Source organism: Salvelinus namaycush, chromosome 17 (genome assembly GCF_016432855.1).
Source record: "Salvelinus namaycush isolate Seneca chromosome 17, SaNama_1.0, whole genome shotgun sequence".
In the NCBI taxonomy this organism is placed as follows: Eukaryota; Metazoa; Chordata; class Actinopteri; order Salmoniformes; family Salmonidae; genus Salvelinus; species Salvelinus namaycush.
In genome coordinates, this window is record NC_052323.1 from 14,668,847 (window position 1) to 14,802,693 (window position 133,847).

The window sequence follows — 133,847 nt, forward strand, 5'->3', positions numbered from 1 at the left end:
CCTCTCTGAAGACACAACCTCTCTGAATATACAACCTCTCTGAAGACACAACCTCTCTGAAGACACAACCTCTCTGAAGACACAACCTCTCTGATGACACAACCTCTCTGAAGACACAACCTCTCTGAAGACACAACCTCTCTGAATATACAACCTCTCTGAAGACACAGCCTCTTGGAATACACAACCTCTCTGAAGACACAACCTCTCTGAATATACAACCTCTCTGAAGACACAACCTCTCTGAAGACACAACCTCTCTGAAGACACAACCTCTCTGAAGACACAACCTCTCTGAAGACACAACCTCTCTGAATATACAACCTCTCTGAATATACAACCTCTCTGAAGACACAACCTCTCTGAAGACACAACCTCTCTGAAGACACAACCTCTCTGAAGACACGACCTCTCTGAATATACAACCTCTCTGAAGACACAGCCTCTTGGAATACACAACCTCTCTGAAGACACAACCTCTCTAAATATACAAGCACTCTGAAGACACAACCTCTCTGAACATACAACCTCTCTGACGACACAACCTCTCTGAATATACAACCTCTCTGAAGACACAACCTCTCTGAATATACAACCTCTCTGAAGACACAACCTCTCTGAAGACACAACCTCTCTGAATATACAACCTCTCTGATGACACAACCTCTCTGAAGACACAACCTCTCTGAAGACACGACCTCTCTGAATATACAACCTCTCTGAAGACACAGCCTCTTGGAATACACAACCTCTCTGAAGACACAACCTCTCTGAAGACACAACCTCTCTAAATATACAACCTCTCTGAAGACACAACCTCTCTAAATATACAACCTCTCTGAAAACACAACCTCTTAGAATACACAACCTCTCTGAAGTTACAACCTCTCTAAATATACAACCTCTCTGAAGACACAACCTCTCTGAAGACACAACCTCTCTGAAGACACAACCTCTCTGATGACACAACCTCTTAGAATACACAACCTCTTAGAATACACAACCTCTCTGAAGACACAACCTCTCTGAAGACACAACCTCTCTGAAGACACAACCTCTCTGATGACACAAACTCTCTGAAGACACAACCTCTCTGAAGACACAACCTCTCTGAATATACAACCTCTCTGAAGACACAACCTCTCTGAAGACACAACCTCTCTGAAGACACAACCTCTCTGAAGACACAACCTCTCTGAATGTACAACCTCTCTGAAGACACAACCTCTCTGAAGACACAACCTCTCTGAATATACAACCTCTCTGAAGACACAACCTCTCTGAAGACACAACCTCTCTGAATATACAACCTCTCTGAATATACAACCTCTCTGAATATACAACCTCTCTGAATACACAACCTCTCTGAATACACAACCTCTCTGATGACACAACCTCTCTGAATATACAACCTCTCTGAAGACACAACCTCTCTGAAGACACAACCTCTCTGAATATACAACCTCTCTGAATACAAAACCTCTCTGAATACATCTCTCTGAAGACACAACCTCTCTGATGACACAACCTCTCTGAAGACACAACCTCTCTGATGATACAAACCTCTCTGAAGACACAACCTCTCTGAATATACAACCTCTCTGAATACACAACCTCTCTGAAGACACAACCTCTCTGAAGACACAACCTCTCTGAATACACAACCTCTCTGAATACACATCTCTCTGAAGACACAACCTCTCTGAATACACAACCTCTCTGAAGACACAACCTCTCTGAAGACACAACCTCTCTGAATATACAACCTCTCTGAAGACATCTCTCTGAAGACCTGACACAACCTCTCTGAAGACACAACCTCTCTGAAGACACAACCTCTCTGAATATACAACCTCTCTGAAGACACAACCTCTCTGAAGACACAACCTCTCTGAAGACACAACCTCTCTGAAGACCAACCTCTCTGAATGTACAACCTCTCTGAAGACACAACCTCTCTGAAGACCAACCTCTCTGAATATACAACCTCTCTGAAGACACAACCTCTCTGAAGACACAACCTCTCTGATATACAACCTCTCTGAATATACAACCTCTCTGAATATACAACCTCTCTGAATACACAACCTCTCTGAATACACAACCTCTCTGATGACACAACCTCTCTGAATATACAACCTCTCTGAAGACACAACCTCTCTGAATATACAACCTCTCTGAATACAAACCTCTCTGAATACACAACCTCTCTGATGACACAACCTCTCTGAAGACACAACCTCTCTGATGACACAACCTCTCTGAAGACACAACCTCTCTGAATATACAACCTCTCTGAATACACAACCTCTCTGAAGACACAACCTCTCTGAAGACACAACCTCTCTGAATACACATCTCTCTGAAGACACAACCTCTCTGAATACACAACCTCTCTGAAGACACAACCTCTCTGAAGACACAACCTCTCTGAATATACAACCTCTCTGAAGACATCTCTCTGAAGACACAACCTCTCTGAAGACACAACCTCTCTGAAGACACAACCTCTCTGATGACACAACCTCTCTGATGACACAACCTCTCTGAATATACAACCTCTCTGAAGACACAACCTCTCTGAAGACACAACCTCTCTGAAGACACAACCTCTCTGATGACACAACCTCTCTGATGACACCACCTCTCTGATGACACCACTTCTTTGAATATACAACCTCTCTGAAGACACAACCTCTCTGAAGACACAACCTCTCTGAATATACAACCTCTCTGAAGACACAACCTCTCTGAAGACACAATCTCTCTGAAGACACAACCTCTCTGAAGACACAACCTCTCTGAAGACACAACCTCTCTGAAGACACAACCTCTCTGAAGACACAACCTCTCTAAATATACAACCTCTCTGAAGACACAACCTCTCTGAATATACAACCTCTCTGATGACACAACCTCTCTGAATATACAACCTCTCTGAAGACACAACCTCTCTGAAGACACAACCTCTCTGAAGACACAACCTCTCTGAAGACACAACCTCTGTGAAGACACAACCTCTCTGATGACACAACCTCTCTGAAGACGCAACCTCTCTGAAGACACAACCTCTCTGAAGACACAACCTCTCTGAATATACAACCTCTCTGAAGACACAACCTCTCTGAAGACACAACCTCTCTGAAGACACAACCTCTCTGATGACACAACCTCTCTGAAGACACAACCTCTCTGAATACACAACCTCTCTGAATATACAACCTCTCTGAAGACACAACCTCTCTGAAGACACAACCTCTCTGAATATACAACCTCTCTGAAGACACAGCCTCTTGGAATACACAACCTCTCTGAAGACACAACCTCTCTGAATATACAATCTCTCTGAAGACACAAGCTCTCTGAAGACACAAGCTCTCTGAATATACAACCTCTCTGAAGACACAACCTCTCTGAAGACACATCCTCTCTGAAGACATAATCTCTCGGATGACACAACCTCTCTGATGACACAACCTCTCTGAATATACAACCTCTCTGAAGACACAACCTCTCTGATGACACAACCTCTCTGAATATACAACCTCTCTGAAGACACAACCTCTCTGATGACACAACCTCTCTGAATATACAACCTCTCTGATGACACAACCTCTCTGAAGACACAACCTCTCTGAAGACACAACCTCTCTGATGACACAACCTCTCTGATGACACAACCTCTCTGAATATACAACCTCTCTGAATACATAACCTCTCTGAAGACACAACCTCTCTGAATATACAACCTCTCTGAAGACACAACCTCTCTGATGACACAACCTCTCTGAATATACAACCTCTCTGATGACACAACCTCTCTGAATATACAACCTCTCTGATGACACAACCTCTCTGAATATACAACCTCTCTGAAGACACAACCTCTCTGAATATACAACCTCTCTGAAGACACAACCTCTCTGATGACACAACCTCTCTGAATATACAACCTCTCTGATGACACAACCTCTCTGAATATACAACCTCTCTGAATATACAACCTCTCTGAAGACACAACCTCTCTGAATATACAACCTCTCTGAAGACACAACCTCTCTGAATATACAACCTCTCTGAAGACACAACCTCTCTGATGACACAACCTCTCTGAATATACAACCTCTCTGAATATACAACCTCTCTGATGACACAACCTCTCTAAATATACAACCTCTCTGAAGACACAACCTCTCTGAAGACACAACCTCTCTAAATATACAACCTCTCTGAAGACACAACCTCTCTGAAGACACAACCTCTCTGAATATACAACCTCTCTGAAGACACAACCTCTCTGATGACACAACCTCTCTGATGACACAACCTCTCTGAATACACAACCTCTCTGAAGACACAACCTCTCTGAAGACACAACCTCTCTGAAGACACAACCTCTCTGAAGACACAACCTCTCTGAAGACACAACCTCTCTGAATATACAACCTCTCTGAAGACACAACCTCTCTGAAGACACAACCTCTCTGAATATACAACCTCTCTGAAGACACAACCTCTCTGAAGACACAACCTCTATGAAGACACACCACCTCTCTGAATATACAACCTCTCTGAAGATACAACCTCTCTGAAGACACAACCTCTCTGAAGATACAACCTCTCTGAAGACACAACCTCTCTGAAGACACAACCTCTCTGAAGACACAACCTCTCTGAAGACACAACCTCTCTGAATATACAACCTCTCTGAAGACACAACCTCTCTGAAGACACAACCTCTCTGAAGACACAACCTCTCTGAAGACACAACCTCTCTGAAGACACAACCTCTCTGAATATACAACCTCTCTGAAGACACAACCTCTCTGAAGACACAACCTCTCTGAAGACACAACCTCTCTGATGACACAACCTCTCTGAAGACACAACCTCTCTGAAGACACAACCTCTCTGAATATACAACCTCTCTGAAGACACAGCCTCTTGGAATACACAACCTCTCTGAAGACACAACCTCTCTGAAGACACAACCTCTCTGAAGACACAACCTCTCTGAAGACACAACCTCTCTGAAGACACAACCTCTCTGAAGATACAACCTCTCTGAAGACACAACCTCTCTGAATATACAACCTCTCTGAAGACACAACCTCTCTGAAGACACAACCTCTCTGAAGACACAACCTCTCTGAAGACACGACCTCTCTGAATATACAACCTCTCTGAAGACACAGCCTCTTGGAATACACAACCTCTCTGAAGACACAACCTCTCTAAATATACAAGCACTCTGAAGACACAACCTCTCTGAACATACAACCTCTCTGAACATACAACCTCTCTGACGACACAACCTCTCTGAATATACAACCTCTCTGAAGACCCAATCTCTCAGAATATACAACCTCTCTGAAGACACAACCTCTCTGAAGACACAACCTCTCTGAATATACAACCTCTCTGATGACACAACCTCTCTGAAGACACAACCTCTCTGAAGACACGACCTCTCTGAATATACAACCTCTCTGAAGACACAGCCTCTTGGAATACACAACCTCTCTGAAGACACAACCTCTCTGAAGACACAACCTCTCTAAATATACAACCTCTCTGAAGACACAACCTCTCTAAATATACAACCTCTCTGAAAACACAACCTCTTAGAATACACAACCTCTCTGAAGTTACAACCTCTCTAAATATACAACCTCTCTGAAGACACAACCTCTCTGAAGACACAACCTCTCTGAAGACACAACCTCTCTGATGACACAACCTCTTAGAATACACAACCTCTTAGAATACACAACCTCTCTGAAGACACAACCTCTCTGAAGACACAACCTCTCTGAAGACACAACCTCTCTGATGACACAACCTCTCTGATGACACAACCTCTCTGAAGACACAACCTCTCTGAAGACACAACCTCTCTGAAGACACAACCTCTCTGAAGACACAACCTCTCTGAAGACACAACCTCTCTGAATGTACAACCTCTCTGAAGACACAACCTCTCTGAAGACACAACCTCTCTGAATATACAACCTCTCTGAAGACACAACCTCTCTGAAGACACAACCTCTCTGAATATACAACCTCTCTGAATATACAACCTCTCTGAATATACAACCTCTCTGAATACACAACCTCTCTGAATACACAACCTCTCTGATGACACAACCTCTCTGAATATACAACCTCTCTGAAGACACAACCTCTCTGAAGACACAACCTCTCTGAATATACAACCTCTCTGAATACACAACCTCTCTGAATACATCTCTCTGAAGACACAACCTCTCTGATGACACAACCTCTCTGAAGACACAACCTCTCTGATGACACAACCTCTCTGAAGACACAACCTCTCTGAATATACAACCTCTCTGAATACACAACCTCTCTGAAGACACAACCTCTCTGAAGACACAACCTCTCTGAAGACACAACCTCTCTGAATACACATCTCTCTGAAGACACAACCTCTCTGAATACACAACCTCTCTGAAGACACAACCTCTCTGAAGACACAACCTCTCTGAATATACAACCTCTCTGAAGACATCTCTCTGAAGACACAACCTCTCTGAAGACACAACCTCTCTGAAGACACAACCTCTCTGAATACACAACCTCTCTGAAGACACAACCTCTCTGAAGACACAACCTCTCTGAAGACACAACCTCTCTGAATACACAACCTCTCTGAAGACACAACCTCTCTGAAGACATCTCTCTGAAGACACAACCTCTCTGAAGACACAACCTCTCTGAATATACAACCTCTCTGAAGACACAACCTCTCTGAAGACATCTCTCTGAAGACCCAACCTCTCTGAAGACACAACCTCTCTGAAGACACAACCTCTCTGAAGACATCTCTCTGAAGACACAACCTCTCTGAAGACACAACCTCTCTGAATATACAACCTCTCTGAAGACACAACCTCTCTGAAGACACAACCTCTCTGAATACACAACCTCTCTGAATACACAACCTCTCTGAAGACACAACCTCTCTGAAGACACAACCTCTCTGAATACACAACCTCTCTGAAGACACAACCTCTCTGAAGACACAACCTCTCTGATGACACAACCTCTCTGAAGACACAACCTCTCTGATGACACAACCTCTCTGAAGACACAACCTCTCTGAAGACACAACCTCTCTGAATATACAACCTCTCTGAAGACACAGCCTCTTGGAATACACAACCTCTCTGAAGACACAACCTCTCTGAAGACACAACCTATCTGAAGACACAACCTCTCTAAATATACAACCTCTCTGAAGACACAACCTCTCTGAACATACAACCTCTCTGACGACACAACCTCTCTGAATATACAACCTCTCTGAAGACACAACCTCTCTGAAGACACATCCTCTCTGAATATACAACCTCTCTGATGACACAACCTCTCTAAATATACAACCTCTCTGATGACACAACCTCTCTAAATATACAACCTCTCTGAAGACACAACCTCTCTGAAGACACAACCTCTCTGAATATACAACCTCTCTGATGACACAACCTCTCTAAATATACAACCTCTCTGAAGACACAACCTCTTAGAATACACAACCTCTCTGAAGACACAACCTCTCTGATGACACAACCTCTTAGAATACACAACCTCTTAGAATACACAACCTCTTAGAATACACAACCTCTCTGAAGACACAACCTCTCTGAAGACACAACCTCTTAGAATACACAACCTCTCTGAAGACACAACCTCTTAGAATACACAACCTCTCTGATGACACAACCTCTCTGATGACACAACCTCTCTGAAGACACAACCTCTCTGAAGACACAACCTCTCTGAAGACACAACCTCTCTGAATATACAACCTCTCTGAATATACAACCTCTCTGAATATACAACCTCTCTGAATATACAACCTCTCTGATGACACAACCTCTCTGAATATACAACCTCTCTGAAGACACAACCTCTCTGAATATACAACCTCTCTGAATACACAACCTCTCTGAATACATCTCTCTGAAGACACAACCTCTCTGAAGACACAACCTCTCTGAATACACAATCTCTCTGAAGACACAACCTCTCTGATGACACAACCTCTCTGAATATACAACTTCTCTGAAGCCACAACCTCTCTGAAGACACAACCTCTCTGATGACACAACCTCTCTGAATATACAACCTCTCTGAATAAACAACCTCTCTGAATATACAACCTCTCTGAAGACACAACCTCTCTGAAGACACCTCTCTGAATACACAACCTCTCTGAAGACACAACCTCTCTGAAGACACAACCTCTCTGATGACACATCCTCTCTGAAGACACAACCTCTCTGAAGACACAACCTCTCTGAATACACAACCTCTCTGAAGACACAACCTCTCTGATGACACAACCTCTCTGAAGACACAACCTCTCTGAAGACACAACCTCTCTGAAGACACAACCTCTCTGAAGACACAACCTCTCTGAATACACAACCTCTCTGAAGACACAACCTCTCTGAAGACACAACCTCTCTGAAGACACAACCTCTCTGAAGACACAACCTCTCTGAAGACACAAGCACTTGCATAATTCTTAGCACTTCCCTCCCAACATGAACCTATCCATGTAATTTAATCCATAATCAAGTGATGAGTGAGCAAACATATATTTTACAGCACATCTTTTGACTGAAGACCATATAGTATGAAAGAGGATATTTTGAGAGTGCCAGACCTGACTTATAATGGGCTTGCTCACTAAAAAATAATAGTTTTTCGGACAATCTTATTCTCGGACTGCTTCTTACCACCTGAAGGAGGAAGATCTCCAGTCCGTTCCACTTCTTTCTCCATCAGATATCTTCCCTTGTGATCACATTGTTCCAGAGCCCGTCTTGAGGAGACATTTTGTTTACTCACCTAGTTTCTATTCAGAGTACAAAGAAATGTGTCCCTGCAGTGACATCCAGCTGCAGTGTGCCGTGATCCTGATAGGGAGGGAAGCGCTGCAGTGATGTTTTAACATTGGTGGTGTGTGTTATCGCTGAGGTTGGATGTGCCGTGTGTCTTATCAGGATACTGTGATGTGTTAGTAACAGGAGTGTGAGACTCTCTTTCTCTTTGTCATCTTCTCTGATGAGACTGTTTTACCCAGTCCCATGATGGGGCTCACCGAGGAGAGGAGGATGAAAGGGGAGAGAGAGAGAGAAGAGAGACGGATAAGGAGATAAAGAGATTGGGAGAGGCAGCGAGATGGAGTGGGGATGCCCAGGCTAGACCAAGGCTATTACCTCATTTTAAAGTTGTGTACATCGGGCAGAATGGAATGGCTGGTCCTTTAAATATAATCAAGTTTTTACAGTGGTGCGTTTCATCAGTTCACCAGTTCTGCACGGAAGACTTGTGTTTTATGTATGAACATCAGCGCAAAACCGCACCACAGGGAATGACTACTTCCATCTTGTTGACAGTCTGTCTTTTTGTTAATACTGCAAACAGGACTTAGCACTCTACCTCATGGCTGGTTTTACACAATAACTAAAGTCACGCTCCACTCATCTTTCCATTTCGTTGTGAAGTTGCAGTTTTTTTCTTTCTTTTTCCTTATTCAACCTTTCTCTCTCCCTGGCCTCCCCTCTCTTTCTCTCTTCCTGGCCTCCCCTCTCTTTCTCTCTTCCTGGCCTCCCCTCTCTTTCTCTCCCCCTGGCCTCCCCTCTCTTTCTCTCTTCCTGGCCTCCCCTCTCTTTCTCTCTTCCTGGCCACCCCTCTCTTTCTCTCTCTGGCCTCCCCTCTCTTTCTCTCCCCCTGGCCTCCCCTCTCTTTCTCTCTCCCTGGCCTCCCCTCTCTTTCTCTCTTCCTGGCCTCCCCTCTCTTTCTCTCCCCCTGGCCTCCCCTCTCTTTCTCTCTCCCTGGCCTCCCCTCTCTTTCTCTCTTCCTGGCCTCCCCTCTCTTTCTCTCTCCTTGGCCTCCCCTCTCTTTCTCTCTCCCTGGCCTCCCCTCTCTTTCTCTCTTCCTGGCCTCCCCTCTCTTTCTCTCCCCCTGGCCTCCCCTCTCTTTCTCTCCCCCTGGCCTCCCCTCTCTTTCTCTCTTCCTGGCCTCCCCTCTCTTTCTCTCTCCCTGGCCTCCCCTCTCTTTCTCTCTTCCTGGCCTCCCCTCTCTTTCTCTCTTCCTGGCCTCCCCTCCCTTTCTCTCTCCCTGGCCTCCCCTCTCTTTCTCTCTCCCTGGCCTCCCCTCTCTTTCTCTCTCCCTGGCCTCCCCTCTCTTTCTCTCTCCCTGGCCTCCCCTCTCTTTCTCTCTATCTGGCTTCCCCTCTCTTTTTCTCTCTCTGGCCTCCCCTCTCTTTCTCTCTTCCTGGCCTCCCCTCTCTTTCTCTCTTCCTGGCCTCCCCTCTCTTTCTCTCTTCCTGACCCCTCTCTTTCTCTCTCCCAGGCCTCCCCTCTCTTTCTCTCTCCCTGGCTTCCCCTCTCTTTCTCTCTCCCTGGCATCCAGTGTCTTTTTCCCCCTCATTCAGGAGTTTGTCTCCAGTGTTTTGAGCCACAGAACACGTTGGCAATATAACATTAGCTGTCATTTTGTTCTCAGCCTGTTCCATTGTATTTGTTTTTACGGTGCTGAGACTTCAGGGTCTACTCTCTGGAGGAGCCAGCCCCTAAAGCACCAAGCAGGAGGACCTCCACAACAACCCCTAAAGCACCAGGCAGGAGGACCTCCACAACAACCCCTAAAGCACCAGGCAGGAGGACCTCCACAACAACCCCTAAAGCACCAGGCAGGAGGTAATCCACAACAACCCCTAAAGCACCAGGCAGGAGGACCTTTATAACAACCCCTAAAGCACCAGGCAGGAGGACCTCTACAACAACCCCTAAAGCACCAGGCAGGAGGACCTCTACAACAACCCCTAAAGCACCAGGCAGGAGGTAATCCACAACAACCCCTAAAGCACCAGGCAGGAGGACCTTTATAATAACCCCTAAAGCACCAGGCAGGAGGACCTCTACAACAACCGCTAAAGCACTAGGCAGGAGGACCTTTACAACAACCCCTAAAGCACCAGGCAGGAGGACCTTTACAACAACCCCTAAAGCACCAGGCAGGAGGTAATCCACAACAACCCCTAAAGCACCAGGCAGGAGGACCTTTACAACAACCCATAAAGCACCAGGCAGGAGGTAATCCACAACAACCCCTAAAGCACCAGGCAGGAGGACCTCTACAACAACCCCTAAAGCACCAGGCAGGAGGACCTCCACAACAACCCCTAAAGCACCAGGCAGGAGGACCTCTACAACAACCCCTAAAGCACCAGGCAGGAGGTAATCCACAACAACCCCTAAAGCACCAGGCAGGAGGACCTTTATAACAACCCCTAAAGCACCAAGCAGGAGGACCTCCACAACAACCCCTAAAGCACCAGGCAAGAGGACCTCTACAACAACCCCTAAAGCACCAGGCAGGAGGACCTTTACAACAACCCCTAAAGCACCAGGCAGGAGGTAATCCACAACAACCCCTAAAGCACCAGGCAGGAGGTAATCCACAACAACCCCTAAAGCAGCAGGCAGGAGGACCTTTACAACAACCCCTAAAGCACCAGGCAGGAGGACCTTTACAACAACCCCTAAAGCACCAGGCAGGAGGTAATCCACAACAACCCCTAAAGCAGCAGGCAGGAGGACCTTTATAACAACCCCTAAAGCACCAGGCAGGAGGACCTTTATAACAACCCCTAAAGCACCAAGCAGGAGGACCTCCACAACAACCCCTAAAGCACCAGGCAGGAGGACCTCTACAACAACCCCTAAAGCACCAGGCAGGAGGACCTCTACAACAACCCATAAAGCACCAGGCAGGAGGACCTCCACAACAACCCCTAAAGCACCAGGCAGGAGGACCTCTACAACAACCCCTAAAGCACCAGGCAGGAGGACCTCTACAATAACCCCTAAAGTACCAGGCAGGAGGACCTCTACAACAACCCCTAAAGCACCAGGCAGGAGGACCTCTACAACAACCCCTAAAGCACCAGACAGGAGGACCTTTATAATAACCCCTAAAGCACCAGGCAGGAGGACCTCTACAACAACCCCTAAAGCACCAGACAGGAGGTAATCCACAACAACCCCTAAAGCAGCAGGCAGGAGGACCTTTATAACAACCCCTAAAGCAGCAGGCAGGAGGACCTTTATAACAACCCCTAAAGCACCAGGCAGGAGGACCTCTACAACAACCCCTAAAGCAGCAGGCAGGAGGAACTTTATAACAACCCCTAAAGCAGCAGGCAGGAGGACCTCTACAACAACCCCTAAAGCAGCAGGCAGGAGGACCTTTATAACAACCCCTAAAGCAGCAGGCAGGAGGACCTCTACAACAACCCCTAAAGCAGCAGGCAGGAGGACCTTTATAACAACCCCTAAAGCAGCAGGCAGGAGGACCTTTATAACAACCCCTAAAGCAGCAGGCAGGAGGACCTCTACAACAACCCCTAAAGCAGCAGGCAGGAGGACCTCTACAACAACCCCTAAAGCAGCAGGCAGGAGGACCTCTACAACAACCCCTAAAGCACCAGGCAGGAGGACCTCTACAACAACCCCTAAAGCAGCAGGCAGGAGGACCTTTATAACAACCCCTAAAGCAGCAGGCAGGAGGTAATCCACAACAACCCCTAAAGCACCAGGCAGGAGGACCTTTATAACAACCCCTAAAGCACCAGGCAGGAGGACCTTTATAATAACCCCTAAAGCACCAGGCAGGAGGACCTCTACAACAACCCCTAAAGCAGCAGGCAGGAGGACCTCTACAACAACCCCTAAAGCAGCAGGCAGGAGGACCTCTACAACAACCCCTAAAGCACCAGGCAGGAGGTAATCCACAACAACCCCTAAAGCACCAGGCAGGAGGACCTCTACAACAACCCCTAAAGCACCAGGCAGGAGGACCTCTACAACAACCCCTAAAGCACCAGGCAGGAGGACCTCTACAACAACCCCTAAAGCACCAGGCAGGAGGACCTTTATAACAACCCCTAAAGCACCAGGCAGGAGGAACTCTGCAACCTGTCCCTATAAATATTCTAGCACCCCGTTAAAACATTTATCCAGCCAATGTTCATCTCAATCACTATGAACACAACAATCAATGTTAGGAATATAATCCCCAGAATGACCATTCACAATACAGTGTGTGTGTGAGTGGACATGCATGTGCGCCGCAATAGCCCTATGGTCTCACAATATAATCTGTGAAACTGTGAGCATTGACTGTGTCTGAGTAATTGCCTTCAGAATCATGGCTAAAAGACAGGCCATGCCAGCCAAGCAGGCAGCTCAGAGAGAGAGAGAGAGAGAGAGAGAGAGAGAGAGAGAGAGAGAGAGAGAGAGAGAGAGAGAGAGAGAGAGAGAGAGAGAGAGAGAGAGAGAGAGAGAGAGAGAGAGAGAGAGAGAGAGAGAGAGAGAGAGAGAGAGAGAGAGAGAGAGAGAGAGAGAGAGAGAGAGAGAGAGAGAGAGAGAGAGAGAGAGAGAGAGAGAGAGAGAGACTGCATACAGCTATCCAGGTAGGAGGTAAACACTGCAGTCGATGGAGTACAATCGTCTTTTTAGGTTTGTATCGATATTTCTTGGAAGCAGTACCGCTATGAATTCTTAGTACCTCAAATTCTGTAAAAAATGCAAAGGTGGAAAAACAACAGAAGGCTGTTCATAATTACATCAATTTTGTGCACTGACTTGACTGGCAGGTGGACATTTTTTCCTGTGAAACACTACTTGAGTCTACCCTGGGAAAGGAAAACAGGAAGCAACATTTGTAATAATCTAGTGTCTTGTATTGGTTATATCACTTCTTTGCTGAACTAAGTGAGGGGAAAACTTGACAGCTCCATGAAATATTAAGCCCCATCAAAAATGGATAAGTAGGATATGAAGTGAGATGACTGCATCTGCTGTATCACTCGGGTTAACCCTTGTTTAGTCTTAACATTCTGTATCCTCCCCTTGTCCTAAGGGTCAAAAATGACCCGCCTTCACTAAACCCCTAAAATAAAGCAGCTTAATTGAATTTTAAAGGAGAAACAACCTGTCATTCATCACCAACGTTGTGAATATCTGGGTTTTTCCTCTTCACAATGCAGAAAGACTGCATTTAATCAGTGGACTAAAATGTGCTGCTGAATTTTAGAAAAGGAATAAAGAAGAAAAGTGGTAGAAAAGGAAACTTACTGGAAACATTCATTACTAGAAGAGTTGACGTTGCTTGTGTTGTGCTCCAATGTGGTTGAAACATTCATTACTAGAAGAGTTGACGTTGCTTGTGTTGTGCTCCAATGTGAAACATTCATTACTAGAAGAGTTGACGTTGCTTGTGTTGTGCTCCAATGTGAAACATTCATTACTAGAAGAGTTGACGTTGCTTGTGTTGTGCTCCAATGTGAAACATTCATTACTAGAAGAGTTGACGTTGCTTGTGTTGTGCTCCAATGTGAAACATTCATTACTAGAAGAGTTGACGTTGCTTGTGTTGTGCTCCAATGTGAAACATTCATTACTAGAAGAGTTGACGTTGCTTGTGTTGTGCTCCAATGTGAAACATTCATTACTAGAAGAGTTGACGTTGCTTGTGTTGTGCTCCAATGTGAAACATTCATTACTAGAAGAGTTGACGTTGCTTGTGTTGTGCTCCAATGTGAAACATTCATTACTAGAAGAGTTGACGTTGCTTGTGTTGTGCTCCAATGTGGTTGAAGGTGGAGACGAAGGAATAGGTGTTTAATTCATGTGTTTAATTACCACTCGTTTTTATTACCACACACCTGTCATAATTGTTTTCTTTATTAAAGTAGAGGTTTATTATTATTGCTAAAGGTACTGCAGAGGTGTAAACATGACTTTTTAGCAAGAGATAGCACTTGTATAGCATAAGAAAGTAGCAGAAATGTGCAGAAAGTAGTTTTGAATACATTTTATTGAAGGGAAGCAATAACAGTCTTGAACTGTTTTGGCAAATAGTGATATATTGTTATATACTGCACAATGAGGAATTTAACTACAAAATACTAGTCTTCTCACATTTTTTAACCATTGCCCCCATCCACAAGGTGTATAAACAACCACAACAAATACGAATAAAATAAGATAATAGATACAAAACAAAAATGTAAAGAACATAAATCAATCAACTCTAATTAGCACATGTAGGACAGTATGCAGGTGTGTGTGCATGGACTTTGCAGATGCTTTTCTCACGTGTGCAGCACATAGTATTTGTCTTACCGTCCTTCTTTGGGGGGCGGAATTGGAATCTCCTCCTCTTGCCTGCCCCAACTGCAGCCTCAGGTGAATCAGGACAAGATTCAGCTCCCTGAACAGCTTTCACAAGCGCTGCAGAGGCTGCTGTGCGCGGGAGGCACCCCCTTCTTTGAATGTGTGGGGTTACAAGTGCCTTTCCCAGCTGCTCCAGGAACACCCTCCTCTTGTTCCGCTTATCAGGCATCCAAGTAGGGTTGATTTTGTTCCATATCACAAAGGCATTGTATGAGGACACATCAATGATGTTATGGAAGATAACCAGGCACCAGCGGGCAGTCATCCTCCTGCAGCTGTAAGTTCTAATCACCTTGCCCAGGTTGTCCACGCCTCCTTTGTCCAGGATGATGGCTGGCTTCCTGTCCTCACGATAACTGATCTCAGCCATTTTGTGCAAACTAGAGTGGTTGTTAGGGGTGAAGGCAAACTTTGATGAGAAGGCCTCTCTTCCCCTTGTTGCGAGGAGTGCAGGGGGGAGCTCAGGCTTGTTCTTTCTATCTTTGCAAACCATGGTGATCTTCCTCTTCAGGAGCTGGTGGCTGAGTTCATAAAAGGGGAAGAAATTGTCACACGGGACATTGTGTCCCCTTCTGTCACATCAAACACAACCCGCATCCCCTGGTTCTTCTACGGGCCTCTGCTGTTCGGCTTCCCTGTGTAGACTTGCATCTTCCAAGCATAGCTGGATTGTGCGTCACAGGCCAACCATATCTTGATGCCATACCTTGCTGACTTGCTGGGCATATACTGCCGGAAAGGACAGTGACCTTTTGACAAAAGAGATTACTATCAGTAATTAGTATCAGTGTCACAGAAAACAATCAAATAAATCAATGATATTACAGCAATACGTAATAAAATTAACAGTGAAATCATTTACATTACAGATATGAAAATAAAAATGTACCTTTGAATGGAACCAGTTGCTCATCCACTTATACTTCAGGCCCAGGGTTGTAGAGGTATGGCAGACGCTCCACCCACTTCTCCCAGACCTCTCTTATGTTCGCCAGTTTGTCTCTCACACGTCTTGCAGGTCTTGACTCACGGTTCTGAAATCGTAGCATTCTAGAGAAAGCGTGAAAGACTTTCAGTGGCATCGTGGCACGGAAAATCGCCCTCCCACTCTCTGTATCCCAGAGACTACATGTAGCTTCGCCTCAGGACCTATACACACCCACTAACATTAGCAGCCCTATGTAGGCACGCAGGTCCATCTCATCTATCATTTTCCAGTTGTCTCCATATTTACGGAAACCCTCCAAATCAGTCATCTCCAGGATGATTTTTTCTATAGCTGATGTGATGAACATGTAGAATGTTGAGGCGATGTCCTGGGCAACTGCATGTCTTGTGGGCCCTGGGGTCATCCTTATGACATGTTGTGCTGCCATCCTGCCCTGGTTGTCATATGGTGACAAGGACCATAATATTTTGTTGTTCTTTGACAAAAATGTCTCTCTTTCAGCTTAGGAAATTTCTTCTTCATCTGAAGATGATGCATCTTGCTCTGGGTTGTATTCTTCCCCATCTTCTTCTTTAGATACCTCCTCCTCTTCTAAATCATTGTTCCCTTGTTCCTCCTGGACATCTGAAAATATCTGATCTACGACGTGTTGGGCACTGAAACGTGCACTCATGGCTACAGCAAAGAGAGAACTGGGGGGACTGCCATCTGCAGCACCTTTATAGCCTCTGACTGCATTCCCCATTAGTAAACAATGCTTTCAGGAAATGCTTATTTTGTCTGAAATGTTGCTTATTTTGTCTGAAATAGTTTTTATTTTGTCTGTGAACTTGAGTCATGTGTGGGGTCGTGGAGGGGTCGTGGAGGGGTCATGGAGGGGTCATGGAGGGGAGATGCTGCACATGCACAAGAAAGCTTTAGTTCAATCAGTAGCGCACATCATCTCAATTTCTCATTGTGTGTGTGTGTGTGTGTGTGTGTGTGTGTGTGTGTGTGTGTGTGTGTGTGTGTGTGTGTGTGTGTGTGTGTGTGTGTGTGTGTGTGTGTGTGTGTGTGTGTGTGTGTGTGTGTGTCTTTGTGGTTTTTGTGGTGTGTAAATTATTTTATAACTGCTGGGTCAAAAATGACCCTAAGACAGTCTTTGTACCCTGGGGGTGTACAGCTTTCATGGAAATATGAACAAAGGCAATGAGCTTTTTCTAATGTTGGGGTCACTCGAGGAAAAGTAATCCAATTTCAAGTTGACAAAATATCATTTAGGGGGTTTTCTCTGCTATTAAACATAGTGGCGGGTCATGTTTGACCCTTAAGACAGCATAAGGGTAAAACTAGTCCATCACACTACTACTGTACATAACAATAGCTTACTGAAAACCCACATATGTTGCAGTATGAAATAATATTTGATGCAATTATTATGTTTACTACATATGTGCATCAGAGGAGGCTGGTGACAGGCTCATTGTAATGGCTGGAATGGAATTGATGGATCAGAGTCAAATGTAGTCGGTGTTTGATACCGTTCCATTGAATCCATTCCAGCCATTACAATGATGCCGTCCTCCTATAGCTTGTCCCAGCAGCCTCCTATGATTTAGGTACTGTATATATATTGCAGTGAAAAAGTCATTATGATCATTGATGATGAGATGTGAGTTGAGAAGCTGAGTTGATGTGAGTTTTGAGTTTTTTCATCCAATTGTACACATCATTCCATTGGGCAGGGAGAAAACGTTGCCATTTAATGCAAGTTTTCTGCAATTCTACACATTTACGCATGGGACAAAGAGAAACTTGTGAAATTGTATAACACATTTCATGGAATTCTACTCTTGCCATGGGCTGGAGATACATTTTTTAAAAGTTTTACAGCTAATTTCGTGCAATTCCCCAAAAAATGCCATGTTAATATGATATCTGAGTGAGTGACTATAAATCAATGGGGCCCCCCTGTAGATGAAGGCCCTTGGGTTTGTGCCCTCCATGCCTGGTTGGCAATTTGGCCAGAATTAATACAAGTTTAGATAGCTGGGCTGAACTAAATTACCAATACATTTTTTTTATGACATGGGCTAAGTGAGTGACTGTCAATGACTGACACAACAAGAAATCTGCTGATGCACAACTACATGTTGAAATAGCACCTTGTGTATTCTACTATTCTAACTCTCAATACTAAGTTGAGTTTTAAATAAAATAAATACAAAAACAAATAAAACATTTGGTTGGCTGCCCCCTAGCGCACACATATGTTGAGAAGAGAGAAGAGAGAAGAAAGAGAGAAGAAGAGAGAAAACAAAAGAGAGGGCGAGATTCAATCAGTTCAGCGTTAACCTCGATTACATCACACATTGCAGTGTTCGAACTTGTAAACACGGCTGCATGGGATTTCTAATAATGCTACTCTGTGCAGCCAATGGCATTGTATGCAATAGAGGGCCACGAAGATGGTCAGCACTGCAGTCGATGGGGTTCAATCATCTTGTTCATCTGAGGTTTCTATCGATATTTCTTGGAAACTATTCTGCTCTAAATTCTCAGTACCTCAAATTTACTGAAAAATGCAAAGGTGGAAAAACAACAGGAAGTTGTTCATATTACAACAATTTCATGCACTGACTTCTTGATTGGCAGATGGATTTCTTTCTCTGTAAAACACACAATTTGAGTGGATTAAACCTTGGAAAACTGGAAGCAACATTTGTAATAATGTCTCGTAATGGTTATATCATCTCTTTGCTGAACTAATTGATGAAAAAACTTGACAGCTCCATGAAATATTAAGCCCCATCGGAAATGGATAAGTAGGAAATGAAGTGAGATGACAGCATCGGCTGCATTAAAGTTAAAGTTAAAGTAATACATCACACTACTACTTTAATTTTTTTTATATTTAATTTAATTTAACTAGGCAAGCCTACCAAAAAGCAAAAGGCCTCCTGGGGGGACGGGGGCTGGGATTAAAATTAAATAACAATATAGGACAAAACACACATCAAAACAAGAGAGACAACACTACATAAAGAGAGACCTAAGACAACAACATAGCATGGCAGCAACACATGACAACACAGCATGGTAGCAACACAACATGACAACAACAAGGTAGCAACACAACATGGCAGCTGCACAACATGGTAGCAGCACAAAACAGGGTACAAAATGATTGAGCACAGACAACAGCACAAAGGGCAAGAATGTAGAGACAACAATACATCACGCAAAGCAGCCACAACTGTCAGTAAGAGTGTCTTCCTTGAATGAAGAGATTGAGATAAAACTGTCCAGTTCGAGTGTTTGTTGCAGCTCGTTCCAGTCGCTAGTTGAAGCGAACTGAAAAGAGGAGCAACCCAGAGATGTGTGTGCTTTGGGATCTTTTACACAATGTGACTGACAGAATGGGTGTTGTATCTGGAGGATGAGGGCTGCAGTAGATATCTCAGATAGGGGGGAGTGAGGCCTAAGAGGGTTTTATAAATAAGCATTAACCAGTGAGTCTTGCAACGGATATTCAGAGATGACCAGTTTACAGAAAAGTATAGAGTGCAGTGGTGTGTCCTATAAGGAGCATTGGTGGCAAATCTGATGGCCGAATGGTAAAGAACATCTAGCCGCTCGAGAGCACCTTTACCTGCCGATCTATAAATTACATTTCCGTAATCTAGCATGGGTAGGATGGTCATCTGAATCAGGGTTAGTTTGGCAGCTGGCGTGAAAGAGGAGCGATTACGATAGAGGAAACCAAGTTTAGATTTAACTTTAGCCTGCAGCTTTGAAATGTGCTGATATGTACTGTCTAGCCATACTCCCAAGTACTTGTATGAGGTGACTACCTCAAGCTCTAAACCCTCAGAGGTAGTAATCCTACTGCCTGAGCTATGTTGTTGGTGTAAATTGAGAAGAGCTTGGGGCCTAGGATCGTGCCTTGGGGTACACTCTTGGTGACAGGCAGTGGCTGAAACAGCAGATGTTCTGACTTTATACACTTCACACTTTGAGAGAGGTAGTTAGCAAACCAGGCCAAAGACCAGTCAGAGACACCAATAGCCGGCCCACAAGAATGGAATGGTCTACCGTATCAAAAGCTTTGGCCACGTCAATAAAAATAGCAGCACAACATTTGCTTAAAATCAAGGGCAATGGTGACATCATTGAGGACCTTTAAAGTTGCAGTGACACATCCATGACCTGAGCGGAAACCAGATTGCATAATAGCGAGAATACTATAGACAATAAGAAAGCAAGTCAGTTGATTATTGACAAGTTTTTCCAACACTTTTGATAAACAGGGCAAAATAGAAATAGGCCTATAACAGTTAGGATCAGCTTGATCTCCCCCTTTAAATAAAGAATGAACCGTGGCTGCCTTCCAAGCAATGGGAACCTCCCCACAGAGGAGAGACGTAAAAAAAATCAGAGATAGGCTTGGCGATTATAGGGGCAGCAACCTTAACATCTGACCCAGATGGTTTATTAGGGTCAAGTTTAAGGAGCTCCTTTAGCCCCTCAGACTCAGTGACCGCCTGCAGGGAGAAACTTTGTAGCGGGGCAGGGGAAAAAGAGGGAGGAGTATCGGGGCTAGTCACATTAGAAGGAGTGGGAGATGAGGACATGTTGGACGGTCAAGGAGGCATAGCTGAGTCAAATAGGAATTCTGACTTAATGAAGTGGTGATTAAAAAGCTAGGCCATGTGTTTCTTGTCAATAACAACCACATCATCAACATTAAGGGACATGGGCAGCTGTGAGGAGGAGGGTTTATTCTCCAGGTCTTTAACCGTTTTCCAGAACTTCCTGGGGTTAGACCCACAGAGAGAGAACTGCTCCTTTAAAGTAACTCACTTTGGCCTTCTACATAGCCTTAGTGCACGTATTTCTCATTTGCCTGAACGAGAGCCAGTCAGCCTGAGTATGCATGTGCCGAGCCTTTCCCCAAATGCAATTCTTGAAGTGGAGAAACTCTGCAAGATCACGGTAGAACCAGGGGCTGAACCTGTTTTTAATTCTCATTTTCTTTATGGGGGTGTGTTTGTTAACAATACCACTGAAAATATAAAAAAAATAAGGTCCAAGTGTCTTCGACAGAGGGGATTAAGCTGATTCAATACCAATTTACAGAGGCCAGGTCATGAAGGAAGGCTTGCTCATTAAAGTTTTTTAGCAAGCGTCTTTGACAAATCAGCACATTTCGTTTCCCTGAGCAGCCATTACAAACACAGGCTATAAAATAGTGATCACTAAGGTCATTACAGAAAACAGCAGACTGATACCTATCAGGACAATTTGTGAGGAAGCTGGAGACCCATATCTCCCTCACTAACTTTAAGCACCAGCTGTCAGAGCAGCTCACAGATCACTGAGCCTGTACATAGCCCATCTGTAAATAGCCCATCCAACTACCTCATCCCCATACTGTTATTTTTTTTTTTTGCTCCTTTGCACCCCAGAATCTCTACTTGCACATTCATCTTCTGCACATCTATCACTCCAGTGTTTAATTGCTAAATTGTAATTATTTCGCCACTATGGCCTATTTATTGCCTTACCTCCCTTATCTTACCTCATTTGCACACACTGTATATAGACTTTTTTTTCTCTATTGTGTTATTGACTGTATGTTTGTTAACTTCTTTGGGCTGCAAGCCCGAAGCCGGGCACAATATGACAACAGCCACTTCAAGTGCAGGGCGCGAAATTCAAAATATATTTTTTAGAAATATTTAACTTTCACACATTAACAAGTCCAATACAGCATATGAAAGATAAACATCTTGTGAATCCAGCCAACATGTCCGATTTTTAAAATGTTTTACAGCGAAAACACCACATATATTTATGTTAGCTCATCACCAAATACAAAAAAGGACAGACATTTTTCACAGCACAGGTAGCATGCACAAAGCCAACCTAACTAACCAAGAACCAACCAAACTAACCAAGAAACAACTTCATCAGATGACAGTCTTATAACATGTTATACAATAAATCTATGTTTTGTTCGAAAAATGTGCATATTTGAGGTATAAATCAGTTTTACATTGCAGCTACCATCACAGCTACCGTCACAAATAGGACCGAAGCAGCCAGAGTAAATACAGACATCAACGTCAAATACCTAAATACTCATCATAAAACATTTCTGAAAAATCGATGGTGTATAGCAAATTAAAGACAAACATCTTGTGAATCCAGCCAATATTTCCGATTTTTTAAGTGTTTTACAGCGAAAACACAATATAGCATTATATTAGCTTACTACAATAGCCTACCACACTACCGCATTCATTCATCAAGGCACGTTAGCGATAGCAATAGGCACGTTAGCGATAGCGAATAAACCAGCAAAAGATATATAATTTTGACTAACCTTGATAAGCTTCATCAGATGACAGTCCTATAACATCAGGTTATACATACACTTATGTTTTGTTCGAAAATGTGCATATTTAGAGCTGAAATCAGTGGTTATACATTGTGCTAACCTAGCATCTTTTTCCCAGAATGTGCGGATATTTTTATGGCACTCAACTATTCTGACCAAATAACTATACATAAACGTTACTAAAAAATACATGTTGTATAGGAAATGATAGATACACTAGTTCTTAATGCAATCGCCGTGTTAGAATTCTAAAAATAACTTCATTACGACATCCAGCTTAGGTATAGCGAGAGAGTACCCAAAATCTGGGCGCAAACGACTATTTCACATGTTCGACAGATATATGAAATAGCATCATAAAATGGGTCCTACTTTTGACGATCTTTCATCAGAATGTTGTACAAGGGGTCCTTTGTCGGGAACAATCGTTGTTTGGATTTAGAATGTCCTCTTCTCCAGTCAATTAGCACGGAAAGCTAGCAAAGTGGCGCGAAGCTCTCCTTCCTGAACAAAGGCACACAACGCAACACGCCTAACGTCCCGAAAAAATTTCAATAATCTAATAAAACTATATTGAAAAAACATACTTTACGATGATATTGTCACATGTATCAAATAAAATCAAAGCCGGAGATATTAGTCGTCTATAACGACAGCTGTACAGAAGGCAAAACCAGGTCCCTTCACGCGCTCTCCAGAAAACAGGAAACTGGTGACACGTCATACAAAGAGCTTTTGTTCGACCCCAGATCAAGTTATACACTCCATTTCTTCTCTCACTGCCTGTCGACATCTAGTGGAAGACGTATGAAGTGCATGTATACTGATATATATCAAGGACATTTATAGGCAGGCCCTAGAACAGAGCATCGATTTCAGATTTTCCACTTCCTGTCAGGAAGTTTGCTGCAAAATGAGTTCTGTTTTACTCACAGATATAATTCAAACGGTTTTAGAAACTAGAGAGTGTTTTCTATCCAATAGTAATAATAATATGCATATTGTACGAGCAAGAATTGAGTACGAGGCCGTTTGAAATGGGCACCTTTTATCCGGCTACTCAATACTGCCCCTGCAGCCCAAGCAGGTTAATTCCATGTGTAACTCTGTGTTGTTGTTTGTGTCGCACTGTTTTGCTTTATCCTGGCCAGGTCGCAGTTGTAAATGAGAACTTGTTCTCAACTAGCCTACCTGGTTAAATAAAGGTGAAATAAAAAAATAAAAAGATAACATCGAGGAGAGAAGCCTTTTCTGGGTGCTTAGAGTCATACCTTGTGGGATTGGTAATAATCTGAGAATGATTTAGGGAGTCCCATTGCTTTAGGACTTGGTCAGGTGGTTTAAGCATGTCCCAGTTTAGGTCAGCTAGCAGGACAAATTCAGACTTAGTGTAAGGGGCCAGGAGAGAGCTTAGGGCAGGAAGGGTACAGGCCGGTGCTGATGGAGGACGATAACACCCAGCAACAGTCAACGAAGAGCTATTTGAAAGTTTAATGCTTAAAACTAGAAAATCAAATTGTTTAGGGACTGACTTGATGGAGACAACCGAGCACTAAAGGTGATCCTTGGTAAAGATTGCCCCACCTTTGGAAGATCTGTCTTGCCAAAAAAAGGTTATAACCAGAAAGGTTAACATCAGTATTCAAAACACTCTTTCTTAACCACGTCTCAGTAATGACCAACACATCTGGATTGGAGCTGTGAACCCAATTGATCCATTTTAGGTAATAAGCGTCTAGTGTTAATAACCTCTTGCGAATATAGGGGGTGCTGTTTCGCATTAGCATAATTTGCACTACAGATTAAACGGCTTCCTACTCAATTCTTGCTCGTACAATATGCATATTATTATTATTATTGGATAGAAAACAGTCTCTAGCTTCTATAGCCGTTGGAATTTTGTCTCTGAGTGAAACAGAACTCAATCTACAGCACTTTTCATGATAGGGAGTCAGATTTCAAACATTTTGGCCACTGATCTGGAGTCAGTTTGAAGGTCCGTGTAAATGCTATGGAGAAACAGACACGTCTTACGTCTTCCCCTGGATGTCAGTGCGTGATGACGCTTTGAATGGAGTCGATTGCGCAATCAGGGGCTGTATAAAACAGCAAATACCGGAAGTAGCTTCCCTTTGCTGCCTGCGCCTTGCGCGCGAAGGACATCGGACTCGCCTCCTTCCAAGCTTTAGTTTAGCCAGTAATATTTCTCTGGTCATGTTTTTACTCGTTAGAGGTGTTAAAAACATCATAAGGTAGTTAATTTAAACCGTTTTATAGCAATTTATATCCGTTTAGTGCGATTTTGAGGCATTGCTTTGTGTTGCACTTTGAAGCGCCGGGCACGTTTCGGGGTCCCGGTCGAACGTTAGTGGGCATTTCGACGGACAAGAGGACATCTTTCGACCAAAAGACGATTAGACCCAAGAAAGGATTCTTTGCCCAAGATTCTGATGGAAGAACAGCTCACAGTAAGAACAATTTATGATGATAAATCGTGTTTCTGTCGAAAAATTTTAAACGCTTATGGCGCCATTTTGTTTTCTATAGCTTCGCTTGGCGCAACCTGTATTGAAAAGTAAGGATAATTTAAAAAATGTAAATCAGCGATTGCATTAAGAACTAATTTGTCTTTCGATTCCTGTCAACCCTGTATTTTTTAGTCAAGTATATGATTAGCTTTCAATTAAACTAGATCACTCTGAAAGATGACGTCAGACATTTTGAGGCTTGATTTGCTACTATTTTCATTGTATAACCACGGTTTTTTATGGCTAAATATGCACATTTTCGAACAAACAATATATGTATGTTGTAATATGATGTTACAGGAGTGTCATCGGAAGAATTCTGAGAAGGTTAGTGAAAAAATTAATATATTTTGGCGATGATTACGTTATCGCTCTCTTTGGCTTGAATTCATGCTGGGGTAACGTTTGCATATGTGGTATGCTAATATAACGATTTATTGTGTTTTCGCCGTAAAACACTTAGAAAATCTGAAATGTTGTCTGAATTCACTAGATCTGTGTCTTTCCATTGCTATGTGCTGTGTATTTTTAAGAAATGTTTTATGATGAGTAAATTGGTAATACAAGTTGCTTTCTGTAGTAATTCTAGTCGCTTTGGTGAGATTTGTGATGGTGGCTGCAATAGCAAACTATGATTTATACCTGAAATATGCACATTTTTCTAACAAAACCTATCCTATACAATAAATATGTTATCAGACTGTCATCTGATGAGGTTTTTTCTTTGTTAGTGGCTATCAATATCTTAGTTTAGCCGAATTGGTGATAGCTACTGATGCAGTAAGAAAATGGTGGAGTAAAAAAATTGTTGTCTTTTGCTAACAGTGGTTAGCTAATAGATTTACATATTTTGTCTTCCCTGTAAAACATTTTACAAATCAGAGATGACGGCTTGAATCACAAGATCTGTATCTTTCATTTGGTGTCTTGGACTTGTGATTTCATGAACAATTTTTTTTATGATATCCCTGTAACTTTAGGCTAGGCTATGCTAGTCAGCAATTATGCTGGGGGGGATCCCGGATCCGGTTTTGGTGGTCGGTAGAGGTTAACGTGCAGAAAACCCAGGCTTTTATGAGAGCAGAAATCAGTGAAACAGATATCAGAGCTCAAGTCAGAATTGGCGCTTGCAACGGTAGATGGGCCAGGGTGTACATGCACATTTCCAGATATCATCAACAGTAATACAATCAGTGCACGGCAGAGGACAGGGAGAGCTCTGCAGTGTTGATTTTTTGACATTTGAATGTGCATTAGATGGCAACAAGATCATATTATACAGCAATTTCATCAGGTAACATGAATACAGGAGGTGGTTACAATAGGATGGGAGGCCAAAAGTCTGTAACCAATAGAGAGTCAGAGGCCCGAGTGTGGGAACAAACATAGTCTGTCCCATGGTTGGGTAAACAAGAAAGTTCATTGTCAACAAATCATGCAGGAGTGATGAGGCAAATAGAAACATAGCAAAATGCACAAGAAAAAATATATAACGACTTGGGCCTAGCCATTGCAAGTTCAGAGTCACTTCCCCCAACAGTGCCTGTGTGCTGGAGGCGAGCGAAAGCTCGGGAGAGAGGGGGGAGTGTGATGGGGGTACCTGTACCAGACAGGGGCAGACGGTGAACAGATCGCCAGGTGGAATCCAAGCAGCAGTGCAGCAGGCAACGGGAGTAGGTGTCACACCCACTTGGGAGAAGCTTTTATTTCTGGAAGCAGATTTCTTGTAGAAAATGCCAGTGGATGGTCTCTGAACAGCAGGAGGGGGCTTCAAGGCCTCTGGATTTGGGTGGGGTAGCCTGCCATTTGATGGGCTCAAAGGCTTCGACACCTCTCACTTCACACCTCAGTGCTAATTGAAGTTGTATCTGTGTAACGGCTTTTGTTGGTGGAAGGAGAGGAGGACCAAAATGCATTGTGGTACGTATCCATAATATCTTTTAATTAGAATGAATACAGAATACAAAAAGAACAAGAGAATCAAAATGAAAACCGAAACAGTCCCGAATGGTGCAAACACTGAAACTGAAACGGAAAACAGGAAACAATCACCCACACCACACAATGAAAAACAGGCTACCTAAATATGGCTCCCAATCAGAGACAACGATAAACAGCTGCCTCTGATTGGGAACCACACCAGGCCAAACACATAGAAAACAAACAACCTAGAAAAAAGAACATAGACTGCCCACCCCAACTCACGCCCTGACCAACCTAACACAAAGACATAAAAAATAAACTAAGGTCAGAACGTGACAATCTGGTCTGCCTGGTCTGTCTCCGTTCCAGGTTGGATGGTGTCCTTGCTAGTATTAATCCTTGCAGGTAATTTTGTTCTAAGTTTTTTAATTAAAAAATGAAAAAAAATTTAACACCCTTTTTTTCACCCCAATTTCGTCGCCCCAATCTCATCGCTGCAACTCCCGTACGGACTTGGGAGAGGCGAAGGTCGAGAGTCATGCATCCTCCGAAACACAACCCAACCTAGCCGCACTGCTTCATACACAATGCACATCCAACCCGGAAGCCAGCCGCACCAATGTGTTGGAGGAAACACCGTACACCTGGCGACCTGGTCAGCGTGCACTGCGCCCGGCCCGCCACAGGAGTCGCGAGTGCGCGATGAGACAAGGATATCCCTGCCGGCCAAACCCTCCCTAACCCGGACGACGCTGGGCCAATTGTGTGTCGCCCCATGGGCCTCCCGGTCGCGACCGGCTGCGACAGAGCCTGGGCTCGAACTCAGAATCTCTGGTGACCACTGCGCCACCCGGGAGGCCCCATTATTAGGTTGTTGGTTTGGAGTTTTGATCTGGAGTAAAGATTATTCTGTGGATGGTAACATCCTGTATATGTCCAGGCTGAAAAATCCAAGTTTATCTAACTCCAAATCAATCTTTTTGTAAAAAAACATGTTGAAAATGTGAGAGCTCACATGCAGCTGTATCTCTCTCTCTCTCTCTCTCTCTCTCTCCCTAACAATAGCTTACTGAAAACCCACATGTTGCTGTATGAAATAATATTTGATGTAATTATTATGTTTACTGCATATGTACGTCAGAGGAGGCTGGTGGGAGGAGCTATAGGAGGACAGGCTCATTGTAATGGCTGCAATGGAATTAAGGGAACAGAGTCAAACATGATTTCCATATGTTTGCTGTTTTTGATACCATCCCACTAATTCCATTCCAGCCATTACAATGGGCCAGTACTCCTATACCTTGTCCCAGCAGTCTCCTATGATTTAGGTACTGTATATATATTGCAGTGAAAAAGTCATTATGATCATTGATGTTAAGAAGCAAGAGAAGAGGGTTGTTTTAGTGAGGAATGGAGCTGTTCTGACCGGTGCTGGGGAAGATAAGAGATGAGTTATAGCTTTCACAGGTACACAGGCTTCACAGCTCTCCTCTCGCCTCTCTGATAGGTGACAGCTGGTTGCTGGAGATTCATTCTGATCATGAGGTCTTTTAATTCCACAATGTGTGCGTGTGTGCGTGTGTGTGTGTCTGATATGCCTGCAGGAATGACATCTACCCTTTGCTCAGAGCCCAGTGAGGAGTGGCTAGCCTCATTACCTTGGCCCGGCCCCTCGGCTGCAGACTGACTGGCCACAGAGAGTGCAAGCTTGCAAGGGAAGAGAGAGCGAGAGAAAACGAGAGACTCATTCTCTCGTTCCTCACAACACGTTCCATGGCTGAACAAGGCAACTCGTCCTCCTTAATGAATTGGACTGTCCTCTGCTAATGAATGGGGCTTGGAGCGGAGGAGAGGAAATTAAGGGAGTGGGGAGGAGAAGTGGGGAGGTGTCGAAAGACACGAAGGATGAAGTAGCTCATATCAGGGGCTATATTACAGGACCCTATTACCTCTCCTGTCTCCACTGGCCACAGCACTAACGAGATAGATTCGGGTGCAGTGTGTGTGTGTGTGTGTGTGTGTGTGTGCGTGCGTGCGTGCGTGCGTGCCTGAGTGCGTGCGTGCGTGCCTGCGTGCGTGCGCCTGCAGATTAGAGTTCACTAAAATTATAGGTGGAGACTGGAGAGCCTTTCAGCTGTTGGAGATGGAGTCCTCCACTGTTCCTTTCCCCCCAAATGAGCCCATAATTCCCCTATAACGCCCATCTAATGCCTCTATAATGCCACTGTTGTATGAGGCTTGAGGATATGCTGTATGGTGACAGACCAGCATGAGAAGACACGTTGAACCCCGGCGTGTGTTTGTGTACGTCTGGATTAAAAGCCACCTGGTGTGACCATCTTGTACTGTTGGCAAACAGCCCTAATGCCCAAGAGTGCATGTCATAGCAGTGAGATTGTAAGTGTGTGATGTAGTGCTCTTATAAAAGTTTGGTCATGGTGTATGATGAATGAGAGGCGATGAATAATTGGACCTGTTTCTAATGAGCCAATGACATAACAGTAGTAGAGGCTAGCTAGCCAAGCCAGCAGACACTTGTAAACACTCCTGCAAATGCAGATTAGTCCACTGCATGGCATGCTGACATCTTAGCAATCAAGTTGTCACAATGCAACGAGCTGATATGATCACGCATTTATTTGTATTTATCCGTTATTCATAAAGATGATCCTATTGAGATTAAAATCTATTTTACAAGGGAAATCTGTCCTAATTCTTCAGGAATCAAATGTTAGGTTACGTTTCCTAGTAATCCTAGCTATGGTTTTATGTATTTTCCCCCTATAATTCCTGACATGCTAAGTTGGTGACTATTACAGGCTTTGGTTATTCCATGTATATTTTGTTGTTAGCGCTTTAGCACATGGGGCGCACCAATTGGTGTCACCTCGTTAGTCAGTATGTGTTACACCTGTACTAGCTTTTTCCATCTCATTAGTCAGAAGGTGTTTCACCTGTGCTGGCCCAGGTGATATTTAAGAGTGGCTAGCCCAGTCCTCCAGTTGTCTTGAGTTGGGCCTTAAGTTGGCTCTCCATATTTAATTTCTAGAAAAACAATCATTTATCTGATCTTCCCTGTTTTTGTTAGCCTGTACTTGGGCAAATTTAGTGGGCGCTCATGGTGGGTGTCTTTTCGGTCCCAGTTCTTGTTGCCAGTCAACTTTCAGTGGACACCCCCATGAGTGTCTTTCAGAACCCCTCCTAAAACCCCACCTGTTTCGTTTTGGTTGTTGTCATTGACTCTTTGTTAGTTCCTCCTGTTGAAGTGACAATTTTTGGTTTTCTTGCTGGGGAGCGTAGCAGTGACACCCGAACAGAGGATATTGATCATCTATAAGACCTCTTGTTTGAGGGAGGGAGGGACGAGAGGGGAGGGAGAGGTCAAGGAGACGTGGGCCTCATTAGTCCTGTCATGTTCTGTGTCATCGTCTCACGATTCAAGTCAACCTCCTGCTCTGTCTGTCCTCGCTGAGGGTAACGGCGCCGCAGACAAGGTTTGGTTTTCTCCTAGCAAAACGTCTGCCTCGTCTACTCCCTTCACTTGAAAGAAAGCGGCAATATTACTATTTGTGCCTCGAGACGCCGCAGCAACATATCCAGTATCCACTTCCTCAAAATAGACCGACTTAATCTGAGATAAATCAAGAAATCTGTAGTTCCTTTTGACGTTTTTGCCAAGTACGTCTTATTCGAGCAATTTTTGATCTAGGATGTTTGGTGCAGTATTTCGTGACCTTGGGACTGTAAGGTTCTAGTTGACATGTTGGTGAAAATGAGTTCTTCACGTAGAGTTGCTCTTTAGGTGGTCCTTTACATGTGAGATACTGTATGTTGCCCGATTTTTGAAAAAGTTAATTTACGATCTGAAAGTTCTATCTGTGCAAACACCTTTAACTTGTTGCTATAAGGTTCTATCTGCAATCCAATCCCACCATGCTGGGTTGTCAATCAAAAATAACTATGTATATACTTATTGAGCCATGAAAGAGGAAGACATCACAAAACAGTACTGAGATCTGAGACTTGAAAAATACTAATCTCAAAATACTCATTTCAGATAGAACCTTATTGTCCCAAATCCTTTATCATAGGTTTTGGGTCCTCTTTTTAAATGACTTTGATTTATTTGTTTATTTTACCACTTTTTCAGAAGAATGGCCACATGAATACAGGTGCCTTGTATAAAGAGACATTTCACAATTTTTCACCTTCATATTCATCATCTCTAGCAAATGTTTTGTACTAAAGAAGAATTAGTAGGCAATGCCCTCTCATAATTGGTTAAAATCACGTAATGCACACCGATGATGTCATTGGAAATGCTTGTCTCCCTCTATCTTTTTTTAGTACAAAACATATAAATGTGCCATTTTCACATATGTTGATTTTGGGATGGCGCTGGAAATGATGAATATGAAGTAGACAAATGGTGAAATTTTCTTTAAATGCCCTTAGGACAGGCATTGCTGTTTTTGTCCTGTTCTATAGCAATACGAAACCTTCCACGGAAGGGGTATTTTACAAAAATTCAAACTTACCACATTTTATTGATTAATAACAAGTAGTTTACCGACTTTGTGTGTCAGAGACCAGAAAAAATATATCAGTTTGCTCATCTAGAGCTAAGCGTTAGCAATGTTGCTAGTTATCCATAGGATAATAGTTAATTTGCCATTTTATGGAACTATCGCTTGAACAAATGTGTGATGAACATGAATTAATATATTTGAGGATGTGATTAGAAAGAAGGAAGGGTATTCTCTTTATTTAATCATTACATGTCTGTACTTATCTATTGAAATAATTGTAACATTCTGTGCCAGATAGAATCTCATGGCTGAACGCAGATTGACATTTCAGAACCATAAGGTTCTATCTGCGATTGCACCCCCCTAAAAAAATCACTACAAAACAGTTCTGAGATCTGGGACGGGAAAACCTTGATGCTAAATGTCTCAGAACTATGCTTTGAGCAGATAAAACCGTATAGTCCCAACGTCCTGATTTCTCAAGTGGACAAATGTGCATAAAAACTTGTCATCTCTCCTTGAATGAAAACAAACACTAGGAGTAGTACTGTTGACCAATCACTGACGACAGTAAACCTGCCGAAGACCAAAACCAACACTAGGAGTAGTACTGTTGACCAATCACTGACGACAGTAAACCTGCCGAAGACCAAAACAAACACTAGGAGTAGTACTGTTGACCAATCACTGACGACAGTAAACCTGCCGAAGACCAAAACAAACACTAGGAGTAGTACTGTTGACCAATCACTGACGACAGTAAACCTGCCGAAGACCAAAACAAACACTAGGAGTAGTACTGTTGACCAATCACTGACGACAGTAAACCTGCCGAAGACCAAAACAAACACTAGGAGTAGTACTGTTGACCAATCACTGACGACAGTAAACCTGCCGAAGACCAAAACTTACACTAGGAGTAGTACTGTTGACCAATCACTGACGACAGTAAACCTGCCGAAGACCAAAACAAACACTAGGAGTAGTACTGTTGACCAATCACTGACGACAGTAAACCTGCCGAAGACCAAAACAAACACTAGGAGTAGTACTGTTGACCAATCACTGACGACAGTAAACCTGCCGAAGACCAAAACAAACACTAGGAGTAGTACTGTTGACCAATCACTGACGACAGTAAACCTGCCGAAGACCAAAACAAACACTAGGAGTAGTACTGTTGACCAATCACTGACGACAGTAAACCTGCCGAAGACCAAAACTAACACTAGGAGTAGTACTGTTGACCAATCACTGACGACAGTAAACCTGCCGAAGACCAAAACAAACACTAGGAGTAGTACTGTTGACCAATCACTGACGACAGTAAACCTGCCGAAGACCAAAACAAACACTAGGAGTAGTACTGTTGACCAATCACTGACGACAGTAAACCTGCCGAAGACCAAAACCAACACTAGGAGTAGTACTCTTGACCAATCACTGACGACAGTAAACCTGCCGAAGACCAAAACCAACACTAGGAGTAGTACTGTTGACCAATCACTGACGACAGTAAACCTGCCGAAGACCAAAACCAACACTAGGAGTAGTACTGTTGACCAATCACTGACGACAGTAAACCTGCCGAAGACCAAAACCAACACTAGGAGTAGTACTGTTGACCAATCACTGACGACAGTAAACCTGCCGAAGACCAAAACCAACACTAGGAGTAGTACTGTTGACCAATCACTGACGACAGTAAACCTGCCGAAGACCAAAACCAACACTAGGAGTAGTACTGTTGACCAATCACTGACGACAGTAAACCTGCCGAAGACCAAAACAAACACTAGGAGTAGTACTCTTGACCAATCACTGACGACAGTAAACCTGCCGAAGACCAAAACCAACACTAGGAGTAGTACTGTTGACCAATCACTGACGACAGTAAACCTGCCGAAGACCAAAACCAACACTAGGAGTAGTACTGTTGACCAATCACTGACGACAGTAAACCTGCCGAAGACCAAAACCAACACTAGGAGTAGTACTGTTGACCAATCACTGACGACAGTAAACCTGCCGAAGACCAAAACAAACACTAGGAGTAGTACTGTTGACCAATCACTGACGACAGTAAACCTGCCGAAGACCAAAACAAACACTAGGAGTAGTACTGTTGACCAATCACTGACGACAGTAAACCTGCCGAAGACCAAAACAAACACTAGGAGTAGTACTGTTGACCAATCACTGACGACAGTAAACCTGCCGAAGACCAAAACTAACAAAAACGTCATAGCATTTCGTCATAAAAACGGTTTCAGCTGGGAAGCATACGGGAAGCTTTAGCCTCCCAATTAGCATTAGCGCCGCATTACGTTCCACAGACAGGCATGGATGCAAAACATATTGCCTAACTGGAGTGTTCCACCAGGCAGGCCAGACATTTCCCCATCCAATGGGAGTGGACCCTCTGTCGGGGCTAATTACATCAAGGCTTGTGCGTGCCTTGCGTGTAAGGCTCCTCGTTTAGAGGAGAAAACATACTGATGGCTCAGGATTCTAGTTTCTTGTGCTATGAGTTCTGAGTAGACATGCCTCCCATATCCTAACCTTGAAGCTGCAATATGTAACTTTTTGGGCAACCTGACCAAATTCACATAGAAAATGGATCTGTCAAGTCTAGATCTGTCATTCTCATTGAAAGGAAGTCTAAGAAGCTTTAAATCTGTTCTATGTGCGCTATTTCTCTGCTTCCCATTCTTGAGTTTAGTTTTTGCTTCTTTTAGTTTTTGTTTTGTACACAAGCTTCAAACAGTCGCGCTACAGACTGCTATATGGGTCTGCTAATACAGGACTAATAAAGGCCCAGTGCACTACTTTTGTGAAGAAAACCCACCAGCATTTAACCCCACAGCTATGCACTATACTTGCTTGTTTTGTCACACACTGAAATCAGGCAAACTAATAGAATTTTAGCAACCAGGAAATGGCAGATGGATTTCTGCATAGTGCACCTTTACCCATTGGGGTCTAAAATTGTAAACTGACCTTGGATCAGTGTCGCTTTCACATGGGCTATTCCAGGAAACATCCTCAGCTCCAGATGTCCATTGGAGATATTGATTCATTACGTAGAATGGGCCTTGGCTGTGGGCTGGTGAGGCGAGGGCTATATAAGCCTGTACTGGAGCCTTGACTCTGCAGGCAATTAAAGCCCAATCCTGGTTGTGTGTGTGTGTGGCTCCGGGTGATTCATCTGTGTCCAGAGGCCAATAGGATAAGAGGATAGGAGGAGGACATGGCCTGGCTTTCTTCTGCTCAGATCATTAACTCCTCAGGGCCAGCAGGGTTAGGTTATCGTACTCCAGCCCTGCCTAGCTGCATATCAGCCATGCAACATTACAACGCCTGTCTGCATCATTATCTACCTTGAACTGTGCCGATTTTTCATCTTCTTATTCACTGGTATAGTATCCCATTCAATGTACTGGCATGATACTTTGTACAATGTGGGATGTACTTCGATTTTACAGAAATGTTTAGTGGAAATGATGCATTGGATCTGCTGTGAACAGAATGGGGAGACGTGTGTGGAGTACATTAGCACGAAAAGAACGGAGAAGACACGTTTTAAAAGTATATCTTAATATAAACATTTTATTCAGTGCATTTTGTGCAGACAACAAATAATAAACCACTTGGAAGGTAGCAGGCTGAACTGGTTGTTTTTCAGTTTTATCCTGGTAGTTCGGAACACATGATCCAACATGGGGTTAATACACATAGCCTACATCATGCACTATAGCTCTGTCGTCCAGAGTTCCCCGCTGTCTCCCATGCAACAGAGGTTCACCTAAAAAAACTAAGGAAACAAAAGAAAAAAAACCCGCTTCCCAGTAGCATGTTCCATATGAACAAGGTATGTAGCCGAAGGGAAACTTAGAGCACTTAGCCCACAAAAAGGGTCATCTTTGTACACAACCGTGTTTTTGTGCAAGAAAGGGACGTTTTTTTGTTTGTTTTTTTACTTTTACAAACATGACATATCCTATAAAATGTTTAAGCCACCTAAAATTCCACAGTATTTTTTAAATTTATTTAGAAAATTGTCACTACGATAAGTTACTCAAACACGAAACAAGTCCTGGGTGGGGGCCATCACCATATCCTCATATGGTGAACTGAATCAGCCAATAAGAGCCAACAAAAGGGGAGGGGGCAAGGCATGACACAAGCACTGGACTGGAGAACAGACCATGGGGACTGAAGACAGAATACAATGTAACACAACAGAAACAAAAGGACATTGAACAGTCGATTCATACCTCAACTCAACCCTAGAGCTCACGAGCAATATATAGTCTCTTTCCCTTCAGCAAAAAACACTTTCTAGAACATTGACAAGCCTTCCTACTTCCTTTCTTCCTCATTCTCTTTGTTCACTTTTCTTTCTTTCTCTCATCAAAAATGTACAATTTTTAAAATAACTCAACACCTCCAGCTGCGCCTGTATACTGGCTTGGCTTGACTGCTTAAAGGGACACTTTCAGCTCTGTCTTTGGTGTGCTGGAACCCCTTTAACTGTGGAGACGGCTACAAAAACACAAATACTGAAGAGGGCGAGAGAACAAGAGGGAAAAAACGATCAAAAATAAAAAGCTCTCCGCTAATTTGGAAAATTAGCAAGCAAAGTTGCAGCTATGGTGTCGTCGCTCAGAGTGCCACACGCTTTTCCCTTTATTGTTGTTTTATGCTAGAGAGCTCAAATCTCTTCTGAGCGTGTGCAGGAGAGCTACTGTTATATCTGGCTGCGGTTGCAGCTTCGCTAGGGCTGCACTCCCTCATGGGGAACGGCTTCGTATTCACAGAAGCATCATGGATGACACACAGAAACAGGACACTCGTCTACCCACTACAGCCCCTCACCGGTTGCCCTGACCCCCTGCCTGCCTCTCTACCTGCCTGCCTGCCGGGTAGGATATGACCGGGTAGGTGTCTATATGATCAGGACCTATAAGTAAAATAAGTCGTTATCTGCAGGAAGTAAGAAACCTTAAAAGATGAGCTAACTGGTACACAGTCATTACCACCAGAGAGTCGCCAACAGAAAATGGGGTTCTCAAATGGCGTTTCAAAATAGCCTAGCGTTTTGCAAACAAAGTCCACGGTGTAATTTGGTTGGCTGTTGAAAGATACAGATTGTTTGAATGGAACCTAATCGAGTGTGGTGACTGATTGGTGGTGGTGTTTAGTAGTCGTAAAGTTGTCCTGAACCGCCAATGGTTTTGGAGAGAGAAGTCTGCTTGGAAGTCACGCTCTTCTGGAGGTAAGGTGTCTTCTTCGTCCGCCCCGGCCCGCCACGACACCACCCAGCTACGTGGATTCGTTCTGGCTCACCGTCTTGCCTCCGTTGAGCACGGCCGAGGCGCTCCGGGACTTGGTGGGCGTGCCGCTCCCGGAGCGTGAGAACTCTGTCAGGTCGTGGAGAGAGGGCTCCCTGTACATGGCCACTGTGGGACAGACAGACAGACAGGAGAATGGTAAGACACATGGCTGCTAGTATAGATGGAGTTGAGCAGTAGAATAGAATACAAAAGAATACACTAGAATATAATTGTATTGTCCATCTGGAGATTCAGGTTTTCCTCTTTGGTCGGACCAAGTTATATTCTATTCTCTTCTATTGCTCAACTCCCTCTGATCCTGTCACTGTAGCTCATAACAGAATGTACACCCCTGCCATAAGCACCAACAAAAATATCAGGACAAGTTATTTTTAGAGGGCAGAAAGTACTTATAGACACTGCCTTACATTAGTTATTCAGGAGCTTGTAAAAGTTAAAGCAGCGTTGTCTGCATCTCGGAAACCTTTCAGAAGAAACACCAGTCACCTTAGAGGTTCTGATCTCTTTAGTCTTTAGGAGCCACTCCTAAAACAGCCAGAGTGTTTTAATGTGCGGCCCTCCTGGGGCTTGACATTGCCTTGCTTTTTTGGTGATAACAGCAGGGTACACACAAAGCAACAAGTCAATCAATAGTGGTCTTAAGTGGGAAGCTGTGTGGGATCGATGCTGGGCTTATTATCCACGGCATTAAGGAACTATAATTCAGGAAGGATGACTTAGAGGTCAGGGTCCATCTCACCGCTGGGCTGGTCATCCTTAGTTCATATATACACTTTTACTTTCCTCCAATCATCCCTCCATCTCTCTCTCTACTGTATCTCTCCCTCTTTGACCTAGCACCTTAACACACACACACACGGATGGGTAAAATTAAAGGCCGTGGGCTGAGACTCGTGGACTGGAACCAGAGCGAAGAGGAGAGGGGGAGCGAGGAGCGGCTGGTGGAGATGGTTGAAATGCAGAGACGGCTCCTTAATTGGTCGGCTGGTATTGCTGCTGCCTCTGGATCTTTATGGGCTGCTGGAACAAATGCTTTTTTCTTTCTCTCTCCCCCTCTTTATTCTCTCTCTCTTTATTCTCTCTATCTCTTTATTCTCTCTCTCTCTCTTTATTCTCTCTCTCTCTCTTTATTCTCTCTCTCTCTTTATTCTCTCTATCTCTTTATTCTCTCTCTCTCTTTATTCTCTCTCTCTCTTTATTCTCTCTCTCTCTTTATTCTCTCTCTCTCTTTATTCTCTCTCTCTTTATTCTCTCTCTCTCTCTTTATTCTCTCTCTCTCTCTTTATTCTCTCTCTCTCTCTTTATTCTCTCTCTCTCTCTCTTTATTCTCTCTCTCTCTCTCTTTATTCTCTCTCTGCATCCCATATCGAAGAACTAGATCTGGCATTTGGGTTCTGAGAGAAATGTGCCTTTTTAGCCTGATTTGTAGTTTCGGAATGAAAGCAATGTATTGTATGTTTAACATTTTCTGGAGATGAAAGCGAGCTCCCCTATTTCCTTTATTTTGATTACATTATTTAGCCATTTGCGGTTTCTTGACATAAAACAATCTTAAAACAATCATGCACAACAACTCCTATTCCTATTATTCCCACACATTGTCATTCTCCCTCCCCCTTCATACCTCTCTCTCTCTGCCTCACCCTTCATACCTCTCTCTCCCTCACCCTTCATACCTCTCTCTCTCTCCCCCTTCAAACCTCTCTCCCTCCCCCTTCATACCTCTCTCTCTCTGCCTCACCCTTCAATCAATCAATCAATCAAGTTTATTTTATATAGCCCTTCGTACATCAGCTAATATCTCGAAGTGCTGTACAGAAACCCAGCCTAAAACCCCAAACAGCTAGTAATGCAGGTGTAGAAGCACGGTGGCTAGGAAAAACTCCCTTCATACCTCTCTCTCCCTCACCCTTCATACCTCTCTCTCCCTCATCCTTCATATACCTCTCTCTCCCTCACCCGTCATACCTCTCTCTCTCTCCCTCACCCTTCATACCTCTCTCTCTCTCCCTCACCCTTCATACATCTCTCTCCCTCACCCTTCATACCTCTCTCTCCCTCATCCTTCATCCATCTCTCCCTAACCCTTCATACCTCTCTCTCTCCCTCACCCCTCATACCTCTCTCTCCCTTACCCTTCATACATCTCTGACTCTCTCCCTCACCCTTCATCTCTCTCTCTCTCTCTCTCTCTCTCTCTCTCTCTCCCTCACCCTTCATACCTCTCTCTCTCTCTCTCCCTCACCCTTCATACCTCTCTCTCTCTCTCTCTCCCTCACCCTTCATACCTCTCTCTCTCTCCCTCACCCTTCATACCTCTCTCTCTCTCTCTCTCACACCCTTCATACCTCTCTCTCCCTCACCCTTCATAGCTCTCTCTCCCTCACCCGTCATACCTCTCTCTCTCCCTCACCCTTCATACCTCTCTCTCCCTCACCCGTCATACCTCTCTCTCTCTCCCTCTCTCTCTCTCCCTCACCCTTCATACCTCTCTCTCACCCTTCATCTCTCTCTCTCTCTCTCTCTCTCTGCGATCATTCTCTGGCTATTGCTCTGTTTGGGCCCACTGGTCGGGCTGTTAAATGCAACCCAGTGATCTCAGTGAGCAGAGATGTGGATTTTTAATGAGCTACTGGTCGATTGGTCGGTGGATGAGAACAGACCAGCCAACCTGGGAGAGAAAGCATCATCGTCATTACAGCTGCCTGTTTACTGTTCCTTTCTGCCCTTGTGAAAAAGGGCTTGAAAGGGATTCAATGCCCAGTGCATCACTCTCCAATGCCCTCCTGCCCTCATTTAGGCATTACAACTTATTTGACTTTTTTAACCGTGATTTTCAGAACGTACATGAACGGGATAGCAATGTATTTGTGACACTCTCTCTTTAGTCTGTAAATTGTAACCATAAAAGGAGCTTGGAACTGACATATCCAAATGACAGAACAACTGAACATCTGATCAGTTTTTTTTACATAAATTGCTCGCCGCTCGGTGCTCATTTCTTGTCGGTTGAGTAATTTGGGTCGCTAGTGGATCTTTTACTTTGAGGAGGAATTTTCATCTGAAAGCTCATCCTTTCATCTTGTGGAAGTGGAGTACTGATGCTTTCTCACGCTCTGTTTTCTCGTTCAGGTAAGCCTGTGTGTTGATCTAGATGAAAGAGGCTTGGCCTTTTTAACATGAACAGATCCATCTATCCAGCACCCAATCATACCCCCTCTTTCCCTCTCCTCCCATGAGGCACCTGGCCTGGTTGGCCATGACATTAGCGTTAAAAAGCCTAGCTGTCACTATTCAAAACAGGCAGAATTTTATCATTCCCGCAGCTTTTTGCCATGGACATTGCCAATGCCTTTTCCACTGTCTGGCTCCAGTGAAGTATGAATGGCTTTTGGGAAGCGCTCAATAGCCCTGCCCACACACCATCTCCTCTGAGCAGAACACCCAGCGGCTGGGTAGCTGAGAGCAGCCTTTCTCCAAGCCGTAGGGAGATACTACCCACATTGAGGGAGGGGAAGAGAGGGAGAATAGGTAAAGGGAACAGGGACCTTTAATCAAAGAGAAGCCTTGTGTTTTTGGGGGGAAAGTCTCCCATTCATACAAATAACCGCTGCCAAAGCTCAGTGCTCCAGGCCATAGTGAAATACCAATAAACGTTCAATTGCAATGTAATGGCCTTGGGAGAATAATCAACAAACTTATTTTTTTTAAGTAAAGTTTCCTAAGAAACCTTTCCCTATTTTTCTCCATTGTCTTCAAAATAGAGCCAAGCACCGTATAGTTAAAAAGATGGACAGACTCACCTTTCAAAGGCTTGGGAAGGAAGTGGCCTGCTGGCTTGTTCTTCTTCACGTGGTTCCCCTTCATTATCTCCCCCTCTTTATTCAGACCGAGGTACCAGCCCCTACCAGACTGCTGCTGTCTGTAGATCATGGAGGAGTAGGTCACGTAGTAGTTCTCAAACACAGACTCTTTGAACTTACACTCCGGGGTGAAGTGTTCCTGAGGAGAGAGAGAGGGAGGGAGAGAGAGAGAGAGAAGACAGGATGAGCCTTGGCTGAAGGAGAGGGCGGGACACTGATGAGGGAGGTTTTAAGAGTCCTCATCTCTTGATTTTTAGTAAATGAGAGGCACTGAGATAAGAAGCATCATTACATAAGAACAGGAGGTGAAGGCAAGACTCAAACACACACCCTTGCTCAGAGAGTACACACACTTACACACACTCAAGGGTTGAACAATCCTTATACAGCATCTGATTCAAGACATACAGCTCTCAATGCTTACCAAATTACCACGGTATTTTCAAAAGCTTCTATGTTCATCATTGCAAATAATTAATAGCTTTATGCCATAGATACAAAGTACCATTAATTAAACATAAGATTAAACGTTAATTATAATTTTACTCTGCAGTTTTAATAATATATGGGACAATTAATAATTACATTTGTTGGAGGATGTTTCCTCTGCAGAGGCTTTGTAATAGAAGACATGATTACTATGTATTAGTCAATCCTTCACCAAACTATTGCCCTCTCCCAGCAGTGGGCATAAACAGGTTCAGATGGTGTGTGTGTGTGTGTGTGTGTGTGTGTGTGTGTGTGTGTGTGTGTGTGTGTGTGTGTGTGTGTGTGTGTGTATATATATGCATGTGTGTGTTTGTACGTCCTCACAAGCACACGTGCCTGTGTGTATTGCACTCCATTTTGCGAAGTCGTCTCTATTGGAGTTTTCTATAATATAGGGAGATGGAATTATCTGTTGAGACAACCGCTGCTATACTACCGTACTAAAGCACTGTTCTTCCTGCTTTCTCTGTCGTCTCCAAATTACCTTGCAACTGCTTTCTGCCTGGGAACCATCTACACATTCAGTCCACAGTGGAAGAAACACCAATAAACTAAACCTGGGGTATTTAAATCTGAGACGTGGTTGGAAGTTATGCTGGTTTCTCACTCTTCTTGTCTAATCAGGAACTCATTTAGACCTGGGACAACTGTCACAGGTGTGACAATGAGCCGACATTGCTTATCATGCGCGCCTCGGCCTAATTGATTGATTGATCCTGTCATTTCATTGGCTGACTGTTTCTTTAAATAAGATCTCTTTGTTGTTTGAGGGGGAAGTTTCCATGAGGCTGGTTGTTAGTGTGTGGCTGGCTGACTAAGTTGAGAGAATACATTTAATTTTTCTTCATTTGAAGTTGAATTCATGTTTAGGTAGTGCTTCCCTTGACCCTGCACCAGAACCTGTTTTTGTTAGTATATTAAATGTTGGTCTCTCCTGTGTGCTCCTTGGCTAGGCTTAATACCGAAGTCTTGCAACCGGTTGACTTTATTTTGTCACTTTAAGAACCTGTATGTTTTGCCTCCTGAGTGGAGCAGCGGTCTAAGGCAGTGCTTGAGGCGTCATTACGTGTTTCGGAGGACGCGTGGCTCTCAACCTTCGCCTCGCCCAAGTCCGTAGGGGAGTTGCCGCGATGGGACAAGACTGTAACTACCAATTGGAAGTCACGAAAAAAGGATTTTAAAAAAGTAACCTGTATGTTCGGCAAATCTTGGGTGTTGTAGGATCGGCTACCCTTAGGGCTTTATTTAATCCGCATCACTGAAGTTCAGCTCAACAGCGTGATTGAAATTTAAAGGCCATGTTCCCGTTTTAGCGGAGACTGCGTTCACGGTAAACACTGCATATGTCGGCTCAATGGGAAATAACCTTTGCTTTTCTATCACGGAATCTAATCTTCACAGATTGAATAGAACCTCTAATTTCTCTCCCGCCTCGGCACAACAGGCATGTGGACTCTGGTAAATCAATGACATTGATCAATCAAGTAATCACCAGGGAGAAAGGAAAACTTTGTTTTGTTTTTTTACTACACTGGGTTATACTACAGTCCTATGGCAACTTGGCAAACGCTTTAGAAAGGAGAGAATTTACATGTTTTTCAGACTGGGACAAGCTAGTATTGCTCAGTTGTACCACAGTGGATGTCAGTCATAAGATGGATGATGGGTCCTGGACCACATATCTGTTGTGTGATCATGACAAACTATCACCAGTGGAGTAAAATTAAAGATACCTTAAAAGAAAATGACTCAAGTGAAAGTCACCCAGTAAAATACTACTTGAGTAGTCTTAAAGTATTTGTTTTTAAATATACTTAAGTATCAAAAGTATGAATAATTTCAAATTCCCATATATTAAGCAACCCAGATGGCACGATTTTCTTGTTTTATTTATTTACGGATAGCCAGGGGGAAAACTTCAATAGTCAGATATCATTTACAAACGAAGCATTTGTGTTAAGTGAGTCTGCCAGATCAGAGGCAATAGGGATGACCAGGGATGTTCTCTTGATAAATGCGTGAATTAGACAATTTTCCTGTCCTGCTAAGCATTCAAAATGTAACGAGTACTTTTGGGTGTCAGGGAAAATGAAGCTTGTGTCAGGGAAAGTGAAGTAAAAGTTGTCAAATATACATAGTAAAGTACAGATACTCAAAAAAATGACTTAAGCGGTACTTTAAAGTATTTTTACTAAAGTACTTTACACCACTGACTATCAGTCACCCAGTCATCAATAATGCCATCAGGCTTTCCCAACACAATACTACTCTCTGGAGAGTTCCTATTCAACATATTATTCCTCAAAAAGAAACAAAAGGGAGTGCAACACTAGATTAAATGCACATGTGCGTGCTCGTGTAGTCATACATTCACTCCCACTCTGGGCTGGAGTCTCTACACATGTATAGTCCACTTACAGTTAAAGAAAAGAACTCTGTTCTCTGTGTATTCACCTTGCCTTTGAATGAGGAGTCAACTCTTTTACCAGTTCACACTTCACCTATTTTGTGGTCTGAGTCCTCATTACATTCACATTGCTATGTTTAGAAAGGAACCAAGATCTTTTTCAGACATTCAGCATTGATGTAGCATTGTGCTAGCATTGATGTAGCGTTGTGCTAGCATTGATGTAGCGTTGTGCTAGCATTGATGTAGCGTTGTGCTAGCATTGATGTAGCGTTGTGCTAGCATTGATTTTGTGGTTAGCGTTATCTGAAATCCTTGGGACGTCCCTACCCTGAATCCTAACCTTAACCCCTACCCTTACCCTAACCTAAACTTAACCCTTACCTTAACCATTTTAAATGTTAACTTCAATGGTGTAATGTCAGAGTTGGGACATCACAAGGATTCCAGATAGCAAGGACCTTGGTTTTGTAACCTATGTTGTGATTCTCACCAAATATGTTGTCTTCTCACACTATTCAAACCCCACAATCAATAAACAGCTTATGAAGCTATCTTAGCCTATAGATAAACATATTGCAAACAAATAATCTGAACATCGTGTCAGTACAAACTGTATTTTTGAATTTCTGTGCATCCTTGACAATCTCTAATCAATATCCATAAACAGCACACGTTTTTTTTCCATGAACCTGCACATCATCTTCTCTCACCAATGTGAGGGGTTGTGGCAGGGGAAACGGTGTTGCAGTAGTCTACTGTGTGGTGTGGGAATAATGACAAGCGAACCTGGAGAGCTTTGTGTTCATATTCCCCGTTTGAGACTACCTCTCCGTAGTTGGACTACCTCTCAAAATGCTCTCAGTTCGGTTCGCTTCCAGGGCTCTTTTGAGGGTTCTGAGCTCCTTCGGAGTGTTCACATTCCACCCAAAAAATGAAGGGAACCACACTGAGTTCACAAATTGTCTGAAATGGACCAAGTGTGAAAACACCTTCAGTGTAGATAAATATTCTCATCTCATCTCTCATCCTCCCTTGTCCCTGTCACTCCCAGAGCCAGCCCTGGCCCAGACCATGGTGACAGGAACACTGCTGTTGTCAGACGGCGCCGGTGACATGGCACCTCCATGGAGACTTCCTGTCAGCTCAACCCTGGCACACCGCTAAGCTACCATGACACCGATGGAGAACACTAGAAGGTCTAAGGCCCTATTCATACTTAGGAAATGTACAATTTCCTATGTACTTCTCAGTAGTTGGTATTCAGCCAGGCTTCCCCTAAAAATTGACAAAATTAATAAAATAATACAAATAAAATCATGTTTATTTCGTCTCTCTGTGTTTCATAATTTTCCTTCAACTCGCAAAAGGCTGAATGTATCTCGCCGGAGAAAGCATCTGAGTGAGTTAAACAGCGCCTCTCTGTATGTGTAGGCCATCTATCTGATGCTGTCTGGTCATAAAGAGTATGACATTGCTGCCACCCATAGCATTGAATGCAACGGAAGCCAGTGAGAATTTGGCCTCCCTTGATAAAAATATAAAATAATAGCCCTATGTGATTGAAGGGCATCCCTTGACACTTTTTGTTGGTGCGCCAGCTCACTCAATTTAGCTCAACGCTGATTGGCTATTATTTTGTACTTTTTTTATCAAGGGAGGCCAAATTTGGATGATGTTGAAATTGTGCTGGAATAGTGGAGGCAGCTCCTGTTTTCTTTGCGACTTGTGGTAACTCTCCGTGGTTCAATAGTTGTTTAGTAGTCTGAAAATGTCAGAAACATTAACTTGCTTGACCATGCTGTAGGCCATGTAACTGTTTGTTACATGCTATATGCTTTGTGGACTTCACCAAACAGAAGTTGCTCTCCGGTTTTGTGATGAAACAAAGGTGAGGTTGAATTTATTCTGCCACTGTGTCTTCTTATTGACTCGGCATTTAGGCCTCTATATCACGGTCGCAAGGCATATGTACTAACAGGTTATAGAGCAAACAACGTAATTATCTCAACACATAGGTTGTAATATGGCTTTTTTTCCCTGGCTTGGCTTCCCCAGTGATTTTACCCACGCACCACGACTGTTAAGACTTACCTGCAGGTGCGTAACGGGCTTTGCAAGCGTGGTTCCCTTGCGCATGCTGAATAAATGTAATTCAACCACTGAAACCCTCCCACTTGCTGGCTGACAGATTTTCTCGTGGGGTTTCAGTACAGGTATTTAAAGCCATCCCTTTAGAGTTGGTGTACCTTTTCATTTGAATGGGAATTTTCTCGACAGACAATAAAAGAACGGTTCAGAATATTAGGGATCAAATAAAGAAAGCCATGTTAATACACGCATATTCGTAAAAGAGTTTTGCACCAATTTGGTAGATTTAAAAATACTCTGACCTTGTATATTATTTAGGGTTATCAAAGTACTCATGAATAATAAAAAAACTAGAAATATTGGAAGGTGAGAGTAGTTTACAATAGGGGTTGAACAGTATTCCTATAAATCTGTCCTAATAATCCTCACTAATCATGGAACTGTGATGACAACGGACCAGTCGTTGTGAACCATGCGCCAGGCTCCAGGTTTAAACTGCGACTGTACATATGGTCTGCGTTCCATAATGATTCAAATAGGCTACATGCCCCAAATGGTTGCACAACTTGTAATACGTTAGCCTAATGTGATCCACTATTGCTAGCGATCCTCAAGAACAACCACACTAACGTGACTGAAGTAAGGAAGTTAAACTAACGATGTAATGGAATGACGCGAAATGTAAGGAAACTAACACTAAAGTGACAGTTCTAAATGTATGCGGGTATTACTAACGGTGGCTATACAGTAAAGGCTGGGCATATAATTTCAACTTTCTAGAAATCATAAATCAAAATCGGTAGGTTTGGCGCTATACTGTGATTTGTGCATGTCTACAGAAGCTTGAGTCTCCAAATTACATCCCTGCAGGTTGCGCCCCCCTTGTGTTCGTGTCGTGGGTGAGATCTTGGTGGGCTATACTCGGCCTTGTCTCAGGGTAGTAGGTTGGTGGTTGAAGATATCCATCTAGTGGTGTGGGGGCTGGGCTTTGGCAAAGTGGGTGGGGTTATATCCTGTCTGAGCGGACGGGGCCACAGTGTCTCCCGACCCCTCTGGAGCATTTCTCCTGTCTTATCCGGTGTCCTGTGTGAATTTAAGTATGCTCCCTCTAATTCTCTCTCTCTCTCTGTCTCTCTCTTTCTCTCTTCTCTCTGAGGACCTGAGCCCTAGGACCATGCCTCAGGACTACCTGGCCTGATGACACCTTGCTGTCCCCAGGTCTCCTGGTCATGCTGCTGCTCCAGTTTCAACTGTTCTGCCTGCGGCTATGGAACCCTGACCTGTTCACCGGACGTGCTACCTTGTCCCGGACCTGGTGTTTTCGACTCTCTCCAACTGACATTTACTCCTGAGGTGCTGACCTGTTACACCCTCTACAACCACTGTGATTATTAGTATTTAACCCTGCTGGTCATCTATGAACGTTTGAACATCTTGGCCATGTACATGTACATCTCCCGGGTGGCGCAGTGGTCTAGGGCACTGCATTGCAGTGCTAGCTGCGCCACCAGAGTCTCTGGGTTCACGCCCAGGCTCTGTCGCAGCCGGCCGCAACCGGAGGTCCGTGGGGCGACGCACAATTGGCATAGCGTCGTCCAGGTTAGGGAGGGTTTGGCCGGTAGGGATATCCTTGTCTCAGTATGTAAATGTAAATGTAATAAAATGTATGCACTCTACTGTAAGTCGCTCTGGATAAGAGCGTCTGCTAAATGACTAAAATGTAAATGTACAGTTATAATCTCCACCCGGCACAGCCAGAAGAGGACTGGCCACCCCTTAGAGCCTGGTTCCTCTCTCGGTTTCTTCCTTGGTTCCTGCCTTCTAGGGAGTTTTTCCTAGCCACCGTGCTTCTACATCTGCATTGCTTACTGTTTGGGGTTTTAGGCTGGGTTTCTGTATAGCACTTTGTGACATGGGCCGATGTAAAAAGGGCTTAATAAATACATTTGATTGATTGATAAGGCCAGCATTTCCTAAACTTCACAGTAGAAAAGGTAATGTGCTGCAGCTTACTGTCATATTACCGTTTTCACATTTGTCTCCAGCGATCATAAGGTAAAATATATCTAAAACAATTGTCATTTACATTTACAATCCCCTTATCCAAACGGCTATCTCAGTCATCTAGGTTTGGGGCTATACTGTCATTTGCAACGCAATATTAGGAAGGTGTTCCTATGGTTTGGTATACTCAGTGTATGTCGGTAACTAGTTGCTTGACAAAGTCCTAAAATTTCAGAAGGATAAAAAAAATTGTTTTGGAAATCGTTTTTGACCCTTGGGCGTCAAAATGGCCCCCTTGCTGGTGCTTTTCTAAAGTGTCTTAGTTGTATATGTATATGTATATGCATGCAGGCTGCTAAATATCGTTTGTCGTTAACCTGGTCATCAACAGTCTACTCTAACAAGACGCCAAGGAAATCAAGGACCGTTAGGGGAGAGGCCATGTCTGCTGCAGTCAGTTCTGCCTTTGATGACAGACTGAGCCCAAGCTAGCCCCCAGGGTGTCTGTACTGTCTCTCTATGTCTAGGTCTGTGTCTGAACTAAATGACAGATGAAGAAGTCTTTGACTGTTCTGACTTTTGAGAAGCAGGGTAACTGAGACTCCTTCCCTCTGTAAGGAGTACAGTCCTCAACCATTCTCCCAGAAAAAGCTCTTCACAGTTTAAAAAGATTTCCCAGAGATGGAGTTTTCCACTTATATAACTGTTCCGTTAGCGCGCGACCATGGCTAATGCTTCGGTTTGAAGGTCAGATAAAACCAATTAAACCCTCGTACTGAAATGCAAATCTGCTTTCGGAGAGAGGGATCGGATTAAACTCCTTTGAGTTCTATCTGGTGAAAGGTAATTCATTATAATTGCGTTAATAAAATCAACAACAACAGTGCAGGGGAGGCTGCAAATGAAGAGGATGCTGAAATGGACTTTTCCCAAAATACTAAACTGGGTTGAATGTTTAAATGCAACAAATTTAAAACCTTGGACAACAACATCCTGAAAACAAGTGTCAACAGCCTAAAGAGCCATTCATGGTGATCTTTCTCCTAATGCTGTGCGCTTTATTTCCCTGTGCTTTGGCCATGCATCAACCTGCCTCTCTCTGACCGCCAAGCCCAGGCATTTGTCTAGCCGTGTGGAGGCAGAGAGCAGTTCCTTTAAAGGTAGTAAGTTAGCGCAATACATCTGCTCTTGTTCTCTATTTTTCTGTATGTTTTCCTCTCTCCCTCGTTGCTCTTCAACCCTTTCTCTCGAGTCCCCCCATTCCCCATTACTCACTTCCCCAATCTCTCTTCCCGCTCTCCTGCCCTTCCTCCCACGTCTCCCTCTCTCTGTGATCACCATGGCAAGCAAACAGCGTATCGAGTATTAATTCCTGTGCCGTGCTCTAACAGCTTGGTGGGAAAACGATGGGCTGCTCAGCTTTTGAGCCAGGAGTCCTGTTCTACCTCCATTAATGAGCTTATGTGGATTTGGCTCGCTGCAGTCACCCTGGAGTGGAGTGAATGGCTATGGATGACAGGCGCATACAGATTGACACAGACACATTGAGAGCCAAATGGAAGGGATTGCCAGCCTCGCCTTATTGAACGAGATTGGGTCTATGAAGGACAGCGACATTCAGATAGACACAGACACTTTTAGAGCCAAGATGGAAGGGATTTCCAGAAACCCCTGTTCTATTCTAAGGAAGACAGAAGAATCTGACACAAGGAGGAGCCAAGATGGAGGGAAACCCTAGTCCTATTCTATTAGAGTCTCTTTGACAGAGGCAGCTGGATCCACATGACTCCAGCGGCTGCATCAGTTTCTCCCTCAGTCAATAGTAATGGCTAGTGTTCAGTGAAACCCACGGTGCGGTGATAAAAGGCAAACACCATTTTAATCACGACTATCCAGAGCTAGACGGAGCAAAACACATCTCGGCAAATTGGAGCGAGGGAACATTATTTTAGAGAGAAAGAAAAAAACGAGAGAGGAGAGAAAAAGCTATCTGCATGGAAATGATCTGCCCTCCTCTCCTCCTTCTCCCCCTCCTCTCCTCCCCAAGCCTGGCTGTCTATGACTGGTGGTTTGGGTACATGACTTAAAATTATCCCATTAGAATACATGGCTTTACTTGGAGCACAGGACAATGCAGAGAGGGACAGTAGTGAGCTGATGAGTGCCCCTGTTGAAATGGTGCACAGCTGGAAGACTTCACACACATCAGAGAGTGAGAGCAGAGAGATATGCGGCAGGGTGGCCTAGTGGTTAGAGCGTTGGGCTAGTAACCGAAAGGTTGCAAGTTCAAATCCCCGAGCTGACAAGGTACAAATCTGTCGTTCTGCCCCTGAACAAGGCAGTTAACCCACTGTTCCTAGGCCGTCATTGAAAATAAGAGTTTGTTCTTAAGTGACTTGCCTAGTTAAATAAATAAAAAAAGGTTAAATGTAAGTCGCTCTGGATAAGAGCGTCTGCTAAATGACTTAAATGTAAATGTAATATGCTTCTAGTATAGGCAGCTACTATTATAGCGTACTGTGCCGACAGTAATAATATCATTCTGTAACGGCCTACAGTATTAAAGCCCTATCACATGGAAAATCAATGAGGCTAAATGTGACCAATGAGATTAAAGATAAAGGAGAGTCATTTTTTTGGAGTGTGTCATGTCGCCATGGCTGGAAATCAATCTTAGATACATGTCAAAGCTGTGATTAAAAGGGGGTGTGAGAGAGAGAACACACACACCCTTACTGTGTACCCCTCTCACCCCCTCACCACCCCCTATCACCGTAGCTATGGGGGGCTCGTGTTGTGTACTGCAGTCAATGAGTCATGTTGGTGGGAGCTTTATGATCCATATCTTATTTGGTTTTATTGTGACTACAACATAGGGAAACCCCACGGTCTCACCCCTCTCCTCTCCTCCCTGTCACCATCCCGACCCCTGCCTCACTGTACCTCCCCTCCCACATAGGGTATCCCCTGCCTCGGCGGTGACTGACTGAGTGAGTAAGGGAGTATGTATAGGGGAACACATGCAAGAGATGGTTGTTGTAGTAATGTGTTTGTTTATGTGTGTGAGAGAGGGAGATAAATGGGTAGCTCACCCCCTCACTCTTTTTCACTGTTCTCCTATCTTCCCCTCTGTCCCCATATATCTCTCAACCTCATCATTTTTTCAGGCACTCTCTCAGCCTCCTTTAATCATATCTATCACTCTCTCCGTTCCTACATCCATCTATTTTAAAGGACATATCCCATTCCTTTAAGAGGTGTCCTTTATGCTCACTGATTCACTTTAAGCCTCTCTCCACAGACATGTATACAGCACCCGCAGTGTCTTTCACCATAAACCCTGCTTACATACATACAGACTTTTACATTTGAGTCATTTAGCAGACACTCTTTCCAAGAGCGACTTACAGGAGCAATTAGGGTTAAGTGACTTACTCAAGGGCACATCGGAAGACGTTTCACCGAGTTGGCTAGGGGATTAGAACCAGCGACCTTTCGGTTACTGGCCCAACGCTCTTAACCACTAGGCTACCGGCCGCACATACTGTACACACATAAACACACATACTCCTCTTCATCAGGCATCACAGACAGTCCTCTAGAACCTGGGGGGGGGGGGGGGGGGGGGGGGGGGGGGGGGGGGGGCAGATTTACAGCAGTGGAGGGATATCCCAGTACAGGTTAGCGATAGCGCCTTAACACTTTACGACCCAATAGCTTCAGCAAGGGGGGAGACGTTTACAGGCTGACGCAAGCACTGAGTGTGACATGCTGCATGAGGTTTCCCCAGCCCATCTGTAATATCAACACACACACAGGCATAAAACAATACAAGCACTACAACACAATACTACAGCCCTGTGAGTTTTATAGAGGGTAATGCATATTCAATGCCTTCCTGTAGCCGTGCCAAGAAAGAAAACACAATCAATTACCATTTGCTCTGAAATTGCAATCAAATGAATGCACAGTAGTAATTAAAACCCAATAATGTTCCCCCGAGGCGAGGCAGTGGAACGAGAAATAAAGGCATAATGGATCTGATCTTCCCTGTAAGAATATTGGCGCCATTCTTCACGCCCGAGCACAAATCGATGCTGCCAGTCCTGTGTCTGCGCCCAGTGCCCATATTCTACTAACTGAAATGACACCAATAGAATCAAGGCTGAGCCGTGTGCTGGTGTCTTTACAGCAGTGTCAAAGCCTGGGAGACTCACAAAGATAATGACGCCGCCACCGCTCACTATCCTCTCTCACAAACAAATCTGTCTAAATGCCTTCCCTTTTCAATGGCCTCACTATTTTAGTATTTAGTCACTGAGTGGCAGTGGAATAAAAAACACTTCCCCTCTATCCCCAGATAAAAAGAACATTTACAATGTGTTAATTTGTTCGGAATAGATTTGGAGGCTCTAAGCTGGTGGAAAAGCTCTTGCAAATACAAAATACAAACACACACTCATACAGGCACAAAACACACACGATGGCTGGTTAATGACCCTTGAGAGGATCCCTGCGATAGGGACAGCTATTTTGCAAAGGTATTGTGCTTCTGGTTGGAAATCTCATAACCTTTTTCCACCATGCAAACACACACATACTCAAACATACACACAGGCATGGATCCCCACAGGGACAGAACACACATACTCAAACATACACACAGGCATGGATCCCCACAGGGACAGAAGAAGAACACACATACTCAAACATACACACAGGCATAGATCCCCACAGGGACAGAAGAAGAACACACATACTCAAACATACACACAGGCATGGATCCCCACAGGGACAGAAGAAGAACACACATACTCAAACATACACACAGGCATGGATCCCCACAGGGACAGAAGAAGAACACACATACTCAAACATACACACAGGCATAGATCCCCACAGGGACAGAAGAAGAAGAACAGTATTAAAAGCAGTACAACTTCACACCTCCATTCTTTCACCTTTTTGTCAGAGTAACCAAATTATTTTCAAACACCGCTGAACTTTTTGTCAGAGTAACCAAATTATTTTCAAACACCGCTGAACTTTTTGTCAGAGTAACCAAATTATTTTCAAACACCGCTGAACCTTTTTGTCAGTGTAACCAAATTATTTTCAAACACCGCTGAACTTTTTGTCAGAGTAACCAAATTATTTTCATACACTGTTACACAACCTCCGTATATTATGTAAGATCTGCAAAATTCGAACATATGATAATTCGGAAACCCAAACTACAATGTTTCCATTCCTTTTATATGTTATTGTCTCCATACCCACTAGTCCCCCCTCCTAGACTCAGACTGGAGCCCTCGTGATATACTCTACACCTAGTGACCCACAGCTAAATAAATGACCAAACTTCAAAGGCACCTTTGGAAAAATACCATAGAAACAGTTTAGACTAGCTTGTAAGGGGTGCGTGTTGGTGGCAGAGAAGTCAGGCGCAGGAGAAAAAAACTTGGTATAAACGGAGTTGTTTAATAAATGCTGACAAAACTCCAAAACAACCAAAATATACAAAATAACAAAGTGGGTACAAAACCCGTCACACACCAACACTAAATAGCACATCACATACAAACAAAACAACAATCTCCGACAAGGACATGAGGGGAAACAGAGGGTTAAATGCACAACATGTAATTGATGGGATTGGAACCAGGTGTGAAGGAAGACAAGACAAAACCAATGGAAAATGAAAAATGGATCAGTGATGGCTAGAAGGTTGGTGACGTCGACCACCGCCCGAACAAGGAGAGGGACAGACTTCGACGGACGTCGTGACACTAGCTAGTCATTTTAAAGAGAACATTGACGTCAACATGAACACTACAATGGTCATCATTTGTCACAGAGAAACACTATTAAGGAATTTAAGGAAATGCACAGTAACATGGCACATTTTTGATAGCCTACCTGATTAGAAAACATACCATACAGAACATCGACAGACACTGTAAAACCATTTACCACATCTTGGTGACAATGGTGTGTACGAGGATCGTTTCCCTTCGACACCATGAAAAGCCTGTTTTACCATCTATCTGTATTTTTCAGCAACGGTGAGTCAAGACGGCTGTGACAAACTGTGAGGAGCTGAATATTACATATGAGGCCGGATGAAAAACAGCTAGAAAGGGGCAGAGAGGAGAGTAGACAGGATAAAGGAAAATACATGTTTAATTGATTCCCTCTCTTCCCACACATTGTGACTCCTCTGGATTCATACATTTTCACTGGTGCATTCTGCGTCACCCACACATGTACTGAACACCCTTCCTCTCGCCCCTTCCTTTCACACATTCTCTCTCTCACGTGGACAGAAGAACATGGGCACACAAACACCCACAACCACAGTAGATGAAATGTCAATTATCATAATGAGTCTGCAATGATATGTACATGTATTACACATACAATACCAGTCAAATGTTTGGACACACCTACTTATTCAAGGGTTTTTCTTAATTTTAACTATTTTCTACATTGTAGAATAATAGTGATGACATCAAAACTATGAAATAACACATACAGAATCATGTAGTAACCAAAAAAGTGTTCAACAAATCAAAATATATTTTAGATTCTTCAAAGTAGCCACCATTTTCCTTGATGACAGCTTTGCACACTCTTGGCATTCTCTCAACCAGCTTCACCTGGAATGCTTTTCCAACAGTCTTCAAGGAGTTCCCACATATGCTGAGCACTAGTTGGCTGCTTTTCCTTCACTCTGCTGTTCAACTGTTCCCAAACCATCTCAATTGGGTTGAGGTCGGGTGATTGTGGAGGCCAGGTCATCTGATGCAGCACACCATCTCCTTAATTGGTCAAATAGCCCTTACACAGCCTGGAGGTGTGCTGGGTCATTGTCCTGCTGAAATACAAATGATAGTCCTACTAAGCGCAAACCAGATGGGATGGCGTATCACTGCAGAATGCTGTGGCAGCCATGATGGTTAAGTGTGCATTGAGTTCTAAATAAATCACTGACAGTGTCACCAGCAAAGCAGCCCCACACCATCACACCTCCTCCTCCATGCTTCACGGCGCGAACCACACATGCAGAGATCATCCGTTCACCTACTCTGAGTCTAACAAAGACATGGCGGTTGGAACCAAAAATCTCAAATTTGGACTCATCAGACCAAAGGACATATTTCCACCGGTCTAATGTCCTTTGCTTGTGTTTCTTGGCCCAAGCAAGTCTCTTCTTCATATTGGCATCCTTTAGTAGTGGTTTATTTGCAGCAATTCGCCCATGAAGGCCTGATTCACACAGTCTCCTCTGAACAGTTGATGTTGAGATGTGTCTGTTACTTGAACTTTGTGAAGCATTTATTTGGGTTGCAATTTCTAAGGCTGGTAACTCTAATGAACTTATCCTCTGCAGCAGAGGTAACACTGGGTCTTCCTTTCCTGTGGCGGTCCTCTTGAGAGCCAGTTTCATCATAGCGCTTGATGGTTTTTGCGACTGCACTTGAAGAAATGTTCAAAGTTCTTGAAATGTTCCGTATTGACTGTTGTTTCTTTGTTTCTGTTCTTGCCATAATATAGACTTGGTCTTTTACCAAATAGGGTATAGGTCTTCTGGTCTTCTGTATACCACCCCTACCTTGTCACAACACAAGTGATTGGCACAAACACATTAAGAAGGAAAGAAATTCTACAAATTAACTTTTAACAAGGCACACCTGTTAATTGAAATGCATTCCAGGTGACTACCTCATGAAGCTGGTTGAGAGAATGCCAAGCGTGTGCAAATCTGTCATTAAGGAAAAGGGTGTCTACTTTGAAGAAGTAGTTTTTGGTTTTGGTTACTACATGATTCCATATGTGTTATTTCATAGTTTTGATGTCTTCACTATTATTCTGCAATGTGAAAATAGTAAAAATAAAGAAGAACCCTTGAATGAGTAGGTGTTCTAAAACTTTTGACTGGTACTGTATATGTAATATAAATAAAAAATGGCATAGGTGCTTCAACAAAGTACTGAGTAAAGGGTCTGAATACTTATGTAAATGTGATATTTCAGTTATTTATCTTTAAGAAATTAGCAAAAAAAAAAAAAAAAACGTTTTTCTTTTTCATTATGGAGTATTGCGTGAGGGGGAAAGGGGGGGGGGGAACAATTGAATCCATTTTAAGATAAGGCTGTAATGTAACAAAGTGGAAAAAGTCAAGGGGTCTGAATACTTTCTGAATGCACTTTAGAAGGTATTCAAACACACGTTCACAAACCAACACTTGAACACACTCACAACCACCACCTACACAATGGTACTCAGAGGAAGGAACACCACAGCTGCAGCCCCCTGCCTCCCTGGCTAGCCTACGTCGTCGCCTGCGTCTCCACCATTGATTGGGAATCTCCCGGAAACGCTGGCCAGAAATTGGCGAAACCCCCCTCCTGTGAAGAGGCAGCAGTTTACCATAGCAGCACGGAGCTGTCAGCCACACAGACAGACCGAGAAGTGGTTATCAGACACCCTGTTGAATAACGAATCAATTCAATCCACTCACTAATTCAGCTCAAATGGAAAATCTTGCCTCCTCCATGAAACACAACTATCGTCCCATTTACAAAGCTGAATGCTATGTTGCTGCCGGAGGGTTGCACAATCTTAGTCTGGAGGTGGCTGTATAAGTGTGTAGGGGGAATTCAAGACTATAAGCACCAGCAGTGTGCTAAATAAAGATTCTATAAAATACAGTAGGCTATACTTTGTTGTAATGGTAAGTAATTACTGCATTTAACATTACTAGAGGTTAGGATCAAAGAAACACACACATATAAATACAACCTCAAAAAATTGTCAAACAATGAGGGCAAATATACCTAAACTATTTTCATGTGGTTATGATTGGGAGGGAGGAGAGGGCAGATCCGTCCCCCCACCTCTCCCTCTCTCCCCCTCTTTATTCTCTCTCTCTCTCTCTCTCTCTCTCTCTCTCTCTCTCTCTCTCTCTCTCTCTCTCTCTCTCTCTCTCTCTCTCTCTCTCTCTCTCTCTCTCTCTCTCTCTCTCTCTCTCTCTCTCTCTCTCTCTCTCTCTCTCTCTCTCTCTCTCTCTCTCTCTCTCTCTCTCTCTCTCTCTCTCTCTCTCTCTCTCTCTCTCTCTCTCTCTCTCTCTCTCTCTCTCTCTCTCTCTCTCTCTCTCTCTCTCTCTCTCTCTCTCTCTCTCTCTCTTTCTCTCTCAATTCAATTCAATTCAATTCAAGGGATTTATTGGCATGGGAAACATGTATTTACATTGCCATAGCAAGTGAAATAGATATTAAACAAAAGTGAAATAAACAATAAAAAATGAACAGTAAACATTACACTCACAAAAGTTCAAAAAAATTAAAGACATTTCAAATGTCATATTATGTCTATACACAGTGCTGTAACGATGTGCAAACAGTTCAAGTACAAAAGGGAAAATAAATAAACATAAATATGGGTTGTATCTCTCTCTCTCTCTCTGTTACTGTATATACTGTAAAATAACCATAAAACAAACACACAAAGACACAGACAGTCACCTGAGGGGAGCACTTTAGCTTATTCTATGAATCACCACCACAGGTGAGTTAAATATAGCATCTAGTAAATAGAGTATTTCTGAGAGCTCTTTTATATCTACTATGAAGGCTGCTAGTATAATAACCTGGGAACCCTACACTACACACACACTCGCGCATGCGTGGGTAGACACACAGGCACACACACAGCCTGTAGAGTCCAGGCAGGATCCATCTTTATTCTATTAAATTCTATTAAAGCAGCAGCTCAGCGCATACGTTTTAATTAGAGGCAGCGGTGCTCATATCATTAAAGCCACTCAGAGGGAACAGAGCACGGGTAGAGGACTGTTGTTAACAATGGGGGGGGGGTTATTTGTATTATGTCTCTGTTTTCCCCTCAGGCGTTCTCCGCTTTCTCGATCCCGGCAGATATGTTTCAACCCTGTGATAATGGTCATTATAATGTATAGTAATTACACACAGGCTTTAAGGTTCCTTCTACTCTACTATGGCCCATAACTATAGTCTGATCAGACTTATTGAGACAAGGGATGGAATTGATTTCGATTTCGATTTTTTTGGTTGACAATGCAGCTTTTAAAGTCAATGTTCCTGAAGACCACATTTAAATGGTGCATTGCCAACAAGCTGCAATCGGATTGAATCCCGGCCAAGGGCTGTTAATGGCCAAGAAGCCCTGGACCACGGAGAATGGATACTAGACTTGTAGTTGATATCTGAAAACTGGAGACTTTTGAAGAGTTTTCATTGGATTATATGAGGTTTAACTTTTAAGGGAACACGTTGTTAGCTTTTTCCCAAGCTTGTCGTCTGACCTCTAGCCAGCTGGCTCACCAAAAGACTCCTTTCTTTTTGACTCTAAGCTTCTTAACTTGGCCATGATTGCTCTTTTGGGGCTTTAAGTGTTTGACTTTCTGTTATGTGAGCATGTCTTCATCTCCATCATGCAGGATGGTCGGTGCCTACACTATTATCATACATACAGTGCATTCAGAAAGTATTCAGACACCTTGACTTTTTTCACATTTTGTTACGTTACAGCCTTATTCTAAAATGGATTAAATTGTTTTTTTCGTCATCAATCTACACACAATGCCCCATAATGCACTGTACATCACACATCCCTCCTGGTGTGACCATGTGGGCTATCTGTCACTCAGTGTGTGTGTGTGTGTGTCTGCGTGTGTTCGTGACTGCTCGTGCACGCTCCCCTCCTCTCAGGGTTCATGGGAATCCTTGTCATTCTCCCCAGTCACGGCCAGTCCGCCACCCTGTGCTACGATGGTGAGGGTGACATTTTGTGAGGAGGGATATTTTTTGGGCTGCATGGGAACTGAATTATTCATAACTTTGCACATTTAATCAAAGATGTGGAGCCTTGCTGCCAGAGCCGTATATTTCAATGGCCTCCTGTTTATAAATCCTTCAGCTTTTTAATGGCACTGAATTATATCAGATATGCCTAATCTAGTTTCCCAGCCAGCCGCAGGCTTACATTTAGGTTAGATAGGTAGATATAGTCAACTAGAAAGCGAAGAAACAGTTTGGCAGGTATTATACCTAAATAGAATGGAAGAGAGTAGAAATAACAAGGGTGTTTGAATTATACTTATTACAGATATGATATAAGAGTATGGGGGGGAGTGGACGTTATGGCTGGTGGAGATGGTTGAAATGCAGAGACGGCTCCTTAATTGGTCGGCTGGTATTGCTGCTGCCTCTGGATCTTTATGGGCTGCTGGAACAAATGCTTTTTTCTTTCTCTCTCCCCCTCTTTATTCTCTCTCTCTTTATTCTCTCTCTCTTTATTCTCTCTCTCTTTATTCTCTCTCTCTTTATTCTCTCTCTCTTTATTCTCTCTCTCTTTATTCTCTCTCTCTTTATTCTCTCTCTCTTTATTCTCTCTCTCTTTATTCTCTCTCTCTTTATTCTCTCTCTCTTTATTCTCTCTCTCTTCATTCTCTCTCTCTTCATTCTCTCTCTCTTCATTCTCTCTCTCTCTCTTTATTCTCTCTCTCTTTATTCTCTCTCTCTTTATTCTCTCTCTCTTTATTCTCTCTCTCTCTTTATTCTCTCTCTCTCTCTTTATTCTCTCTCCCTCTCTTTATTCTCTCTCCCCCTCTTTATTCTCTCTCCCCCTCTTTATTCTCTCTCCCCCTCTTTATTCTCTCTCCCCCTCTATTCTCTCTCTCTCTCTCTCTCTCCCCTCTCTATCTCTTTATTCTCTCTCTCTTTATTCTCTCTCTCTTTATTCTCTCTCTCTTTATTCTCTCTCTCTTTATTCTCTCTCTCTTTATTCTCTCTCTCTTTATTCTCTCTCTCTTCATTCTCTCTCTCTTCATTCTCTCTCTCTTTATTCTCTCTCTCTCTCTTTATTCTCTCTCTCTTTATTCTCTCTCTCTCTCTTTATTCTCTCTCTCTTTATTCTCTCTCTCTTTATTCTCTCTCTCTCTTTATTCTCTCTCTCTCTCTTTATTCTCTCTCCCCCTCTTTATTCTCTCTCCCCCTCTTTATTCTCTCTCCCCCTCTTTATTCTCTCTCCCCCTCTTTATTCTCTCTCCCCCTCTTTATTCTCTCTCCCCCTCTTTATTCTCTCTCCCCCTCTTTATTCTCTCTCCCCCTCTATTCTCTCTCTCTCTCTCTCTCTCCCCTCTCTATCTCTTTATTCTCTCTCTCTTTATTCTCTCTCTCTTTATTCTCTCTCTCTTTATTCTCTCTCTCTTTATTCTCTCTCTCTTTATTCTCTCTCTCTTTATTCTCTCTCTCTTTATTCTCTCTCTCTTCATTCTCTCTCTCTTCATTCTCTCTCTCTTTATTCTCTCTCTCTCTCTTTATTCTCTCTCTCTTTATTCTCTCTCTCTCTCTTTATTCTCTCTCTCTTTATTCTCTCTCTCTTTATTCTCTCTCTCTCTCTTTATTCTCTCTCCCCCTCTTTATTCTCTCTCCCCCTCTTTATTCTCTCTCCCCCTCTTTATTCTCTCTCCCCCTCTATTCTCTCTCTCTCTCTCTCTCTCCCCTCTCTATCTCTCTCTCTCTCCCCTCTCTATCTCTCTCTATCTCTCTCTCCCCGGACACAGTGTTTCATGGCTCCATGCAGCCCACATACTGCATCTGTTTCTTCCAGCTGTTCATGTCACCATAGTAATGCGGACTGCTGCCAGAGCAGCGGCATTTCAGCTCCGTACAGCCCAGAAGGTCAGACGCAGGCATGGGGTGTGGGGGCAGGGACAAGGGCATAGGGCCGAACCACCCCAACACACACACATAAACAAAGAAACACACACAACAAACACACTCTTCTCCTCCATCGCACACACATAATCCGCACACACACTCACATTCTCGCGCACACATTAGCAGGCATACACACTCATCACCCCCGCCACCACAAATCATGCTGCCAGCCAGGCCCCATGCTAATACACCCACTCTAGCCACCTGGTGAGAGAGGCAAGGCTGGGCACAGATGGTAAACAACTGGGGACACCTGTTAGGAAACATGTCATTATGGTGAGAGCTCAGTATTCCACACGCACTGTGATCATGATGTAGCATTGACTTTGCACCGCAAATGGGTATGTGGCTGTGCCAGAAAGTAGCAGGGAGGAAGGAAGGAATATTTCTTGTAGGTAGCTCTTAATGATTGTGAGGTTAGGAAAGATGTGAGACATCTGCTGCAAGCTGGCTATATGGAGCCACTGTGTTCTACCAGGGAGAGCAGGAGAGGTTAGCCCTGCTGTGCTCTCTGTGTGTGTGCTCTCTGTGTGTGCGTGTGCGTGTGTGTGTGTGTGTGACTTTCTCTCAGACAGGGGCTCTTCCACTGACCATACAGATTAGTCAAGGAGACTCCCACTACCTCCACTGAGCAACAGAGGACAAACAAGACCGGTGTCACACACTGACTCATTGAGAACACACACACACACACACACACAGAAGGAGGTTGGGGAGACTTACTGATGTGTACAGGAAGCCCTCGCTGTTCATGGCCAGGTAGAGCTTGGTCTGAACTCCCTGGATGGCCACCACTCGAAGCCCCACTGGAATGAGGTTGAATATGGCTGGGGAGGAGAAAGAGAGAGTTACTCACAATCCTGTCAACAAATGGAGGGGAAAAAACATGTCTAATATCTTGTGAAGAAGAGAGTACGCACACTGTTTATCCACCAGTGAATAGAATTTAGTGAAGCCATGCCTCAGTCTGGGTTTTCCTGCTTGAGGGGGCATCTAGGGTGACTAAACACCAGCAGGTAGCAACTCCCGTACGGACTCGGGAGAGGTGAAGGTCGAGAGCCGTACGTCCTCCGAAACACAACCCCGCCAAGCCTCACTGCTTCTTGACACAATGCCCACTTAACCCGGGACCCAGCCGCACCACTCTGTCGGAGGAAACACCGTACACCTGGCGATCGTGTCAGCGTGCACTGTGCCCGGCCCACCACAGGAGTCACTAGAGCGCGATGGGACGAGGACATCCCAGACGGCCAAACCCTCCCTTAACCCGGACGATGCTGGGCCAATTGTGCGTCGCCCATGGGTGTGACGCACAATTGTGAAACAGCCCGGCATCGAACCAGGATCTGTAGTAATGCAGCTAGCATTGCGGTGCAGTGCATTAGACCGATGCGCCACTCAGGAGGCCCCAAGGAGCAGAGCTAATCTAAGTAGAGAACGATACATTAAGCTAAGACTTCTGCCCGCACTATTCCTGCCAACCATATCCTTTCACTCTACCCCAGTCTCCTCCACGGTTAGCTACAGTACTGCTTAGCTTAGCAGGCTGAACAGAGACCTCTTTCCACCCGGCTCTACCCTCATATGCCAAACCCGCTCACACCTTTGTCCTACTGTCACTGTGCTAGCCAGGAAGCTGACAATCTCCCCTGGCCACAATCTCCCCTGCATTCATACGCTAAGGGAGAGAGAGGCTGCCCGCCACCACAGAGGTTTGCTCTTGAACTCCGGAACAGAGAGGGGGTTTCATCATGCTCATAGCATGAGCAGCGGTCGAGAGAGGCAAATGATGTAGCCTTAAAGAGGTTACATAATGCTAAAAATGAATAAATATTAATCGCTCACGGTCGCTGAAAAAAGGCAAACAGAGACAGTGATTTGTGCTCTTTCTCTCAAAGTTAAGCTGTTATTGTAACTACTGCCGTTATGTCCTATTGTAACTGTAAAGCTGTTATTGTAACTACTGCCATAATGTCCTATTGTAACTGTGAAGTTGTTATTGTAGCTACTACCATTATGTCCTATTGTAACTGTAAAGCTGTTATTGTAACTTCTGCCATTATGTCCTATTGTAACTGTAAGCTGTTATTGTAACTAGTGCCGTTATGTCCTATTGTAACTGTAAAGCTGTTATTGTAACTACTGCCATAATGTCCTATTGTAACTGTAAAGATGTTATTGTAACTACTGCCATTATGTCCTATTGTAACTGTAAGCTGTTATTGTAACTAGTGCCGTTATGTCCTATTGTAACTGTAAAGCTGTTATTGTAACTTCTGCCGTTATGTCCTATTGTAACTGTAAAGCTGCTATTGTAACTACTGCCGTTATGTATTTTAACTGTAAAGCTGTTATTGTAGCTACTGCCGTTATGTCCTGTTGTATCTGTAAAGCTGTTATTGTAACTACTGCCGTTATGTCCTATTGTAACTGTAAAGCTGTTATTGTAACTACTGCCATTATGTATTATAACTGTAAAGCTGTTATTGTAACTACTGCCGTTATGTATTGTAACTGTAAAGCTGTTATTGTAACTACTGCCATTATGTATTGTAACTGTAAAGCTGTTATTGTAGCTACTGCCGTTATGTATTGTAACTGTAAAGCTGTTATTGTAACTACTGCCGTTATGTATTGTAACTGTAAAGCTGTTATTGTAACTACTGCCGTTATGTATTGTAACTGTAAAGCTGTTATTGTAACTACTGCCGTTATGTATTGTAACTGTAAAGCTGTTATTGTAACTACTGCCGTTATGTATTGTAACTGTAAAGCTGTTATTGTAACTACTGCCGTTATGTATTGTAACTGTAAAGCTGTTATTGTAACTACTGCCGTTATGTATTGTAACTGTAAAGCTGTTATTGTAACTACTGCCGTTATGTATTGTAACTGTAAAGCTGTTATTGTAACTACTGCCGTTATGTATTGTAACTGTAAAGCTGTTATTGTAACTACTGCCGTTATGTATTGTAACTGTAAAGCTGTTATTGTAACTACTGCCGTTATGTATTGTAACTGTAAAGCTGTTATTGTAACTACTGCCGTTATGTATTGTAACTGTAAAGCTGTTATTGTAACTACTGCCGTTATGTATTGTAACTGTAAAGCTGTTATTGTAACTACTGCCGTTATGTATTGTAACTGTATTCTTAGAGTTACGCCAACATCAGAGCCAAACAGTGGCTTTGCTGCTGTGTCCTGCCCCCTCCTCTTCTGTCCTGGCTGGCACTAATTGCACACAGTGCTGCCATGCTGCCACAGTGCTGCCACATGCATGCCCTCTGGTAACAGAGGACAGGGTCACTCTGGGCTATGGGATAAAGACAGGCACATCTCTGTGTGAGGGGATTTACATAATCACACAGGAATATGAGGACACACACACTTCGCAGGCACAGACACACTCGCACAGGCACACACGCGCACGCACGCACGCACGCACGCACGCACGCACGCACGCACGCACGCACGCACGCACGCACGCACGCACGCACGCACGCACGCACCTGTCTATATGGAGCAGATAGGATGCCAGCAACATAAGAACACTGGGAGAGGATATTTAAGGTGAAGAGACAAAGTTTTCTCTTTTCAACATCAGCATTGATATGTGTTTGTCATCAGCACTGGTCCTCTGCTTCTCCCTTTTACTCTTAGTTTACTGACAGGTTCAAGGACTTAGGTGCTAGGAACAACCACACAGGGCTCACCACAGATCCTCTCTAAATAACTACTTCCTCCCTCCAGAGAGGAAGCCCATATAAGCAGTCCAGCTGTGATGGACTCTCTCCCCTGACCTTAACACTAAGACAGCTTCTGTGTTTCCCCAGGCTTCCATGGTGAACAATAGAAGGAGTAGGGATTTCATCAAGTAAAAAGTTACTCCAACCCACTGTAGAGGTAGTACTGCAGAATGATGCCGTAAATACACCCTCTGCTCTCCTGTCCTCCTCTCTTCCCTCCATCTCTCATCTCCTCCTTCCTCTCCTCTCTTTCATCTCTCTTCTCCTCCATCCTCTCTTCCCCTGCAGACCTGGGCTGATCCCAGTCCCACCGGAGCCCTCCACCCTGAGCAACATCTGCTGCCTTGTAAACAGAGATAACTGATCTGGGATCAGCTAGCTACACTATATATACAAAAGTATGTGGACAACCCTTCAAATGAGTGGATTTGGCTATTTCAGCCACACTAGGGTTGAATATTTTCCCGGTATTTTATAAATGTTCCATCCTGAGAATAAATCACTTTTCTCCCGGGTAACCCTGTATTTCCTGAAAAAAACGGAAGTGTCATTCAAAAGCATTATAAAGAAAATTCAAGCCTGATACTACCTGAGCCCGATGAGCCATACGGTAAATACATTTTATGAGCCTTAAAGACATTTAATGAGCCCAAGCTCAAAAAAACCCAAATGATTGTGCCGTTATCCAATACATACATGATATAGGCTACTGCACATTACAGAAAAATAAAAGCCCATAGATATAGCTAGCTATATGCTCTCTTGGGTAAATAAATGAAACTAGCTCCAGCAGGCTAATCTTTTGTGTGAACTGTTTTACAATACTGTATTGTATTATGCTGCATTACATGGACTGTAATTACGCACATCGTTCAAACCATGATAAAGCAGGGAGAGAATATGTGACTCTGGTGCTGCACATGCGGCCTACAAAGTTACAAGTATAGGCTAGCGAATTAGATTTTACTTTGGAAATATAATAGGGCTTATTTGTATAATTAGTCGACTGACGCATATATACCTTTCATAATATTTCCCCCTAATGTTATTAGCCTACTTCCTTCTCTCTCTATTGTTGCTTCATTCCTTCTCACTTTCAACAGTTAAACTAAATAAGTTTCATTGTCCACATCTTCCTTAATAGAATGACTTCCTTGAATGATATGGGACTAGAATTAGATGCAGAAGGCTTTCACTTCTCTTCACGAAGATTGAATGGTTATGGGCTAGAAAAAATAACTGATTTAGCCTACCACCATCGCACATTCACTCTTCTTTCAAACTACCCATGAGTTTTATTGGCCTGCTGTATTTAACATTTAGCAAACAAGAGCTTGCGTCCCTCTTCGAATAGTCTATTGGTATAAGAAATTATAAAAATTATTTTTAAAAACTTTTCTTGCATGGGACTCCAAGAGCTAAGGAGCGTTTTTTAAGGAGAGAGGCCAGCGGAGCACAGGTGCTTGCGTACTGCATAAGAGACAGAGGCTATAAGTTAGAAGCTTATTATGCATAACCCATCATTAATTAGCTAAATATAAGGCTAATACTGCATTGAATTTATTACCTGAAAGAGGTAGGACATCTATATATAAGGCAATCTATCAATCTAGAACAGGATTATCTGTTTTGGAGCTTCTACACCTGCATTGCTTGCTGTTAGGGGTTTTAGGCTGGGTTTCTGTACAGCACTTTGAGATATCAGCTGATGTACGAAGGGCTATATAAATACATTTGATTTGATTTGATTTGGATTTGGATTCAATTTGAATGGAGTTGATGGAGAGAGAGAAAGACTGCGAGAGAGTGCTCCCATGTGCACTGATTTAAAGCAACGATATTCGAGTGACAGGCTGTTTTAAAACACTGCAGCTGCAATAAAAAAGTATAGATATCTTTACAATTAAGAAATAAGGTGACCCCGAAAGTCAGATGGCGATGGGTAAATTAGACTCGCATTCAATCTTTATATTACTGTAGCATAGACTATGCTGCAGCAAATGCAGGCCTACCTGTCACAAGAAACAAAGTTACCGTGATGAGATGATACTGTAGGTCTACATGCATTGTGAACTGTCTGTCCCCACCACGAGGGTTGATGATTCATCATGCAGAGGCCGTAGAGAAGCCACATTTAGACATCCCATATAATTTAACAGTTCCATTTCTGTTCCAGTTCCATTTCATATAAATCATTTATTTTAATTTACCGGTTTCTCGCAGTTATTTATCCCGGGAAAAGGGAGTGGTTTTGGGCTGTATATCCAGGTACATCTCGGTATCCGACAAATCTGAGTTTGGCGGATGCCAGCAGAACGCTACCATAGTGCCAACTGTAAAGTTTGGTGGAGGAGGAATAATGGTCTGGGGCTGTTTTTCATGGTTCGGACTAAGCCCCTTAGTTCTAGTGAAGGGCAATCTTAACGCTACAGCATACAATGACAATCTAGAGGATTCCGTCTTTCCAACTCTGGCAACAGTTTGGGAAGGCCCTTTCCTGTTTCAGTATGACCATGCCCCGATGCACAAAGTGAGGTCCATACAGAAATGGTTTGTCGAGATCGGTTTGGAAGAACTTGACTGGCCTGCACAGAGCCCTGACCTCAACCCCATCGGACACCTTTGGGATGAATTGGAAAGCCGACTGCGAGCCAGGCTTAATCGCCCAACATCAGTGCCCGACCTCACTCATGGTCTTGTTGCTGAATAGAAGTAAGTCTCAGCAGCAATATTCCAACATCTAGTGGAAAGCCTTCCCAGAAGAGTGGGGGTTGTTATAGCAGCAAAGGGGGTTCAACTCCATATTAATGCCCATGATTTTGGAATGAGGTGTTCAACAAGCAGGTGTCCACATACTTTTGGTCATGTAGTGTATGGTACTGCTATTTTCAGAGGATCTATGTGTGGAGTAACTGGCTTTCATGTAGGTGGAAGTACTTTGTGGGTAATGTTTGTATGTTTTTTGCTGTTGTTGATGTAGCTAAAGTGTTTTTGTTGTTGAAAGTATCAGTATGGGAATAGACAGGATTCCATTACATTCATGGTATAGGCGACCACATTCCTGCTACAGCTCATCCCCCTGCAGCACGACAGGATCTCTCCACTTAATAATGCTCGCTCTACCCCTTCCCATCTCTCTCTCTCTCTCTCTCCATCTATTTCTGCTGCGGCTCATCTGACGGCATGGACCTATCCGCTTAATATTTTTCTCTCTCCCCTGTCTCTCCTTTTCCCCCTCTTTGTCTGTTCGCTGCGTGCTGAGACCCACACAGACACAGCTGCGGTAAACTTCATTTCAGGGGGATTACCAGCCAATCGGCCGCCTGGGATTTCCGAGGGGAAAACTCAATTACTTGTATCTCACAGAACACCTGAGGTTCAACACGAACATAACAGTAAAACACATGCCCAGTCCTGGTAAGCGACTAACTACGTTCAACACATGACTACATATCATGGTATTGTTCCACTTCAAACCCTCTGTACTGTAGTCTGAGAACCATTCATATAGGAGATGATTATGAAGGAACAAAGCAGAGCTCAGATCATCAGCATAAATATTACTGTTCAACATACAGAGAGAGGAGGGACAAACTAACACAGATTCAAATGTACCCGGCGACAAAGCCTTCGCCTCCCAACCCCACACCTTGATTAGCCAATTAGATCAATGTGTGTGAATCTTAGTTTAAGGGTATAACCGGACTTAAGCAGCATTATGACAGCAAGAAAGAGGTGGGTGAATCGCCTTTGAGAATGTCTTGAATCGGTGCTCCTTCTTTGGAAACTTGGAAATGAATTGATATGCGCTGGACGATATTTTGCCTAATGGTTCAGAATGTTGCCTGTCTAATGAAGTCTGTCTGATTTTAAAATACTGCTTCAAAAGTTAAAAATATCCTCCAGATATCTAAAATAATTCCATGCCCTAAAAATGACCTGCCCAGCTAGAGCAGAAGTTGGGCTGCTCTGGATTTGGTAAACAAAAGTTTAAAAAAACATCAACGAACACTGCTGTATATTCATGAGTGCTACCTCAGCAATGTTAGAATGCTTGTGTGTGTGTGTGTGTGTGTGTGTGTGTGTGTGTGTGTGTGTGTGTGTGTGTGTGTGTGTGTGTGTGTGTGTGTGTGTGTGTGTGTGCGTGTGTGTGTGCGTGTGTGTGTGCACTTGCATTTGAGTAGCTCCTCTCCCACCATCACAAGACACCATAGCTCAGAGAGGACTGCGCTTCCGTCACCATGGAGACAAGAGCACCCAGCGCCTAACAACCTATTTTTGGACCGGTGCAAACAGCTTCACTTTTCTCCCGTTCTTATTCAGCCAGCTCTATCATTTTTCTCTTCCAAGTGGAAATGTTTTGGTTGGGAAAAGCAGGCCAATTGTTACATAACGTATCTCAATAGGACTGTAACTGTTAACAGCTCTATCTAACCAGCTCTAGGAGACATGGGAGTGGGGAGTGGTTGGTGTGTGTTGTGTTCATTCTCTCTTCTCTAAGTAGGCTCCCTCCCCTCTATGTTATTCATATCTCCCTCCTCCCTCATCCCTCCCCCTCTCCTCCCCGCGACGGCAACATAATAAAACCAGACGATTACCGTGTCTGTTATTGCTCCGACTGACACGCAGGCTGCACAGAACGGGTGTTCATTTGTGTGATAGAAGTGTCATCTGGCTTAAGTGACTAATTGAATATAGTCGGGGCTAATTTACACTCTCTCAGAATGCCACATTCGATTAGTTTCGGGGTGATGGTGATCCGGGCAGCCGCAGGTATTACATTAGTGCCCTGACGACGAACCACGCGGCACCATGAGGCACAGGGCGGGCACTTCCGAGTCGCGCCAACGCTGGAAGGGAATAGCGCTCTGGGGCTGTTAATAGTCTACCTACCACTCTGCCAAGGCAACTCTAGTATAGGTCCTATCAGAACAGGGTAGGACTTGTGTTCCTATAACGACATCAGTCAATTACCTCTTAATGCAATGTTTTTACTGACGAGCGTCATAATGTCACAACAGTATATGACATCCAACACCGTTGCCAGCAATTACAAGACAGGAAGCAGCTGTCAGTCAATAGTTACTGTGCGGTGATCAGGATGAGTGCATCTCTTAACAGCCTGCACAGAAAACCCTGGGACTCTCCATGTGCAGAGGCCCTCAAACATCCATCAGTCTGTACATCTATCTAATATCTATCTGTCCACATGTGTTGGATTGTGTTTGTGCCTGGTGGATGTATGCTCTTGTTTTGCTACCTATCTCTACTTTAATCAGCCCATTGTAGAACATAGCACCCTGAGCAGTGGGAGTACTGGTACTGAGTTATCAATACTGTGTGGATTACTGAAAGCCTGGTGTTACTACGGTCTGTAACAGATTAAAAAAGCCAATCAGCACCTGCACTGATCTCTCTAAACACAATATAATGCTCCATATCATTGCTGTAAGCCACTTTCTATTCTATTGTTTGTTTTACACATCTCAAAGGCTTTGGAAAATATGAGGAAGGGATAATATGGGATTTTAATTCTGATGAGGGATGCAAATAGACTGAACCAAATACACTAAGTGTACAAAACATTAGGAACCCCCCCTCCCCTTTTGTCCTCAGAACAGCCTCAATTCATCAGGGCATGGACTCTACTTGGTGTTGAATGCGTTCCACAGGGATGCTGGCCCATGTTGACTCCAATGCCTCCCACAGTTGTGTCAAGTTAGCTGGATGTCCTTTGGGTGGTGGACCAGGACCATTCTTGATACACACAGGAAACTGTTGAGCGTGAAAACCCCAGCTATGTTGCAGTTCTTGACACAAACCGGTGAGCCTGGCACCTACTACCATATCCCGTTCAAAGGCACATACATCTTTTGTCTTGCCCATTCACCCGGCACACATACACAATCCATATCTCTTAAAAATCCTTCTTTAACCTGTCTCCTGCCCTTCATCTACACTGAGTGAAGTGGATTTAACAAGTGACATCAATAAGGGATCATAGCTTTCACCTGGTCAGTCTGTGACATGGAAAGAGCAGGTGTTCTTAATGTTTTGTACAGTCAGTGTAAGTCTATCTGTATGAGATACGCAGTAAATGTGTAGCAGTGGAGAGATCTGAAATGTGATCCAAGCGAGAAAGAAATTCAGCCACAACTTAGAACAGTATGCAGAATGTACAGATCAAAGCTGTGCTTCTTCTTTCAAATGGAATCAGCCAGGAAATGTTCATTTGATGTTCATTACTGTGCCAATACACTGTTTACTGTGTTGATGCTTAACTGATGACCGGGTTTATTTACATGGGAAATATGATGGTCTGGAATCAGCGTGGAGTAGGTGGGTTAGGTTGATGGACAACGTATTATTCATTAGACACCCCACGGAAGAAAACTGTCTTAAAAAGGAAGGGACTACCTGAACTTGTCCAATAAAAAAATGCTAGTTTTCGTCTTCCGTTGCAAAATGCAGAGTTCCCCAAACGTTTTGGTGCCGGAGACCCCTTTTGTGATAGCAAATTCATCAGGGAACCCCTCAAAATCAGTACACAATTATGACTTTAGAGTGCTATAAAAATAGCATACAAGGAGTTTGATTATGACTGCTGCAGCACATGGCAAGACTTACCAAGTCTCAGGCCCTGGGAAATAACATTTTAAAGCCCTTCCTCTTCGTATTGGAGATAAAAATTTGCAGGTTTCAAGATCATTTCCTGCAATTCTACATTTTCCAATGGGGCAGAGAGACCGTTTTTCAGTTTGAAAGCTTAGATTACAGTTCATTTATGTTCAAACTCATTTTGGGGGGGGATACAAGAAGTATTGAGTTAAAAAATTGATCATTGATGAAGTACTGTGGATCCCTGTGTGCCTCCCTGACCCTGCTGTGCATCTAAGGGTAGCCTATATTGTAGATTAATAATATTGTATTGTATTGCACCTTCTTAACTTGTTCCACCGACCCCTTGGCAAAAAATCGTTTAATCTGTTGTTGCTAGAATTATTCATATAAAACCATTCTATTTGATTTATTATAATTATTATTTGTAACCCAGTTTGGGAACCACTGCCCTAATGAATATGTCCCTGGTGCCAGCCGAGCAGAGGAGACTTACTGTAGCCATTGTCCTCCTCCTTTGTCCCGTCGATGGTGCCATCTGCTTGCAGCTGCAGGTGGAAGCCCTGTCGACTGTACAGCTTCGTCACAATCCCCTTCAACTGGGGTTCTGAGGAGAGGGGGAGAGAGGGAGGAGAGAGAAGAGGGGGAGTGTGAGATTGGAGACAGGCTCTGATCCTGCATCAAGGCTTGTCTCATTCCTGGAGAAAGATGAAGTTGCATCAAGATGCTGATGTTGTTGTATAATCAAGATGCTGAATTCAGTTCAGTTTTGTGCACCCTCTCCACAACGGACTGGGGTAGGGTGTGATGATACTAGAGTTGTGCCCACACAGGAACCTTGTTCACCCATCCACCAGCCATGTATCTTATAACAAGATATCCTAACCTATAATCCTATAAACCTGGCACGCTAGGTTATAAACTACATTATAAATGTAACGGCGGTCCTCCTCCTCTTCATCTGAAGAGGAGGAGTATTGAGGGAACCAAGGCGCAGCGTAGTGAAAAGACATATTTTATTAACGAAACACGAACTTGATTAAACTAACAAAAACAACAAACGGTGTAGACAGACCTAGACGACGTACTTACATAAAACAAGAAAACGCACGAATAGGAACATAGGCTACACAAACCGAACAAACCGTAAACAGTCCCGCGTGGTGTACAAACACAGACACGGAAGACAATCACCCACAACGAACACTGTGACAACGCCTACCTAAATATGACTCTTAATTAGAGGAACGCCAAACACCTGCCTCTAATTAAGAGCCATACCAGGCAACCCAAAACCAACACAGAAACAGAAAACATAGAATGCCCACCCAACCTCACGTCCTGACCAACTAACACATACAACAAACTAACAGAAATAGGTCAGGAACGTGACATAACCCCCCCCATAAGGTGCGAACTCCGGGCGCACCAGCACAAAGTCTAGGGGAGGGTCTGGGTGGGCATCTGACCACGGTGGTGGCTCAGGCTCCGGGCGAGGTCCCCACCCCACCATAATCAATCCTAGCCTCCCTCTCCCCCTACAAATGTCCACCCTCAATTTACCCCCACAAAATCCTCTTAGTAACATAAATGACAGGGACAGCACCGGGACAGAGATATAAATCAAGACAGAGGGATAACACCAGACAGAGGGATAGATCAGAAAATAGAGGTAGATCAAGATAGAGAGGGAGATCATGATAGAGGGGCAACTCCGGACTGAAAGGCAGCTCCGGACAGAGAGACAGCTCTGGACTGAGGGGCAGTTCTGGGTATATAGCCGTTGCTGGCTGAAGGGCAGCTCATGGCTGACTGACGAATCTGGACGCTCATGGCAGGCTGACGGCTCTCGACGCTCATGGCTGGCTGACGGCTCTCGACGCTCATGGCTGGCTGACGGCTCTCGACGCTCATGGCTGGCTGACGGCTCTCGACGCTCATGGCTGGCTGACGGCTCTCGACGCTCATGGCTGGCTGACGGCTCTCGACGCTCATGGCTGGCTGACGGCTCTCGACGCTCATGGCTGGCTGACGGCTCTCGACGCTCATGGCTGGCTGACGGCTCTCGACGCTCATGGCTGGCTGACGGCTCTCGACGCTCATGGCTGGCTGACGGCTCTCGACGCTCATGGCTGGCTGACGGCTCTCGATGCTCATGGCTGGCTGACGGCTCTGGCAGATCCTGTCTGGTTGGCGGCTCTGGCAGATCCTGTCTGGTTGGCGGCTCTGGCAGATCCTGTCTGGTTGGCGGCTCTGGCAGATCCTGTCTGGTTGGCGGCTCTGGCGGATCCTGTCTGGTTGGCGGCTCTGGCGGATCCTGTCTGACGGGCGGCTCTAGCGGCTCCTGTCTGGCGGACGGCTCTAGCGGCTCCTGTCTGGCGGACGGCTCTAGCGGCTCCTGTCTGGCGGACGGCTCTAGCGGCTCCTGTCTGGCGGACGGCTCTGTAGGCTCATGGCAGACGGGCGGCTTTGCAGGCTCATGGCAGACGGGCGGCTTTGCAGGCTCATGGCAGACGGGCGGCTTTGCAGGCTCATTGCAGACGGATGGCTCAGACGGCGCTGGGGAGACGGATGGCTCAGATGGCGCTGGGGAGACGGATGGCTCAGATGGCGCTGGGGAGACGGATGGCTCAGATGGCGCTGGGGAGACGGATGGCTCTGGCCAGATAAGGCGCACAGTAGACCTGGTGCGTGGTGCCGGAACTGGAGGCACCGGGCTAAGGATACGCACCTTCATACTAGTGTGGGGAGCAGGGACAGGGCACACTGTACTCTCAAAGCCCACTCTATACCTGGTGCGTGGTACCGGCACTGGTGACACCGGGCTGAGGACAAGCACATCAGGATTAGTAGGGGGAGAAGAAACAGTGTGTACAGGGCTCTGGAGACGCACAGGAGGCTTAGTGCGTGGTGCCGGAACTGGAGGCACCGAACTGGATACACGCACTACAGGGAGAGTGCGTGGAGGAGGAACAGGGCTCAGGAGACGCACAGGTAGCCTAGTCCGTAGTGTAGGCACTGTAGGTACTAGGCTGGGGCGGGGAGGTGGCGCCGGAAATACCGGACCGTGGAGGCGTACTGGCACTCTTGAGCATTGAGCCTGCCCAACCTTACCTGGTTGAATACTCCCGGTCGCCCGACCAGTGCGGGGAGGTGGAATAACCCGCACCGGCCTATGTAGGCGAACCGGGGAAACCATGCGTAAGGCAGGTGCCATGTATGCCGGCCCGAGAAGACGCACTGGAGACCAGACGCGTTGAGCCGGCCTCATGACACCTGGCTCAATACCCAATCTAGCCCTACCAGTGCGGGGAGGTGGAATAACCCGCACTGGGCTATGCACTCGTACAGGAGACACCGTGCGCTCTACTGCGTAACACGGCGCCTGCCCGTACTCCCGCTCTCCACGGTAAGCCTGGGAAGTGGGCGCAGGTCTCCTACCTGCCCTTGGCCCACTACCTCTTAGCCCCCCCCCAATAAATTTTTGGGTGTTACTCACGGGCTTTTTGGGCTTCCGTGCAAGACGCGTTCCCTCATAACTCCGGTTCCTCTCTCTCTTTTCCTCCACTCTCCGAGCTGCCTCCAGCTGTTCCCATGGACGGTGATTCACTTTAGCCCATGGTCCTTCTCCGTTAAATATTTGCTCCCAACTCCACAAGTCCTGTATACTTCCCCGTTGCTCCAAATTACGCTGCTTGGTTCTGGATTCTTGGTGGGTGATTCTGTAACGGCGGTCCTCCTCCTCTTCATCTGAAGAGGAGGAGTATTGAGGGAACCAAGGCGCAGCGTAGTGAAAAGACATATTTTATTAACGAAACACGAACTTGATTAAACTAACAAAAACAACAAACGGTGTAGACAGACCTAGACGACGTACTTACATAAAACAAGAAAACGCACGAATAGGAACATAGGCTACACAAACCGAACAAACCGTAAACAGTCCCGCGTGGTGTACAAACACAGACACGGAAGACAATCACCCACAACGAACACTGTGACAACGCCTACCTAAATATGACTCTTAATTAGAGGAACGCCAAACACCTGCCTCTAATTAAGAGCCATACCAGGCAACCCAAAACCAACACAGAAACAGAAAACATAGAATGCCCACCCAACCTCACGTCCTGACCAACTAACACATACAACAAACTAACAGAAATAGGTCAGGAACGTGACATAACCCCCCCCATAAGGTGCGAACTCCGGGCGCACCAGCACAAAGTCTAGGGGAGGGTCTGGGTGGGCATCTGACCACGGTGGTGGCTCAGGCTCCGGGCGAGGTCCCCACCCCACCATAATCAATCCTAGCCTCCCTCTCCCCCTACAAATGTCCACCCTCAATTTACCCCCACAAAATCCTCTTAGTAACATAAATGACAGGGACAGCACCGGGACAGAGAGATAAATCAAGACAGAGGGATAGCACCAGACAAAGGGATAGATCAGAAAATAGAGGTAGATCAAGATAGAGAGGGCGATCATGATAGAGGGGCAACTCCGGACTGAAAGGCAGCTCCGGACAGAGAGACAGCTCTGGACTGAGGGGCAGTTCTGGGTATATAGCCGTTGCTGGCTGAAGGGCAGCTCATGGCTGACTGACGAATCTGGACGCTCATGGCAGGCTGACGGCTCTCGACGCTCATGGCTGGCTGACGGCTCTCGACGCTCATGGCTGGCTGACGGCTCTCGACGCTCATGGCTGGCTGACGGCTCTCGACGCTCATGGCTGGCTGACGGCTCTCGACGCTCATGGCTGGCTGACGGCTCTCGACGCTCATGGCTGGCTGACGGCTCTCGACGCTCATGGCTGGCTGACGGCTCTCGACGCTCATGGCTGGCTGACGGCTCTCGACGCTCATGGCTGGCTGACGGCTCTCGACGCTCATGGCTGGCTGACGGCTCTCGACGCTCATGGCTGGCTGACGGCTCTGGCAGATCCTGTCTGGTTGGCGGCTCTGGCAGATCCTGTCTGGTTGGCGGCTCTGGCAGATCCTGTCTGGTTGGCGGCTCTGGCAGATCCTGTCTGGTTGGCGGCTCTGGCGGATCCTGTCTGGTTGGCGGCTCTGGCGGATCCTGTCTGACGGGCGGCTCTAGCGGCTCCTGTCTGGCGGACGGCTCTAGCGGCTCCTGTCTGGCGGACGGCTCTAGCGGCTCCTGTCTGGCGGACGGCTCTGTAGGCTCATGGCAGACGGGCGGCTTTGCAGGCTCATGGCAGACGGGCGGCTTTGCAGGCTCATGGCAGACGGGCGGCTTTGCAGGCTCATTGCAGACGGATGGCTCAGACGGCGCTGGGGAGACGGATGGCTCAGATGGCGCTGGGGAGACGGATGGCTCAGATGGCGCTGGGGAGACGGATGGCTCAGATGGCGCTGGGGAGACGGATGGCTCTGGCCAGATAAGGCGCACAGTAGACCTGGTGCGTGGTGCCGGAACTGGAGGCACCGGGCTAAGGATACGCACCTTCATACTAGTGTGGGGAGCAGGGACAGGGCACACTGTACTCTCAAAGCCCACTCTATACCTGGTGCGTGGTACCGGCACTGGTGACACCGGGCTGAGGACAAGCACATCAGGATTAGTAGGGGGAGAAGAAACAGTGTGTACAGGGCTCTGGAGACGCACAGGAGGCTTAGTGCGTGGTGCCGGAACTGGAGGCACCGAACTGGATACACGCACTACAGGGAGAGTGCGTGGAGGAGGAACAGGGCTCAGGAGACGCACAGGTAGCCTAGTCCGTAGTGTAGGCACTGTAGGTACTAGGCTGGGGCGGGGAGGTGGCGCCGGAAATACCGGACCGTGGAGGCGTACTGGCACTCTTGAGCATTGAGCCTGCCCAACCTTACCTGGTTGAATACTCCCGGTCGCCCGACCAGTGCGGGGAGGTGGAATAACCCGCACCGGCCTATGTAGGCGAACCGGGGAAACCATGCGTAAGGCAGGTGCCATGTATGCCGGCCCGAGAAGACGCACTGGAGACCAGACGCGTTGAGCCGGCCTCATGACACCTGGCTCAATACCCAATCTAGCCCTACCAGTGCGGGGAGGTGGAATAACCCGCACTGGGCTATGCACTCGTACAGGAGACACCGTGCGCTCTACTGCGTAACACGGCGCCTGCCCGTACTCCCGCTCTCCACGGTAAGCCTGGGAAGTGGGCGCAGGTCTCCTACCTGCCCTTGGCCCACTACCTCTTAGCCCCCCCCCAATAAATTTTTGGGTGTTACTCACGGGCTTTTTGGGCTTCCGTGCAAGACGCGTTCCCTCATAACTCCGGTTCCTCTCTCTCTTTTCCTCCACTCTCCGAGCTGCCTCCAGCTGTTCCCATGGACGGTGATTCACTTTAGCCCATGGTCCTTCTCCGTTAAATATTTGCTCCCAACTCCACAAGTCCTGTATACTTCCCCGTTGCTCCAAATTACGCTGCTTGGTTCTGGATTCTTGGTGGGTGATTCTGTAACGGCGGTCCTCCTCCTCTTCATCTGAAGAGGAGGAGTATTGAGGGAACCAAGGCGCAGCGTAGTGAAAAGACATATTTTATTAACGAAACACGAACTTGATTAAACTAACAAAAACAACAAACGGTGTAGACAGACCTAGACGACGTACTTACATAAAACAAGAAAACGCACGAATAGGAACATAGGCTACACAAACCGAACAAACCGTAAACAGTCCCGCGTGGTGTACAAACACAGACACGGAAGACAATCACCCACAACGAACACTGTGACAACGCCTACCTAAATATGACTCTTAATTAGAGGAACGCCAAACACCTGCCTCTAATTAAGAGCCATACCAGGCAACCCAAAACCAACACAGAAACAGAAAACATAGAATGCCCACCCAACCTCACGTCCTGACCAACTAACACATACAACAAACTAACAGAAATAGGTCAGGAACGTGACAATAAACTGCTGATTGGATGACAGCCGTGGTATGTCAGACCGTATAGCACGGGTATGACAAAACATTTATCTTTACTGCTCTTATTATGTTGATAACCAGTTTATAATAGCAATAAGGCACCTCATGGGTTTGTGGAATATGGCCAATATACCACGGCTAAGGGCTATACCCAGGCACTCTGCGTTGCGTCGTGCATAAGAATAGCCCTTAGCCGTGGTATATTGGCCATATACCACACCCCCTCGGGCCTTATTGCTTAAGTAACTAACCAGTCTCCCCAGTCCTGCTCCCAATAGGCCCAGTGTAGCCACATTCTCAGCTCTCCAAAGGCTCAAGGGACCAGTTAAAACACATCTCTGCTGACGTCTAGAAGATCAAGCCATGGATACCGGCGTATGAGCAAACAGTTCCTATCTCTACCACACACAGGAACAGGGAAGGACTAGGGAGACTAGAAAGGAAGTCTGGGTTTATTCCAAAGGGGCCTGTGGCTGCACCTGAGAGGATTACATGGAGAGCAGGTGCTTGACAGTAAGAGTCAATATTTATCCAGGATAAGCACTGTTTGATTGTTTAAAATGCCAACTGTCCATATCATGTTTGTTTGTTCCCAAGTGAAAATGCTGTGCTTTAAATATGGGGTATACAACTTCCTTCTATGGTGTAATGGATGGCCATGTATTGTGGGGGAAAAAATTCCGTCCATCTATGCCATCCAAAGAAATGTTCTGGGACAACTAAATTAGAGTGCACTCTTACAAAGTGCAAATTCTGCTAGCCAATGGATTAACAAAGGCAGTGGTTCAAACTCCATCTGAAGAGATTTTAGTTGGGACGGCGGTTGCCTATATCTTATATAAAAAATTTAACCTGGAAGTGTCTATGATGACACAAGCTTGACATTTTGGTGTGTCATGTTCCACTAAGAGCTGTCCTTTCCCCGTGTTCCCTTCCCTAGAGGACTGTCCTTTACCGTAGTTTACCTCACCTTTCATCCTCTCTTTCATCTGCTTTACCTTTCAATACTGCCATTACTACCCTCACAAAGGTTACCGCCTGGCCAGTACTCATGCTTTGGCTATTTTTTGCACCACTGGCTCCCTACTCTAGGAACCTTTTAAGACTGATACATCAGGAGGCTGACGTCTTTTCAAAGGCATAGATTTTCGCCAAAATGTCAGTCCACTATTCATAAGTAAACTGAGTGTGATGCTGGGTAGCCATCTAGGTTCCTGTAACAAGCCATAAAGAGCATTTCTTCAACGTTGCTTAAAGTGCATTGAATGAAAATATGTGGATTGGAGGATAACATTTCATGGAAGACTTCTTGATTTGTAAATTCCCATGCTACCTTAAAAACACACATTCACAAGGTGTTACATCACAAGGAAACAATGTATCGGAGACAGAGAATGGCGTCATAAGGTGAAATCAGTGGGCGGCTTTTTCTACCAGGAGACTCAGGGATCTCTACTCACACACTCACTGACACACCCAAACACATCCATACACAAACACACTCGCATAGCCGCAGCAGAAAAGTATCTTGCTTCTGCCGAGGCTCCACATATGTGTTACGTAAACCACACACTCCCTATCCCCGTCCCCTTCCAACTCCACAGTCCTGCCTCAGGGAGGTGGAAGAGGGGGGTGAGGTGGGATGAAAGAGGGTACTGGCTGGTATCATGGTGTGGGTCCAGTTCTGAGGGAACACTGCAGGGTAGCTTAGCCCCAGCCCCCCGAGCAACACACCCCCAATCTCCTCCACTCCACCCCTACCTGCATAATGCACTTACTAAACAGACTGAAACAGCCTGTGAACTTGATGGGAGAGGAATTAACTGGAGCTCATTTAGGTCTGAAAGCACAGGGCTGAGTCACGCTCAGCAAACCGCAGCGGTGCTCATTAACCGAGGTCCACGGCTCATGTAGCTTTGTAAACATCACAGAGAACCAGCCGTAAGGTAGTGCTGGTATGTAGCACAGCTAATGGTCAAAAGCAAGCTGGTCTGTTTCACTGTATACTCTGGTTGTGGATGTCTGGTTCTGGTTGTGGATGAGGTTCTGTCTGGGCGCTGTAAGCTGGAGTGGAGGCTAAGCCTTCACTAACTACATGAATCGCACCTTGGCAGAATATACTGCATGGGCCATTCAGGGACTGAGAGGTCTCTTGGGATGCCTTATCAGTTTTTTGTTAGAGCACTGCCCTGAAATACAGACCGTGGACTAACCTGCACTGTCTGTACAGGAAACGTCCCTGGAAGTTTTTGCTGGTTGGTTTTGAAATCCCCAAATATAAAGTTTAATACATGTGTACAGGATGTGTTAAACTTCACAAAGTGTGTTTGACATATTCTTCAGAAAAGTATAAATATCCTTCATCATTTTCTACACTTGGTGAAATTACACAAAACTATTCAAATGCTTGGATGCCTGCTGTACATCCTGTGTCCCATGATAGTACACCAAAGCAATATATCTGCATATAGTATTTTTTAAGCTTGCTCATTGTGGATTCAGACAACAGACATAAGCATGGGAATGATATTTAAAGACCACAGTGGGCTTGTGTTATGTTCTAATCCTGTTTAGCTGGCTCTATTGTAATGGTCCACATGGGATTACATGAGCAGACATTGAGGGACGAAGCACCAATATAATACATCACTTAGGTAGTTATTAACAGTCTGTAATGTCATAGGTCACCCTTTTGTGCATGAACTAAAATACACATCCATAGGGAGACCATCTCACTGTCTTTCCTTTGATCTAAATCTGTATTTATAGATTTTGATTAACATTCTATGGATATTTAAATATATATATATATATATATATATATGTATCAAATCGAATCATTTATAAAAGTTGATGTTGTTCCTATACCTATATAGCCACTTTGGTTGTCCAGTGTCCCTGATATTTGGTGCACAGAGCAGAGTTGGGGAAAGTGATGATGAAACAGAAGAAATGGCAACAGAAATCAAACGTTTTGAATTGTGATGGTCTAACGGAATTAGCGATACCCAAAACAGACCTGGTCGCCTCCGTCTCCTCTTCTTGGAGCCAAAGAGTTTGACCCGAGAGAACATAGACAGCCGGCTCGGTTTCTCGCATGGCTTCGTCTTGTTCGGACTGCTAACGCAGCGGCAGGCATTCGATTTCTCCCGCTCCCTCGCCTGCCTTTTCTGCCGAATAAGGGAGCTGGCTAACGCTGCAGCCATGGCCAGTTTGACGGTTTTCCGGAGAAAACTTCCAGACTATGAAAAATGTTCTCCTCTACTAACCCTTTCAATTTTTGATTGAAAATCTTTCAGCAGTGGTCATCCAAAGATTCCTCAAATGCAAAGGGCAGTCATTGCTCGTTAATTGTGAAATAAATATATTAAATTCAAAATGCAGTCAGTGCATAAAAAAGTACCTCCACTCTTCTTCAAAATGATGCCTATTAAATGTTCTGTAAGTTGATAATTTTTCTGTTGGTTTTGTTGGGCGTAGCTCGGTAACGGTGCATCTTATCTCCGGAAGGAAAAAACAGTCCTCAACAAAAAATGACGAGACACATGTTCCACTCTCGTACAGCACAAATAGTGGCATTTCTTCAGCATCATAACTAACGCGCAGCTGTTTCCCTAAAAGCCGTTTTGCACCATCCCACAAAAGCAGGGATCATGCACATGAAGAGTGGCGCAGACGCAGGTGGTTGTGGACGGCGCTAATGCGCAGCCAGAAAAACACCTGTTAGAGAACGCAGAGAAAACGTTTCCAATGCTGATGTTTTCCTCTTGTCTTTTAGGTCGTTAATCTCCCTCGTCACGGGCAAAGCGCTGCTAGTACAGTGCATGGACTAAACCGGTTTAGTAGATAGAGCGACGGGTGAGGATAGAGAGACTAATTATTATAGAGATTAAATTAGTTTTCCCTCTCTTGTTCAAACAAGGCGACATATGAAATAAACCGCTTCAAACACAGTATCAGACCCCAGTGCATATTGCACAGTCTAAGCTATACTGCTGCGCTCCGAGGGAGCATCCTAACCAGGCGCAGAACTAGCGCGGGGGGAACCGGGAGGGGTGGGTGGGGTTGGAGGGGAGCAGGAGAATATTCTGGTACCCTCTCTCTCTGTCCCTTCAATTATTCAATACCGATTCAATGAGTATGTCTTTTAGGCATAACCATTACGCATACGAAAGATTTATCCAAAAAAGTTGGGGATGAAATTGCTCATAAAGCGTATCACTCGCAGCAGATCCCGTAGCCCACACTAATTAATAGACAACACGTTTTCCTTATCATGCATTGTCAGTATACAATTAGCCATGGTCCCTGCAATCATTTTAGCACTTTTAATTATGATTGTGTGAGATAAGCAAGGCGACCTGCATCCCCAAACTCCACTGCAGTACCTTGGACAACGACGCTGCCTTGAGATTCTGCCCACCCCCACCTGCTTCACTGCAGACACCCAAACAAACGTGACCGTGGTGCTCAAGTGAGAGGTACAGTGACCAATGACTCAGAATGTGGGAAAAGCCCTGACACAGTCGAAGATGGATTGGGCTACCTCTGCCACCTATACACTCATGTGAAGAAAAACTCTGAAAGCAGCCACTGGCATAAAACAAGACAGGGCGATGTAGTAAATGAGTCTCGGGTTGAAACTGAGCCATCATCAATATTTCACATCCTGTCTGTCTCTAGAGAAGGGTGAAGAGATGGGCATGTGGCGACAACAGGAAGCTCGTGTCCACATTTTTGACCAGCGTGTTGCCATGGTATTCTGGCCTTTGCCTTGCACTGACGGCTAGGTCAAAAAATATACTTTATAGTTATTGTTATGTTCAACCTAGTCCTAGACTGAGGGGCACCTACACATATTTTTATCAGTTATTTACAACAAAACAATATGAGGATGTTGATGATAATGATGATACACATACGTTTGGAACAACTACGAAATGTAACGTTTGAGAAACATGGAGGAACGTCTACTTCTGACGTGAGACTGAGAGCTGGTAGTACATGAGAGCAACACATAACAGCGCACGCCCCTGATTCAATCTAACTACATTTTACACGTGGGAGTAAAAAAAAATCGATGGCACGCAACTCAGTGAAACGGTCAGTCATCGAACAAACTCCCTCACAACAAGACAGGAGTCATATCCTGCTATTGCATCAACTGCTAGATCAAACATACGTAAGGAGACAGCACCCCCCTCACCGACAAGGCTACTTTCAATAACTCCCTGAAGAAGCAGCAGTAGCTATACTTCCCATTCCTCCCTAAACCCATCTCTGTTTCCTCTCGGTGCATCGTATCCGAATCAAAGCCTCCACAAGGGTGCCACCTACAGTCCAGATTTGAAGCTGCCGTACACAAACTTTACATGATCCATAGATCAATTGTGCTGTACATTAGTAGGCTATTGCATACACTGCCACACACAGAAGCCAAAGACCTGCATTTTTTTAAATTATTTGTTCATACATAGAAATAAACTATTTCCCAATCATTAATCCATCTATAACAGTCATAGTGAATAGACAATATTAAAAGCAGGTTTCTGAAAAGACTCAAGACTCCAGAGTATAACAACAGCCTACATATTTTACTAGAAAGTTAGGTAGGTTATACTTTTTCAAACTTGATCATCCAATAATATCAACCTGAGTGGTCTGTTGTAGATATATCATCTTTGAACATACATACCGTTTTATTACCGATATGTTTGTTACAATTGATATGCACCAATATGTAAAATGTCGAATTCTATCCATCAACTTCATCAAGTTGTATACATTGCCTACGTAAAATAAACGGTAAACTTCCGACTAGTTCTATTTGGTAGACATCTACCGCACTTCTATCGCTGAGGTCATCTCTACTTCAGCACCATGGATAGCTCCGGCAAGAGGGCGTGCGCCTCCGCCCCTCCACAGTGCTCAACAGTCAAAAACAACTATCTTCCGCCACAGACCATGCAACAAAACACAAAGTCAATTGGAATATAAGAATATCCAATGTGCATCAGAAAGTAGGCTAGATCTCTAGAAGCCAAACAAACTGAAAGGAAATGTGCAGAAACACTTGGAAAGGAGAAGAGCCGCCTACCTGACGCAGATTTTCTCAAGGGAAAAGTCTTGCTTCGATGCATAACTGAAGCCAAGGAAAGTGTCCTCAATATGAGCAAACTGTCGTCGGATCTTGGAATGAAAGCAAGAAGATGCTACAAAAGTTTAAACCATATTATTCAAAGAACTGTCATAGGCGTAGACGTTAAAAGCGTAGAGGCGGGGCCAGCAATACATGCAGAAGATCATTAACTGACGAGCATTAGTGAGATGCCATTATGACTTTCTAAAATGCTCATTAAAGATGCATTTGGAGGTCTTGTTGATCCGGAGTGTAGTCACTAAACTGCTGTGCTCTCTGTGTCAGAAATTAAGAAAAGTGATCGAAAATGCTCGCTGAGATACTTCCTGCCGAGGGCAGAGAATAGTTTCCTCTCATATTACAAAAAAAAATGGATGGAAAACGATCCTTTAATGTGCCGGGTAAACCGGTTAGGCAGGCCCTGTCCACTTTCGACTGAAATGCATTGACGTACATCAACAGGAGATGACAAAAGGCATTAGCAGATGGTTTTTACATGAGAGCTTTGTTTTTCTGGACACATAAGCAGGATAAAATAAAATAAAAACTGGTACAGTGGCCTTCCACATTGTACATGGCTTTATCACATAAACTGTCAAAGCCAAAGGGAAATCAAACATTGAATATCATTTAATCATGACAACTTATAGACATGATTCAAGCGTTCTTATATCAAACAACCATCTTCCATGTCTAATCAGATATAAAAGATGAAATATAGTTTACTGAACTTTACTTAGGGCTCTATTCAATCCGCATCGCGTAAAGTCAGATTTACAGCGTGATTGAATATTAAAGGCATTGCTCCCGCTTTAGCGGTAAACGGTGTCGGCTCAATCGGAAATGACCTTTACATTTCTATCGCGGAATCTGTAACGCTAAAGCGTAACAGATTGAATAGAGTACATTGAGTATAGAATAAAATTACTCTCCAAGACAAGCATCAGTCATTGTAATGGTCTATATATGAAGGCCTGAAGTGTGGTGAATGTGGTGATATTGTATAATGTATTGTACTGTAGTCCTTAGAGGCAGATCCTAGCCAGCATTGAACACTAGATGGCGCAAGTGACTAGACTTCGATTGCTAGAGGACTAGCCATTGCGGATGCCAACAGACTGCACTTCAAAAAATGGACTTTGTTGAGGCCTTGAAAATGATGACCCCTCAAAGTAATGCAAAGGAAAGGGAAAGGGGTATACCTAGTCAATTGTACAACTGCATGCCTTCAACTGAAATGTGTCTTCCACATTTATCCCAACCCCTCTGAATCAGAGAGGTGCGGGGGGCTGCCATAGTCGACTTCCACGGCTTCGGCACGGCTTCGGCGCCCGGGGAACATTGGATTAACTGCCTTGCTCAGGGGCAGAACGACATAATTTTATCTTGATATACACCAGTAACTACAGATCATGAGAGAAGAAACATTAGTGGGCATACACATTTACTAAAAGTTAACCATATGAATTTGCTGAAGGGGATCACTATTTGCCCTTAGCAATTCTACATGTATTCTATAGGTTGTTTTGAAGGTCAGAAACATTAGATAGGGATATTTGTACATAAAAGGGTCAATATGTCACAATATTGATCCACAACGGAAGTGGATGCATTAGTTTTCTCCTCTACTGTCGTGAGCCAGAATGCATCAAGCTGATGATGGACTCAAGGGACTACTTTCCTTAAATAGGCGGAGTGATCAGGACCCTCTCTATGGTATAGTATGATGGGACATATACTGATACTTAATTCACCTCATAAATATGTATGTATGTATGTACAGGGCCTTCAGAAAGTATTCATACCCCTTGACTTATTACACATTTTGTTGTTACAGCCTGAATTCAAAATGGATTAAATACAAAATAATATTACCATCTACACACAATATACCCCCTATTGACAAAGTGAAAACAGTTTTTTTGAACTTTTTGCAAATGTATTGAAAATGAAATTCAGAAATATCTAATTTACATAATTATTCACACCCCTGAGTCAATACTTGTTGGAATCACCTTTGGCTGGGATTAAAGCTGTGAGTCTTTCTGAGTAACTTTCTAAGAGCTTTGCACACCTGGATTGTGCAATATTTGCACTTCATTCTTTTCAATATTTTTCAAGCTCTGTCAAGTTGGTTGTTGACAATTGCTAGACAGCCATTTTTAATTCTTGCTGTATATTTTCCAGCAAATTTAAGTCAAAACTGAAACTAGGCCACTGAGGAACATTCAATGTTGTCTTGGTAGGCCACTCCAGTGTATATTTGGCCTTGTGTTTTAGGTTATTGTCCTGCTGAAAGGTGAATTTGTCTCCCTTTCCCTTTTTTTATCCTAAACAACTCCCTAGTCCTTGCTGATGACAAGTACACCAATAACATGATGCAGCCACCACCATGCTTGAAAATATAGAGTGGTACTCAGTGATGTGTTGATTTGCCCCAAACAAAACGCTTCGTATTCAGTACTTAAAGTTCACTTCATTGCCACATTTTTTCAGTTTTACTTTAGTTATTTTTTGCAAACAGGATGCATGTTTTGGAATATTTGTATTGTGTACAGATGTGCTTCTTATCACTATGTCATTTAGGTTAGTATTGTGGAGTAACTACAATGTTGTTGAGCCATCCTCAGTTTTCTCCTATCACAGCCATTAAACTCTGTAACTGTTTTAAAGTCAACATTGCCCTCATGGTGAAATCCCTGAGTGGTTTCTTTCCTCTCAGGCAACTGAGTTAGGAAGCTCGCCTGTATCTTTGTAGTGACTGGGTGTATTGATACACCATCTAAAGTGTAATTAATAACCATCAGGCTCTAAAAGATATTCAATGTCTGATTTTTTATTTTTTACCCATCTACCCATCTCCCAATGTCCTTCTTGGTGAGGCATTGTAAAACCTCTCTGGTCTTTGTGGTTGAATCTGTGTTTGAAGTTCACTGCTTGACTGAGGGACCTTACAGATAATTGTATGTGTGGGGTACAGAGATGAGGTACTCATTCAAAAATCATGTTAAACACTATTATTGCACACAGAGTGAGTGCATGCAACTTATTATGTGACTTGTTCAGCAAATATTTACTCCTGAACTTATTTAAGGCTTGCCATAAGAAAGGGTACGAATACTTATTGACTCAAGACATTTAAGCGTTACATTTTCTCTTAATTTGTAAAAATGTCTAAAACATAATTCCACTTTGATATTATGGGGTATTGTGTGTAGGCCAGTGACACAAAATTGAAATGTAATCCATTTTAAATTCAGGCTGTAATACATCAAAATGTGGATAAAGTCAAGGGGTGTGAATACTTCCTGAATGAACTATATGTATGTCTGACATTTCAAAGTGAAAACTACAAACTTCAGAAGCTTTATTAATACATCTGAAATACACTACAAGTTTGAAACGTTCTGCATTGCAGGAAAGTTCTCCTGCAGCATTGAGATCAAATTAAGATCCTACATCTGTAGGTATGTAGGTAGGTATGTATGTGCTGTATGCATCAATATCTATAAAACCATGCCATCTGTCCCATGCACTGCCCATCAATAATCCTGACATAGGATAAGTGGCCCCCAACAAGGACAAGAGGCAGACCCCCATGTTCTACTACAACAGTCTGTGTCTCAGATCCACTCTGGATAAGCTGAGACCATCAGTCAAAGGGACAGGCTAGCTGTATCAGTGACTATATGGCAACTGAGGAGAGGAGGGCTGCAGTACACAACAGCAGTACAAATAGAACATCACAAGAGATGCTGGGAAAGTGTCTATCTATGTGTACCTTCAATCATGCCTGTCTTTGTCTGAGTGTGGCATACGCATGTGTCTAACTCAACTGGTAAGCTGACTGCTGCTGTGATGAGATGGACTACGGATACCTTGCTCTCCGGTAATAACATGCTCATGGCATAGGTTTTCAACTTGGGATGCGAGTGGCGAGAAAGAGAGATGGTCGCCCTGCTTCTCAGGGCTGAGGCGTGCGTGTGTGTGTGTGTGTGTGTGTGTGTGTGTGTGTGTGTGTGTGTGTGTGTGTGTGTGTGTGTGTGTGTGTGTGTGTGTGTGTGTGTGTGTGTGTGTGTGTGTGTGTGTGTGTGTGTGCATGTGTTCATGCGTGTGTTTGCCTGTATGTGTTTGCAAACCAAGTCTGTGTGACCTGCAGTGTGCCAGCCTGCCAGGGTTCCATTCATTACGGTTACCATCGCTGTTCTTCTAACTGCACTCCCAGCCACAGCCTCACAAGAGGGGGAGGAGAGCCTCCATGGACAACCTAAAGTCCAGTACAACACACAGTCGATTACAGTAGCTATTAGAGCAACATACACAGTCAGCATTGCGTCAATACTATCAGTGCCATAAAAGGCAAACCAGTACAACACCAAGCTGTGAGCACAATCAGCAATATAGATCAATGGAGAGAGACAGGAATGCTGAAGCTAGATGTATTGGAGTGCCGAACCATTGGTGTTGTGTATGTTTTGTATACGGGATGGGTGTGAAGTGAGTGCCAGGTTGACAGTGACTGCGTAGGCCAGGGTACTATTGTGCCGCCTGCTGCCATACAAAGGCACACAGATGGAGCGCGACGATCCCGGCGCGGTGTGCTGCTCAAGCTGTGAACACGGATATTTCAGACAGCACCACACAGCCTGCCTCCGTCACTCTGCCAGTAAACAATGATATCATTGATTCCTCAGAGAGTGGGTGCTGTTACATATTCTACCCGCTAGGGGTACTGTGTTACGGAGTGCCACAAGATATGGGATGTGCTCCGAAGATTGTGAACCTTGGGCTGCGTTTACACAGGCAGCCAAATTCTGATCTTTTTTTCACTAATTGGTCTTTTAACCAGATCAGCTCTGAAAAAGATCTGATGTAAAAAGATCTGATGTGATTGGTCAAAATGCCCAATTAATGAAAAAAATATCAGAATTGGGCTGCCTGTGTAAACGCAGCCATAATGACCTCTGTAGATATAGCCAAAAAATGTAGTCTGTCTCCTTCTATTAATCGCACCAGTCTATCAAGTTAAATCATTGTTAATGAATTTCTAATTTGGGATTGAGAGGAGGCAGAACTTGGGGGACAGGCATTGATTGTAGTGAGAGGCTTACACCTGATAGAGGGCAAAGCATAAAAAATATGATTTGTAGCATCCTGAGAGTACATTGAAATTCCTTAAAAGTCTATTTTGGAACGTTATCTAAATCATTGCATTTCAAAACACTGAGCTCAGCGCAAGAGCTTCCTTGGTATAGTTCTGGCTCAAAGAAAGGACCTACCATGGATGAAGAACAATATGGCATAATCTCTAATTAATAACGTTATATAGTAAGAAATGAGGAAGTTCTACGCTGCATTGCTGCAGGCCTCTGAGTGCTTACAGTTAGTTGGTTCTGCTGGTAAACAACAGCTACATCATCCATGTTGCAGCACAGTAGACTAGGCCACCACTGCCATGATGACAACCAGCGTTGCTATGGAGACTGTCCACCTGAGCATGTGTGATTGTTATGGGGATGGGGGAAGGGGTATTACAAGAGACAAGACCCTTCCTCAAGGCTCTGTGAGGAGAAGAGCTGGATCCTAGTTGTGGCTGAAAGGCTGGGCCACGGGGCTGGGCTGACAGCCTCAGAGCTCTCTGCTGCCCCCCAGGGCCTGGAGGACTGACTGCAGCAGCATATAAAGACATGGACTATCGTGACTGGGACTGGTACCCCCAGGGTATTGACTATGATGTTGGGGAGCAGCTCCAAGCTCCACCGTGGGGACTAATTTACAAAGCAGAAGAGCAGCTCTTAGCTCTACCGTGGGGACTAATGACAAAGCAGAAGAGCAGCTCTGAGCTCCACCGTGGGGACTAATGACAAAGCAGAAGAGCAGCTCTTAGCTCTACCGTGGGGACTAATGACAAAGCAGAAAAGCCGCTCTGAGCTCCACCGTGGGGACTAATGACAGAGTAGAAGAGCAGCTCTGAGCTCCACCGTGGGGACTAATGACAAAGTAGAAAAGCCGCTCTGAGCTCCACCGTGGGGACTAATGACAAAGTAGAAAAGCCGCTCTGAGCTCCACCGTGGGGACTAATGACAAAGCAGAAAAGCAGCTCTGAGGTCCACCATGGAAACTACATAACTACCACCAAAAGGAGCAGCTCCTTGTCTAAATATATGAACTTGTTTGTATTTGTCCACAGTGGTATTTCAGAAATAAAGATAATCAAACATAAAAATAGCAAACATGGGAACAAAGGGCTGTGAAGTCCATCCAACATCCAACATCAATTCAGTACTGTCTAAACTGTATACCAGTCTCCTTCTTCATTAAACCACTGTGCTGTAGCAGCTAGGCCTTACATCTCACTTAAAACACACAGGAAATAAGCAGAGTAGCAGACTAGATATAAAACCTGGCTATTACCATATGCCCCCTCACCTTTTGCCTAACAGACTTGGAGATCCGAGTCTGGCAGAGTAATTATGGGGTGTCTGTCTCAGAGGAGAGGGGGAACAGACGTCAACAGTCTTAGACGTCGATGGAGACTAATTATAAGAACACATGGTGCTATCCAAAGACTAAAAGCAGAGTTGTTCTGCCAAACTTTCTGTCTGACTGACTACTCGACTGAGAAAAAAACGGCTATTGATCAGAGACTTTGAATTCTTTCCAGCCACTATTAATATTCATTCACACGCCTCAAAAGAGTTGATGTGACGCTGATCAGACAGACAGAGGATATTTAGTTCCACAGCCTTGGTTTCTCCATCTTCCCTATCAAATTGTCACATCCACAAATAATGAAGAGAAACGTCATTCGAAATAACTGCATAGAACAAAATGTTAAAGTATTCCATAATGGCAATCCTTGATTCCATTCATGTCAATCATGAATTCATATACCTGCATTCACGTCAATGAACGGCATTTGCCTTCCAGCCTAAGCTGCCTAAAGCAGTGGCACATGCCGCCAGGTTCCAGTCTCTTAGCAATACACACACAGTTACGCACACAGTCGTAGTAATACACACACAGTTATGCACACAGTCTTAGTAATACACACAGTGTTTGAGATGGGTGCCTTGTAATGACGTGGATAAATCTCAATCAGAGGCACCAAACGGTGTGTGAAATAGCAAAGCTCCGAGACGGGTCTGACCTGAATGACTAATAGGAGTCTCTCTCCTCTCTCTCTCTTTCTCTCTCTCTCTCTCTCTTCTCTCTCTCTCTCTCTCTCTCTCTCTCTCTCTCTCTCTCTCTCTCTCTCTCTCTCTCTCTCTCTCTCTCTCTCACTCTCACTCTCACTCTCACACTCTCACACTCACACTTGCTCATTTGTATGACACACACAGAGTCGAACGGAGAACCACGGGGCACGGCAGCTTTACTCTCCTTCCTCTAACGACGTCTCCCTATTTCACCAGGAGGCCCAGACGAGGGATTTTCATCTTAAAAGCTACAGTCCAAGAGCCCTGGAAGACACTGAGCTCATTCTCTACAACCCACCACCAATAAAGCCTGATTGACAATGTCTGACATTGCCCCTCTGTCTCACTATGATGTGCGAATGAGAAAAGAGGACACGTATATTTAACGTTCAATATCAGTGATGAAACACTCATGAGATGATGTCAATGGACGAGGGATTATCATGTTGATGTACAAAATGAGTCAAGTCTATTTCCTTTTTTCCTCTGTTGACGGAAATTGAAAATGAAACCTGCAGTGCGGTGTGTGACTCAACCCTGCAGATGCCCGTCCGGTCCCTGGCTGTATTCCCCCAGGGGGTTGTGGGTAAATGGATAAACTATAATAAAGGTGAGGGATGTGGTGAGCAGGAGGGCGTGTAAAAGCCCCGATGATCGACAGCTCAGTGAGGGGTCACGGGGAGCATAAATAACACATTTAAAAGCAGAGGACACCTCTGAAGGGCAACGTGTCATCATGACTGCCTGTATGGTGATATTACAGGAGGGAGCGGGTCATACTACAGACAGATAGTTCTGAGGCTGAGAGGTCCCTAGAATCAGAAGGATTGTGGTAAGACCTAATGACTGTAATTCTATAGGTCTTCGTATATAATTACAGATACAGTAGCCATAGGGTCATAGCTACTCCCACAGCCCACAATGAGGCCATTCAGACTCTACACAATCAGGTTGCCATGGAGCTGTTGATGTCTGTTTCTGGGTTAGCCACTGCACACTGTCACATTCTAACCTACTTATATCATTTGACTGAGGAGGAGAGAAAGGAGAATTGGACCACATAACACACAATACACGCACGCACACAGTGACTGTTACACACACACCCATAGAGACGCACGCACGCACGCACGCACGCACGCACGCACGCGCGCACGCACGCACGCACGCACGCACGCACGCACGCACGCACACAGGGAGACTGCCAGCCCTGATAAATCGGATAATGAGGTTCAAACTGACAATCGTCACGACAACAAATGCCTCAATTACAGCCAGCAGAGAAAACAAACAGGAGGCAGGAGGAAAAAATCAAATCCCTGTGCCACTGAACTGCCAACAAGGACGATTGAACAGCACACACACACACGCACACACACACACACACACACACGCACACACACACATGCACACACACAAAGGAGTTGAGTGGAAGTAGTTACTGCAAAAATAATGAAGGTCTGCCCTTCTGCATGGGCAGACAGTTTTTATGAATAATGCATGGCAAATTGTACCCCTCCAGTCCTGACAGGGAGGAACTTGGTTAAGCAGGCCAGGAAGTGTGAAGTGATGCTGGCCTACATTCTCCTGCCTGCCAGCCAACCAGCCAATCAGTCAACCAGCCAGCCAATCAGCCGACCAGCCAGCTAGCCAACCAGCCAGCCAGCCAACCAGCCAACCATCCAGCCAGCCAGACACATAAAGGTGGTAATGGGATGTAGATAGGGCTTTGATACTCATGCTCTGGCCGGGTCAGCCTGACAAGTCTACTGGGTGAAGGAGATACAGCATAGCGGATATAGACCCACCCCCAGAGGACTACAGGTCAGGGCCGGGTTTCATTCCAGAAAGTTGCATCCTCCACTGTCCTGGCTCACCCTCTCACAGATCTTACGGGACTGACTAGATGAAGGCTTCATAGCTGAAGTCAGACCTATTCAGTCAGGTCAGATTTGCAAAGGGAAGTGAATGAGGCCAGAAGGATAGGAATGAAATCTAGCCATGATGAGAGATCTGCTCTGTTAGAAGGAAGTCACAGTGTTAGCCCATCTGTCAATCCCCTTGCTACTGATCATGCTACCAGCTGCTACATGCTAATCTTAGCCCCCACCAGGCTACACTGGTCCAAAATAACCCTGCTCACCTCCACTTCCTCTGGTCTTAAATAGCTGGGGAAGTTTTTGCTGGCACGCTGGTGTGACTAGGTAAGAGGAATAAATACATTTTGCCTGGACATGCAGTTTGGAATTCTAAATTCCCACGCTCCTAATGTGTTTCCTGGAGTATGTGTCGGGAGGTGTCGGGTATCTTTCTGCCTGTCTTGGCAGCATGGCACGGAGTGCTGGCATAACTCTGCCATGACGACTGACTCTAGATCAGAGGATGAGAGCCACGGGGGATGGACGGAACTGAGCCTGCTGCTCTCTGTGCAGTTTGTGAGGAACTGTGATCACTGGACATACTGTGTGTGTGTGGCAGTGGAGGCTCCTCAGAGGAGGAAGGGGAGGACCATCCTCCTCAGTGAGTTTCATGAAAATAAAAATAGTGAAACAAAAATAGTTGTAATTTTTAGATAAAACCGTACTTAATATATTCACGTCACCAAACATGTTATTAAAACGCACTGTTTTGCATTGAAGGTCTACAGCAGCCTCAACAGCACTCTGTAGGTTACCACCATGGTGTAGCCGGAGGACAGCTAGCTTGAATTTGTAAAATCAAGCCTCAGTCAGTCGTAATGTTAGGTTTTACCAAGGCCCAAAACTGTTGCACTCTGTAGATACTCTCTCCAAAAGGGCAAGCAGACTCTTCTAACAAGCAGGACAGCAGATTTTGATTGCTACTCTGTGCTGCTTGTGTAGATCAATTATTCATGGGACTTTTTAACCACTAATTTGGGAGTACGATCCAAAAAACTCAAAAAGTAGGGGGTCGTTACCTCCCTCCTTCCTCATCCTGTTGTGACGCGAACAGAGTACAACGTCAATGCCTGTGGAGTAGGCTAAATGTGGGGGAATGGATTAAGGTGATTCAGGGCAGCTCAGCCTTCATCTCTGCTGTGATTCGTTTCTGCCTGGGCCTCCCAGACTCCTCCCAGCCTCCTGTTTACAGTCCTATCAGAACTTTTGAGATGGGGAGAGGGGGGCTCAGCAACCTGACACACCTTTTCTGCAGTGGAGGAATACATTGATGCCCCTCCCTCTCACTCTCTCTGTCTCTCTGTCTCTCTGTCTCTCTGTCTGTCTGTCTGTCTGTCTGTCTGTCTGTCTGTCTGTCTGTCTGTCTGTCTGTCTGTCTGTCTGTCTGTCTGTCTGTCTGTCTGTCCTAATACTGTATCATCCTCTCTATCTATGTCTTTCAGAGTGAGTCAGGGAGGGATGTAGAGATGTGTATTAAGGAGAGCTGTTCACATCACACTCTGGCCTTGAGATCAGTGAATCTCATCCGGTCTGTCTCTGGTCTCAACTCACAGAGCCAACAAACTAGGATTTACAGACGTTTCAGAGTCACAGTCTCATTAGAGATGGCTACTGTTTGATTATGTAACGTTTGGGAGGGGGTACGCAGTATTCCGTTTCAACTGTTTGTCATCTTTCTCTGGGTGCCTTTCATTTGAATGATGTGACGGAGGGTTTGCGCAGAGAGCTGGCCCGGCCGCGGCTCGACTCGGCAGACGATCGAGCAGCGAGACACTACCATGGCTCTCTGAATGGGGGGTTCAAGGGTAAATAGCAAATTGAAATTCCTTTCATTCTTCCTTTTCGAATGCCCCCCCTCTCGCTCTGTCTCGAAATGTAAAAAAAATGCTGCAGCCTATTAGCTTCAGGTGACGTGATGTTTGGATACAATCAAAGCATTAAGGTCTAGTTTCTCAAACATCCTTAGGCATTAATAAAGTCACGAAGAGAGATCAAATCAGCACAGTCGAAACTGAGAAAGATCCCTACAGCCTGAGAGACAGAGAGGGAGTTAGAGTGGAGTTTCACAGAGCCTAGGGGCCTAAGGGCACATTAACACCTACAGCCCCCGGGGTTAGCAGAGCTCCCCTTCTTAGCACCCCTAGAGCCCCCTAGTCCCAGTGGTATGTACTGAGTCAGGGGGTTACGCCATAATCGGATTGGGAGATTTCTCTGAGCGCCCCAGGATGATGAGGAATCAGTTCATGTGATTATGGACCCCTGTCCACGAGCATCATATTACCACGACTTAGATCCCCAACCTCGGGTCGGGATTGGGTGTCGTTTCGGATTGGAAGTGGTGCCATTCGACCCCATTCAAAAAGCAGCTGCCATAACAAGCGCTAGCTCCCATGAGGTTATGTGTAGGGATAACGTAAATAACACGAGATCAAATACAGAACTTAGATCAGACAAAAAAATGGGAGAGAAGCCTTGGCTGGATCTCTAGGAATGACCTCTACTCTCCAAACCTCATCCAGGATCAGTGACATTTACCCTGGTGAGGCAATAACATGCTGGGAGGATATTAGACCAGTGTTCTGGCAGACCTAGAGATATATTAACCATGGATGTTGATCAGTGATCAGTGCTACTGCCTGCCTGCTTGCCTTGCGGATTGCCTGCTCATTACATCACCCACAACACGCATCTGAAGCAGCCCATAACGAACGCCCACAGAGCAGAGGCGAGAACACATGCCCCGTGTTTCCACCACCGCGCCATACATAGCTCTGCTACAGTACGCGCTGTGCTATCACGTCAACACCGGGAGGGAGAAGAGAGAAAGCCATGGAGGTGATGGAATCTGCCCCTGTGGGTCGAAATCTGTTTCTTCTGTCTGATTTGGGTGGGAGGGTGTTGTTGTGGGAGGGTGTTGCTGTGTGTATGTATGTATGTGTGTGTGTACTATGTACTGAGGGACAGCTGCTAGAGTGTAGTGTCAGAGCAGCTTGATGTGATATAATGTGTGATGTCTCATTATGTGTCCAGCCACTGGATTAGGGGGCTGACATGAATGGTTGCCATAGGGATCTGGGTCTAAAGGGGTGAGCATGGTAAAATCAAATCAAAGTGTATTGGTCGCGTACACAGATTTCCAGATGTTATCGCAGGTGCAGGGAAATGCTTGTGTTTCTAGATCCAACAGTGCAGTAATAGCTAGCGAAAATAACTATGAAAAACAATACACACATAATCCAGAAAAATAAAGAAATAAAGAAATATCAGTTATAGTTTTTTTCTGACCAGCACTGTCCCAGAGCTGTGGTTGCTGGGGTGTGTGAGTGGAGGGGGCTAGGCTGTGGGTTACTGGGGTGTGTGGGTGGAGGGGGCTAGGCTGTGGGTTACTGGGGTGTGTGGGTGGAGGGGGCTAGGCTGTGGGTAGCTGGGATGTGTGGGTGGAGGAGGCTAGGCTGTGGGTAGCTGGGATGTGTGGGTGGAGGGGGCTAGGCTGTGGGTAGCTGGGATGTGTGGGTGGAGGGGGCTAGGCTGTGGGTAGCTGGGGTGTGTGGGTGGAGGGGGCTAGGCTGTGGGTAGCTGAGGTGTGTGAGTGGAGGGGGCTAGGCTGTGGGTAGCTGGGATGTGTGGGTGGAGGGGGCTAGGCTGTGGGTAGCTGGGGTGTGTGGGTGGAGGAGGCTAGGCTGTGGGTAGCTGGGATGTGTGGGTGGAGGGGGCTAGGCTGTGGGTAGCTGGGGTGTGTGGGTGGAGGAGGCTAGGCTGTGGGTAGCTGGGATGTGTGGGTGGAGGAGGCTAGGCTGTGGGTAACTGGGGTGTGTGGATGGAGGGGGCTAGGCTGTGGGTAGCTGGGGTGTGTGGGTGAAGGGGGCTAGGCTGTGGGTAGCTGGGGTGTGTGGATGGAGGGGGCTAGGCTGTGGGTAGCTGGGATGTGTGGGTGGAGGGGGCTAGGCTGTGGGTAGCTGGGGTGTGTGGATGGAGGGGGATAAGCTGTGGGTAGCTGGGTGTGTGGGTGGAGGGGGATAGGCTGTAGGTAGCTGGGTGTGTGGATGGAAGGGGATAGGCTGTGGGTAGTTGGGTGTGTGGGTGGAGGGGGATAGGCTGTGGGTAGTTGGGTGTGTGGGTGGAGGGGGATAGGCTGTGAGAAGCTGGGTGTGTGGGTGGAGGGGGATAGGCTGTGAGAAGCTGGGTGTGTGGGTGGAGGGGGATAGGCTGTGAGAAGCTGGGTGTGTGGGTGGAGGGGGATAGGCTGTGAGTAGCTGCAACGCATCACACCGCCCCCACACTGCTTATTCATCACACTGCCCCTCGTCGGACCAGGTTGCCTCGGCACCAGATTTTATTTGCTTCTCAGATGAAGACTCACAGGGCCCTCCTGTGCCCTGCATGCTGATGGGGGAGTGTGGAGGTGTGGAGGTGTGTGTGCGCGTGTGGAGTGGAACAAGGCTGTGAAACAGAACAGAACAGCGAGCAGTCTGCTAGAGGTTACTGAGGAAAACAGGGCACGTCCCAACCGGGCCAATCAGGTTACTTTACATCATTTGACAAACACCTGCAGCACTTAATGGAGTGGCACGGCACACCTTGGCAGAACCGCGGGGGACGGGGGACTCCTGCTGGCTCTACAGGAGGGCTGAGGCAGCAAAGGTTTGACAGGTGAAGGATGGTGTCTTTGTTAGCACTGTGCATTATTTATGTCAGGCTCGTCTATAGTGCTGCCGAGGCCCTGCCACTGCTGCCAACCTTCAGCCCCAGGAACATAAGCTAAGGCTCCAAGAGATTTATTAGGATCCCCATGGCAACAGCTAGTCTTACTGGGTTCCGACACATAAAGACATTACGGACCCAAACTATGCTTTATAATTTACACACATTTAAAAACATGAACATGTAGTGTGTGTGTATCTATCAGTTCCACATACATGTCAGTACATACAACAAGTAGGTCACATGGGGGAGAGGCGTAGTGCCGTGAGGTGTTGCTTTATTTGTTTTTTGAAACCAGGTTTGCTGTTTACTTGCGCTGTAAAAGATGGAAGGGAGTTCCTTACACTCATGGCTCTGTATAATACTTTACATTAGCTTGAATTTGTTCTAGACCTGAGGACTGTGAAAAGACCCCTGGTGGCATGTCTGGTGGGGTAAGTGTGTGTCAGTGCTCTGTGTAAGTTGATTATACAAACAATTTGGAATTTCCTACACCTCGTTTCTTATAAAACAACAAGTGATGCAGTCAAACATTAGTCAACTCTCAGCCAAGATTGACTGGCATGCATAGTATTAATATTAGCCCTCTGGTTACATTGAAGAACAAGACGTGATGTAGGAATGCATAGTATTAATATTAGCCCTCTGGTTACAGTGAAGAGCAAGACGTGATGTAGGCATGCATAGTATTAATATTAGCCCTCTGATTACAGTAAAGAGCAAGACGTGATGTAGGCATGCATAGTATTAATATTAGCCCTCTGGTTACAGTAAAGAGCAAGACGTGATGTAGGCATGCATAGTATTAATATTAGCCCTCTGATTACAGTGAAGAGCAAGACGTGCCGCTCTGTTCTGGGCCAGCTGCAGCTTAACTAGGACTTTCTTTGCAGCATGTGACCATATGACTGGACAATAATCAAGATAAGATAAAACTAGAGCCTGCAGGACTTGCTTTGTGGAGTGTGGTGTCAAAAAAGCAGAGCATCTCTTTATTACGGACAGACCTCTCCCCATCTTTACAACCATTGAATCTGTTAAAATCAGTAAAGGTCACTTTACCACTCTTGTGTAGTGGAATGACTATGTCTTTCCTCCAGACCTGAGGACAGACACTTTCCTCTAGGCTCAGATTAAAGATATGACAGACAGGAGTGGCTGTAGAGTCAGTTACCATCTTCACTAGCTTTCCATCTAAGCTGTCAATGCCAGAAGGTTTGTCATTATTGATCGATAACAATAATTTTTCCACCTCTCCCACACTAACTTTACAAGATTACAATGCTTTTCTTTCATTATTTGTTTTTTTATGCATGAGTACGATGGCTCACTGTTTGTTGTTGGCATTTCCTGCCTAAGTTTGCCCACTTTGCCAATCAAGTAATCATTAAAATAATTGGCAACATCAAATGATTATGTGATGAATAAGCCATCTGATTCGATGAAAGATGGATTTGAATTTGTACTCCTGCCCATAATTTCATTTAAAGTACTCCAGTTTTTCGCATCATTCTTTATATCATTGATCTTTGCTTCATAATACAGTTTCTTCTTATTTTTGTTGAGTTTAATCACATAATTTCTCATTTTGCTGTAAGTCAGATGTGCAGACAGACTTATTAGCCACTTCTTTAGCCCCATCTCTTTCAACCATAAAGTTTTTCAATTCCTCGTCAATCAATCAACAGTCAGTTTCTTAACAGGTGCATGTTTATCAATAATTGGAAGAAGCAATTTCATAAATTCATCAAGTGCAGCATCTGGATGCTCCTTATTAGTACCTAAAGTGACTGTTTAGCCATGCTGAAGACGTCATAGACATAAAGCAATACAATTTGGATTTGTTTGTTTCCCTGTATGTCCTTATATGACCGTGGCTTTTGCCCTCCCTCCCTCCCTGTCCCCTGCCATGGTCATTTATGATGTGTTTGGTTAGCCCATGGTCTATCTCCATCTGCCTTTCTCTGCTCTGCGCATTTGATCATGATAACACTCTCTTTATGAGTTCGCGGGGAGGACAACAACAACAATGACCTCTCACGGTCTTTCTCCAGCTCAAGGCCAGATAATATCAACAACTATATACCAATCCTACGAATCCACAAACAACGTCTTCTCAGGAAGTCTTTTGGGATCCCTGCTAAATAGACAGAGAACATTCAGATCAATAAGACACCATAGCCAACTAACTAACTCCAGTCTTGTCACGCTACAAGCTCCCCATCTGAACTCCCCCTCTGCCTCTTGGAGCCTTCAGACGTAAAAAAAAAAATATTACAGTTTACTATAGAATACTACAGTACTTACTATAGAATTCTGTAACAAACTCTAGTATACAGTAAAATACTATAGTAAATACTGCAGTCCGCAAAAACACTACGCTTTTTTAACTATAGTAAATACCACAGTATTTCATTTGCATTTACTCTGCCCATTCCCTCTCCCATATCCCAATTTCAGCCACCAATAAGTGAGAAACTTACATGCCAAGTATAGACCATATATTGTTTCCCCTACAGGTTATAGAAAAGAGCAGAAGCTCTAAACTCTCTGTTCAGAACCAAGCCCTACCTACCTACAGGTTATGGAACATGTGCTATTTTAGTATTTCTACAGTTGTTTTCCTTCAGTCCACAAAAACACTACAGGGAATACTACAGGAAAGTTCACAAACACACTACAGTAAATACTACAGTATTCATACCATAGTATACGCTATAGTATTTTTTTTACTTGGGTAAGCTAATTAAATCGAGTCTTGTCAAGCTACAAGCTCCCCATCTGAACTCCCCTTCCATAGCTGGGACTTCATGTTCAACGCAGAACGAGGAAGAGCTCTGTTTGTTGTTTTGGAAAGTTTGTTGACAAATTAGTTGTTTTAGAGAGTATTGAATGTCTATTGAAAAAGTTTGGTTAATAGCTAGCATTCTTTTGAGTTTTGATCCGGCGAAGTGGTTGGCTTCAGTTGCTGTGACTGCTACTATCTGTTCAATAATCATGCCAACCAAGGCTGGGTCTTAGGAGCTGCTTGGCGTAGTAGCTAGCCTAGCTGCTAGCTAGCTAGCTGCCCTTCAAGCTAGCAGGGTTTTCTTGAGGGCTTGAAAGCAGCCTGCGACGCGGTTACTCATTGTGGTTGGGACCGTGGATTGTCCCGGGCTTGTGGCTGTCTAGACCCCTACTGTTTGTTGATGTTGTTTCCAATCTTGCCTGTGACCTGCCCTGTCTGGAACTGTGAGGAGTGACAGCTTAACCTACGTTCTTACCATGACAAAGACCAAAGTCAACTAATAAAATAATAGATGACCTGACCAGATGGGTCCAGGACCTGAAGAAAAGTTTGCAGTTCTCCCAGGGTCAGTTTGATGAGTTCAAACATGAGAACGGCAAGATGACAGTAATCTGCAAGTCATTGAGAGAGGAATTTCAGAGTCTCCACATGTGACCTGAACGGAGTCTGAGGGCAAGGTGAGGGAATTTCTGAAGATGGACCACAGGAAGATTGAGGTGGAGAGCGCCTACAGGACTGGAAAACCCACCACCGGCCCAGGTGACAGGTCCAGGCTGATAGTGGTCCATGGTCCATGATAGTTCCTGACGCTCAAGGACAAGGTAGCTGTTCTGGAATGAGCTAAAAACTTGAGAGGAACATATATCTTCCTCAACGAGGACTATCCTGAAGCTGTGTGCCAGAAGAGGAAAGAACTTATGCAAGCCATGAAAGCTGCCAGAGCGCGGGGACATTGCTTACATCCACTATGACAGGCTCATTGTCCACCTTCCCTTCCAAAATCCTGGAAGGGATGAGAGAACCTAGCCTATGGGTTCGTAGCGTCAACCCAGCAGCACACACACACTTAAACACCCCAACAAATTAATGTTGAATGTATATTTTTTTCTCTTGCTTTGTTTGCTCTTTTGCATATTATGTCTATCTCTGATAAGCTACCCAGGAAAGGGCTGGAAATAGCCCATATTAAGTTGTGTTAGAAATAAGGTTCATGAAATCAACAACTTGCTAACATCAGAAACATTCAGATATTAGCCATTTCTGAGACTCACTTAGATAATTCATTTGATGATACAGCAGTTGCAATACAAGGATATAACATCTATAGAAGAGACAGACATGTGTATGGGGGAGGTTGCCATATTCCTGTAATGCTTAGAGAAGATCTTATGTCAAGTGTTATTGAAGTGTTGTGGTCGCAGGTTCACTTGGCACATCTAAAGCCTTTTCTTTTGGGGTGTCGCTATAGGCCACCAAGTTTTAACATTCAGTTTCGAAATAATATGTGTGAAATGCTTGATAGTGTATGTCATGTAAGAGAGATCTACTTTCTTGGGGACCTGAATATTGACTGGTTTTCCTCAAGCTGTCCGCTTAAGAGGAAGCTTCTCACTGTAACCAGTGCCTGTAATCTGGTTCAGGTTATTAATCAACCTACCAGGGTGACAAACACATCCACGTGTATTGATCACCTTTTGTTCTAAAGCTGTATCCGTACCCATTGAATGCAATGATCACAATAAAGTGGCTATATCCAGGAAAGTCAAAGTTACAAAAGCTGGGCCTAAAATAGTGGATGATGTAAAATATATTTGTTGACTTGATGTGATTAAAACCTCTTAAGGATCCGCCGCTTTTTTCAATTTTTGACTAAAATGACATACCCAAATATAACTGCCTGTAGCTCAGGCCCTGAAGCAAAGATATGCATATGCTTGGTACCATTTGAAAGGAAACACTTTGAAGTTAATGGAAATGTGAAAGGAATGTAGGAGAATATAACACATTAGATCTGGTAAAAGATAAGAAAAAGAAAAAAACACTGTTCTTTTGTATTTTTTCCCCCATCATCTTTGAAATGCAAGAGAAAGGCCACAATGTATTATTCCAGCCCAGGTGCAATTTAGATTTTGGCCACTAGATGGCAGCAGTGTATGTGCAAAGTTTTAGACTGATCCAATGAACCATTGCATTTCTGTTCAAAATGTTGTATCAAGACTGCCCAAATGTGTCTAATTTGTTTATTAATAACTTTTCATGTTCAAAATTGTGCACTCTCCTCAAACAATAGCATGGTATTCTTTCAATATAATAGCTACTATAAATTGGACAGTGCAGTTAGATTAACAAGAATTTAAGGTTTCTGCCAATATCAGATATGTCTATGTCCTGGGAAATTTTCTTGTTACTTACAACCTCATGCTAATCACATTAGCCTACGTTAGCTCAACCGTCCCTTCGAAGGGACACCAATCCAGTAAATGGTCTACGGCAACGGCGGAGGAGCCCTGACTTTTTCCAGACATTTAACCACTGTTGACAAGTAAGTACACAAACAACACTGCTCCAGCATGGCTGGCAGACAGAAAGACAAGAGAGAGAATCAGTGGAATGGATGTCTGGCAGAGAAAATAACAGACAAACTTTGAGGTTGAGGGAAAGGTAGAAGCACATTCCCTAGACCTGTGTGATGTTGGAAAGAGTTGGCTATGCATAGGATATGAACGTTAGATAAGATAGATAAGGAAACAACAGCTGTGTGGCTGTGTATATTGCTGCCCAGTTTAGCAATAAGCCTATAGTGGAAACACTGTATGGGAGAACGTATGAGACACACGGCAGGCAGGGCCACAGAAGGCCTAACATAACCCCCATCTCACCTTTATCTCTCTCCAACTGTCTCTAGGTGCTAACTACCACCCCAGCCCGGCCAAAGCCAGCCAGGCGTGCCTTTCTGTTTGTCTCTCTCTCTTTGCCAGTGGAAGGGCTCGACTGAGATTCTGTGGAGGGTCTACCCAGTCTACAGAGAGGTCCAGGGGGCAGGGGTACATGGCACAGGAGAGGAAGCGTGCACATGGTTCATCACAATCACTTAAAGCTAGAACCCTTATTTGCACATCGATTTTTGGACTTGTAAATCAATTATATATACAAATTGATTCTAGCAGAATGTAACCTATAAATGCCTCAAACTTAGTTCAACTGCTGTACCCCAACATAACCCAAAATATAAGATTGTTTTACTCCAGTCTTTGTAAACAATGTAAATGTAAGACACTGTATAGCCTCAAAACATGGTTAAAACTATATAGTTTTTTTTATCATGGATGGCCAGTCTTTGCATCCATAGCTAGAATTTGAGAGTGGTTACATTTCTCCAGCATTTTACCAAAACAGAGGCGGGGTGTCGGTTTTGTTATTGTTTCAACTAAGGACTAATCAACTAATCTTCATTCAGAAGACTGGAAATATGAAAATGTGAAAAGGCTCTCGTAAATATGAAAATATGGAAATGTTCTGCATATATAAATGTTGGATGCCCATTCTTATGAGAACTTCCACACAGCAGCAGATGCACTAAAAGCTGGAAAATGAATCCGGAAAAGCAAGAGATTGAAACTCAAGTTGATGTCTCAAGTTCTCAGGACTGTTTTCTCGTAAACATTTGACAGGAAATGAGAGCATAATTCTGAGCGAACTAGGAAAAAAGTGACAGAGGCGAGCCAAAACCACAAATTACTTTTAAATGGATCTGTTGAGAGCCTGGTTATTGATCAGTGCCAGGGCAGACAGAGTGAAATGGCTTTTCCATTCGTTGGAGTGGGACTGGCTTGTCAGATGACTCAAATTGTAGCCTGACAGAGCACTGTACTGGAGACCTATGCTCTGATGAAATGACAAGTGGTTCTTTGGAGAGAAAAAAAAGTTTTATCTCTCGCAGTTTGATACGTACACAAAGCTTTGAACTGTCTCTCGTGGGGCGTGTGCACAGGGGATGAAGACAGTGTATAGTGTCCTAAGAGAACACAACAGATAGCGGTATAGAGGACTGGATGTTAGTGGTGCAGAGCTGGAAAAGAGCCAACTACTCAGTGCCTGTCCCTCGCTCACTCCCTCCCTAGCAACAGCTGGATAGGACGCACTAGGCCAGGTGGACTCGTTCTGTCACCATCATGGCACAGAGATTAAAAGGCAAAGATTAGAGATTAGAAGATGGCTTTTTGGGCCTCTAAGGCTGCCATACAGTGTTCCCCTGATGAAAGAAAACTGCATAGACCAGCATACATTTCAAGCTGGTCCATGCTGATCTATACCGGTCTATACTGGTCAGTGTTGATCAGTGCTGGTCCATGCTGATCTATACTGGTCTATACTGGTCAGTGTTGATCAGTGCTGGTCCATGCTGATCTATACCGGTCTATACTGGTCAGTGTTGATCAGTGCTGGTCTAATGCTGGTCTGAGTTTAAAGCTTGCACACACTCCTGACTGTGACTCCACTCCACCATAGGCAACAATGGCACCTTTGTGTAGGGAAACACTTTTTTACATAACACCCCAGACCTGATACAGAGATACAGGATTATGAACAGTGTTCCTAGCCAAAGGGAAGTGGCAGGCTAGCTGTACCTTATTAAGGCTCGAAGACATCTCCTCAGAGTTTAGTGGAGGGAGGCTGAGGCACAGATCTGGGTCAGACATCAGAGAGGATCATGGAAGCTTGTTCTGCATCAGTGGAGGGGTGGCTGAGCTGAGAGGGCCACAGGGAATTCTGTGAGCTGAGCGCACGAGCACGAGATGTGACCAATGCTGGCGTGTGGAAGTAAGTAAACCCTCAGTGGTCTCTCTACGGCAGGGGTGGGCAACTACAACTCATTTCCAGTTTTGTGCAGGTTTTTGTTCCAGCCCAGCTTTGCCATACCCAATTGAAATAATCAGGTGTTAGGAAGGGAACATGAAGTCTGCTCAGAGGAGTGGGACAGATAGAGAGAAAGCAGAAACAGGCCCCACAATAAAGTAAACTTGTTCCATCCCAATGACAAACCCAGGAAGTCTGTGAAGCCTCAGTCACTCAAAGGAAGGTTCTCTCAGTGAAGAGTTCCAGTAGTTTTCTGGTGATGGGTGGAGAGAACGAAGGGAGAGGAGGGGAAAGGGGGAGAGGGGATGGGAGGAGAGGAGAGGAGAGAGGAGAGGAGAGGAGAGGAGGGGAGATGATGGGTGGAGAGAACGAAGGGAGAGGAGGGGAAAGGGGGAGAGGGGATGGGAGGAGGGGAGAGAGGAGAGGAGAGGAGGGGACTACTTTACTTCCTCCCTGCAGTGGTGCTCAGTGCTTGTTGTTGATGTTGTTGTTGATATTGTTGTTGTTGTTGATATTGTTGTTGTTAAGATTGTCATACATAATTTCTAGCTTGGAGATTGCTGCCCAGAGGTGCAGGAAATGAATGTTGCATCTGTGTGTGTGTCTGTGTGTTACTGCCACAGAGAGTAAGCACGCTCTTAGAAGGTAGCAGTCAGGCATGCAAACTACAACACATGCATGACTGCTACTGTAACATAGTGCTGGGAATCAGTGTGAACACTGTGAAAGGTGTTGATTACATCACAAGGGTGATACACACAAACACACACACGATCAGGGGACACATTGTACACACTGCGTGCTCACCCTTACCCTCACACTACCTCCCCATCCTCTTGTAACTGATATAATATCCCAAGCCCCCTTATTAAGTCAGCGTTGATGTGACATTGTGTAACGGCGGCCTTCCCTCTCTTCACTAGAAGAGGGGGTGAAACAGGGATCGGACCAACACGCAGCGTAGCCAGTGCTCAACATGTTTAATTAACAAAACTACTGTGAACACTAAACAAATACAAAATAACAAAAGTGGCAAACCGATACAGACCTATCTGGTGCAGAATACAAACACAGAGACAGGAAACAACCACCCACAATCCCCAACACAAAACAAGCCACCTATATATGATTCTCAATCAGGGACAACGATTGACAGCTGTCTCTGATTGAGAACCATATTAGGCTGAACACAGAAACAGACGAACTAGACACACAACATAGAATTCCCACCCAGCTCACGTCCTGACCAACACTAAACAAGCAAAACACATAAGAACTCTGGTCAGGACGTTACAGTACCCCCCCCCCCCCCCGAGGTGCGGACTCCGAACGCACCCCTAAAACTCAAGGGGAGGGTCTGGGTGGGCATCTGTCCGCGGTGGCGGCTCCGGCGGTGGACGAGGACACCACTCCACCACTGTCTTTGTCCCCCTCCTTAGCGTCCTTTGAGTGGCGACCCTCGCCCACGACCTTGGCCTAAGAATCCTCCCCAAGGCCCCCACATGATTTAGGAGGTAGCTCAGGACAGAGAGGTAGCTCAGGACAGAGAGGTAGCTCCGGACAGAGAGGTAGCTCCGGACAGAGAGGCAGCTCAGGACGAATGGCAGCTCCGGACTGAATGGCAGCTCCGGACTGAATGGCAGCTCCGGACTGAATGGCAGCTCCGGAATGAGTGGCAGCTCCGGACTGAGTGGCAGCTCATGACTGTAGGGCAGCTCATGACTGTAGGGCAGCTCATGACTGTAGGGCAGCTCATGACTGTAGGGCAGCTCATGACTGTAGGGCAGCTCATGACTGGAAGGCAGCTCATGACTGGAAGGCAGCTCATGACTGTAGGGCAGCTCATGACTGTAGGGCAGCTCATGACTGTAGGGCAGCTCATGACTGGAAGGCCGCTCATGACTGGAGGGCAGCTCATGACTGGAAGGCAGCTCATGACTGGAAGGCAGCTCATGACTGGAAGGCAGCTCATGACTGGAGGGCAGCTCATGACTGAGTGGCAGCTCAAGACTGTAGGGCAGCTCACGACTGTAGGGCAGCTCACGACTGTAGGGCAGCTCACGACTGTAGGACAGCTCACGACTGTAGGGCAGCTCACGACTGTAGGGCAGCTCACGACTGTAGGGCAGCTCACGACTGTAGGGAAGCTCATGACTGGAGGGCAGCTCATGACTGGAGGGCAGCTCATGACTGGAGGGCAGCTCATGACTGGAGGGCGGCTCCTGACTGGCTGGCGGCTCCTGACTGGCTGGCGGCTCTGGCGGCTCCTGACTGGCTGGCGGCTCTGGCGGCTCCTGACTGGCTGGCGGCTCTGGCGGCTCCTGACTGGCTGGCGGCTCTGGCGGCTCCTGACTGGCTGGCGGCTCTGGCGGCTCCTGACTGGCTGGCGGCTCTGGCGGCTCCTGACTGGCTGGCGGCTCTGGCGGCTCCTGACTGATGGACGGCTCTAGCGGCTCCTGACTGGCGGACGGCTCTAATGGCTCGGGACAGACGGGCGGCTCTGAAGGCTCGTGGCAGACAGGCGGCTCTGAAGGCTCGTGGCAGACGGATGGCTCAGATGGCGCTGGGCAGACGGATGGCTCAGATGGCGCTGGGCAGACGGATGGCTCAGATGGCGCTGGGCAGACGGATGGCTCAGATGGCGCTGGGCAGACGGATGGCTCAGATGGCGCTGGGCAGACGGATGGCTCAGATGGTGCTGGGCAGGCAGGCAGCTCAGACGGCGCTGGGCAGACGAGCAGTGCAGGCGGCGTTGGGCAGACGGCCGACTCTGACCTGCTGAGGCGCACAGTAGGCCTGGTGCGTGGTGCCGGAACTGGTGGTACCGGACTGGAGACACGCACCTCAAGGCTAGTGCGGGGAACAGGAACAGGGCACACTGGACTCTCGAGGCGCACTATAGGCCTGGTGCGTGGTACCGGAACTGGAGGTACCGGGCTGAGGGCACGCACCTCAGGGCGAGTGCGGGTAGAAGGAACAGTGCGTACAGGGCTCTGGAGACGCACAGGAGGCTTGGTGCGTGGTGCCGGAACTGGAGGTACTGGGCTGGAGACACGCACCATAGGGAGAGTGCGTGGAGGAGGAACAGGCCTCTGGAGACGCACTGGAAGCCTGGTGCGTGGTGTAGGCACTGGTGGTACTGGGCTGGGGCCACGCACCATAAGGCGAGTGCGGGGTGCTGGAACTGGAGGAAATGGGCTGGGGCGGGAAGGTGGCGCCGGATATACCGGACCGTGCAGGCGTACTGGCTCCCTTGAGCACCGAGCCTGCCCAACCTTACCTGGTTGAATGCTCCCCGTAGCCCGTCCAGTGCGGGGAGGTGGAATAACCCGCACTGGGCTGTGTTGGCGAACCGGGGACACCATGCGTAAGGTTGGTGCCATGTACACCGGCCCGAGGAGACGTACTGGAGGCCAGATATGTAGAGCCGGCTTCATGGCACTTGGCTCAATGCTCAATCTAGCCCGGCCAGTGCGGGGAGGTGGAATAACCCGCACCGGGCTATATACACGTACAGGAGACACCGTGCGCTCTTCCGCATAACACGGTGTCTGCCCGTACTCCCGCTCTCCACGGTAAGCATGGGAAGTGGGCGCAGGTCTCCTACCTGACTTCGCCACACTATCCTTTAGCCCCCCCCCCCCCCCCAATACATTTTTGGGGTTTCTTCACGGGCTTCTTACCGCGTCGTCGTGCTAACCTCATTCGCCGGTATCCGTCTGCACATTGCTCCATCGAATCCCAGGCGGGCTCCGGCCCTCTCCCTGGGTCAACCGACCACCTGTCTATTTCCTCCCAAGTGGTGTAACCCAGATCCGGCTCCTGCTGCCGAGCTAGCTCCTCGAAACGCCGCCTCTCTGCTTTTGCTGCCTCCAGCTCTGCTTTGGGGCGGCGATACTCCTCTGGCTCTGCCCAGGGTCCTTTTCCGTCCAGCTCGTCCTCCCATGTCCATTTCTCCTGGTCCCGCTGCTGCTGCTGCTGCCACTGCTGCCCGTTGCTACGCTGCTTGGTCCGAGATAGGTGGGTGGTTCTGTAACGGCGGCCTTCCCTCTCTTCACTAGAAGAGGGGGTGAAACAGGGATCGGACCAACACGCAGCGTAGCCAGTGCTCAACATGTTTAATTAACAAAACTACTGTGAACACTAAACAAATACAAAATAACAAAAGTGGCAAACCGATACAGACCTATCTGGTGCAGAATACAAACACAGAGACAGGAAACAACCACCCACAATCCCCAACACAAAACAAGCCATCTATATATGATTCTCAATCAGGGACAACGATTGACAGCTGTCTCTGATTGAGAACCATATTAGGCTGAACACAGAAACAGACGAACTAGACACACAACATAGAATTCCCACCCAGCTCACGTCCTGACCAACACTAAACAAGCAAAACACATAAGAACTCTGGTCAGGACGTTACACATTGCTGCCTCCACCACAGCACAGCCTGCCTCCCCTTCAAGGCCTAAACACACATTATCATAAACTTAATTTATTCATGCTATATCTATTATGCTGCTACACACAAAAATAGCTGCTTTCGCAAAGGGAGAGAACGAGTGTTCAAATGCAGTGTTATCGAAAAGAGTGTGTGTGTGTGTGTGTGTGTGTCTGCGTGTGTGAGTGCGCGTGCGCGTGCGTGCGTACATGCGTGTGTGTGTGTGTGGACGTGTTTAGTAAATAGTACACAAACAAATATTTGACCAACTAAGGACATTTTGTTCGTTCCCACAAGGTCAAATGCTATTTCGAGGGGATTTAGGGTTAAGGGTAGATTTACATTAAGGGTTAGGAGCTTGGGTTAAGTTGAGGGTTAGGGTTAGGGTTAAGGTTAGGTTTTTGGGTTAAGGTTAGGGTTAAGGTTAATGTTAGGGTTAGGGTAAGAGTACGGGTTCGGGTTGGGGAAACTTGGATTTTTAATGGGACTGAATTGTGTGTCCCCTAAATAATAGCTATACAAGACTGTGTGTGTGTGTGTGTGTGTGTGTGTGTGTGTGTGTGTGTGTGTGTGTGTGTGTGTGTGTGTGTGTGTGTGTGTGTGTGTGTGTGTGTGTGTGTGCTCGCGCTTCCAGGGGCTGTATGTTTGGCTCTTGTCAACATTGAATCTGGTGAACGAACGGGACTCTGGGAAGGGCATGGTGGGATGCACAGTTATGACACAAGCACACTCCTGAAATGTAAGTGTGTGGTCTGTGTGGCGAAGGGCAGTTATGGCAGTGATAAGGGCAATAGGACACAGTGACAGTTATCACATGGCCTCACCATGTTTTCAGGCTTCTCTGAGCACCCTGCTGAGTGCTCCGCAAATTCTATAGTTTAGCCGGCAAATGGGAGGTAACGGGAGACGAGCGGAGCCTGGTTTTGGGCTGTGGGCTGTAAGCGGTGGTGTGTGTGTGTGTGTGTGTGTGTGTGTGTGTGTGTGTGTGTGTGTGTGTGTGTGTGTGTGTGTGTGTGTGTGTGTGTGTGTGTGTGTGTGTGTGTGTGTGTGTGTGTGTGTGCGCGCGCCTGTGACCTCAGAGTCTTTAGTGTGAAGTTGGGGAGGCTCATCACAAAGCCACTGAATTATGGATGGGATGTGTACTGGGCACAACTTTTCATCTGTAGTGGAGAAACAGAAGGGAGGTAGGGTGGTAGGGAGTGGGAGAGAGAGAGATAGAGAGAGAGAATGAGAGAAGAGAGAGATAGCAGTAGGAACAAATAATGAAAAGAAAGAAGACAGACAGACAGACAGACAGACAGACAGACAGACAGACAGACAGACAGACAGACAGACAGACAGACAGACAGACAGACAGACAGACAGACAGACAGACCGACATACACAGGCAGACAGACAGACAGAGACAGACAGACACAGGCAGACAGACAGAAACAGACAGACAGAGACAGACACAGGCAGACGCAGACACACAGACATACAGACACAGACACACAGACACACAGACACACAGACATACAGACACAGACATACATACAGACACACCGACAGACAGACAGACAGACAGACAGACAGACAGACAGACAGACAGACAGACAGACAGACAGACAGACAGACAGACAGACAGACAGACAGACAGACAGACAGAGAGACAGACAGACAGAGAGACAGAGAGACAGACAGACAGACAGACTGTGTAGGCGAGGGCTTTGGGGCCTGGGGCCTGGGGCCTGGGGTCTAGGGTAGAGTGTCTGCCTCCCTGCCTGACCCTGTGGCTACTGTATACCCCTCTGATCTCATGCCCTTGGGGAGTCTGATAGAGTCTGCAGAAGATGTGATACAGGCTACTGATGTGTTGTTCGGTGGACCAAATCTTTTAATGACACGGGGGTCATATCTTCTACCTGTGTAATGCAGTGTTGTGATGACAGTGGGATTAGGGGACTAGTAGAGATAGTACTGATGTGACTGCAGCAGAGAGAGTAATGATGTGACTGCAGCAGAGTACTGATGTGACTGCAGCAGAGATAGTACTGATGTGACTGCAGCAGAGAGTACTGATGTGACTGCAGCAGAGATAGTACTGATGTGACTGCAGCAGAGATAGTACTGATGTGACTGCAGCAGAGAGTGTCCTGATGTGACTGCAGCAGAGAGTGTCCTGATGTGACTGCAGCAGAGAGAGTAATGATGTGACTGCAGCAGAGAGAGTAATGATGTGACTGCAGCAGAGATAGTATTGATGTGACTGCAGCAGAGAGTGTCCTGATGTGACTGCAGCAGAGATAGTATTGATGTGACTGCAGCAGAGATAGTACTGATGTGACTCCAGCAGAGAAAATACTGATGTGACTCCAGCAGAGATTAAAGAACAACAGAGTGTTGCCTATACTGTACTGTAACCACACATCTACAGTATATTACACACTTCACCATCCTATGTACAACAGGAGCTGGGAAAGACAAGATAGTAAATGTCAGCTCGCTTACTGTTGTCTGCTACAAACAGTGGTGTAAAGTACTTAAAAATGCTATTTAAGTAGTTTTTTGCGCTATATTTTTTGCGAACTTTTACTTCACTACATTCCTAAAGAAAATAATGTACTTTTTACTCCATTTTCCCTGACACCCAAAAGTACTCTTTACATTTTGACAGGAAAATGGTCCAATTCAGGCACTAATCAAGAGAACATCCCTGGTCATCCCTATTGCCTCTGATGTGGCGGACTCAATAAACACAAATGCTAAACACATATACATTATGTCTGATGTAAACACATAAACACATATACATTATGTCTGATGTAAACACATATACATTATGTCTGATGTAAACACATAAACACATATACATTATGTCTGATGTAAACACATAAACACATATACATTATGTCTGATGTAAACACATAAACACATATACATTATGTCTGATGTAAACACATATACATTATGTCTGATGTAAACACATAAACACATATACATTATGTCTGATGTAAACACATAAACACATATACATTATGTCTGATGTAAACACATATACATTATGTCTGATGTAAACACATATACATTATGTCTGATGTAAACACATAAACACATATACATTATGTCTGATGTAAACACATAAACACATATACATTATGTCTGATGTAAACACATATACATTATGTCTGATGTAAACACATATACATTATGTCTGATGTAAACACATATACATTATGTCTGATGTAAACACATAAACACATATACATTATGTCTGATGTAAACACATAAACACATATACATTATGTCTGATGTAAACACATAAACACATATACATTATGTCTGATGTAAACACATATACATTATGTCTGATGTAAACACATAAACACATATACATTATGTCTGATGTAAACACATAAACACATATACATTATGTCTGATGTAAACACATATACATTATGTCTGATGTAAACACATATACATTATGTCTGATGTAAACACATATACATTATGTCTGATGTAAACACATATACATTATGTCTGATGTAAACACATAAACACATATACATTATGTCTGATGTAAACACATAAACACATATACATTATGTCTGATGTAAACACATATACATTATGTCTGAGTGTTGGAGTGTGCCCCGGCTAGCCATACATAAAAGATAAAATAAAAAGATAATGGTGCCGCCTGGTTTGCTTAAAATAAGGAATATGATTTATAGTATATTTTGATTGTGATACTTAAGTATATTTTAACAAATACATTTTCTTTGATACTTAAGTATATTTAAAACCAAATACTTTTATTCAAGTACTATTTTACTGGGTGACTTTCACTTACGTAATTTTCTATTAATTAAGGTTTCTTTACTTTTACTGAAGTATGACAATTGAGTACTTTTTTTCCACCACTGGCTACAAAACATTATATTTTACTAAAGCTTGATTATAAAACATGGTCTTTGTCACTAAGCCTTTATACAAGTTCAGTCTTCACAGGCAGCAAACAGTGATCCTGCTTTATATTGAGTTTCTCATCTCTCTGAAGGACAGACCCTGTTCTTGTACCGCTGGCAGTACTACACACTGAGTTACAACAGAGCGTTCTTCAAGGGGGTGATGGTTCTATTTGGAACAATAATCACTCAAAGAACCCTTAGCTCCTTTAAATAGTTTTCTGTAGTACCAGATACAGTGGCAAGAAAAAGTATGTGAACCATTTGGAATTACCTGGATTTCTGCATAAATTGTTCATTAAAATTTGATCTGATCTTCATCTAGGTCACAACAATAGACAGACACAGTTGCTTAAACTAATAACACAAACAATTATACATTTTAATGTCTGTATTGAACACACCGTGTAAACATTCACAGTGCAGGGTGGGAAAAGTATGTGAACCCTTGGATTTAATAACTGGTTGACCCTCCTTTAGCAGCAATAACCTCAACCAAACATTTTCTGTAGTTGCGGATCAGACCTGCACAACGGTCAGGAGGAATTTTGGACCATTCCTCTTTACAAAACTCTTTCAGTTCAGCAATATTTATGGGATGTCTGGTGTGAACCACTCTCTTGAGGTCATACCACAGCATCTCAATCGGGTTGAGGCCAGGACTCCAGAAGACGTATTTTCCTCTGTTGAATCCATTCTGTTGTTGATTTACTTCTGTGTTTTGGGTCGTTGTCCTGTTGCATCACCCAACTTCTGTTGAGCTTCAATTGGCGGACAGATAGACTAACCTTCTCCTGCAAAATGTCTTGATAAACTTGGGAATTCATTTTTCCGTCAATGATAGCAAGCTGTCCAGGCCCTGAGGCAGCAAAGCAGCCCCAAACCATGATGCTCCCTGCACCATACTTTACAGTTGGGATGAGGGTTTGATGTTGGTGTGCTGTGCTTTTTCTCCACACATAGTGTTGTGTGTTCCTTCCAAACAACTCAACTGTAGTTACATCTGTCCATAGAATATTTTGCCAGTAGCGCTGTGGAACATCCAGGTGCTCTTTTGCGAACTTCAGACGTGCAGCAATGTTTTTTTGGACAGCAGTGGCTTCGTCTGTGGTGTCCTTCCATGAACAGCATTCTTGTTTAGTGTTTTATGTATCGTAAACTCGTCAACAGAGAGGTTAGCACGTTCCAGAGATTTCTGTAAGTCTTTAGCTGACACTCCAGGATTCTTCTTAACCTCATTGAGCATTCTGCACTGTGCTCTTGCTGTCGTCTTTCCAGGACGGCCACTCCTAGGGAGAGTAGCAACAATGCTGAACTTTCTCCATTTATAGACAATTTGTCTTACCATGGACTGATGAACATCAAGGCTTTTAGAGATACTTTTATAACCCTTTCGAGCTTTATGCAAGTCAACAATTCTTAATCTTATGTCTTCTGAGATCTATTTTGTTTGAGGCATGGTTCACATCAGGCAATGCTTCTTGTGAATAGCAAACTCAAATGTTGTGAGTGTTTTTTATAGGGCAAGGCAGTTCTAACCAACATCTCCAATCTCGTCTCATTGATTGGACTCCAGGTTAGCTGACTCCTGACTCCAATTAGCTTTTGGAGATGTCATTAGCCAAGGGGTTCACATACTATTTCCAGCCTACATTGTGAATGTTTAAATGATTTATTCAATATAGACAAGAAAATACAATAGTTTGTGTGCTATTAGTTTAATCACAGCATGTTTGTCTATTGTTGCGACTTAGATGAAGATCATATCACATATTATGACCAATTCATGCAGAAATCCAGGTCATTCCAAAGGGTTTACATAATTTTTCTTGCCACTGTATATTCTATATCAGATGACCTGGCCTCCACAATCACCCAACCTCAACCCAATGGAGATGGTTTGGGATGAGTTGGACCGCAGATTGAAGGAAAAGCAACCAACAAGTGCTCAGCATATGTGGGAACTCCTTCAAGACTGTTGGAAAAGCTGGTTGAGAAAATGCCAAGAGTGTGCATAGCTGTCACGAAGGCAAAGGGTGGCTACTTTGAAGAATCTCAAATATAAAATATATTTTGATTTGTTTAACACTTTTTTGGTTACTAAATTATTACATTTGTGTTATTTCATAGTTTTAATGTCTTCACTATTATTCTGCAATGTAAAGTAGTACAAATAAAGAAAAACCCTGGAATGAGTAGGTGTGTTGAAACTTTTGAACGGTACGGTAGCTTCCTATTTTATCTGAATCATTTGATTGTTCCTACATTAGAAATGTACTGTAATTTTGCCTGTTCCTGATAATTACAGGCATCCAATAGGTGCTGTTATCTTGCCTTCTTCAATCTATTTAAAATACATTTTCTTCAACACCAAAATGTCTCTAACAGACCAAGAGGGAAGACAACTGTTCATGAAGTGCCACACTGTTTTCTTCATGTGTGCCCTTCAAAACCAAACCCAGAATCAAATAAAGAACACATTCCTCCTCTTCCTTCATTTCAAAATGTTAAGTATCAAAGAAAATGTCAACAAAGTTGAATTTCATAGGGTTTTTATTAACACCATAACTTGCCAAGTGCAAGATGAGTTACGGTATGCTTAGATAAGTTGATTAAGTGCCATATGAAAAGAAAGAGCTATACAAGGTACAATACAAATATTATTATCCGTAGGCATTAGATAAACATGTATGAAGAGAGCTGTACAAGGCAAGATACAAAACAAACCCACCAGGAATTATGCTAATATAATCAGGTAAATGTGTGTTATGAAGAGAACTGTGCCAGACAACAAAACACCAATCAAGAGTTATGCTAAGATAATAAGGTAGAGCTGACAGAGAGCTTTACAAGGCACAAAATATAGGAACTATTTAAAAACACTGAAGTATTAGGCCCCTAGATACCACATAGATTAACATATTTGGAGCACAGAGTTAGTCTGCCTGACTGGAATTCATCTACTATCCTTGGCAGCATATGTGTGAAATAGAATGCCTTCAGTTTAGGGACAAGATCAGCACAGAACTTCACATCAATAACAACCTGCTCGGATGGAGCCCAGACAAGCAGTTTGCATCTCTCCGGTCCTGTGCAGAACATGCCCATTTGCACCTGCATGTAGTACCCACGGGCTCCATTCGGTTGCAGCTGAGGAAGCCCATCCACCAGCTTCACCCCGGGGAGTTTGCCAGAGAACAGGTCAGTCAGTGACTCCCAGCTCTTACTCAGAACAGGACATTTGATGTCTTAAAAAGTTCTTGAGAGTTTAACACTCCGTCTGGGCTTGTTGAAAGCCATGGCTCCTTGACACTCATTACTGTGCCTCTACTCTCCAGACTAAACCCGCAACTCTCCATCCATGTGTAGGCCACCTGCTCATTCTCCTTGCCTATGTGGTTGCTGAGTTCCCATGGAACCTGGGGAAGAGATGCTCCCACACAAAGTTGTCGGGATTTGTTGAGGTGCGCACAGGAACCTTCTTTGCTCTAGCAGTGATCCAAAGTTTACGGGCGTCATTCCACGCATGGGAGGCACTCTATGCTTTAGTGACCTCCTCCAAGCTGGCACATTTACACTCCTCCAGCATAACATGAACGTCATAAGCCTTTCTGACACTGCATGTTGATGCCGTGTTCACCATGAGGCTGCTGTAACTGTGTAGCTGCTGGAACCTGATGACTGTTTGGTTTAGCTTTGATGCACTTGTGCAGAAGGCTCCCCACTGGAACATTGGCCCCTTCCAAACTCTTCTAAAGTGCATTGTGGGAGGAGTACGTAGGAGTTGGAGGTAGAGATGGAGAAGCGGCTGGTATGTGACATTTGAAACAGATCTCGCTCAACCTTTTTAGAGCTACATTCCGCTGCGTCTCAAAGTTCCACTGTCATTGCTCATCTGTACAGGACACCCCTGTCAATCCTCCATACACAGCATTCTGCACCTTCAACCAAACACTACTGTTAGAATAGTCAATGACAGTACAGAACACTAGTTTACATGGTGTTCACAGCTGACTAGTTTACACAGTACCCTTATAACTAGTAGTTTTAGGTTATGTTGGTCATTTCCTAATTGTTTGTAAAACTCACTCTGATTTTGTACCTACCTCATTGCCATTCGAGATTAGACGGTGTGTGCATGTTGTAATAGTTAACGTTATCAGTTCTGGTCCGTGATATGGTATCATCACGATTAGCTAGCTTGCTAAGTAACTAGCTAACGTCAAACATATCAGTAATAGGAAGGGTTATGATAGTTACCTTCCATAGTACTGCAGCTGCATGACTGTAACACAAGAGCACCCTGCAGTCTCCACCGTGCCGACAGATGACACAGAACCCAGGCAGAATGATGGTGTGTTTTTCTCTGACTGGACTGGACATCTGCTTTGAGGAACACCAGGTTGTCATCCTCAAGACAGTGAATAAGCACCCGCCCAACTTTGCCGCTGTGGAGGTATTGATATGCCTCTGTGCTTTTGCAGCTCTTCATCTCTGACCCATCCACACCGGGAGACGAGACAGAAATAATTGAAGATGTCTTCGTAGGTGATCTGTGGCCATTTTTTCATATCGTCCTCCCACTCTTGAATAATCTGCGGATGTGGCACAGACTTGCCATTTCAACTTTGAAAGGTTTTTCTTGATATGATCCCACAGCATTTTGAGCTAGCACGCTAACGTTCCCAAAACAGCAAGAACGCCACAACGGAAGTTCTGAAATAAGGTGATATTAGGTGATGCCTGGGAGGGTTCTCTGTACTGAACATAGAGGGCCACGGCACTGCCACGGGCTACAGAACCACATCACATCAGTCCCTTAAAGTTAACGACACCCCAGCTAACAGGTTACATAAGACGGCATTCTCTCTCCCCTCCTTCCTTTGTAAATTCCATCACATCACGGTGGAGTTGGAATAATAGATCTGTATAATAGATCTGTAGTTCCCCATCCCTCTACTGTAGCTCAATCTGTTGCTCTCTCTGTCTCGCCATCTTTCTATCTCTCACTCTCTGTGTCCCTCGCGCTCTAATTTACTAAATCAGAATAACAGACATTATAATGCACCATCATTCGGATGCAATGCATTGGATAAAGCCACACTTCTACATGTACACTATGTTCAAGAGCAGCCCACACATCTAATTCAACAGGTGATTGTTACCTGATAATATCATGTAGCTGAGACCACACGACAAACCAGCTTACACTGCAAATGTACTATAACCCGTAGCGAATCACATGTCTTACCGAGTTGCCTGGAAGTCTGAAAAGGAAGGTACCTTCATCTTTGCAATCTTAGTACTCTACTGATGAAAATGCACAAGCCTCAGGCAATAGATGGAACAATCAACCCCTGGTGCCTAACATACATGTACAATGTATCAGCATGCAGGTGCTTACACCTAACGTTACTGTGCGGTGTCTTCCCCTCTCCCCAATGAGCATGACCATACACAGACTAACCAAACCATCATGCGTCTGCAAGCGCCAGGGAGCGGGGTAGAGAGAGAGAGGAGAGGGGGGAGGGGAGAGGGGGGGGGGGGGGGGGGGGGGGGGAGGGGGGGAGGGGAGGGGGGGAGGGACGGTAGAGAGAGAGAGGAGAGGGGGGAGGGGAGAGGAGGGGAGAGAGAGAGAGAGGAGAGTGGGGGAGGGGAGAGGGGAGAGAACGGTAGAGAGAGAGAGGAGAGTGGGGGAGGGGAGAGGGGAGGGGGAGAGAGAGAGAGGAGAGGGGGGGAGGGGAGGGGGGGGAGAGAACGGTAGAGAGAGAGAGGAGAGTGGGGGAGGGGAGAGGGGGGGAGGGGAGAGAACGGTAGAGAGAGAGAGGAGAGTGGGGGAGGGGAGAGAACGGTAGAGAGAGAGAGGAGAGTGGGGGAGGGGAGAGAACGGTAGAGAGAGAGAGAGGAGAGTGGGGGAGGGGAGAGAACGGTAGAGAGAGAGAGGAGAGTGGGGGAGGGGAGGGGGGGGAGAGAACGGTAGAGAGAGAGAGGAGAGTGGGGGAGGGGAGAGGGGGGGAGGGGAGAGAACGGTAGAGAGAGAGAGGAGAGTGGGGGAGGGGAGAGAACGGTAGAGAGAGAGAGGAGAGTGGGGGAGGGGAGAGAACGGTAGAGAGAGAGAGGAGAGGGGGGAGGGGAGAGGGGGGAGGGGAGAGAACGGTAGAGAGAGAGAGGGGGAGGACGGAAGAGGAGAAAGGCAGGTAGAGAAAGGAGGAGGGGCAGAGGGCGGGAGGAGCGATGGGGGAGAAGGAGATAGAGAGGGGGACTAGGTGAAAGAGAGGGACAGGGCTAAAGCCAGCAAGACTAAAAGCCAGGGGAGCATGGGGGGAGACGGACAGTTGCTTAATGGGTGGGCAGCATGCCAATAATATACTGGCATCATCTTAATATCAACCTAATATGGATGTGATATACAGTAGAGGTGCAGAGTCATGAGGTTGTAGCATGACGAGCTGCAAGCTTCTTATTCTATGAAGCCAAGAGGCTGAAATAGAAACACTACAGTTTCAACTGTTCTGCCTGCGGTTATGGAACCCCTACCTGTCCCAGACCTGCTGCTTTCAACTCTTAATGATCGGCTATGAAAAGCCAACTGACATTTATTCCTGATTATTATTTGACCATGCTTGTCATTTATGAACATTTAGAAAATCTTGGCTCTCTCTAATTCTCTCCTTCTCTCTTTCTTTCTCTCTCTCGGAGGACCTGAGCCCTAGGACCATATGTCAGGACTACCGGGCATGATGACTCCTTGCTGTCCCCAGTCCACCTGGCCTTGCTGCTATTCCAGTTTCGACTGTTCTGCCTGCGGTTATGGAACCCCTACCTGTCCCAGACCTGCTGTTTTCAACTCTTAATGATCGGCTATGAAAAGCCAACTGACATTTATTCCTGATTATTATTTGACCATGCTTGTCACTTATGAACATTTTGAACATCTTGGCCATGTTCTGTTATAATCTCCACCCGGCACAGCCAGAAGAGGACTGGCCACCCCTCATAGCCTGGTTCCTCTCTAGGTTTCTTCCTAGGTTTTGGCCTTTCTAGGGAGTTTTTCCTAGCCACCGTGCTTCTACACCTGCATTGCTTGCTGTTTGGGGTTTTAGGCTGGGTTTCTGTACAGCACTTCGAGATATTAGCTGATGTACGAAGGGCTATATAAAATAAACTTGATTTGATTTGATACAGTATGGTGAACAGCAGCTGCATCATTCCATGACCCCTTCCAGTGGTTTTAATATTCCTTTATGTTGGCTGTAGCATTGGCCTATGGGTGGTTGGAGGGGGTTTGGTGGGAGGTGCTCCACAGGCAAGCATAAGATACTCACAATCATACACACACACTATGAGAGAGAGCCGGCACAGGCCAGATGCTTTCCAAAAATGGGATGTAAATGAACGGAAACTTTAAGGAGGGGAGGAGAACTCAGACAGAATATGAGAGCGAGAAAGAAAGGGGGAAAGGCCAAAAAATAAGCATCACTTAAAAAACAAGGAGGGGGTGCGGACAAACCTTCGGGCTCTGAGCTCTCTTTGTTGACGACTTGCTTCAGCGGGCAGCAGAAGATTTCGTGACACTTAGCACGAAACGGGGACCCTTTACTCCTTAAATCCGCCGATGAGTGGATGGAATCCTGCCGCAACATAATGTACTCCTGGGTACCTGGAGCAGCGTCATCCTGGACTGCCGTGGTGCCACAACACAATGAACTGAGGTTAGGGGAGCGCTCACCACAACACAGACAGAAGAACAACGCAGAGACCAAACAAAGGCTAAATAAAATACAGACATCACATCAGCAACCACTAAAGCATTATTGTAACTCAACACAGCCTACTACAACAGAGGAAGAGAGCGTTAGAAGGAAGGGGGAGCAAGAGGAGTGCAGAGAGAGAGAGAGAGAGAGCATTAACAACTTAAATAAATACAACTAAAGTAACATCAAGAGAGGGAGGAGGAGTACGCGGCAAACTGATACAGAGACAAATCGGACCTAATCGTTATCATGTAGTACTGTGGGTCCCAAGGTCATTCTAAGATCATTCTAAGGATCGCATAGAGGTGTGAAAGTACAGCAAGGCAAGAACCTACAAGGTCAATACCAGCAGATCTAAGGTCAGATCGGGGTGCTACTAACCCCAACCAGACAGTACCCTTTTTAAGGGAAGGCATGCAAATGCAAAAGCATGCGCTGATCCCAGACCAGCCAACCAGAGCGTGGTGGTCGGGAATGTTTTCATGGAATGACACGACACATGCAGAGATGAGATTGTGGATATTATTACAGTGGATATTATGAATTCTATGAAGAAATGATAGCATCAGCTGCATTATTTCGTCCAGTGTACTGCTCTAGGCCTGTCTAATGTTCATGGGAACCTGTCTAAAGGGTCAGACACATTGTAAGTGACCTCGAAACGACTACATCACATTTCTCTTCTCCTCCACATGAATGCATTATTAACCATCCATCTGTTAACTGAATGTATATCCACATACGGACAGGAGGGGTCTGCTGATCCACGTGCTCTACACAGACAGCCTCACAAGACAGAATAACTGAGTCTAAATGAAGTCTGGGCTACGTCATTACTATCTAGTTTCATTCTGTGGTAGGATTTCGGCTGACATCCAGAAGTACTCAGTGGTGTACTGGCTCAGTGATGAAGTCTCATCCTCTCTCCTCTCTCTGCTTAGTTATTCAAAGTAAAACATGAACGGAGTATGTATATATATAGAGCTGTCAACCTGCTCCTTGTTCTGTTGTCAATGAGAACACTCGCTCCCTCCCACCAGTTGACCCTTCGTGGGGCTCGAGACGCATGAACGCTGACTCACACGCACACACTATAGGTGCACACACTCCCGGAACACACACACACACGTACAGGCACGCACACACACAGGCATGTACACACGTGTGCGTAACAACAATATACCGCACGAGGTACACATATAGGCACACGCAAGCAAGCACGCACGCACAAACACACACGCACACACGCCCAATTAATTTCAGTGAGGAATAGGGAGGCAGATAGACTTTTCTATCCTTTTAAAATAACAGAGAGAATAAATCAGGAGGTACTGTAAGAGGATACCTAGTCAGTTGCAAAACTGAATGCATACAACCGTCTTCTGAATCAGAGAGGTGCGGGGGGCTGCCTTAATCAACATCCATGCCCGGTGAGCAATTGTTGTCAGGGATTAACTGCCTTGCTCAAGTTCAGAAGGCAGATTTTTTTTCTACCTTGACGGGTCTGAGATTGTAACCAGCGACCTCTCGGTTACTGGCCCCAAACTCTTCATCACTAGGCTACCTGCCACCCCATACAAAAATAGTGACAGGGTCACAAGTACAATTCAAAGGTGAGCAATAATTACATTTATCCAAAGCGACTTACATTCTCCGTGCATACATTTTACTTTAAATACTTCAGTGTTTACCTTGACTCTGAAAAAGGGTACAAACACAAACACACACATTTTATCAAAATGCATTTTTGGGCAGAACTACCTTACGGAACGTGAACTTTCATGTGCCTTAATTAATAACAAACTTATAAGCCATCTGTAAATACGAATAAAATTGTTAAATTACGAGCCTAGTAGGTTTAGCCACGAAAAAAGATAGGAACCTTCCCGCTCGCCACGGTTGGCTGAGATAATGGATGGGCCGGACATTCTGAGAGATGAGTTCGGATTGGTCTGCCATGTAGCACATTTATGTCTATAACATAATTTAAAAAATATATGTCACAAAGAACACTTTCTGGAGAACCGAGATTTGAAATCAGTGGAATGCCTGGTGTAAGCAGAGTTTTATAGCTAAGGAGATGTAGAAAATTCAGAAGTTTGTTTGCAAATACGGAGGGAGTCGAAAAGAGAACACAGAAGGCTGTTGTATAAAACACCTGTCTCTGGATTACATCTTCAAACTAAGGGCAACCATGGATCCATGAAAGAGAGTGAGAAGCGTTCATCCATGTATATGGGTATGAGATTCTAGCTAGCTACATTTTCAGATATTAGACGTTTTTAATTTAGTCAGAAAGTAATTTTCATTGCAAGTTAAAGCATACTGTTAGCTAGCTAGCTAATGTTAGCTGGCTGGCTCGCTAGCTAACGTTATGTGTATGATCTGTGTATAATTGTCACGCCCTGACCATAGATTGCTTTGTATGTTTCTATGATTTGTTTGGTCAGGGTGTGATGTGAGTGGGCATTCTATGTTGTATGTCTAGGTTGTATATTTCTGTGTTTGGCCTGGTGTGGTTCCCAATCAGAGGCAGCTGTCTATCGTTGTCTCTGATTGGGAGCTATACTTAGGTAGCCTGTTTTCCATTGTGTGTTGTGGGTGATTGTTTTCTGTTTGTGCGTATTGCTTGCAGAACTGTTTCGTTTTCGTTCTCGCTCTTTATTATTTTTTGTCAATTCAGTATTCAGTTTATTTTGTTTATTAAAATGAACACGTACCGTGCTGCACCTTGGTCCTCCTCTCCTTCCACCAATGAGAATCGTTACAATAATATTATTCGTATTTCAGAGCCAGTTGCATTGCAAGTTGTTTAGCTTGAGCTACCTGTAGATTCATGCAGGGTAGTAAAGTTATGAGTTTGGATTATGGTTAATTGTTTAGCAAGCTAGCTACATGTCTAAACAAAAGACGCCACTATGCAAGTAACCATTTCACTGTACCGTTTAAACCGTATGTATCCTGTGCATGTGACAAATAAACGTTTATTTTATTTGATATTGTGTGTGTTTACCAGAGACACTAATGTGAAGAACAACATGACCTGCACCAAAGTCAAATTAGGATATAAAGTTAGGCCAAAGAGACAGTGTCCAAATTCAAAAATGATCTGGTAGAATAACCTGCTTTTATTTAGTCACACTCAAAACCATAACCTATTTTCTGTAATTAGCTCACCATTAACTTGGAAATAAATCAAATCAAATTTTATTGGTCACATTCACATGGTTAACAGATGTTAATGCGAGAGTAGCGAAATGCTTGTGCTTCTAGTTCCGACAGTGCAGTAATATCTAACAAGTAATCTAACAAATTCACAACAACTACCTTATACACACAAATGTAAAGGGACGAATACGAATATGTACATATAAATATATGGATGAGCAGCATAGGCAAGATACAGTAGATGGTATAGAAAACAGTATATACATATGAGATGAGTAATGTAGAATATGTAGACATTATTAAAGTGGCGTTATTTAAAGTGACTAGTGATACCTTTATTAAATCCATTTATTAAATCGGCCAGAAATTTGAGTCTGTATGTTGGCAGCAGCCACTCTATGTTAGTGATGACTATTAAACAGTCTAATGGCCTTGAGATAGATGCTGTTTTTCAGTCTCTCGGTCCCAGCTTTGATGCACCTGTACTGACCTCGCCTTCTGGATGATAGCGGGGTGAACAGGCAGTGGCTCGGGTGGTTGTTGTCCTTGATGATCTTTTTGGTCTTCCTGTGAAATTGGGTGCTGTAGGTGTCCTGGAGGGCAGGTAGTTTGCCCCCGGTGATGCAATGTGCAGACCGCACTACCCTCCGCACTACCCTCTGCAAACTTGATGATTGAGTTGGAGGCGTGCATGTCTACGCAGCCATGGGTGAACAAAGAGTACAGGAGAGGGCTGAGAACGCACCCTTGTGGGGCCCAATTTTGAGAATCAGCGGGGTAGAGATGTTGTTTCCTACCCTCACCACCTGGGGGCAGACCGTCAGAAAGTCCAGGACCCAGTTGCACATGGCAGTTGCACATTGCACAAGTTTAATGACGAGTTTGGAGGGTACTATGGTGTTAAGTGCTGAGCTGTAGTCAATGAACAGCAATCTTACATAGGTATTACTCTTGTCCAGATAGGATAGGACAGTGTGCAGTGTGCAGTGTGATGGCAATTGCGTCGTCTGTGGACCTATTGGGGCGGTAAGCAAATTGGAGTGGGTCTAGGGAATCAGGTAAGGTGGAGGTGATATGATCCGTGACTAGTCTCTCAAAGCACTTCATGATGACAGAAGTGAGTGCTACGATAGTCATTTATTTCCGTTACCTTAGCTTTCTTGGGAACAGGAACAATGGTGGCCATCTTGAAGCATGTGGGCATAGCAGACTGGAATAGGGATTGATTGAATATGTCCGTAAACACACCAGCCAGCTGGTCTGCGCAAGCTCTGAGGAGGCGGTTAGGGATGCCGTCTGGGCCGGCAGCTTTGCGAGGGTGAACACATTTAAATGTTTTACTCACGTTGGCCATGGTGAAGGAGAGCCCACAGGCTTTGGTAGAGGGCAGTGTCAGTGGCACTGTATAGTCCTCAAAGCGAGCAAAGAAGTTGTTTAATTTGTCTAGGAGCAAGATGTCGATGTCCACGTCTCGTGTTTGAGCCATTGAATTGTGACTATACTTTGTCTCTGATGCTTAGCTTGTTTGATTGCCTTGCGGAGGGAATAGCTACACTGTTTGTATTTGGTCATGTTTCCAGTCGCCTTGCCATGATTAAAAGTGGTGGTTCGCGCTTTCAGTTTTGCACTAATGCTGCCTTCAATCCATGGTTAGGAAAGGTTTTAATAGTCACAGTGGGTACAACATCACCGATGCACTTGCTAATAAACTCGCTCACCGAGTCAGCATATACATCAATGTTGTTGTCTGAGGCTACCCGGAACATATCCCAGTCCACGTCATCGAAGCAATCTTGAAGCGTGGAATCTGATTGGTCAGACCAGCGTTGAATAGACCTGAGCACGGGCGTTTCCTGTTTGTTTCTGTCGATAGGCTGGGAGCAATCATAAGGCATAATCATAAGGCATACACCCCCACCCTTCTTCTTACCAGAGAGATGTTTGTTTCTGTCGGCACGATGCGTGAAGAAACCGGGTGGCTGAACCGACTCTGACAACATATCCCGAGTGAGCCATGTTTCCGTGAAACAGAGAATGTTACAATCTCTGATGTCTCTCTGGAAGGCAACTTGTGCCCTAACTGCGTCCACCATGTTGTCTAGGGACTGGACATTGGTGAGTAATATGCTCGGAAGCGTTGGATGGTGTGCTCGCCTTCTGAGTCTGACCAGTAGGCCGCTCCATCTGCCTCTCCTATGGCGACCGTGTTGTTTTGGATCAGCCTCTGGGATAAGATCCCATGTCCAGGATGGAGGTCCGAACAAAGGATCCGCTTCGGGAAAGTCGTATTCCTGGTCATAATGTTGGTGAGTTGACGTCGCTTTTATATCCAGTAGTTTTTCCGGCTGTATGTAACAACACTTGAGATTTTCTGGGCAAACAATGTAAGAAATTATACATTAAAAAAGGCGACCATCTCTGTCGGCGCCGTCTTGGTGTATGACAAACAATGATCTTGTTGTGAGTTTATTGGTGTTAAAATACACCAGTTATGAATTGAGCCGATCGGTCACATATTAAATTGAAGGCAACATAAAAGCTGACTTTAAACCATGGCAACAGCTAATGAGCAACTCTGTTACTAAGCATATTCCTTATAACTGTAATAACATGTATACAGTACATGTAGGTCAGAGGAGGCTGCTGAGGGGAGGACGGCTCATAACAGTGGCTGGAACGGAGTAAATGGAATTGCATCAAACATCAGTATTTGATACCATTCCACTCATTCCACCCCAGCCATTACCATGAGCCTGTCCTCCCCAATTATGGTGCCACCAGCCTCCTGTGATGTAGGCCTATTCACAATCAGCCAGAAAGAGAGTAGCTGAGGCAGACTTAACAGTTAACAGACACCCCACTCTTATCACACACACACACACACACACGCACACGCACACGCACACGCGCACGCGCACGCGCACGCGCACACGCACACGCACACACACACACACACACACACACACACACAGTGACTCGGGGGTCCATCAGCAGAACAGTTTATCACTAGCCTTTTCTCATCCCAAAACGCTGCACTAAAACTGCAGATGAGAAAAGTGAAGAAAGCAACGAGTGTAAACTTGGTGTTTTGTGTAGACAGAACTAATGTCCCCATTCTGAAACTGGAGCTCTTTCCATGCAGTGAAAGCATTTGAGGGAAATGTCCATCTTGCTCAAATCATTCTGCAACATCTGAAAAAGATGTCCTCTGACGAAATCACCCGTTTTTATAAATGTAGACTTTGCTTTTTGAGTTCAGTTGAAAAATGTGGCTTATTGTATCTTGAAGATCTTACTGCCCGTTATGAGGCCCTGATAAGCAATCTCGCAGTGCACAGTGGACTCCCCTCCCTTCCTCCTCCCAACTGTATCTGTGAGGATTGAAGTGGCCCTCTAGAAAAACACTCACCCTCTTCACAGACAGCTAGCAGCCACTGCTGAGTGCCAGTCACTTCAGGCTGCAGGCCAGGGTCTAACTTCAAACTGCTCACTAGTACATGTACTAATGAACTTTGCTTTATATCTCCCTCTCTCATCTTCTCCGAGCTCTCTGTCTGACTACTGGCCCAGGTATGAGAGAAGAGAGAGAGAGAGAGAGAAGTAGGAAAAAAATTATGACAATAAAGGAGACAGACAGACAGACAGACAGACAGACAGACAGACAGACAGACAGACAGACAGACAGACAGACAGACAGACAGACAGACAGACAGACAGACAGACAGACAGACAGACAGACAGACAGACAGACAGACAGACAGACAGACAGACAGACAGACAGACAGACAGACAGGCTTTGTAGGCGAGGGCTTTGGGGCCTGGGGCCTGGGGTCTAGGTTAGAGTGTCTGCCTCCCTGCCTGACCCTGTGGGTACTGTATACCCCTCTGATCTCATGCCCTTGGGGAGTCTGATAGAGTCTGCAGAAGATATGATTGTGTTGTTCTATGAACCAAGTCTTTTAATGACATGGGGGTCATATCTTCTACCTGTGTAATGCAGCGTTGTGATGGGGATCACAGTGGGATTAGGGGACTAGTAGAGATAGTACTGAAATGTCTGCAGCAGAGATAACAATAATGTGACTGCAGCCGGAGAGAGTACTGATGTGACTGCAGCAGAGATAGTACTGATGTGAGTGCAGCAGAGAGAGTAATGATGTGACTGCAACAGAGAGAGTACTGGTGTGACTGCAGCTGAGATAGTAGTGATGTGACTGCAGCAGAGATAGTACTGATGTAAGTGCAGCATAGAGAGAAAATGTGACTGCAGCAGATATAGTACGGATGTGACTGCAGCAGAGATAGTACGGATGTGACTGCAGCAGATATAGTACGGATGTGACTGCAGCAGAGATAGTACGGATGTGAGTGCAGCAGAGAGAGTAATGTTGTGACTGCAGCAGAGATAGTACGGATGTGACTGCAGCAGATATAGTATGGATGTGACTGCAGCAGAGATAGTACTGATGTGAGTGCAGCAGAGAGAGTAATGTTGTGACTGCAGCAGAGATAGTAATGTTGTGACTGCAGCAGATATAGTACGGATGTGACTGCAGCAGAGATAGTACGGATGTGACTCCAGCAGAGATAGTACGGATGTGACTCCAGCAGAGAAAATACTGATGTGACTGCAGCAGAGATAGTACGGATGTGACTGCAGCAGAGATAGTATTGATGTGACTGCAGCAGATATAGTATGGATGTGACTGCAGCAGAGATAGTACTGATGTGAGTGCAGCAGAGAGAGTAATGTTGTGACTGCAGCAGAGATAGTAATGTTGTGACTGCAGCAGATATAGTACGGATGTGACTGCAGCAGAGATAGTACGGATGTGACTCCAGCAGAGATAGTACGGATGTGACTCCAGCAGAGAAAATACTGATGTGACTGCAGCAGAGATAGTACGGATGTGACTGCAGCAGAGATAGTATTGATGTGACTGCAGCAGAGAGTGTCCTGATGTGACTGCAGCAGAGATAGTACTGATGAGACTGTAGTAGAGATAGTACTGATGTGACTGCAGCAGAGATAGTACGGATGTGACTCCAGCAGAGAAAATACGGATGTGACTGCAGCAGAGATAGTACTGATGTGACTGTAGTAGAGATAGTACTGATGTGACTGCAGCAGATATAGTATGGATGTGACTGCAGCAGAGATAGTACAGATGTGACTGCAGCAGATATAGTACAGATGTGACTGCAGCAGATATAGTACGGATGTGACTGCAGCAGATATAGTACAGATGTGACTGCAGCATATATAGTACAGATGTGACTGCAGCAGAGATAGTACGGATGTGACTGCAGCAGAGATAGTACTGATGTGACTGTAGTAGATATAGTACAGATGTGACTGCAGCAGAGATAGTACGGATGTGACTGCAGCAGATATAGTACGGATGTGACTGCAGAAGAGATAGTACGGATGTGACTGCAGCAGAGATAGTACTGATGTGACTGCAGCAGAGATAGTACGGATGTGACTGCAGCAGAGATAGTACTGATGTGAGTGCAGCAGAGAGAGTAATGGTGTGACTGCAGCAGAGATAGTACGGATATGACTGCAGCAGAGATAGTACTGATGTGACTGCAGCAGAGATAGTACGGATGTGACTGCAGCAGAGATAGTACGGATGTGACTGCAGCAGATATCATACAGATGTGACTGCAGCAGAGATAGTACGGATGTGACTGCAGCATATATAGTACGGATGTGACTGCAGCAGAGATAGTACGGATGTGACTCCAGCAGAGAAAATACTGATGTGACTGCAGCAGAGATAATACGGATGTGACTGCAGCAGAGATAGTATTGATGTGACTGCAGCAGAGATAGTACGGATGTGACTGCAGCAGAGATAGTACGGATGTGACTCCAGCAGAGAAAATACTGATGTGACTGCAGCAGAGATAGTACTGATGTGACTGCAGCATATATAGTACAGATGTGACTGCAGCAGAGATAGTACGGATGTGACTGCAGCAGAGATAGTACTGATGTGACTGTAGTAGATATAGTACAGATGTGACTGCAGCAGAGATAGTACGGATGTGACTGCAGCAGATATAGTACGGATGTGACTGCAGCAGAGATAGTACGGATGTGACTGCAGCAGAGATAGTACTGATGTGACTGCAGCAGAGATAGTACGGATGTGACTCCAGCAGAGAAAATACTGATGTGACTGCAGCAGAGATAGTACGGATGTGACTGCAGCAGAGATAGTACTGATGTGAGTGCAGCAGAGAGAGTAATGTTGTGACTGCAGCAGAGATAGTACGGATGTGACTCCAGCAGAGAAAATACTGATGTGACTGCAGCAGAGATAGTACTGATGTGACTGCAGCAGAGATAGTACTGATGTGACTGCAGCAGAGATAGAACGGATGTGACTCCAGCAGAGAAAATACTGATGTGACTGCAGCAGAGATAGTACTGATGTGACTGCAGCAGAGATAGTACTGATGTGACTGCAGCAGAGATAGAACGGATGTGACTGCAGCAGAGATAGTACGGATGTGACTGCAGCAGAGATAGTACGGATGTGACTGCAGCAGAGAAAATACGGATGTGACTGCAGCAGAGATAGTACGGATGTGACTCCAGCAGAGAAAATACTGATGTGACTGCAGCAGAGATAATACGGATGTGACTGCAGCAGAGATAGTATTGATGTGACTGCAGCAGAGATAGTACGGATGTCACTGCAGCAGAGATAGTACGGATGTGACTCCAGCAGAGAAAATACTGATGTGACTGCAGCAGAGATAGTACTGATGTGACTGCAGCATATATAGTACAGATGTGACTGCAGCAGAGATAGTACGGATGTGACTGCAGCAGAGATAGTACTGATGTGACTGTAGTAGATATAGTACAGATGTGACTGCAGCAGAGATAGTACGGATGTGACTGCAGCAGATATAGTACGGATGTGACTGCAGCAGAGATAGTACGGATGTGACTGCAGCAGAGATAGTACTGATGTGACTGCAGCAGAGATAGTACGGATGTGACTCCAGCAGAGAAAATACTGATGTGACTGCAGCAGAGATAGTACGGATGTGACTGCAGCAGAGATAGTACTGATGTGAGTGCAGCAGAGAGAGTAATGTTGTGACTGCAGCAGAGATAGTACGGATGTGACTCCAGCAGAGAAAATACTGATGTGACTGCAGCAGATATAGAACGGATGTGACTGCAGCAGAGATAGTACGGATGTGACTGCAGCAGAGATAGTACGGATGTGACTGCAGCAGAGAAAATACGGATGTGACTGCAGCAGAGATAGTACTGATGTGACTGTAGTAGAGATAGTACTGATGTGACTGCAGCAGAGATAGTACTGATGAGACTGTAGTAGAGATAGTACTGATGAGACTAAGAGTGCCAAGACTCTTCCGGAAATTTTCCCAGGATGCCTAATTCCTTCCCCTTGGTTATTAATGACCCTGCTAACTGGCATCTCATTTTCAGAAATAAAAATGAGCGACAGCGGGGGCCAGAGGGAGACTTGGGGCGCAGGGACCCATTCTTTACAGCCTGTCCCCGTCCTCCCCCATGCTCGGCCATGTGATGGAGAGCGTACACTGTGGCAGAGGGGGGCTAAGGGGCGGGGGTTGATGGATGGCGGGCCCAGCCTGGGAAAGCGCTCCCTATCAGCCAAGCCAAGGAGAATGAGCTGTCACCCCCGCTGTATGATGGGACATGATATACGGGTGTCCCGGCTGCCAACAGAGCACGGTCGGCATGGCGATGGATGTCCTCGTCCGTGGTGCTGAAAGCCAATCGCAGGCCTGGGAAATGAGGAACGCTAAAAGAGGGGGGAGGAGTTTGGATGATGTACAGTGAGGCATCCTGAGAGGTTGTCTGCTCATCTCCTCAAGATCCCGTCCAATGAGAATAGAGTTTGGGTAACACTACCAGCTGCATGGTACCTAGAGAGGTTATAGCGCCAGCCAAAGTAGAATAATAAGCACATGGCTTCACTGGCCTGCTGGATCCCACCGCTGCCACCAAATGCTTCATGCTTAGCTTTTTCTCTCTCTCTCATGATGGACAGATAGACAGTAGTTGTCAGTGTGTACCACCCCAAGTTGTCCAGCTGTCATTTCTGGTGACTGACCTCAGCACCAACCAGGGAAGGTTCATTGACGAGCCAGGACATGTATCCACTACAGCAGCACTGAAGCCAGATTGGGGTCACAGGGTTTAAGTGGCATGAAGGATTTACAAGTTGTGGCTCGCAATCCACTCAATTTATTGAAGTCAAGAGTTTCATCAAACAAGAAGGGAGTCATACATTTTCCATGATCTGGCTAGAAATCGGTACTCTCAGAAATGTACAGATAGGTCTATAGCCGCAGGTATGCATTACTAAAATAGCCTGTCCTCATTGTCGAAATACAAGCGGTTGAATCTATGCCAATATTTTTAGTGTGGCTCTGCCTCGTGATTTTGTATTTCTGTCATGTCGTGTCACCCTGCAGGCACCGTGGCGACAGTGAGCCGAGGTGAACTTGAGGTTTTCTTTGAAGCAGAGCGAGAATGAGCTTGCAGATTTTATTCTGTGTCTTTCATCTTCTCTTTCTCTCACTATCTCTCTCTCTCGCTCCAGTCGGAGTACAGTAGCTCCCTGGAGTCACATGATCGTCCTGAACCAATCCTCCCCAACTCTAGTCAACAGATTTATGTAGAAAAGACTTCAAATAACCCTCAAACGTGCTTAAAAAACATGATCTTCCTCCGTTGAGTTGTCAATGCTGTCAGTATTTATCTCAGTGAATTAGCAACACAAGCCAACTATCAGATCGACGTACTTTACAGCTTAGTCTCAGACAGCTCTTCGTTGCTCTTATGTGAATATCAATCACTGTTTGAATGTCAATGAATATCAAGTTTGCGTGAGTCAGAGCAAAGTAATAGTCATTATTGTACACAACTATACCGTCTCTCACAAACACAGAAACAAACGTCTTTAAAAAAGGAACGCTTGCTCATGTTTTCCTATGGCTAGGGACATTTTGTACTGAAACACTCCCAGTCTCCTTCTATTAC

General features: G+C 45.0%; 1 protein-coding gene across 3 annotated transcripts; it reads right to left on the minus strand.

Moving 5' to 3' along the window:
* Window positions 1–27,926: 27,926 nt before the first annotated feature.
* On the minus strand, window positions 27,927–121,534 carry LOC120062019 (fibroblast growth factor 13-like). Of its 3 annotated transcripts, XM_039011820.1 has the most exons (6): window positions 80,884–81,070; window positions 71,425–71,535; window positions 61,288–61,391; window positions 40,750–40,948; window positions 36,935–37,051; window positions 27,927–27,952 (listed from the first exon to the last, which is right to left on the minus strand). In XM_039011820.1, exons 1-6 carry the CDS (start codon window positions 81,068–81,070, stop codon window positions 27,927–27,929), a joined length of 744 nt encoding a protein of 247 aa, XP_038867748.1. The 3 variants fall into 3 exon arrangements, with proteins under 3 accessions (XP_038867748.1, XP_038867750.1, XP_038867749.1); XM_039011822.1 differs by lacking the exons at window positions 27,927–27,952; window positions 80,884–81,070 and adding an exon at window positions 121,375–121,534 and having other exon boundaries at window positions 36,915–37,051; XM_039011821.1 differs by lacking the exon at window positions 27,927–27,952 and having other exon boundaries at window positions 36,915–37,051.
* Window positions 121,535–133,847: the final 12,313 nt, after the last annotated feature.

What these genes read in the sequence shown, in the direction of transcription:
- LOC120062019 (XM_039011820.1), bottom strand. Translation starts at nt 81,070, where the DNA reads ATGGCTGCAGCGTTAGCCAGCTCCCTTATTCGGCAGAAAAGGCAGGCG. An exon ending in GAGGAGACGGAGGCGACCAG is followed by an intron (nt 71,536 to 80,883) that starts GTCTGTTTTGGG and finishes CCCTCTCCTCAG; the next exon opens with AACCCCAGTTGAAGGGGATT. An exon ending in CCTTCCCAAGCCTTTGAAAG is followed by an intron (nt 37,052 to 40,749) that starts GTGAGTCTGTCC and finishes TCTGTCCCACAG; the next exon opens with TGGCCATGTACAGGGAGCCC.